Source organism: Rhopalosiphum maidis, chromosome 2, assembly GCF_003676215.2.
Source record: "Rhopalosiphum maidis isolate BTI-1 chromosome 2, ASM367621v3, whole genome shotgun sequence".
Taxonomy (NCBI): Eukaryota; Metazoa; Arthropoda; class Insecta; order Hemiptera; family Aphididae; genus Rhopalosiphum; species Rhopalosiphum maidis.
The window spans coordinates 66,360,024-66,504,202 of record NC_040878.1 but is presented as its reverse complement, the minus strand read 5'-3'; the positions used below and the strand labels follow the sequence as shown (position 1 = coordinate 66,504,202).

The following is a 144,179-nucleotide window of genomic DNA, read 5'->3' as shown; positions in this document are numbered from 1 at the left end:
CATTCAGTTTACTCTTATATTTTTAAGAACGAAAGTAAAATATAAATATATCAGATTCTCATATACAATAGATTAGTCATTCTTAAGGAAAAAAAATTGATCTAATACACACATACACTTATATATATATATCCACAAAAGGGTCCTATTGATTCAGAGATTAACATACAGGGGGAAGTACATTTTATAGTTGGCGTACAGTCTACAGCACATAGTATGCTCCCTACTTCCAAAACTAAATGACATTTCTTGGGGGGTGAGATCTCAATAGCTTCAAATAAAACATAATTTATGACTGCTGGGACAGTTACGCAAGTTTAGAAGGGCAAAAGTTTAATGGATAAAAATGTTTGGGGTGGTAGTCCCTATTTTCTTAACATTGTCAACTCAGGAGAAATACAGTTAGTTATAAAACTTAAAAACCTTCTATGTTACATGAATAAAATAAAAAGAAGTAATATATGTATTATATTCTATAATATTAAGAGCTGAAATAATCATAATTTAACCAGTAATATGTATGTATTAATATCTAATATCAACAAGTATTACTCCTATTAAACACTTATTTTATGATTATTTAAATATTAATCACAATAGTTACTACAAAATAAGATAAGACAAATCAATTATGATTTCTCATAACGCTTATGTATAAAATAAATAGTTATAAAAATTATAAAAGTAATTTAGGCAATTTAAATTTTCAGTTATTAAAGCCTACTTTACATAAATGCCTATTAGTATTGTATAAGGCACACTTCTAACGTTCATAATTTGCACCAAAATGATAAGGACATAATTTACTCTTAATGGAACTATGAATAAACAATGTAAATTGAAACACACACAGTCAATTATATTTTATATAGAACCTCGGATATTATAGGCTATTTTATTTAATTTACACGGTAATCATTTGATAGATTATAATATTATTATTGGTATTTGGAATTGAAAACATAATGCAATCTGGTGGCAGTCAATCAATTCAAATTTTAATTTACTTACAATTCTACTTATTAGACATATCATATAAAACCTTAATTATTTAGATACCTAATATTAAATAAAAAAAAATTGATATTTTTTTACAATAATAATTGACACATGATCAATATTTCTATTAAACATACATAGATAAGGGTTTATCAGTATCTACCTTAGATAGGATATTGCAGCGATCCCCAAACTGTGAGGCGTGTCTCCCAAGGGAGGCGCGAGCTTTTGGCAGGAGAGGCGTGAGCCGCGTGGTAAAATTTACTGTTAACTCATATTGTCATAAAAATAAAAATGTTTGTATATTTAAATACTACAAATTTGTAATTTAATTTTTTATGGGAGGCACAATTATTTTTTTTTAATTTTTAGGGTGACGTGAACTAAAAAAGTTTGGGAATCGCTGGCATATTATATAAAAGTATCTAAAATATTATTGTTAACAAACAATAATAAAATATAAATGAAGGTAATAAAAATATAATTATTTAAAAGTAGGTAAGTATTAACTATTTGTTTTTTCATAGATATTATTATTGAATAATAATGAATCAAAAAATTAAAAATTAAACTGTATTAAATGTACTCATATATTTGATTTTTTAAGGCTTATAATATTTTAGTGTACATAATTCAAAATAAAATAATATATTAATAACTCAAGTTATTTAAAAAAATATATAATGTTAGAAGTTTTAAGAATTTTTAACATATAGATTATATTAGAAGGTATCAGGCATATTATATTCGTTCAAAAAATGTTATTTATTTTAGTTAGGTAATTAACATTAATCCCTTCAGTTATTATGATTTTAAATTATTTTAAGAACTACATGATTTTAGACTTCATTTTTTCCTTATCATTTCATATTAAATGTTGTGATAGTTTAAATACTACACTGCCATAATATAATAAAAATTAAATCAATGTATCATTAAATAATTATGTAGATGCATATTTATTTGAAATAATATAAAAATAGCAAAATTATATAAGTACATATGTTACCTAACACAGGGTAGATACCTACCTAAGTATGCACTAAATACAAGCTAAATATATTTTTAATGTAGTAATATGATAATATTATGTTATTGTAAATGAATTTAATTGTTTTTAGTTAATTAAATTGTAGAACTAAAATAATGGTATATATAATATATAGACTATTTATGGTTATATTTTACTCAAGGAAAATCAAGAATAAATAACAAAACAATTTTGTATGCCTTTCTTAATATTAGGTAACTAAATTTGCTATATAATATGTGTATCTAATTGCAGTTGTGACATATGGTTATCTAAATCAATTTAAATGGATTAAAAATATCAGTGCACAAGCTGCACACCAATGATTCAAATATAATACATATTATTGTAAAAAATCATTTTAAAATCACTTGTGGTAGATATATTAGATGTCTACTGATAAGTGTATAAAGATTTTATAACTATTACTTATATGATGAGAACCAGAATGAGATTAAGTGTATATTAAAATTATTAGTATATGGCTGTAAAGTCTATTCTTATACAGATAACAACCACATAGCGAAATATTGATAAACCTGGGTAAATCGACACTTGAAACAGTAAAAATAATAATAATATAGAGAATTTTACCTGATTTAGCAGCAACTGTTGCTATTCCTAGTCCGATGGTTAACGCACTGCTCAAATTTCGTTTCAGCAACATGATCAGAGTAAATTACGACAGAAGGATTCCAGACGTTATCCGTGTTCTCGTTTCCTTGTTATCAAACGAATATTGTACTCGACGAACTCGGCAGCTGCATTTCGGTCTGCGGCGTTCGCACGTTCTCAAACGAATTAATAAATCGCAAATGTGTAATAAAAACGATATAAACCACAAATAACTGTTTGTTCACGGAAAGTACGATAAGCTTGAACGGAGTATACGATGGTAGTGAATTTAAAAAAATAAAATGACAAAAAAAAAAAATGATTAGTAACAAACAGCTACCAGCACCACGAGACGAATGACGGAGATAAACACAAGACGGACGCGAAAACCAGAATGTTGCTGGCAGTGGCCGGCGGGGGGCTTGGTAGCCTGTGCTCAGTGCTGCGGGTGTTGATCGCTGGAGAAAATAATAATAATATGGTATCGCTATGTATTTCAATTGTGGACGTCTGGTGGGCATGGGATGGAAAATTAAATTAATAAGAAAACAGCTGATGAAAAGTAGCATGGAAGAAAAACGTACAACTACGATATTGTCGTTCGTTTGACAACATACATACGGCACGGCTCAGGTGCTATCAGTTCAAATTTTTTGTTACTAACTCACAAACTAATAAAAACAGATGTCTAGATAGACGCTAATAAAGAACAAATCGATCTAAAATTATGCTTACAAATGACATAAACAAATCGTTTCAAAATATTATTATTAATTGTTATTATCTGTTATTTTAATGTTTTCTATGACGTAAGCCACGTAACTATTCATGTATATGGCACACACTACACACACAGTACGGTACGTTCAATACTCAAATGTGAGATAATACACAAATGACAAACCTTGAATAGTCTCGTACAGTCGTACACCATAAATAACAATATTTTGGCCTTTATAATATTTAAATATTTAAACAAAAATAATATGATACCAATATCATTAAATTGTATAACATAAAAAAAAATATTAATTATTAATAATTTTTGATATATTTTATAATTGTATTCTAAAGAAATCATTAATTAATAAAATATTAAATTAGTAAATAGATACTTAAGATCCTAAATAGAACGACCAATTTTAAGTATTTCCGATATTATCATTTATCATTATCTAAAAAAGGTAAAATATACAAAATATTTTAGGTTTTTTAAGTTAAATAGACATATTACTTATTGAATGAAAAACAAAGTCAAAAAGATCAATTTTGAGTTTCTCAAGTATGCAAATATTTGAAATAACATTATAATTCAATTTTATATGCAGGTTTATTAACAATAACATAAAAAGTAAGTACGATAGGCAAATTCTAATTCCACCAAAATGTTGAGCATATAAATATAAACATTTCAAAAAAAAAAATCTAAAAACTTAAATTTTTTGTATTTTAAATTCAAAAACACAATTTTTAAAAAATATTGAACATTTTGAAGTTTTTCAACCATAGCTTCCAAAATAAGTTCGACCGGCTTTTTTTTAAAGTGCCATCAAATTATGCATGCAAAACACACGTTTTGACCATGAACCTAGAGAATAGCAATATTGCAACACAAGCTATACAATTTACATTATACCATTAAATTAATAAATAATATATCAAAAATATGCAATGTTTTTGTCAACATTTCCACCTATAGGTACCATTGTATAAATCTTGTAAAGTACTTGAGTTAAAGTATTCAAAATTTCAAATACTTTTTAATTAGGTACTCAGGTTCGTGTTTTAAATACTTTTTCATTTTAGTATGTAAGTATATTTTGTATTTCCAATTTAATCACGTTAAAAAACAAATTTAAAAAATTGGGAATTGGATGTGTGATTTAAATCATAAAATATAATTTATATTCTATAATCCATTAAAAAATATAATATAATTCTAGAACTATTATTTTTATTTGTAATATGGTCTACAAGATATGAAAATGCAATAAAAAAAATTATTTTGTTAATTTGTAAGATACCAATCAATTTTATTTATATATTTTAAAAGTACGTATCTATAAGACTATAAATACTTTTTTGAAGTATCTATGTGTACATAATACGTTGTACTCAAATACTTATTTTTACCGACTATTCAAGTATTTCAAGTATCTACATATTTTAAAAAAAGTAACTGTAGTTCTTTTATAATTGATTACTTTTAAAAAGCATCTTTTATAAGACTGTATATTGCTAACAAAAAATCAACTACTAATATAGTATAATATAAATAGCTTCATTATAAGTTTAAATATATAAAATATTTAAAAAAAAAAAGCATAACACGGTTTTTTAATTAAAAATGGAGAAACATTTTTAAGAAGTATTTAATAGGCAATTTTTGAATTAGTGTAAGCTAATATTTTTGCTACTCACTTCTTTCGTTGAATAGTGAACTATTACAAATTTATTAAATTTTTTAGGTGAACCATTGGTAAGTGTGAGTGTCCAGTATCCATATGTCCACCGACCCACCGTCATAAACCGCATTGCCTAGCCTACGCCTTAGTCCTTATATTTCTGGTTTTGAAATTGTGGGATTGTGAATTTACAATAATTTGTCTATATGACTATAGGAATCACAATATTATGAAATCATATTCTTATTAAAAGCTAATACAGTAAGTTATTAGATTTAAATATTTAATCATATTTAGGATATAAAAAAATATCACGGAGACGGATCAATTTACGACATCTGTCCACACAAACGTCGTAAACACGCCTCTGTACGAGAATAATTGCTATAATTAACAGTGGTACATCAACATTTTCAAACAAGATACGACTGGTATGAGTGAATAAACTTCAAAACTAAGACACAAATGTTGTTATCTGTATAGTGTATCCTATTGACTATATTTTATTTTAACTATCTAAGCTATATAGTAGAGTTGTCTAATTTTTTGGGAAGACTAGGCCACACTAAGCGAATAGAAGTTTTTAAAGGCCGCAAATATTACAATAGTAAATAGATGATTTTTTATAATAATGGATTTTATTTTAAATTAATAATAATTAATTTTATTTATATAATTACAAGAAAATTAAATATATTTATCTAGAATTAAAAGAAGAAAAAAATTAATGTAACATTTTAAATTGCTTTTTTGTGAAAGTAATGAATCAATTAATAATAAAGTAATAATATCGATTGTGACAATCTTCTAACAATTTTCGATGTGCTTGACGCTTGTTCGAAATAGTGAACCGATTCTTACTTTTGCTGTTTTTCATTATTGCATTTTTCGCAAAAGTAAGTATAGCCGAAAAGCAAGGATATTAAGTATATGTTAACATGTATAGAATGTATAGTATAAATACTATATAAATCTAAATTATTAGTTTCTTTAAAAAAAAAAAAATAAATTGCTAAAAGAGATTATAAGTAGGCTCTTTTTAAGGGGCTTAATATAGGCAATAATACTAAAAGGTATATTTTTCTTGTCAATTTATTTATTTTTATCTATGTAAGTACAACAAATTAAGATATGCTTATTACTTACTAAAATAAATAAAAATAAATATTAAATACTATATCGATATTTATACAGGTTCTATATAGCCAAAACAATTTTTATAAATTTATATACCTATTAAATACAGTCAATTCAGAAATATTATTGTCAAGCTACACGAATACTTGGCCTTTGTATTAAATCATTGTTGTTATTATACGTAGAAATGTTTAGAAATTAAAATAATGGATCTATAAAACTATAGATGAGACAAAAATGATAAATAATATTAATAATATTATACTTTAGAAAAACATTTAATTATGCGTAATTTATTGCATTGTTAAACTTGAGGTACTTGACACTAAAAAAAAAAATAGTTGACAAAAATCAATAGATGAATATTATGTATACAATTAGTATTAAGAAAATAAGTAAGAATAATTACTCAAATGTTTAAAAATAGATCAAAATCAAAAATCCTCGGTATTTTTCAAAATAGTTGGAAGAAAAAAAATGTTTGCAGCTAGATACCTACCACCATTGATTGTATAGTATAATATAAAATATGTAATTTACTCTATCAGCAATGGTACCGATTCACTATACATTAGGTGTAGAGTGTCTGAGTGTGTTTCTATTGAGGGTGTATTAAATTTGAATTCAATTTTATAATATCATCATTATATTAAACAAATAACGATTTTGATCAGATACAGCCTGGTGGACTATATTACATAGTACCTACTTATATGTAACATGTACATTTATTTCATTAAATGTTTTTCAATATAGTTGTTAAAGTATTTAATAATTTATTTTATTAGTATTAATATAACCTAAGCTAGGTTGATTATAATTTTATCTAAAATTATTGTAGTTATAATATTTGTATTTAAATACTACAATAATATACAATATTTAACATTTGTACCATATTATATCAACTTACAAATCTCAAAATTCAATAAAATCTTCCTGTAAATATTGTACAACAATTAAAATAGATTCATAGCATAAATACATAATAGGTAAAATTAATCAATAATAAATTTAAATGTTTATAAAAAAATATTATGACTAAAGATTTCCCAAATTTTTGAACTAAGGAATTATCAACTTATGAAGAGCTTTAAATTAAATTTTAATAATTTCTATCGATGGATTATTTTAATAGAAATAATATTTGGCATTTATAATTTTTTTTTTAAATTTAAATTGTCTATAAATAACTTAAGTAAAAAATTTTGAAAATTATATTATAAAGATTTGGTGAAATTTTCAAGTTTTTATGGTTATTTGTTTTTAAATTACAACAAAATAATGATATAAATTTAGTCAAAATATGATTAAGCATAAAAATTACACTTTTCTTTTAATTTTTATTTGTTTTTCCGGATTATGAAAAAAAGTACTGTACGTTTTTAATTCAAACCTTTTCAAAGTAAAAACTAGATGTCTAGATAAATTTCTATTCTAAACCACTCTCAAAGTTGAAAATTAAAGCATTTTAGCAATAACTTATTTGTTATTGAGTATTTACACAGACAAACACACACAAAACACATCACTTTTAAAATCAATACAGAATGAAAATATCAGAATCTAAAAATGTTTTAAAACTAAAAAAATATTTTCAAAAATTAAGTTTTTGCAATAATTAATATTTTATATTAAACAGATTACTCAGTAAATCCACCAATTACTGGTGGACAATGGATACATGATTTGTGTGGTATTATAGTATTTTATACTATTCTATTACACAAGTATACAACTTACATACACAAGCCAATATTGTTTTTCTTGATAGGAAATAGACAATAATTGTAAAAAAAATACCTTTTTTTGAATTTTATTTTATAAGGTATTAGCACTATCATATTTGGTAGGGTTATTTGAATCACTTTGCATTTTGTGTAAGCTAGTTAAATAATTTTACAGATCATAATCTTAAAAAAATATTTAATTTTTGATTGTGTTTGTCTACATATTATTATATATTTATATGAAATGCTGTAAAGTGTAAGCGTTTGTTACATTATTTAATATTTTTTGACAAATAATACATCTTACTATCTTAATATTAATAACAACATTTGAATCACCTAACAATAAATATGTATTTCTTAAGTACTACATGCTTGGTTCTTTAGATATTAACAATTACATCATTTAATCAATGAATAAACTTAAAATAATTGTTTACATATTTTTTAAATTTGTATTTAAAATCTAATAAAATATTGTATGGCCAATTTTAAATCTATATATTAACAGATTACTTTGGTCAAAAACAAAATTAATAATAATAATTAAAAAGAATCCAATATTATAAATTATCATAAATCATAATATATTATAGAATTGATTGTTCGGTTGATCAATTATTTACAAAATTTTAAAATTCAGTATATTATACTAATATTATACAACATCATATACATTTTTATTTTTATTCAAGGAAGACTTTGATTTTTAATATTTTATATACTTGAATTTTATTCTTCTTAAATTTAAAAACAGTGCAATGTATAGCATTTTTTATATTATATTAATAATAAATCATATTAATTACACGATATTGTAATTTATATACATAAATAATAATTATACATATATTATATGGGATCAATAAATGTTAATACTAGACAAAACCAGCCGAATTTGCATAAGAATCTTAAGCAATAAGTACTTAATGACTGTATACAGTATAATAATAAATATAATTTTGTTTTATTACCAAATTACATCACACTGTTTAGTGTAAATGTATATTGTATATAAATATATATTAGTAAAAGGAGATAAAAATAATTTTGCTAAAATTAAATAAAAGATCACATACTATAATAATAAATCAATGATAAATTGATAACATTGAACTCTATATCTTGATTTATCACATTGATTATATAATATTTATTTGTTAAATAAAAAACAACAATTTGTGATACTTAAATTTCACATATTTATGGTATTGTAAAAAAAAAAAAAATATATATATAATAATAACCAGTATTCTAATGTTATAACTTAGGTGTGTTTGTACAATAAAGATTTCTATTAAGCAAAGTAACAAAAATTGTAATTAAAATAGAATATTCAGTACATTTCAGCCAAATGAGCTGGATATTTTAGTAAAAGTTTTTATCAACTACATAAAATGTATGTGTAGCTTTAACATTTCTTTAAACATTCATTTTTAATACATTAATTTATTACTTATAGATTAAAAAGTATAAAACTGTTACAATAAAAAAAAAAATTCAGAATAATGGTCTCGATGCATAATAAGTAATAACTATACACCCTAAGGAACGTTGTTAGGACCATCGCAACCTACTGTAAGAACATTCGATACTAATAGCCATAACTTTTAAATATTAGTATCTCAATTAATATTAAATGGCAAATTTGATTTATCAGCAGCCATTACTGCCAATATATATAAAATTCCAAAAATACAATTTAAATTAGCAGTTCGTTTAGGTACAGATTGAATATTTATACCATCTCTAAACTCTCTTTCTATTTTAAATGCATAGCTCATTGTAATTAATGGCAATAAAAACCATTTAGAACATCTCACTGATAGAACAACAAACATAATATACGGAGTAAATAGAAGAAATCCATAAAAAATTATTGAAGCTGTTCGGCCTATTAATATTGCTAATGTAACAATACCAGCTTTCCTGTCACTTTCTAAATCTCTTGTATTGTTACTATGTAATATAGCTTCAGTGTTTAATGCTAACGGTATAGCATAATATATAGGTTCCAAATTAAGTTGACCCGTATGTGATAAATAAGCAAATAAAACTGATGCAGGTCCAAACAGTATTAAGAATATTAAGTCTCCAAGAGCAATATATTTGAAACCAAATCCACCGGTATATAAAAATGAAATGCTCAAACCCCATAAATAGGCAGCAGCCAGATGACCCATTTTTGCTTGAGATATAATGGCAAGCCAAAAGAATGTAACAAAACTCAAAAAGTATAATATAGCACCTAATCTTTCAACTTCATTCTCAGACAAAATTCTATCTACCAGTGTTCGGTCATCGCTATTACGGCCATCAATACCACGGACATAATCATAGTAGGTATTCACCACATTTCCAGCTCCATGAACCAAAGCAACCGTTAGTAGAGTCAACAGCAGTGTCAGAAAACTAAATTCTATGTTGGAATTTAATTTCTGAGCTATAGTGCAGCCTAATAAAGTTGGTATTATTGATGCACTCAGTGACCAGGGCCGAATGGCTAGTACATGAGACGGAAGTTTAGTGCGCAGGGACATAAATATTGAGGGTAGATGAGCAGCCACATTAGGCAGTGAATCAGCGGATGCAGTGCCACTGTTGGGCATCGTCTCAACACCTAATCACCTGTACAACAAAAAAATAAAAATAAACAATAAAAGCATTCAATAATTATTAAAAACCATAACACTACACAAATCTTATACTCACGAAATTAGAATTTTTTAATGCCGAGTCAACAAGACCGGCGAGACTACTTCGTAAGTGAATAATGTAATTACAACTCTAGTACCATGATGAAACTAATTAACTGAATATGGATCGAATATTCTATTGAGTACTGAACTACTGACTAGTGTATAATGTATATCCATCGGTCATCATATCAATAATCATTATTATTCATTATCATTCAGCTCCGCTATCAACGATAGTAACGTCATGTGTTTGCTATGCGGTTACAACAATAAACGTGGTTATAGAAAACGAACGACGTCAAATGTGGAGATTTTTGAGAATGTATACGGACTTATTATTATTACGGTTATTTAGAGTTCATACGATCGTACCAAATACATAAATCAACTTTCAAAGTTCAAAGTTCTAACGTTACAAAATCATATTATTATTAAATATTATAAACTTCATAATGTGATATTGTGATATGGACATTATCAATTCGATTAAAACACTACGAATGATAAGGAACTGAATTGTGTAGGTACTAGGTACCTGTCCTTCTTTCTGGATCCTATAGTTTACTTACCTACTATTTACCTAGTTACCAAGTCACCGAGGCGGATTATTTCATTATTTGTTAGTTGTTGCCTATGTTGGCATCGTAGTCTTATTACATAGGTACCCAATTTATATCTTCATAAGTAGTTTCTAAGTACCTGTCTAATTAGGTTAACGTTAAGCACAGATTACATCATACTACAGTTGTAGATATGTATTGTAATATATTGGTTAGGTTGCTAAGCTACTGTTTGACAGACCTTATGTAACAACAACGACATTTGATCAATTTAGATAGGTATGCATTCTGTTAATTTTTTATAAGATTTGAGTTATTCACCAAATTTATTTACAATCGAATTTTTACTAATTATTCTTTTTTCTTTTTTAGGAATTAGTTAATAACCCTAAAATAGGTTTTAATTTAACCATTTAATACTAAGTATATCACTTCTAATTTTGGATAATTTTGTTTCAATTTTCGAAACTTAAGAAGGTAAAATATAGCAGATATCAAATTAATTTCTTGACTAATTTGAATCGGTCCGGTTGGGCAGTAGGGATGAATAATTTGTATTGTTAATTGTAGCAGAAAGCATTACTTCTAAATCTAAATTAATTATAAATTGTATATTTCGTTAACAACATTTAGCTTACCTATGTACTTCTTAAAATCTTAATCAATAATCAAGGTAACAGGTATTAATTGCGTATATTTATCATTCAAATTAGATTTTAAATTTGTGGTAGATTGCTTATTAAGTGTTAATATTTCATATTCATTACTTGGCATTCGCTTAATTATATTAAGATAACACTATTACTATATAACGGTAAGGCATTATGCACGAATGTCAAATGTTGTTCGATAAATTATTATTATTATTATTATTTTCGTCTAAATCCGAATTTGAATGATATTTCTTAGAATTACCGAGGTGATATTTGTAATGTTTATATGATGAAAAACAAAATATATACTGAGTCAGCATTTATTATCCGTTTAAACTTAACATATTTTTTATTAACGTATCATACCAACTCACTTAGTAGGTAACTTATATATACTGCTATTACATGAAATATGTTTTAAAATTAAATATAATTAAATATTATGTACATGCTACTACATTTTTAAATTTAATTAAAATGAATAAATATACTATTAAAAATTATTACTTTATTCAGAGTTTGAACTACATTTCTCTTAAAAAGTAACTATATCTATAATATTTTAGGATTTAAAAATTAAATATACCGTTTTTACTTATACCTTTTTATATCGTTTTATAATTTATAGTATTTTTAGTTTTCAAATGTATTTCATGTTAATTTATATTTTTTATCAATTTCGTATTATATCCATATATCCGAAATAATTTTTATCATAATATCATGCGTTATAAATAAAAGGTTATATAACACTGATACAGACAAATTTAGTTATATAGGTTAATTTAATATTTAAATTATAGGCAATTATTTTAACATTAACAGTTACTTAGGTACATTTTATCAGATAAACAAATCAGAATCATATAATTTGATATAATTTATTTTTAAATTATAGACTTCGAGACTCGTATCATTAGATAGTTATTTTTATTTGTTACTAAATATTGTAATTACTGATGTGTGGTTAAGAGGACAACACACATGCATATGTGTTATCTACGTCCTTACAAACGTACATCAAATTTTAAATTTTTTTATTTTTAAATTTATTATACAATTTAAAGACGAAATTACTAGCTAGACTCTAGATCTAGGTGCTAGAGCATCACGGAGGATTTTAATGATATTTTAATTCAAAGTTATAGACACTGAAAAACATTTTAAAATTAACGATTATTTAGGTATTGACGAATATTTATTTTATTTTGTATGATTGAATGTCACTTTGAAGTGCTAAAATATTTACTGCATTGGTAACATATCTGTGCAATATATCTTTAATGCACAATTTAAAATAATATAGTTTATAAGATAAAAATTAAAATAAGAGGATTTAATTAAATGATAAAATATTCATATTTTTTTAAATTAATCTTTCCAGCAGTTTTCTTTTACAAATAATTTGTATGTATTAAAAGAATATAAGTACTGAATTTTAGATTTTGTTTATGGTTAGTTCATAATTGTGTTATTGCAGTATTATATAAAAGTATTGGTTATAATTTTTGGTCTAATATTGTTTGTTTTAAATATTAAATTTTAAAAATATTAATAATTTATATTTTTTTCTCAACACTTATTTTTAAACAAAATAGGTAACTTTAATTTTGAGAAATAGTAACATGTATATACCTAATATATTAACATAAGTTTAATTCATATGTTATTGTCTTGTTGAACGGTTTTTTTTTATCTATTTACATCATAAATACGTTTGAAAATATTCATTTTTTCAAAACTAGTAAGAATTAATTTATTAATATGTTCATAAATTATTATATTTTTCAAAGCCTTAGAAAGTGTATAATAATTGTAGGTACCTAAATGTGTAATTTGTATCTCGAATTATAATTTAAAATGTTGTGAACTAAATATAACATTTTTAAAGAATTGAGATTTGAAGTAATTTTTCTGCTAACACATTTCCTTCACACTATTTTGTTAGAATGACTAGTGGGTCAACATTTTATTTTTACTTTTCTACCTAGTAACTTTTTATTTTACCTATATATACACAAGGGTGGATTTTGGATATTTTGATAGGGGTGGGGGGCACATATCAATTGTATAATTTGAATCATAATTAATCATACATACTCTTATTTTTAAACAAAATTGGTAATATTTTTAATATAATGTTGATTACATAATATAACACATCAAAATAATAATTTATACATTAATGTAATATACATGTACATTAATAAGAAAAAATATCCTTATTTACTGTATTTTTGATTTATATGATACTCGTAGTTACATAAAAAAATTAACAATGGAGCACGTACCCCTATGCACCTCCCCTGAATCTGTTATTATATATTATATATACATTGTATATTATACGTGTCTAATAATTATAAATTAAAGCATTATACTCAACTAAGTTGATTATTTTACTATTTTGAATATTTATTAATATAGGATTATCTTATCTTTACAATATTTATGAAGATAAAGTTAAAATGTATTTATATAGTTACACTGTATTTTGTGCAATAAATAATGGTTGACATATTTTTAAATTAATCCAAAAGATTTGTCCAGCTTCCGCGAAATTGAAATGCTAAAATTTTTATTTTTTACAGCTGTAGTATAATATAATATTATCATAATTCGCAGTTAACATGTAGATATTTTATTTTAATGGATTAAATTGCAAATACTAATGTATAAATAATGAAAAATTATTAATATTTTTATAAAGTGATGCACTTGCCTGACTCACGTATCCTTAAACTACCTATTATATTGATACTTGTGTAAGTAGTTATTGTTTTGTTAAGATATAAAGTGTGTTAGATAAGTTCAATATGCATTACTAATATTAAGTATTCTAGTATAAGAATTATTATAATGACAATGCTAAGCGTTGTCTATGCGGCTAGCCCTACGATATATTTTGAGCTTAGTCGTTGTGAATTTGTATTTTTGTTGACGTAATAATATTTTTAACAGGTACTCAGAAACCCTTTATTTCTAATATGTATTTTTACCTAACCACCTTATTGAATAATACAGAATAGGTAGTTTTTTTGAGAAAAATAATACTTTTTATTTTCTGTCAGAGATATTCAGGTATACTTGAAATTTGAAACTCCATTATAGTCTATAGCTTTATTTGTTAGGCTTGTAGATGTTATTTAAAGAAGTTCATAACATTTTTTCGAAGTATCCCACAGTACTTCTAATCTTTTGCATAAAATGTATTACATATACGGTATGTAACATGCATATTTTAATTATTTTGTCACAATTAATTTAATATGATATTGTATAATAATATTACTGACTTTTGATAGATAAACATACACTATTTATGAAGTTCTTGTAACGGTGAAAAATGATGCATTAATAATAAGTAATGGCATAAAAGTAAAGTAAAGTATTATATTATATTTGATTTTTTTTTTTTATCTAGTTATAAACTGTAAAAACCACATAAATAAGACATAACTATGATAAAAATATATGTATCATAGCCCATAGGTACAATATTTTAATAAATCGAAAGCTATTGATAACAATAAATTATAGATTATTATTATTATTTTATTATATAATAAAAATATAATATTACAATATATATATATTATAATATATAAGTTAAATAAAGTTAAATTCTAAATGATTCAATCAGTATCACTAATATTCACTACAATACCTAACATATTATATAGAAATATTATGTAATTTTTAGTATTCACCCTAGATAATAAATTATAATTTGTAGGTAATCTAGGTATAATAAAGTATTGCAATTTTCAAATAGATATATTGTTATTACCTAATAATGTTAATTAATTCAATTTAGACTGCAAATTAAAAAAGTATATAAAGGTAAACTAGCTATTCATATAACTAAGGCAAAAATTTTTAATATGTATGCTTATTGTATTTAAATATAGTCAGACGCATAGCCATTGGGAAGATGGGTGGTGTTACAGGTGTAGTAACACACCTATCAGCCGTGGTATACTCATAGATTTACATTTCTTTTTATAAATAATAATAATATTTAAATTTTTTCTCATAAACCATTATCTATTCACTTATAATGCGTTTGCACAATAAAGTATATGTAAAGTTATTAATTTATCTTTTGTCAATTAATTTTGAAAAACACCTTCCCCATTCTTTGAAATTCCTGGCTACGCGCCTGAAGATACAGGTATATAAAAATGTAATATTAAAGAATAAAAAGATTCTTAATCATACGTAGTATGTTATAGTCTATACCTTGCTTTAAGTTCATCTCTACCAATATCTTAAATTGCATGTTCTACTTAATTAATAGAAAACTTGCGACCTGCAGGACCTTGCGTCTGAATTAACAAAAAACCATAACATATCTAAAAATTCTTAAAAAATAAACATAAACACCTAAATGAAATAGCCTGGTTAATTCGAAATGTAAATCATTTTTAATTTTATAAACTTTACATAATATAATTCTGTTTGTATTTTGCGTACCTATAGTTATACTTATAGTTTAGTTTAGTTTAGTAGTTATATAGCTGTTTAATAACAATACTATTGATATTTCAACAGGAATTATTTTACGATCAATTATAGGTAAGTGCTATCAATATTTTTTGATAACTTTTTTAAACTTGAAAATAAAATCTAATTATTTATATGATTTGATTTTTAACCTATTAAACCTAATCGTCTAATTTTACATTATTTATTATTTTATTAGCCAGATTTTTTTTTTTTTTGACGAGGGGCACTAAATTTTTTATACCATCTAGTTACTTATTATTTACTTTTTTATGATTATAATTACTTATGTTATAAACAATGGTATCCATACATTTAACATAATAATGTATTAGTTATTTTAAAGTTTTCAATGTAAACCATAGATTGATGTATTAATTAATATAATATGTTGTAAACACAAAATTTCATATTTTGAATATTGTGAATATTACTATTCACTAACAAGAACACAAGATCATAACTTTTAACTTTTATCGAATATATATAATATACAATAATCCATAACTGACCTTACATAAATTGAATAATTCAAAATAAAGGAGATTATGACGAAGCAACTAAAAACTACATTTAAATAATAAACATATTAATCAAACCATAATCGTGTTCACAAAAAAAAATGGTATCCCTTTGTATTTCTTATCTAAAATCCTACATTATCTATGACTATTTGAAATTTATGAATTAAAGAATTACAAATAGTTTATTATATCATAGATTTACCTTAAATTATATAAATATATATACATTAATTTACATTAGTATAAAATAAATTGTACATGGTTTGGTATCATTAACTATAAAACGTATTGACAGTGACTATAAATACTAAAATTATCATATTTTATAGTAATTGCAATGACAATGCCCAAGCCCGGATAAAGGGGGGGGGCTATGGCCCGAGGCCTACAACTTATATCAAACAATAGTAAGCCCCTGGTGAACAGTACTTTTTTTTTTTATTAAATCAGAAATATTTGGATATAATAATAATAGTATATTTTGTATATCAAAATAAACATGTACAATTATTTATACAAATAACATTTTTATTTTTGTATTTAAAAAAGTAAGAAATACATTTATAAATTATAAACAGGTATAATTTTTTTTTGTGGATCATCAATATTTTGATTATGGTTATAGGCACCTAAAATTGTTTGGCCCCGGGCCCAAAATTATGTTAATCCGGGCTTAACAATGTCATATCATATGGGTAACTATTATTTAAAATATTGACAGATAGGTATATGAAAACTTATAAATTGTATGTTAAAGTATATATAGATTTACATATTAAGAGGACGTGACACCCACATTTGTTGGCTTCGTCGTACAAGTGTGTAACGTGTAACATAACAAATCTGCGCTCAGCAGTTTACGTTTAGCTTCGTTAGCTTTTATATTAGAGTAAATTGATTTACTATGAAACTTAATGGTAAGTACCTTATTTGTGTTTGTATGAAGGTTTTTTACGATAATTCAATTTTTTCTAAGTTTTGTATATATAAAATAATGCAATTTAAAAAAAATAATTTTAAATAAATAAATCAAAAATAATTCACGGAGCTTAGCTGCCCATACAAATTTATGTTTTTACTATATTACTGAACATCCATATTAACTAATTTTAATATGAATAATAAATTATCAACACCCAAAAGTTTGTTTACATTTTTTATTCCAGTATTTGAAATTTTTGAACACCCAAATATACCCAGGAACTAAAACTTGAATAAATTATTCAGGTATAAATTTCTGAAAAAAACTATATTTTTAAGGGCTTAAGTGAATTTTCGAAAGCTCAATAAGGCTCTTCATGTCACTCAAATGTAATTTTACTACCTTTCATAATTTACTACTCAATCATTGTTTACACCATTCTCATTTCCATATGAATGTGAACAGCTGACTAAAATTATTAATAATCACTAATTAATCCTGTAAAATCATGTACAGCTGTACCTATAATATACTAGAATAGGAATACAATTTCTAAAAGTAATATAATAAACATAAGTGCGGATAATACATATACTCGTCATTGGGAATACAAATAAATAAATTTGATTGTTTTTTATTTTGAATAAATATGCAATCAACATTTTTTTTTAGGTATTTTGGTATTTATTCTTTTTATTTCCTTACACAGTACCTACAATGTCCATATTTAATTTACCTACTTAACAAAAATTATTAAATAGCTTAATATTTATAATTATTAATAACATATAAATTGTTATTTAGACCATTATTAGGCATTTTATTAATAGCTATAAATTAAAAACTTAAATTTTGTGCCTAATAATTTCAAAAAAGAGTAAAACAGCTCTAATGTTATGCATAATATAATATAACATTATTTAATGAGAAGTATATAAAGATATTTTATGTAGGTAGTGAAATAATGTTTTCTTACCGAATAACATATAAAAATATAAAATCATTACATGGATGCATAATATATATCATATTATTATATTTTATACTATTTTAAATGATACCTAAAATATATATTATAATTATATTTTAAATAAAATTGTATTACAAATAAAGAATAGTTATTAAATAGGGAACATTTATTTTGTAATTTTAAATAAAAACATTATTAAATATTTTATAATAAAAAAAATAATACATTAAAATATTAAACTACTAGTATGTACACTTAAAAAGAAATTGTTTAAATTACAACCACCGACAATTATAATATTTTTATAATCAACCACATTCTTAAATAAATTCAATAAACTAACAAAGATTAATGGTTTGATTTCAAAGAATGTGATGCTTTGTTCATATGTATCTATTTTGTAAACACTGAAATTTATTGAGACTACAATAATAAATATAAATAAATTTCTATAATTCTATCAGTATAGATTAAGTATCTAAAACAAAAAAAGTATCATAACATTTATAACTAACAATATACTTTGAGTTTTTATCGTTATTAAATCTAAAACAATGTAATTAGAAAGTTTAGATTTTTAACAAATGGTAATTAACTAATAAATAATAATCAATACAATAAAAATGTAAAATAAAATATATAGTTATCATTAAATAAGATAATATTTTTTTGTGAAATAAGTCAATAATAAGTAATACGTAATTTTCCTGTTTTTGTTTAGTTTTAATTCCCAACAACAATACTACGCATAATTGAAACATATGCTTTAAACTTTTAATCACACACTTATTAGTATAAACATTACAATATAACCACTCTATTTTATAGATAATATTAAAAATATATAATAATATTATAATATAACCATTTTTGAAGTTCATTACTATTGTAAATAAAAAGATATTCACTGCCATGAAAATATTATTGCATCCACACGAAAACTATACAATGTTAACATCGTAAAGACTAATGGATATCTTAATCGAATTCTCCGTGTTTACAGTTATATAATTAATGTTTCCTGTGTAGTTTATGTAATAGGAATTATAATTTATTGATAATTAATATTAATCACATCCCAAGCATAAAATAATTGTTTTGTTATCAAATGGTTTATCAGAGTCAATTTTAACTTAGAAGTAGTTTTTGTGCAGTATAGATTTTATTTATACGGTTTTTATTATACTATTATATAAAAACATTAATTAGTATTATTCATAAACAGAACATCATTCATTGTATTTGTATAATTACTATTTAGAAGCCAATAGTAGATCTTTAAAAAAAATTGATAAAGAAATTTGTTTACTATTATAGTCTGCTAAATGTCTGGGCATTCGCTGTACAACTGTAAAAAATATGATAGACCTAATTACCTGGCATAATTGAAGGACTTTGATTTAACAGATTTTCATTTTTGAAAGGAATTTTGATTATTTTACAAGTTTTCTATGCAATTGAAGCGAATATTTAAAAAAAATTAATTTCATATAATTATCAATAAACGCAAAAATTGTATTTTTATGTTTTAATTGTATTATAACATAAAAATACATAATCAGTTTTTTTTAAATATTAAAAATAGCTTCGATTGGAACATAGAAAATTGTTAATGAACCAAAATTTGTTTTCAAAATTAAAATCCGTAACTTGAGTCCTATAGTTTTCTAAGTGATATTTTCATAATATCATCTATTAAATATATTGTTTTAGTTTTAGTAGCATGAAAATAGTGACCTTTGTCCTCCCTAAGTCCATAACATTTATATTCATTAACTTTGTCTGTAACAAATAATAGTAAACTATTAATTCATATTTTGGGCAATAACGTTTCCGGATTAAACTTAAACATTAATACTAATTTACATAATATTGTAATAATATTTTGTTTGTTAAAATAGTCAATTAATTAAATAAAAAGCGAATAAACTGTTAATTAATTTGCATATATATTTTTTTTAAATAAGGTAGATGGCAGTTCCTTTAATTTAATCAACGTGCAACAACGAATATCGTTATAATATCGCTGTACTAGTAAGTAGTAGTATCCTTTATAACGCCGTATATTGTTTTCAGTACAAAAATGTATATTAAATTGTATGTTAGAACGCCTTAAACTATAATTTTATTAGCCATTTATGTAGTAAAGCGAGTAAATTATTTTTAAAACTTAAAATTTTTGGAAATTAGGAACTAAAAAAAAGTGTTTTATAACAACTAACTTAAGTTGTTTGACCGATCTTGTCGAGTTCAAATCTTTTTTTAAGTATTTTTATCACTTTAATCATATCAGACTTTCTATTAGTTTTTAATAGTTGAGTTTAATGAATTAATTTGAAGAATAGTATCCTTTTTTATATTTTGTAAAATATTTTTTTATTTTTACACTTAATTTGGTAAAGGTTTTGTTACAATAAAATGTATTGAAATAATAAATATTTTATATTTCTATTCTCATAAATTAATAAATTATGCATTACATCGTAACGTGTCAACAAAGATCTATCTTGCGGATAATAAAAATAAACGTTTTACTAATAACTAATTAATGATATTTCTAGGCGAGGTATGCGTATTGAAAAATTTGCAATATTTCTGGATGAGGCAAAGATAAATTTGTATATTTATGTTTTTTACATTTGTCGGTTATAATTGTATGTAATAGTAGATAGTAGGCTTAAAATACTTCAAAAATGTTATTTTATTGGCCCTTTAAAGTTTGTCTAAATAAAGAATTGTAATTTTTTTTTGTAAGGCCCAAAAAAGAAATACTGTAAACGAATTCAACTATCATTTAACACCAACAATTTAATAGTTCGATGGTACAATATTCCATGTGTGTACATTAATTTATATTGCGTTTGTTAATAATTTTGAATTTATTGTTGAAGAGATAGTTTTGAAAACTAATGGATCGTTTAGCTTGAGTATTCATCCATAAGTCTAATCAAATGACCAGACCAAAGCGAGTGTATAATATAATAAGTTTACTATCATACACCGGGATTGGGCTTGGGTATACCGTTCGTGCGTGCATGGATATTTCTGCTTCGGTAAATTCACTATGTGCGTGCGTCGGTGCGTTTGAATGTATTATTATATTATTAGAAAATTATAAAATACGTTTTTATGTGTAGTTATCGAGTCTCGGGCAAGATGTCAAGAAGCTCAGAGAGTCCACGCCCTTTTTGGTGACGAAAATACACACAGCGTCTATAATTTAAATATCCGTTCTGCTCTGCTCATTATAATATTTAATTGTTTTGAGTGACTGTGCGTTTAATATATGCAACTAACTGCCAGCCGCTAGGGGGGAACGTGTACCTACCGGAAAACAAATTGCAGTGCTGACTGAAGGTGCATTTATAATAATAATAATTATTATTACAGCTATACCTTGATACTTTTCTCATTTACAGATACACATTTTCTTAGTATTTATTAGTTATAGGAAACGGATAGTTATAATTAATTATAAGTTTCTTGGTTTTTATAATGACATAATCAATTGTTGTTTCTCCTATATAATGTCAGATTTCGATAAGTTTCGACGATAAGAGTAAACAAGATGAATTCGTTTTGAAAATATCGCATTTTTCTATGGAAATTCGTAATAATTAATATTACACAGAATTATGTCAATAATATTTACCACAACACCATGCATAATTAATAGATTATAAAATATGATAATGAGTAGGTACGCCAATATGATGTGTGTTGTAGAAATATAATACTTACATTATTATTAATAATATTGTACTAATATGTAAGCAAGTTTTACAAATATTTTAGCTTATCATTAACTATTAAGTATTATTTTCAAAGACTAACATGTTTGAGGTCATTTATTTTTTAACGGTTTTTTATTTTCATTTATGACCTTGTTAAGCACGAGCATAATTATAGTGCAGTTTATTATTGATTTTCCTCAAAGAGAAAAATACAATATAATATAACCTCGTATATACTTTTAAGCATGTTAAAACTAAATTTCTTTATATAAATTTATAATATAAGAATGCAATTTAATCAATGAATACAATGAATTGTTTTTTGAATTATGGTATTTGTAATTGTTATAATAATTATTTAAATTTATCGGAAAATGATTATTATTTGATATGAAATAATTTAACAATAATTTAGGTTGTATCTTTGAAAGGTCTCTTTCCTTATTAGAAAATAAAACATTGTATGATAAGTATGATATATTATTAAATTTTCTTATTGTGCAATTTTTTTTATGTTTTTTAAGATGTACTGATTGTAAATAATATACTTTTAAATAATTTAAAAAAACTTAAATAATACGGAAAACCGAAGAATTATAATTTTATGTTTTAAAAATATTATTTAATTAGGCCAAAGTTGTCTCATAATCATCAACTGATTTTTATTTTATAATTATGCGACATAATATAATTATTTTATTTCCAATAAGATCTATGTTTATTGTTAACATAGCGTTAAAAATTGTAAAATACACTAATTCATGAACAATATTTTCTACTTTACTGGTAATCTTTACAATGTATACATTTATGCATTTTATAGGTAGTCAGTAAATTAATTGTCTTTTATTATTTCGGGTGTGAGAAATCATGTATTACGGTTTGAAACCAAAGGTGCTTACATTAAAAATAATAAATATGACGTTTAAAAACTAAAATATAATTAACATAATATTTTCATAATTTTGAAGAATTTGATATAAATTTGAACTTAAACGCTTAGAAAAAAAAATACTGTGAATAAGATTTTTTCGTTGTTTTATTTCTATAAGAAAAAGTTATGAGAAACCTTATATTCAATTATCAAGCATATTTATTCAAAAATCAATGTCATCAATTATAATCATACTTATATTAAAAATAAACTAAAAAAAAAAATTGAAAGTTTTAAATATTAATCAATATTACAAAATGGTACTAAATACTTGGAAATTATTAATTTATGTCTATTAAATGCAAATATTTATATTTTGGTAAAACAACAAAAATGATTTTATCAAAAACTGGTTTTGTTTTTATTTTTCCTAGTTCATTTAATTGGAAGATATTTTGTTAAAATATTGGTATAGTATAGTTGCATACAATCGTATAAAAAGGTATTAAATAGTTGTAAAAAAATATTTTGCAAAAATTGCTTTTTCTTTTTTTAGAGGCGAGCCGTGTGTAATGCAAATAACAGCGAAGCCACACTATTTTGCGAATTGTATTGAAAAATAAATTCGTGCTAATTCATACAAATTCAGTATTAAATATTTACAAACAAATAACATTTAAACAAATCTATGTACTGGGGAACGTAGCATGGAGTTGAGAAAATGTATGTTACTTTGGAAAAATTTGCAAACATGATTTTATGCAGTTGTTTGTTATACTAATTTCTATCTGTGATAATATAATATTATTATGCAACAATATTTGGGAGTAATCATCTAATAATTTCCAACTATTTATCATTGTATTTTATTTATTTGTATATTATTGTTGTGCTGCTGTTAAATTTGCGATGGTAACGTTATTTAACGTATTTGGATTTTTAGTCGTTTTATTGTTTAAATTATGTTTTTGATTAGTACCTAAGACGTACTTTTTTGTAACTCAATTACTCAAATTCTTTCTGCTCAGTTATTACTATGTTTTACTGCCTTCTGCTATTGTATAAATGCACGTTAGTAAATAAAATATTACCATGTAGAAATATTATGATATCATATGTCGATGTCCATCCATGGAAATATTTTATATGATACTTTTAAGCTCGGGGAAATCAATAACTCAAATTAAATATCAAAATAAAATGTATTTACCACTTTGTACATCAAACCGTCCAAAATATGCTCTTCCGGAGTCACACGCATCAATCGAATAAACAACAGTCGTTATAATATTCCTCCGTCTACGACAGACAATGAACATAAACTATATATTATTATGATATTATTTAAGAAGTCGCAGTTTGACATGAGCTGAGGTTTATTAAGGAGGTGCGTTGAAGATATTAATAATTAGGAGACAAGTATATATTCCCTTTATTAATTAACGTAGGTCTTACCTACTGTAATTTAATAATACCTCGTTTGATTAATATAATCGATCAATATTCAGTGTACATGCAACAGTACGATTTCTATTTGTGAACTAGGTAAGTACAATGTACATTTTTGAGTTTTTCATTTTAAATTTCTAGCACTTTTCATTTAAATTGATTATTTTAAATATATTTTTGGTTTGTGCATACTTAGAGAATACCTAACGGCTAACGTATTATATTGAAACGATGATGAATTATACGGCATTTTGTATTTGTGTATATAATAGTAGTTACTAATTATTAACATTTGCTTACATTTTTCTCAATGTTTAAGAAACATTTAATTCTTCATTGATAATAATAATTTAATAGTTCATAGATCATATAAATATTTTTCAATATTTTTTAATTTAATATATAATACTATTATAGTATCATTAGTTTCCAAAATATGCTTAAAAAAAATACTATTTTGTATTAAACTGATCAAAAAGAAGAGCTATAGCTAGGGATCCTGGATAAAAAGTGATATCAGTTGAAATATTATAAAGACAATCGAAATTATTTCTAGGTTAAGCGATGTTTTTCAAAAACGATAAATAGTCATAATTAAAGTATATCAAAGTATGTTTTAATTTATACTGCAAAATGCAAATATTCACAATTTAGTGCAGTGTGCTCTGTATTTAGGACATGACGTGCTGGTACACACGAACACCTAATACTAGTTTTTGGAAATCACATGTTTATGAGCGTGCTTTAGTTAATTAAACGTAAACGATAGCTGTATACATAGAATCACAGCTTATTACTTTTATAGTGACATTATATAATATATAAAACAAGAGCAAATATGAAAATTACAGTTGACTTTCGTTTTCCAGTGAAGCGACTTTGTCACGAAACAGTTTTTTCAAGTATAAAAACTGCGTCTAGTATAATTGGTCTAAGTCTCGTAATAATTCACTTTGCAGACGGAATATGGTTTGTATTATATTTTTTGGTTATTTTGTTAAAAAAAAATGATAGAATATTAGAATCGATACCAATCAATATAGCTACACGCATAGTTGTTAATGCACAGACTATCATAATATCAACAATTATAGTATATTAGTATCGATTTCTATTTTATTTTCATTCGTGTTAATTATTATTTGCTATCAATCTTATTTATATATGCATACAGGGTTTCCCTAAAAGAACGGATTTTTTTTTAATTAGCTAAAAAAAAACTTTATTTTTCAAACAAACATAAAAATAGGATATGTACAGGTACAGTTCAGTATAATATCCGGTTTACGTATGAGAAATTGTCTTCCCTTAGTTTGTTACCAGGCCGAGGTGCGGTCGAGAAAATTAACAATAACTACTCTCAGTTTTTTCTGGGTAGTTTCACGGAGACGTCTTAACCTTACCGAGGTTTTTGAGAACAACAGTTGAATTAGTTTTTTAAATTTTTTTATTAGTCGACGAGTCGATGACACGTTGGAAGCAGCGTCCCATTAAAGTAAGATATGAAGTCGTTGCATAGTCTCTCCATCACTTTTGTTAGATTGGTAAAATGTCTTGACAACCAACACGTGTGTTTCAATTGACATTCGGTCCATGGTGACACCTAAAAAAAAGACAAAAACTGATTACATAACAAAAAACCGAAATTATAGTAGATTAAAAAAAAGATGAGAACAATGTTTTAAACACAAAAACAAAAAAATGGCAACCGCTTTAAAAAAAAGCGTTCTTTTTGGGACATCTGTAATTCTGCATAAACTGGTGTCAGATACTAGTTTATTGCATGCGGCGTTTAGATTTTCTTGTGGTGAGATTTTTTAAAAGTATAATAATATGACAATATATAATATATTATTATTATTATTATCCTCGAGTAATATATTATATCATACTATCACTTATCGTATATCATTATTTGTATTAATGATTTACTATCATTGTTTTTCCATTTTATAGTCTTAAATACGTAATGGTTTAATATATGCGTCGTTTTTCAATTTTGTTGCTAACCATTTATAACACTGAATCATCTTGGCGATAAAATTTTTCTTAGTTTATATACAATATCCATCACCTTGATTTTATATTAAAATTGTGAAAAATTACTTATTTGACTTCTCTGTGTTATTCACATCAAAGCATCCATATCCTAATTTATTTTTTCCATTTTGTACGTTCTTAAATATATGATATTACATTTAGACATCTATAGAAAATACATTATATAGGTATACATTACATTGGTGTAATAATGGAACAGCTACGTATATAATCGACTAAGCAGAATAATGTGGGCGGATGATGTAATACCAAAGTCAAACCGAGATATGATTGGAAAACCAATGGTGGCGAAAAATATTTTCGTTTCGTACCTATATTGCAACGATATGAACATGATTTTCTCTTCAATCCTTCGATATAATTATATAAATTATTGAAAGTCATTATTAATAGGAATTGTAGTGTATTTATCATAGTTTTATTGTTATTAGTTAAAGAATATCATAAAACTGTAAAGTTTTATCAAAAGAAATCGCGACAATCGACCGAAAACCGAATATAATGGTATTATATTAAACCATCTACACTCTATACAGTCTATACTCGACACTGTCATAGACGTCAAACCAAAAAAGTTTACGGATCCAGAAATGCGTATGATGCCGTTTCACGTAGTCACAGATAAGCTGACGAGTGACGAGTGTAGATGCAAGAACTAACGATGATCTATGAATAACCTGGTGAAAATTGTGTAGCATCAATATAAAGACATGGACCTTTGTCTATAGAAATAGGATCACTCTGAGCTACTACGCCGTTACGTTACACGCAAACTGTAGGTTATAATTCTTTTTTTTTTTATTAACGTCAATTTCTAACTAACTTATAAAACGCCACGTATAACCATAGACATATTAATAAATATTATTTAATATTATTAAAATTAAAAATAATATTATTTAATATTATTATTAATATGTCTATGCGTATAATGCATATTTTTTACATTAATTGTATATTTTTTTAACTCTGAATGCTGAGTTGATTAAAAAAACAATTTATTATTCAAATAATATAGGTTTAGTGTACAAGTAACTAAGTACTTAGTCATACAGTATAATACTATTGCAATAAGACGTGTTATTAATATATAGATATTTGATCGTTATTGATTACTCTGACAAAATATAAAATTATTAGTTGGTAGAGACTATATATATTTTATGTGTTCACTGACCTCATGTCTGCATCAAATATTTATATGTACATACTTTATTTTGTTTTATTTAAGTATACTATACTTGCTGCGTTTTACCAAGCGAATTTTACCTTATATATATATGTACATTATCAACGTTTTCATCTTGAAAATGTCTAGCTTTTTTTAAACTATATTTAATATTCAGGTACAAATATAAAAGGTTGTAAGGTGGGGCTACATTTTTTTTCAGATAAAATACAATAAATATAATGTTTATACGTAATAAATTAGGAATGGATGAGATTATATCAAACATTTTGTTTATATTTTAAATGTATACATTTTTAGACGTTTCACATGCGAACTATTAATCATATAAAATTATAATCAGTAAGTATAATATATATAATGCATGACAGTATAACATTTCTAAATGGGATGGAGAGCTAAAGCTCTATATTTGTATAATATTATACAAATTTACTATCGTGTAATTTTTACATTATCCGGGTGAAAAAATATCACCAATATTCGTTAGCCAATTATTGCCTTGAATATAATTGTAGAATAATTAGGTAATGTTCGTATTGGCCAAGTATAACATAACATTTTGAAAAGCTTTCTTCTGAATGATTTCATAAAACTATAATATTTTTATTTAATTAATTAATATTTAATATATTATACTATAATCATAATAATTTATTTCACATTATAAAAACTTGGTGTGTTGTACAGATAAGACTGTATTATAAAAAAAAAAAACCAAGAACTTATTCAATTTGTAACAATTAACACTAATAATTTGTATTTATATTATTATAAATTATTTATTTTTATGTAGAATACTAGAATTATATTTTGGGCTACATCTTTTATACATTATTGGCTAATATACTTTTGTATTTATTTAACTTCCAAATTTGTCTAGTGTGAACACTGTGAACACCTTGATCATCTTCATCAGTTGTCAGATTGCAGATTTGCTATTTTCCTCAATACACCAATAACGCATTTAAGCAGTGATATAAATTGTATAATATTGTATTATACGAGCGTATTATACGTCATGTACAAAAAAATAAAATACGAAAGGTATAAACAAAAGAAAAATATCAATAAATTATAGGTTAATAATAAAAATAAAATATACCCAATTCATATCTAGAAATTATAAGATTCTAATAATATCTATGAAAGTTTTTTCTTTTTTGTTCAAAGTTTGTATTTATTAGAATTTAGAACTTTAATATTCAGGGTCTATACTTTTGCTAGTCGTATGAGCACTAGCCAGTAGCCACAGTTAACACTTACACAAGCACTAATTCAAATTATTGCAAATATTAAAACCTAATATATTATATAAAACTAAGTATATACAAATGTCCATATAATTACTATTATAATTTACTATGTTATCTTGCTGCCATTGAATAATTTAATAATCAGAATGCATTATTAATCATCATCATTCATCAATAAACTGAAATAGTATTGATCTATTTTATCTTACTACACTCGGATAGCTATATTTAATAATTATGTAAGCACCATAATAATTTTAAAAAATACTACACGTATAATACACGTAATATACAAATGAAAAATAAAATACGGTTTTTTTAGATCACTGCATTTAAGTATGCTATTATACTTTATAATTTAATATAATTAGGGACAATGAGTATTCATTATTATTTTATTTTTTTATACTTAGGAGTTATAAACTTAAATACAATACTACAAAATTAAAAAAATTATAATTTTAAAGTCTCTATCTTTTTTTTGGAATTTATCAAATATTATTATATTCACTTACCTTTCTTGATAATTCTTATTTAGATTACTCGTTACTTAAGCGAGGCATTTAAATAATTTATCAAGTATTAACCTTTATTATTTTTTATTAAGTCAGGTCCACAAATAATTATTCATTTTTTTTTTCATAATTAGCATACTTTTAAATTATTTGTATACTAAATACTACCTATATAGTAGAAAAAAATATTTTATATTAAAATTAGTCATTAGGTTTAAAGAAGGTATTTTACATACTTTTAAGTTTATAAATAAATGAAACAGATAAATATATAAGGATATACAATTCAGTACAGATTTATATACAAATATATAAATATAAGATATTTTGATTGAAATTGAAATATTTAGTTAAAAAATGACCCGATGTACATTGTTGATAATATTATTATTATAATGGATATAACTACATACAGAAGATAATTAACTCTTTAATAATTATATATACATATATTATTTATAGCGTATTTCTATAAATTAATTTATAATTATTAAAAATAACTTTCAACTTTTTTGTCTTTGAATAAAATGGCAATATTTATTTATTTGAGCTTATAATACGGACGTGAGCCCAATTTACATTTAATGTAGATATACCATTAAAATTAATATTATAATGAACTATAATGGAAGGCTCTGATGGATTCGCAGATGCAACTAGTTTTTTGAGCATTCTACATCAATATAATAAAATTTATAATTTATAACAAAAATAAACTTATATTTTTAACATATCTATCGCCTATAAATGTCATATTCATTTTGATATTTTAATTCACATCCGGTATCTGGTTATCACATATATTTTACACGTTAGCAGCATCTACAAAATACAATATAATTACCTTAATAAGTGTTACTAATAACTTTATAGGTTAGGTTAAGTTTATGTTTATTACTTAAACATTTAAGACTAACCAAACCGATTAACATAATACCATTGTGTAGAATGTTTAACTTTTTTTTTATTTGTCATGGTTACGTGACGTAACATAAACAAATGTACGTTAACTTTACTTAAATAAATTATAAATATGTTTTTTAAATATCACCAATATTAGGTAATATGTGTAGTGTTAGTGGTATTGATGTATTACCGTTCAAACATTTAATACGATTCAGAATAGCGATAGTGAATGCATATTACTGGATAATACGTCGATTTCATAATAAGTACTAATCATTGTTGACACTTATGACACTAGTTAACCTATTATCAAGTTGAGAAAAATTAATAAACCTATTTTTGCGTTTTACTATCAGTTATTAAATTATATAATAAAATAATATTATGTCAACTACGTAATAAATATTTAATTCTTGTTTATATTTAAAGTTTTCGAGTAGTAGGTATAACAGGGTTTAATTTTTTAACGTCATATTGTCTGACACCTTAGTACAATTTATTTAGATAAAACCTTATTTTTAATAATTACGATTATTTATGAATTCGTAATACTATATAATCTATTTTATGATAGCTAGTGGGGGCACATACGATAAAGGGGTCAATTCTCCGGGACTTTTTTTCACTATATAAAAACAACGCAACATGAAAATGCTTTATAAAACATAAAATATTTATAATACATTTTTTTTTGAATACGACTCTCTCCTCTCCCGACTCCCAATCTGCCTGACTCCCTGTCTATGTATACCGTTAACCAATGATGATAGCAAGTTAGTCTAATAGTTTTAATAAATTCAAACTTTTCTGAATGTTGTTCAAACTTTTATCAAAATCAAATAATATACAGTAATATAGTATGTACCTAGTACCTACTCATGCAAATCGTTTCCAGAATGTCTAAAACTTTAAGTACCTGTACTAGCCTGCACAGCAACATAGTAATAAACAATTATTTTTGTAAATTAAATTCATATTTTCCTGTATAAACTTTATGGACCAAGAAAAAGAAACCCATTCATTTGTTAAGCTTTTAAGCGATATGCGGTAAACACGTGTTTCCACGTTTAGTAGTGATTTTTTGTCGACTGTATTTGCGAACACAGGTAACATAAGTAACGATAAGCCCGTGCATTGTGTTCTCTTCCGATTTCATTTCAATTAAATAAACGGGCAGGTTCACCGGTTCATGAAAGGAGCTGGTTAATAACTTATCGTATTATATGATTTATACGACATTATATTATTATTATTACAATGCAAGAGACACAGATGCTACGCATTAATAAAAGTACATGATATTATTATTTTCTTTTGTGCTTAGTTATAAAGAATTTTAAAATATTGAAGAATATTTGATTTGTTTCATGCACAGTAAAGCCCGATACTCCAATTTACCTACGTATAAAGTAAAATAAATACTAGAATAATGTTCTTTTCTGACAAGGAACGGAGAATGGTTAAAAAAATTAATAAAAATATAGATTGAAAATAAGTAGTCAGAGGAAACGGAAAGTTTCATGTTAATCTGTACTTACCTATTTATCAATGTGTTACCCATATCATTGATTATAGTATACACTTATACACTGCTCTATATAACCAACGCCCTTACATAAATGTATAATATTTTGCTTTGCAGCCGGAGCGGGATATTTCAGTTTGCTATCGTATAAAATGCCGAGTTCAATGAACTGTCAACTGACTGCTGTTCGTGGCATTTACATGGGTCTTTTTTGTTAATTGTTCGGCGTGGAAAAAAGTATAGTACACTGCGGCGCGTTCTATTTTAAAATTGTATTAAAATTTAAACAAAAAAGATACCAGTTATTTTAGATTGGAGATTATCGATTTAAACGACACCGGCTTTCTGCATTTCGTTTTATGGATCTACCCGTTCAAACATAAATAATATAAAGTCGAGGACACGGACCTTGTGTACAAAGGATAGCGGGGAAAAAAAATATGAAATGACAGCAAACAATAACAGAGGGTACGTTTCGCTTGTGGATATAATATCGACGTTCGCACTTATAATATAATCGAACGGCCGCGTGACATGAAAAAGAATAGCGGAGCGCGTGCGCACGTGCAGACGTATGCGAATGTGACAAACAGACTTGACAGAGTTGTACGTAGGTGTATCTCAATGTGTACGCGCGGGGTCTTATTTAAATTTGATTTTTTTTCCTCGCCCGGTGCCCGCTATTTTTAGCACACGCGATTTGAAAGACATCGTCATACGTACAACTGTAAACAAAGTATGTACCTAAATAATATCCATTATATTGCATTTCTGCCGGTATAGCTGACCATTTTAACGATAAGCAATAATATTTCGCAGTACCAAATTATGCAGTATTCGCGTGATTCCGCGGTGTCTGTAATAATGTCGTTATGTAAATGTTTTCCGCCGACGCTGCGGAATTCGAAACGAACAGTACCAAACCATCACGGTAAGGCGATGACCGAGAAGGTTAATAATATGGACTCGTTTATATTATTAGACAGTTGTGATTTAAAAACGATAAAAAAAAAAAAGGGTCACGGAATGAGGATCGAGTGGCCCTCTCGCAACCCCCCCCCACTAAATGACGGACATACGAGGACTTTGGACTCGTGTGCATAATATGATATTGTAAAGGCGCGTACACCGGAGACAGCACAATGGTCAATAACCAACGATGTTATTATAATTATTGCGAAATTCCAATAACAGTGTAATATCATTATCACTACGACCACGGTTTCCGCCGGGAGGCGTTTATTGTTTGTTATTGTTTTCGTCCCGGCGGCGGCGGTCGCCGTCAGCTGTTCGCTCGTCCCGCGGACGGCAGCAGCTGCTCGGCGCGCGGCCGGATCGATGAGTCGGGGGTGGAGGGCACATAACGCGCGCGCGCGCACGCGCGTTCCGCCGCCGCCTCCGGCACAGAGGAATTGGGTCACTCCGCGGCCACCGTCGGCGCGCGCGTGAAAAACGGGACGCGCAGCTCGGGCCGCAGGTCGCTCGGCGGTAATAGCCGCGGTAGCACAGTTATTGACACGCTGCGTGTGGACCGTATTAATACATTGTTTATTTTACGTAGCACAATAATGATGGGCATATTGTAATGTTTAGGATTGTAATTCATAATAATACCATATCGATGCGTTTTTCGTATTGCCAAGTAATTGACAACATTACTTATCGACGTTTCGACGTATATTATTATTATTATACAACTGGTTTTTAGGTATACCGTACACAGCTATATTATTATAATATATAGGTATCCATAACCGGGTAATCGGACTTGAATCAGAACTGCGGTCCGACGGCTCAAATGCGGTGAACATTCGGTGCTGCGTTGTATCGTTTTGTGCCTCGTCCTCGTCGCATCCCACAGTCATCCCCCGTGGTTGTCGGAATACAATAAAGTAAACGCGCGTAGGACGAACACAATTATACATATTATATACTATCGGAAAGTGACACGACGATCAATACCATCACAGAGTTGAGAAATTAATAGAAAATACTACGTCATTAACACAGTACGGACAGTGTAGTGTGCACCCGTCGGCACGATAGCGTACATATAATAATATCTAATAATTATTATACACGTTAGAGTTATTGTACATTTATAAATCTATGGGATGCGTGTCGAGTTAGATTATGTTTAATTGAAAAGCAAAGGATTTCTAATACGGTGAGTTTTTCGAAACTAAATAATTTGTCGTTGTCCCTGCAATCCTTGTCGTCGACCCTATTTATAATAATTTATCGATCTAATTAAATAACTATACTGTTTAGTCTCATAGTTTTGTTACTGTTATATAATTTTTACCATTTCCCAAACCAACCCTCACGACTCCAGTCCTTAATGCCCCACTGACCCATTGATCTATCAGTATAATATACTATAGTATTATGACAAACAAAATTGATTTTGGTGCCGTTATATAAATGTGTTTATACTATTGTCTATTCTACCGATTGCGTATGATTGTAACAATATTTGAAAAATAAAATCGAAAATACATTACAATAGTAAGTATTATAATTATTGAAAAAGTGAATTTAGAGTGTGAAATGAGGTCTTTTCATTACCACACTAAACACCTATGAACATCATTGCTTTTTAATTAATTTTATTTTATTATATTACTATGACAACTGGAAAATTAGATTTAAAATAGGAACTGTACCCGTAACTCATAAAATACTAATTAGGTTCAAAGAACTATATGTAAAGTTATTGTGTAGGTTGTATGTTTTAATAAGATAATGACGTCTTTACCAATTAACTCTCAAGCGATTAACATGTTCAGTATAATTTTGGACAGGATTTTGTCCGCTTATCTACTAAATCTTATTCCCGATTTGAAACTGAATTTATTATATTATATAATGATATTATAAATTAAACACACAAGTCGAGCATTGCTGCTAATACAGTGTTGCAGACAGAAACTGCGCGCGGAGTTCCGTTGATATATTATGTTGAATAATTATTTTAATAAAATCAGCTTGTGAAAACGGATGCATTAAGCTATTTACTCAATAGTCGAAACAAAAAAAAAAAATGCACGGAGATGACACAATTTTCGAGGAACTCGCTCGGAAAATAATAAATTGTCACGCGTTAGCCGACTGTCATGCCAGTCATGGTTCGAGTACGATTAATTATATAATTTATTTACACACAGTAATAGCTATAGCCGAAGCCTATAGGTATAATAATATTATGATATGGTACCTACATGGTACATAATATATTATAGTAATCGAGTTAATACTCGATCGGTGGTTATGCGGTGTAAACACACATAAACATGATGTCTAAATAAAATAAATATTTATCTACGTGGCTGTGAAAAAGTTGTGGTGTTAATGATAGAGGGGTATAGATAGAAAATAGTTCTTAAAAAAAAAAATCATTGTATATAATATAAATTGAAAATCGTAGTATACCTATCTTCGGCGAGCACCGTCGTCAAAGTGTAACGAAAAATTAACATAATATATGTAAAGTTTAAATCGATAACGTTTCCGTGCTGAATGGTAGCGCATGCGAGTAAACACTGGTATTTTTTTTTCATGTACCGCGAAGGACATGCACTTATATAAAAAGGATTTGAAAAAATAATATAATAATCATTTCCTACCACATTCATGTCAAAAATCGCGCAAAATATTACCTACCCCGAGGGTTGATTAAAAGAAATGTGGATCAAGTACAAGAGCCAATTTGTAACCTTAGACTCTTGTATATTATACTCTATAAAGGTAACTACATCTAAATTTTAGCATACCCAACTACAAAAATTCCTCTTCTACCAACACTAAATTTAAACTAGAGATTTTTAAATGAGTATAATACATTACTAAATGATTTAAATGTATTAAAGGTAAGTAACTTAACCTAACACATACAACATACAACGAGATTGTAAATTTTGAAACTAAATGTTATTTTTTAGTTAAAAAATATAATAGAGTTTGACCATTTTGCTCGACAAAAATGTGTTATTGGAATTCAGCGATTAACATTTTATACGACACGATATCTGTCTTATTTTTCATGAAAAGTGGAGAGTGTACACTTTGAAACTAGACTCCTCATTTAATAATGCCAAATATTATACTCAATAAACGTTTCACACATTTTCGTTTATTTTAAAACGGTAATTTGGCCGAAACTATGATAATTATTTATGTTTTTCAATTACAGCTATAGTACTGCTTACACAATGATTGTGTTAACATACGTAGGTGATTAAATAATCATTATTGTCTTTTGGTCTATTATTGAATTTAATTTTTAATTGGGTTTAATTTTTAAACATCAATACGGTCGATTAAAAACATGGGAATATATATTTAGCATATTAATGAAAAAGAAAAAAATCAAAATATTTATAAGTAAACGATATTGTTTTAAATAATATGGAGTTCCCAGAGTATCGGATCGAAGTGCACACGCACTCATTGCATCAGTGTGAATCTGGGCCTGAACAATCGTCCTATACGTCGTCGGATTCGTGAAGTCGCGTACAGACCGTGCGTTTGATTATAGTAATATCGTATTATTATAAATATATTCGTGTTGCGTTTTTTGTTGTTATTAATTGCCCGAGGCGTCGATACACCGAGTGACGACGTCGGTCATGATAATAAAACGCCAGCGATTCATATTAATTTAGCTGTCGTCCGTTCGTGCGTGTAAGCGATTTAACGATTACGATTTAATTCCGTTCCGTGTATACATCATTTCCACCGCACTGCGACCGTCCGGCTCCAGCCGCATCTGCAGGTCCGGTCTCCATCATACTATACCGTATATGTCCCTATATTTTGCATTTCATTTGCATCACTAATAACAACAACAACAACAACAACAATAATAATAGTAACAATTAGTAAATACTAACATTATTATTTACTGCGTATTGTTGTTCTAAACATTTTTTTCGGTTTCATACGACCAAAACCGACTTCTTCTCCGGCCGGGTGCTCGTTCCACGCGAACAAAACGGCAAAGCTGTGTGAATTTCCACACGCGCGCACACACAAACACACACATGCATACATACGCACTCTGCCGCCGTCGTGTCGACACCGACGTAGCTGTAGCTGTAGCCGCCGCCGCCGCCGCCGCCGCCGCCGTTCATTCTCCGGTCGACCACTGTCGGTGCTTGTTTGTGTTGCCGTATAACAGTTGTACTTTAGCCAGCGGTTTCCGAAGATCGATTTTCATTTCATCAATTTTCGACGACGAATAATTATTGCCACTAAATCACAGTGAGTATATTTTGTGTACACACCGTAATTCTCGATATTATTATTGATATTATTTTATGTCTAATATAATGCGTGCGAATCGATCGTATATAGTATAGTAGACCGACTTGTTTACGGTATAAAGGTATACCCCCTAGTACGATAATGATTACGTTTCGGGTAGGTTTTTTAATAATGTTCTTTATAATTGGAGAATCGTATTGATCTATTATTTTTGTATTCGTATAACTTTTTACATTATCGAGAATCGCCAATTTTCGTTTGCCAGGACGTCGTTGAACATGATTTAGAATTTGGATTTCAGTATGATATACTGATTTAAATTATTTTTTAGTAGAATAATATTTGCCTAGTTGTGTTATGTAGTGTTGACGCTATACCATGCAGGTTTTGCGAAAATCTATAGTTTCCCGTAGAATTTTTTCCAGGTCACCGTTATCGGTTCAATGTCGAATCGGTCGTGTGTCGTATTAAACGACATGCGTTTTGGATTTCAAATCAATCCTAATGGCGCCATTTACATAATAACTTTACTACAAATTATGTTGATTTGACTAGTTTGTTCGTATTTTCTAATCAAGTATTGTATAATAGAATCGAGTGTCGATAATCTTTTAAAGTAAATACAAGTTTGAAGCAATTATTGATTGTAAGTAACCGGTTAGTTGTTTTATTAAGTATAATATAGAAAGGACTTATAATTTAGTTGCGAGCGAGTAGTGTTACTTTCAGTTTAAATATTTTAATCGATAATTATTATGCTATTAGATACTAAATTACAACTTATATACTAGAATGATATTACTTATAGTATAACTATTGATACTTTAGTGATACATTTATTTGTTTACAAATGATTATATGTATTTATATTCGACCGTTTAAGTTCTTTACTTTAATAACGATTTTATTGCAGTTCATAATAGTATAGGTATATATATATATATATTTCTCAATTATTTTAACTTCCTTATGATTTACAACCGCTATTTAACTGTGATTTTTTTTGTTTATCATCAATGTTATTTAATTTCACAAATTCTTAGAATTTATGGTCTACTAAACACAGAATTTCATTTTTAGTTTTTATTGATCCGTGTAGTAATATTTTCTGCTCAAAGAAAAACACGTCGAAGGAAAATAAACAATTTTATACTGTAAGATATCGTGGGGTAAATATGAATTTTAACGGATAAAGCTAGATAGATAGATAGCTAGTATAGATTCATTATAATATAAATAATATGATTAGTAACTATATTAATTCAAATTTACGTAACCTATAGACTAACACGTCTATTTAATCGTAGGCATTCAATTCTTTAATTATTGTCTATAATATATATTTTAAAATTGTTATTAATTTTCTTGAGTATTTACTACGAAGTGTTTCTAAAGCATCCAAATATTCATCCAGTATTTCATATTTTTAAAAAATAAAGAAAAATAATTTAAAATATGTTGATATTACTATTAATTTGTTGTATCCTTTACTCTCTGTTCGTTTTAACATTTCGTGTAACCTAACTATGTACGTATTTATGTATGTTGATTTATTATTATAAGATATTAGTTAACAACGCAAAATAATTTACTATTTATATTTGATATAGCATTGACTATGTTATTATTTCCATATACTACCAAATAGGCATTTTTTTTTGTTAATTAGCTATTACACAGTTTTATAACTGTATAGTGTACAAGTTAGCAGTTATATAAATAAACATAGAGAAAATACTAAATAAATATCTACTTACATAATGAGAAAAAAGATTGAAATAAATTGTATAATTTTCTATAAATACAACAATGTAAAAAAAAAAAAAATGAATATTCTAATATTTTATATACCTTTTAGCAGTAGAGTTTGATAATTAAATTTATGATTTTTTTTTTTTTGTTTAAATTCACTATTCCACAGTTTTTAACTTAAAAATGTGTTGACGAATATACAAAAAGAATTTCATCATATTAATGTTATAATGTATTGTATTGTAATCTATAAACGATGAGTATATATAACAAATCATATTATAAAAACGGTTGCAAAGCACAGACTTTTATGCATCTCAGTCCAGAGAAATATATGTATACAATACATAAAATAGAAATAACAAATATAATGTTACGATATTTTATTTTTGCTAGTTCATATCGCTTACAGGTTTGCTTTTTATGGCTCGTACAACGTGTGTCGCAAACATTGTCCTCGATATTTTTACTACTCGTCGATAAAACACACTGAATCTCATATCAGAAGTCACTGTTATTATATAATATACCTATAGGTAAGTACGTTTAATGTACATTGGGTCGCACAAAAGAAATTCTTATTTTACACGTTCAGGTGACCTCCACGGCAATTAGAGGTGTACAGCGTACTACATCAATATTATTTACGTTTAGTTATACAAATATATATATACGTATAATTATAGGTGCATTTTTTATATTGGATGTCTTGCATAACGCCCGTATAAGGTTATCTGAAAATAAAATGGTGTGAGTTTTTGGACATAAAAAAAAACCACGACGCGAGGGTGTCTCCTTATCACCTTGTTCCACATATTTTTTCGGGTAAAATAACGACGTTACACGACAGTAATCGGATAAGAAACTCAAAAAGACGTGCTGCGTGTTTTCACGATACCTATGACCCTATATTATAGCACACAGATGGATGGAAAATATATATTTTTTTAAAACAAACTGGTAACAAGTGTCGGGTAACGAGCGGTACTAATTGGTACAAAACGATATAGTATAACTATACATATATATATATATATATAATATTATCATTATACGTATACGTATTGTATAATATATAATACTATACACACACACACACGAATGCTAGACGAGTATTGTACGAACCGATGTTTCCTACTATACAATATGTATATATAAATATATATTATGCCGTGTGACTGCAATATAACGTTATATTATTATACTATATAGGCGTGTATAAAACACGCGGACGGTTACGGAAACGCGCGTTGAACTTTTGTCTTACACCGACGACACAAACAATTTGACACACGCGGTTCGAGTTTTCACGGTGCAATGCACCTATACTCTATAGAGTATATAGAATATATAGATGTATAATATATCAGTACATGACACGGAGGACTTGGGCCACACGTGTGTAGGTGTCATTGAAATGTTACTCGTTACTCCCGAAACGCATCATTCTCGTTCGGCGCGCGAACGCACACAACCGTCAACCCATACGTTTTGTACACACTCGTATATCACACATTAATGGTATAGCCTATGGGTAACATATATATTATTTACTGTTGTAATAATAATATAGTCGCGGCCCGCCTGCAGTATAACAATAAAAGTATGTATAAATATATTATATAAATATCGGTTGTAAACGTTACATAATATGCATAGTGACACACGCACGCACGCACGCCCGAATTTAGTAATCGTATTAATCGAGTGCGCACTACGACGTACCGTAATAATACTAGCTATGACATTAGCTTTTTACCCGATTGATTCGATACGGTTTTAAGCGGACGGTCACAACTGGACACTAAAATTTATAATAATAATAATAGAAAAAAAAAAAACAACTTTTTTAAATTGATGCAATTACGCAGTATTATACTTGATGGTGAGATGGATAACCGCGATATATATATATATATAATATGAATTTATAAACATACTTACTCAAAAACGCAGTACCGTGTTTGTCGGCACAACGCGTTTTTTCAGTGTAAATATCGCGTGTACTTAAAATGTTTTTAGCGGTATATATTGCAATCACTAAAACGAAATAATAACCATTCTCCGCCGGTATTTGCAGGCGTATAAATACTGAGTTTGATATTGTAAAATTCGTATCACACTTTATTTATTTATATACACCTTATTCAGGTGCATTTTTACGTTTCTCTGTACCCTTATTATATTTAAATAATATATCAGAGGTATCTTCTCACTCGTGAATGTAATAAATAATAATACGTTATTTTCATATATATATATATATATATTTCAATCATTCGGGTTGTTCAATTTTTGGTGATGCGTCGTGTCTTTGTGATAGAGAAATAAATGCATTTTGTTGTACATATGAAAATTATTCGTCGATCGGTCTTAATTATAATTGATTATATTATAATATTTGATGGCAATGATGGATCGTTGTAATTATAATGTACATAATATCCTTTTTACGCATTATACTTAACACTCCTATAGTAGAATTGCACCCACTAATTGTTATGGACGTCAAAATTGATTCAATTAAATTACACATTACAGTTAATGCAATATAATGGTATATTATATTATATAGGTACCTATAATTTAATTTAGGTATATTATTGTGCTTATATTATGCCGCTACAATTATTATTTTAAATACGCGTATAAACTAATTATTTCAAATATTGTGGCTGGTTTTTTTTTTATCATTTACCAATACTAAAAATAAATATACCAATAATACAATATAATTTATCTGGGAGTGTAGTATGGTTTTAAAAGCTTCAAGAAATCTTGTTAAAAGTGTATAACTAAACTACTTCACATCTATTATTCTGAGTTTGTCAATTGAATCACGCGCTTGAATTTTGACATTTCGACATTCATCAAAAGCGTCGTTTCAGTTGGAAACTTTCGTAAATGCTCCGTAGCACTAGTTTTCTCAAAGTAGTTGACTTAGCGACGAATCGAAGTGTCAAGATATATATAACATATATTTTAACTATTTCGAATACAGAACAAACACTATTATAGGTTTAATAATATTTGCGAGAGACGGCAGACGCGTAGTCTTTTTGGGCTTCGTCCAAAATACAATAGCCCCACGACAACCGCCATAGTAGGAGTTAAAAGAAAAAAGGTCGTCAACCCCACAAAAAAAAAATAACACATCTATATTAAATATTATTATATATTATGTACAGTTTCCATTGAAACAACGAAAGCAGTCCTTGTCTGGCAATAAGCCCGGATGCGCCGTAAATAATATAATAATAATAATCGTCCAGACACAATATTTAAAGCTGCAGCGTACATTGAGTGGTTTTTTGTTTGAAATTGTATAATAGATAAGATTTATAAGTAATAACTAATTAATAAACACACACACAAATATATATATATATATAATAGTGTATAATATATAGTTTGTCGATGGCCAAGCACTCGATAACGGTTTAATCGTTGTTCGTATATGTGTTTATACTACTCAAACTTTTAATGCAATGTGATATGTCGGTACATACTATATTGTATATAATATGTAAGCTTAAGACATTTGCATAAATAACATTTGATCGCGGGTAAAAACACTTATGGCCATTGTCGTTGGACTATTATTTATTTATTTCATAAGATAACTCGCAGATGTAGCTAATAATATGACGTTTTAATAACGTTTATAGGCATTTTTAATAATTTTAAAAACTAATGACACGTGTGGTAGGTATCGGTTATAGTACTGAAAAAACTACAATAACGATCATAGTATTCCACGAGCACTTTTGGTGTAAATATTAATGAATATTTTACGTCTTTTTTGATTGGATTTGTATTTAAGTGTTAGCATATTGATATTGTATAAGTAAATCTGTTTATAAAAATATAACATCCTTATTGTTTGTGATGAAATATCATACAAACACACGATTCACACTTGAAAAACAAGTGCCCCAGAGAGTTTCTATAAATTTTCTGATAGAAATAGATACAAAATGTTATGATCACAAACCCATAACTTTAAAATAATAGTATACGTTGTAATTATTCTTTACTTTGATGCACCAAAAATATACAGTATATCATATTATGTTTAATTTCATTTAATTATATAATAATAATAATACACTATCTCTGCTTGAGTATTATTTGCACATCGAACATAAGAATACAAAAAATACGCATGCATTAAAATTTTCTAAAATTTATTAATTTCAAATTAATAACCAAGAGTTTACTATGATTTTAAAATGAATTATACACATGAATCACTTTTCATAAATAATTTTCGGCATGCTAGTATATATATTATAAAATTTAAAATATATATGTTTATATTATAATTTATATATTATTATGTGAATTTACAAATCACTTTAACGAGCGTTTTATTTAAAAAGCGAACAATTATGGTACTGAAATAAAGAAATTCTCTTTAATAGTTATAATACTTTCTGTCAAGTATTGCTTTGTGATTTGATCTAATATTTAAAATGAAAGTTTTAAAAATTATATTCAGTTAGTTTAAAATTGATTAAGTAGATATACAATAATTTGTAAACGTTTTTTTATGTTTTATTTAAAATTTTAAGTGGGATTTTCTCATTATTATATTGTATCTTAGTAGTGTTTAACTTAATTAAATTAGTATAATCCAATTAATGTTTCCTGCATTTACAATTTAATGCACGTCAAAAAGCTTTTGTGGTTCACTTACTGACTTATACACTAAGTTGTAACGCACCAACATATTATTAGTTTGCAAATATTTGTACGACATTTTTACATCCATGGTGAGATTCCTTGAAGTATAAATCATAATTATTGTTTGAGTGTTGAATTGTACCTACCTACTCAGTAAACTTACTAGTGAAACACTTGATAAATAAAATATTTTATAATATCCTTATAATGAAGGCTAATTCGGAAATTAAACATATTGATACGAAAACGTAGTGTGTTTTTATAAAACGCATACATAATTTATTATACGTTTTTATTAATTTCCTTTCTTACCTAGTATGTTTGAAACATTATTGTTTTTCTAAGTGAATATGGATAGGCTAAAATTTAGTCAAAGTTGATTCTATAATAATTTTAGAACTTAATTAGTTACTTAAATGTTATGGTTTGTAATTTAATAAGTTACAATTCTTATTTCATGTAAGTAAATTGTACCTCTCTATAATAATTGAAACTATGAATTAAAAACTTAATAATGTGATTCCTATATTTTTTTCAACCGCACATAAACCTTTGACACGTGTTTATGTAATATAGTTGCCAAATATTATTATATATACTATGCGTTAAAAAAACGGGGGTCGTTGTACTCGGTATATTTTTATTCATAATTAATTTACTTGTTTACAGGATTTGTAAAATGCAATAACTTTTTCTTCTTTGAATGGGAAAGTTAAAAAAAAGTTATAAGCATAATCAAGTGATTGAATACTTGTTGGGTTTTCAGATATAACAAATATTCATAGAAATATTTACATTACATTTCTAACAATTTAAACATTTTTAATATTTGATACTTCAAAGCTTTGTATTTTCTTTTTTTTTTGAAAATAAATAATTTGTATAACTGTATCTACATTGGAGCACAATAAACGTATTTGTATTATTAAGATAAAAAATAAACTCATGAAATGAACATTTTTTAAATACGGCCTGGTGATCATTTTAAGTAGTTTTAACTATAAAATAATTAAATTTATTAAATTAAAAACATATAATATAATATTATATAATATTCTTTACTCTAAGTAATATTCATAGAGATAATTCTTTCTATCTCGCAGATATTAAGATTAGTAAATAACGTTATAAGTTTTTCGTATATTTAAATATTTTTCCGGTGATTAATTGCAATGGGGTATACATTCTGTTTTTTATAAAAAAAATATTATAAGACAAATTTGATGATTTCTCAAAAAGACACGTATTTGTAAATATTCAAAACAAGAAATAACATAATATCGATTTTTGTGTGATAATATTACCTATCGTGGACAACTATAATATAGCAGTGTCTATCCATCATCCTGTTTCTATTGTACGAATTCGTGTGCCTTATATATAAATATATAATATGCGTTTTAAACTATGAATCTTCGGAATGATCCATCAATGTCGACGGTTAGTGAGAGGCTGTGAAATGTGTACGAAATGGATAGGTAGATAGATTTATTAGACGTACAATTATTTAAAATTTGTTTTTTTTTCACACTGAATTTATAAGGTTATTAATATGTATGTAATAACAATTATATAAATATATACAATCTATAAAGGACAAAGGTCCACAATTAATTTTTATTATAATTTTTTTGTTCACTTATATTTGTTTTGTACCTAAATAACATTTATTTTTATCTTGGAGATTTATACTTTAAATGTCATTAATTTATTTTGAAAGTTTAATGAAAATGAATAACTTTCATTAATCATTGTTACTATAGTCTACTAGAATATATTAGTTTATTAATTTTTGCATGAGCATCATTATAATATAAAATGTCAACTATATTATGTGATCTTTATATCTGATACTGTATGATGAGTTTGCGCATAGACCAAAAATATTTTAATTTTAATATTACTTTTTAATATTTAAAGTGTAAAAACAAAATTTAACAATAAGTTATTTCAGACTTTCAGTTAAATCATAATATAATTTATTGTGATAATAGTTGCATATCGTATAATTTAAGTACAATTTGTGTCATTATATATACAATCCATCACTCTGAAAGTGTTCAGGGTGAATTCATCCAAAATAGCTCTTTGCTTTTTAGGAATGCATACTTTATTTTTTTTTTATCTATTTTTAAAAATAGCATTTTTAGTTTCAGCATTTCACGTTTGAGAAATGGGAATAAAGATACAACGTACGTCAATTGCAGTCGAATGCAGTTTTACGTCTAATTTATTGATGACGTATATGTGTATTTTTTAATTGAACACTATTATTGTCTGAATCTTAAAATTAATTAATTGTACGATATAATTTAATTTTGCGTACCTATATTGATTATATATTGTAGGCCATAGTGTTTTTTAAGAATATTTATTATACACTGCATGAAATATCAAGGCCTTACTCGTATTTTAGGTGTCAATAATCATTTATGTAGAAATATATTTACTAATTTATTTGTTATGAACTATATATTTTATAATTGGATAGTAAAACGTTAAATAGGAAACATTTTAAAATATTAAATTTGATTAATATTTTTTTTGTACTGTCATTATATTTTTACCATAATTTACATAACCACAGTCATTAAAAATAATATCCATTCATTAATTACAACATTATACAACAATTATAAAAGCTAATTTTATGATTTACTGTGCTCATTGATCATTGTTGACAAAAACGTAACTGTAAATATTATAAAGTATACCTATCTAATCGATCTTATAATTAATAAACACTTTATAATAATATATTTATTATAATTTACATAACTTAAAATATGAGAATATTATTAGTTATATCCCTTAAAACTTAAAAATGTATACTATTATCTATTTGTCATAGAAATATTGTAAATAATATTATAGTTATTAATTATCATTTATATTGTTAAATTTTTAACAGACTTTATTCTAAATAATTTTGAAATTAATTAGTTTAAACAGTATTAAACATCGGAACATAGTTATTATAAATGAAAAATTAACTACAGTTTTGAAATAAAAGAAAATCCATTACATAATCTATAACACATATATTATCATAGTTCAGCAGGTAATTTCAAGGCAACAAACAGTCGTGTGGAATTATTACTGACTATAGCCAAAGGCAAATGGCCATTTTCAGTAATTTAAATGTCGTTTTTGAAATGTACCTATTAGCATTAACTCATTAATATACTTATATTATATTGCACGAGATATTGATTATATTTATATTATGTGGTCTTAAACTAACACTTTGACGATATGTGGTTATGAATATGTAATTAATAATTATGTTGTACAAGAATTAATAGAGATTTAAATAATGTAAACAGGTTACTCAGATTAAGGTTGTTAAACATTATTATTTTCGTTTTATTCGAATGAAATATTTCATTATTATTAATATTTTTTTATACATTTTTCTGAGGTTTTCATATTATTATAGTGAATCTAAAAAATAAAATGATAGACAACTTAATGAAATCACATTTTATAATAATTTGGTTCAAAAATTGAATGGCACTATATAGGGGTTTATGTCTACTACTATAAAATTATTGGTGCACTTCTTTGTATACAATTATTTTGAATTTTTTTTAGCGTGAAAACATTATTTTGTTGATATTTCGAGATAACACATTTTTTAATATTAAGTATTAATTTTATAAAAAAAAAATACACATCATTTTCTTTTTAAGAATATTATATTATAATAATGTATATAATGTTAAAATGCATATTTACTCATCGTAAATATAGTTATTTAAAACTCTTTTTAAAATAAATAAAAATACCTTTGTGTAATGCTATTCATAACGGTAAAGCCCTCTATCCCAAGAGGATTGCTATACCGGTGGGATATTCATTTTTTAAATTATAAAATAAAATACATCGTAATATGAATAATGTATGATATACCAAAAAAAAAAAAAAAAAGCGTATTCTATGGGAAATTAATATATACGCCATCTATATTATAATAATTATTCGTCGATCGTTGATTAGTGTACCTGAGGTGCATATTTACATAATGTTCCTATTTTAATACTTTAACAATATAGGTACGATTCAAATGTGTTAGCAACATTTTCAGTCATTCGTTGTCTTCGGCCTTATTATAGACGCGTCGATTATTATTTATACATGTATATTTGATTAGTGTGAAATATTATTGATAATATGATACATCGTGAAATATATTCGCCACAAATGCCTCTATTGAAAACGATATCTTGTTTAAGCGTCAATTAATCAACGTTTTCATTATTATGATTGTTTTTTTATTTCTAGATCTCATCATGACATCACCCGCAGCATCGCCACAAAAGCCAGCCATTACCAACTCGACCGCGTCTCCAGTCCGTTTGCCGAGCGTACAGCCGACTCCAACGCACAACTCGCAGCCCACCGCCGCGCAGTCCGTCCAGGGTAAATGGCAGTGCGCTCTGAGGGACAACCCGGTGATCGCCAGCGGAACTATGGCTTGGACGCGAGTGTGGAGATTCTCCAAGCTTCTGCTGCAGACCGGGTGTTAGGAAAATGCAACGGCGGATTTTCACACTAATAAATTATTACTCTCTCTCTCTCTCTCTTTCACTCTCTATCTCTCTGTTTTTCAGTGTCGACAAGAAAAGACAACTTTTTTATTTTAGAATAAACAATAGTCGTATATATCATATATGTACGTATAAATTTCACTATAGTTCGGAGTAGTTACTATCGACGTGTATGTTTAATGATTCCAAACAATAACAACACGGCCGTAATGTAATATACGACTAATAAATATAAAAGACTACAATAATGACGTCTAATACATTTATATATGTATGGACTAGTGTGATGTACGTTAAGTAAGAGGTTAGTTGTAACATATTGATGTATGATCCACACCGAGGCGTATTGTAACGCGATCCCTGCCCGCATTGTCTTGTACCTATATTATATTATTTAGACTTAGTACAATAATGCCACAATATTATATAATTTGTTAACTACTCTTGAATTAATGATTTTTTTTTACTATAGTAAGCGTTATTATTATTTTTATTTTTTAGAATTTATTGATTATATTGACTACTGTAAAATCGCGTCAACCAAAGTTTTTAATTGTTAAATATTATAATTATATAATCGCATATCCGAAATTCGATGCATCGATTGTACATGTGTGACTGCAATGTAACGTTGTAAGATATGTGTATTTATATATATTTATATATATAGTATAAAAAATATCAAGAAACAATTATTCGACCATATTTTGCATTGTACAATGACGGATATGGTTAAAAACAGAAAATCCATTGATAAGCCGAGAAGAATCCTATTTTATCATTGAATATGCCATTTATGTTTCGAATAAAAGCTTACCACAGACATGTCTATTACGTGTGGAAAGCTAAAATATAATACGATCATAGGTACATTTAAGATAAATTACGTTTGTTAAAAATAAATTACATTATAATAAGACCAAGGTATATTTAATTGTGATTAATGAAATCGAAATGCACCTATATTCCTATTAATTTTCTATATTGATTTATTGAATAAACAACAGTATAACAAATTGGTCAAATGTTCTTGAAAATTCGCAAACCCTACGGAACGCGACATTGTAACGATCATAGACGAGTACATAAATAATGTTTAGAAATTCGGATATAATAAAAACGATATGACGTGAATTGTCACTAGTAAATATAACACTAATATTTGTGACATTTTTTTTTTCGTTCCTTTGCGAGGCTCTACAAAACTACGTAATTTTATTGGATAATAAAACAATAATAATAATTATAGGCAATATTGTAATGACAGGGACGTACCATACAACTGTACTGTGCAATTACTAATCATAGGTACCTATTATACTATAGATATAACATTGTGCAATTAGACTACTGTTTTAAGTTGTTGTGTGCTCTTAAAGTAGCAATAAAAATAAAATGCAACCGTTACCCGTAATTGTTAGTATACACGTTAACGATTTTACTTCTATTATGCCGGGTTGCGTTAATAATCATTAAACATTTCACGAATCAATACAGTGAGCTAAAGATCTCTTATGTACCTACACGATTGTTTCATTGAAATTTAGTAAATCAATTAAATGAATTACATTTTTCAGCAACCCGGATCTATTAGCATAGATAAGTGTTTTCTGTAATTTGAAAGTTTGTATTTGTTAGCTGTTTATCATATTATTATATTGTTCTCAATAATTTAAGTAACCGTAATTCGTTATTTGAATTTACTAAATTATATGAAATTTTACTCTATCATTTAAAATAAGCACGTTGTCTAACTTCGATACGTAGTAGGTACGTTGTGTATTGGTACCCAATTGTAAACCAATAATTTGATTTCGTTACTAAATTCCCGTCTGCTTTTTCGTTAGCATTATCATATTATTATTTATCACATTATGAATGAGTACAAACCAATTCTGTTCAGTACTATTGTCATTTTAAACGAGCAAATTATAATTATTACAAACTTAACAATAATACCGAAGACGCGTACCAATTATAAATTAATATATTTATTACCTATTTGCCTTGATTTACGATTGTTGAATTGTATATCTCATGATCAACTGAAAGGTATAAGTAATAATTATTGTTATACTTATAAATTATGATATTTGCTAATATTGGTAATGCATTTTTACGTTTCAATGTATACTAGTTTATGTGACGTTTTATATTTTTAAATTACATTTTGTAGTGTGTTTCTTAAACATTGTTTAACGTATGGATTGTTGTAAGTAAATTTTTACAATTTATTATTATTATAATTATAAAAATACATTAAAATCACAAATTGTTTTTTCTATGTTTGCATACCATTTGATTTACATAAAATAATTTAAACAGGTTTAAGCCTAATTGGTTTATTTTAATATCGTGTCTTTCGTATACAGTAAACTTGTAAAATAGTGTAATGTCGTGCGTAGATTTTCTAAAGTAGGTATATCTCGCAAGAATACTAAGGACGTTTTTGTAATTTACTTGTAAAACCTGTAAATTGAAATTTAGGATATACCGTGTAAATAATATTATCGTAACTGTTAAACATCCTATGTAATTCAAAATCAGAATTATATGGTTTGGGATATTTTGTAAATTAATGCGAGTATGCATTCCCTATTGTGGTTAATTTATCTCACTAATTAAATATATGTTTTTGTCTAAAATAAATAGGCTTTGAAATTACGATAAGTGTAATGAATACATTTTGTGGACATGTCTATTGTCATTTGTCAGCATCAGAAACGTATCGTATTGATGTAATACTTGTACAATAGAAGCTCTAACAATTACAAACTATATTGAAGTATACCCGAGGGCCGAGAATAATCTGTTCTATTGTAAAAGTTAGTTTAAGATTAAATCAGATTTTTTATAGTTAATTGTTTTGATAATATTTTTTGAATTAGACATATTGTAAGAAGTATTCTCGAGCCTGATTATTAATAATTCTAAGCTATTTTAATGTTCTATATAATAATATTTACCATTACCATCATGTTCAATAATTATTGTATATGTGTATATGTAATACAATTAATAATTGATACTATTAGTCGGTAGTTGACTTGTAAAAGTAAAAAAAGGTGGACAAGTGGGTATCGCTCTGCTGGCTGTATAGTAGTGATGGAGAGAGTAGGTCACTATAATGGATGTGTTAAATTTGAATGCAATGGCAGGTATTATTGTACATAAAAGAAAAGCGATTCTGAACGGAGTTGATTTGTCAGTATACTTATAGATATACTTTTGTATTGGGTTTTTTTAACCTTAGGTATAAATAACAAAAATTGTGATTAACAATTTTCGATTTATTTTTATATTACGATAAGTACAACTTATAATAAGCCTTGTATTAAATTTTAAAGATTTTTTGGAAAGCCAAATTTTTTTATCGAAAATTTTAATTGTCTACAAATTACTTAAAAAAAGTCAAAATATTTTGAAAATTTAATCATAAATATATAACGCTTATATAAACATCTGTTGAAAATTTCAAGTATTTACAAGGATTGGTTTTTGAGTTACAGCAAAATAAAAAAATTGATTTTGTCAAAAACTGGTTATGCGTAAAAATTCCAGTTTTTCCGTTATTTTTTAGGGTTTTTAAATTTTTTACTTTTGATCACCAAAAGTATCAACTAGATTCATTTTCCTTTTCAAAGAGGGGCTGAAGTCAAATATCAAAGCATTATTACTACTCATAAACGTGATGACAGACACAATAATATTGTGTACCATTATACGTGATCTACTTAAAAACAATATATATAATTATATATATCGGAGTTACACATTCCGTTTACCCAATTTGAGCACTGTTATTAAGTAATTTGAAATCTATATTTTGCTTATTTTACAAACGATAATAATATCCATAATATTATGTTAGTGTAAGTCATTAGATATATAATATACACAATATTATGTGAATATGGTATTGAGTATATTATTTAGAAAAAAAAAAAATGATAAAAAGATGAAAAAATTTACAAATTTAGCTTTATCAGAAATTCTAACTTTTACACATAAATTTAATCTCAATCATTTATACTTATACTTTTAGATTTTGAATGGAGTAATGAATGTATTGATTTTACAATGATATGTGTTTTTTTTTATTTTTGTATCTTTTGTAGTTGCATTATTTTTTACATGAGATTATTTATCATTGAATTTAAATGTATTACTTAACATATTCATTATAGTGATTTACTCAATAGGTACACTTGACAGTAAAGCGGTTACCTACTTCTCTAGCTTTATTTTTTAAATAAATGATTTTAAATTAACAGAAAGTAAATTAATCTCTATGGTATAATATTGGTAACTATGTATAAAATAAACAATTGTCTATTATTATTATTTATCTAAAGGTTCATATGAGATTAATCAGTCTTGACTTAATAGGCATTTTCAGAGAGATTTTTAGAGTGATATACCAATTATGCATTATTTAATCATTTCATTTTTATTTGGCGTTATTGTCATGTATGGGACATTCAAAAGGAAACATATTTGTAAAGTATCATATCGTATTTTACAGAATTACCTGAAAGCGATTATTTATTATGATAAAATATATAAGAACACGGAAGTACAAGTAGATTTAACGGCAGTGAAAGATACTGTATGTATTGATAATAAAACATTAAAAGAAGAATTTGAAAGAATGAAAGAAAATAATTTAGTATTGGAAAAAAGATTGACAGAATTATCGGGTAATAATTGTTGTGAATGATGGATAATATTAATTGTTATTATGCAAATATCTTATATGATTAATATTATATAGACATGGTCAGACACGGCGAAGAAAAACAGATATCGTCAATGTCGAGATGTCTACAAGTACCTTTTAAACAAAATTATTTAAATTATTTAATTGAATGTTTATTTTTAAATATACTTTTAAGGACCTATGTCCGTTAAACTGTAGTTTATAAGTAATAAAAATAAAAATATGATTTTACGAAATGGTGGTGGGACATATTATAAACAAAATAATAAATTATTTTTACTTCGATTTCAGTTGCGTCAATTTGAACAATCTGTGCAAACATTGCATGAAAAGATTGACAAATTGTATAAAGACCAGAGGACAGCAACAGAAACGATTGACGATAAATTAAGGAGACTCGTGAGCGAAATTGCATCGATAAAAAGTTATTACTATACGTCGAATACGATGTTTCATGACTTTGAAAAAAAATTGACTTCTATAAAAAGTAATTTACAGTTGTCAACCTACTATTATACATTATTTTTACTTTTAAAACACACATGTGCTATATACCACACGTTGTTCGTTTGCTTAGATGACACTGAAAATTCGATTCGGAAGTGTCGGTCACTGAAAGCCTGGAACGAAACCCTAGAAAGTAATACGTTTCTAATCAACGTCTTTATAGTATATTAATCAATATTATTTTTATTACACGCTTTTGTATGTTTTTGTACGTAGGAGATGTAATGAAGAATACTTTAAGCATCAGTGCATTGTCGTTGGAGTTGGCTAGTTGCCATGACTTTGGGTCAACTAGAATGCCCTCCCCCGATAACCACGGTTGCAGTCGACCAGATACATTCGGAGTTTCGGCGGTGAGCAATAATAAGTCTTTGGTGCCGAAACCACCGGATACGAATTTGGTACCAACGACACCATTTCCACCACCCCCACCACCGGCTCCTAAAGCGGCACCGCTGCTGCCGTCGACGGCACGGAATACGCCAAAACCTATGAACACAGTTACCGGTGAAAAAGTATATTATCGCATTCCGATCACGACGGACATTTTAAAATCCGTTGTGCTTAAACCACCCGGCGAGAGGAATCGCAAACACTGAATTTTTTCCTAAATAGTTTTAAGTTGCATTGCGCAAAAATGACGACGTTATAAAACGCGTCATATTGTTAGTTTATTGTTGAATGTTTATTTATGTTATTTATGTATAAAATAAAATTGTTAATACCATAAAAGCTTACCGATGTTCTACTCGATGTTTTTAAATTTAACGTAAAATACCGATTTTAGATGATTATACCTATCTAAAACACCAGAGATGCCAATCGAAAATATCGATTGTTTTTAACATCTCTCATTCTACGATATATGCAAAATGTTTCTTCATACGCGTGTTTGAATAATATCACTTCATCCAATAGGCGATCACTGTAGCAAACAACATTTTGTTCAGTTGTAGTCAATATATAGTAATTATGACTTTTTTTATAAACTATCTTTTAATTTACTATTTGATATTATTCATTAATCATTATAATTATGATTTTACGTCGGTTATTTTGGTTGTGATTATATTTTTTAGATTCTGAACGGAGTGATGAATGTATTAATTTTACAATGATGTGTGTTTTTTTGTGCCTGTCATCACGTCTTGGAGTAGCAATAGTACTTTGATTTTTGACTTAAGCCCCTTTTTGAAAAGGAAAATGAATCTAGTTGGTACTTTTGAGAATCGAAAGTAAAAAATTTAAAAACCCTAAAAAATAACGGAAAAACGGTAATTACTACACAAAACCAGTTTTTGACAAAATCGATTTTTTTATTCTACTGTAATTCAAAAACTAATCATTGTAAATACTCAAAATTTTTACCAGATATTTATATTAGCGTTATATATTTATGATTGAATTTTCAAAATATTGTAGACAATTGAAATTTCGATTTTTCTAAAATTTTTTTCTTAAAATACCGATAAAAAACTCTGGTTTCCAAAAAATCTTTAAAATTGAATACAAGGTTTATTATAGGTTGTGCTTATCGTAGTAAAAAAAAAAAATCAAAAATCGTTCACCATAAGTTTTGTTTATAAGCATTTAAAGTTCAAGTGTTTACAAAATATGTCAAAATCTTGAAAATTTACAATGAATTTTGAAGTTGAAAATTCGTAAAATTTTTGTAATTTATACCTAAGGTTAAAAAACTCAATACAAGATTATCCAAAAATTTTCCTTCAAGTAACTGTAAAAAAAATTCTAACGTCAATACAGAAAATTTTAATTGCATACAAAGTTTTTCGTAAACAATGATACTTGTCATTGCGTTCATATTTAACACATCCATTATAGTGACCTACTCTCCATCTCTATACAGCTATACAGCCAACAGAGTGATACCCCACTTCCCCACCCTTTTTTTACACAATATATTATATTTGTATGGTTATAATAATAGGTAAGTATATATAGATTGCGCTAATATAAAAACTACTAATTAGATTTCTGTGTGTTTTTCACTTTTAGGTGTTTACATAATCTATAAATGGGCAAATAGACTATATTTTATGACTGCCCAATCTATTGCAATCAGGAAAATGAGCAGTAAAATATTAATATATACTCGTGGCTCCATCTATTCAGTTTTTTTTTCGTAAGAATTAAAATTTTTTTTTTATAATACTCGTAATATCGTCACAATGTTAACAACCAATTTACCATGGGACATAGTCATGACTCATAGTAGTTTAGTTCATGACTGATGAACAATATTTTCTACCAACGAGTATTGAGTATTGTCGTATCACTCACACGAATGAATACGCGTTAGCATTTGAAACGTCTCACTCTTGTACGCTCCAAGTCAATGACCACATTTGAAATATAATTCAGCCAGAAGTGTCACTAATGACTAATGAGATACAATGGTATACGTTTATTATTTAATGTACGTTCCTTTAGGACTTATGATCATATGATATTTATACACCAGCCCTATAAAGTCAGGGACCTTATGACCATATGATACGTATATCCCGGTTCTGTAAGGATTTCTAAAGGTAAGGACGCCGAACAATTAACAACAGTATAACTTAAAATATAGCTGTCGGAAACACTTTTATTGTAAGACAAACAAACAAACAAACACACACACACTATATATATATATATATATATATATATATAAGTTGATATTCAAGCCACGATAATAGCACACACTTATTGATCGATTTCGCCGTCTTTGCTTTCTGCACGACAGCGACCGGTCTCCCTGTGTTTGCGTTATTGTGGTCTTGAATGGTATATATTATGTTGCCACTTCAGAAGATCTTACTACATCGGTTCGACCTACTTTAAAGTTTAATTGCTCACTAATTTAAAATATATTTCTATGTACATTTTATGAAATAATATTAATGGCCGTACGGCAGTGTGCCAGTGTTAAAGACAGTTATGCGCCCACGAATTTTCAACTGGAAGGGATGTTATCTTATAATAAGTAATCGTACAATTTAGCGAATTACGAGGGCAGAATTAAAGACGCGAGTAGCATTCCAGTGAACCAAAAGCCTTGCCGTCTCGTTATCTTAAACGCACTGTTTGAATAGTTCAAAACAATGAGATGCAAATATTGTACGTAGCCCGCAAATGCAAAAACACAGAAACGTGTTTAATAAAAACTACGAGTACAATATTGATTTCTCGTATACATCATAAAGACGTACCTTTTGAAGTATATTAATTTCTAAATTTAATTAAATTTGTGTTTAGTCCAAGTGCACCATGCTTGCGAATCAGCGTAACGGTCAACATTTGTAGATTCATTTTAAGATGATATTATCTACTTATACCGTGAACCTATTTACATTGTTTTACGGTAAGGTGGTATCGATTCAAAAGTTATTAACGATAATATAATGTGGTATTTAAATAGATTATCTTAACAATAAAATTTAATTAATTATTTTTATAAATGTAGTTTTCATCAAAATTTAAATCAACGTATGTACACCGTTATACTAATAGTAAAATCAAAATTGCTTTAATAGAAATATCGAAAAACATAATATCATGAATTACTTAGTATATTTAATGATACAAGATGTCAGGATCGTCTTGATCAAAACCGTTTTTCGTATACAATGATTTGGCATTGGATTCAAATCGTCCATTTACAGTTAAATACACCACCACATTTTAAACTGATGTAGATATGCATTTTAATTAAATACATTATTGTAGAACATCGCATTTGAATAGTTTTGTCTTATATATCTACCGGTTGATCCGTTGATCGAATAAACCAGTGTTTTATAAATTATAAATTTTTATTTTGTACATAACAACGTGAACTATATTGCACTTAATAAACATAATCTAACTTGATAAATATAACACAGTTAATGGATAAAAGTATATTATTTATATAATATGTACAATTATGTATACAAATATATATGTATAAATAAAAATCGGGTTTGAAGTCAACATTTGGCTCAACCATATACGTCGTCGCCGTCGTTTCGCAGTCTGTCAAGTCACCATAATAACAGTATGGGCTACTATAATATCTCATATCGAACTGAAGAAATCGCTTAATATAATATCAATTATATTTATTAATATTATTTTAATAATTAAATAAATACAATATTTTTTTGTAAAAGTTAAATCAAATTACCATAGTACTAAAAATAAAATAACTATTTTATTGCAATAAAAATTTATTATAAAATACTCATAGAAATATTCACTGATAGATGGTTATTGGTTAAATATCCACTTAGAATTGTTTTTCGTATACAATGATGTATCATTTGATTGAAGTTTAATTCATTCATTACAGTGATTCACTTGTCTTCGATATCTACTGTACGAAAGAGTGGTATCCACTTGCCACTTTTTTGTTACTATCACTTACATTACTCCATATTCTCAAAACAATCAGTTAACCGAAAAAAAAAATATAAAATAAATTATAATCTACTTAGAAAAGCCATCTGAACTGTATGTATGCACTTTTCAGATAAACATTATTATGTATTTCAATTTCAATTTAAATCAGTTAGGTTAGGAGATTTAATTAATTGATGTTGAAATGGTGTTTGTAGACTTCCACCCCGCCTTAATTATAATATTATTCTTAGTCATTTACAAATTTAAATGAGGTCCTTGTACGTCACTAATGTAATTTAAGTAAGATTATTTTGTAGAAAAACTGTATTTTTGATGTTAATTATTTCATGTTATTTTTGTAAAATATCATACTTTATCTTAAACGAAACTAAGTTAAATTTATTTATATTAACAGTGTGATTCAAATTTTGATTTCTTAATTTTTAATTAAGTATTCATTGTTTTAAAACTTAGTTGTATAGCTGAATAAATTATTTATGGAAATATTGTATTTTTTAGTCACAACATACTTCAGATTTTAGTCAGATGTTTTATTGAAAAAATCATATAAAATATATATATATATATATATATATTGTCTATTTACTTGGGTTTAGGTACATTAAAATATATTTTTGGATATTTTAATTTAATAATATTATTTTATTAATATTATATTATTTTTATAATATATTAAATACCGAATGATAGTAGATCATATAAATACGATTTATCTAGTAATAATTATGATGAATACATAACTACAAATCTGTGATTAAATTCAAAACCTAATTTAATTTTCAAACAGTGCTGATGAGTTTCTTTCCGTAAATATTATACTTACCGAAATTATACTAATTTTTTGTTGTCATGTTTAATATGCATGTTGTATACATTTTAGATAAAAATTCTTTCAAAAATACCATTTTATCAAAGTAATTTTGTATTATTAAGGCCAACAATGTTTTTAAGTAACGAGAAAATGATTAAAGGTATATAAACCAATTTTAAAATAAGGTTACCGTGATATATATATATATAAAAAAAAAACATGTATAATGTGCTTAGTATTTTATTTGTTTTTTTTTTTTCGTAAAGAGAACTTGATTCCTTCTGATTTTTAATGAATATAATAATAAAGTAAACACAGTGCTTTAAATTCTAAAAACAATATTTAATCGAGTAGTTTGGTTCTTAGTTGTATTTACTTTTTATCATACCATATGCCCTTTCAGCGATCATGATACAAGGGACATGACTGTAGGCACTAGTAATCAATGGCATAACAGATCGACCTACTACTCGCAAATTAGAAATACCAACCACGTTCAATTCACTGTCAACAACAGCATCTGTGTCAGTTTCAACTCCCATACGACACGATCCGGCAGTACTTGATGTTGTAGACATCATGTATTTTAGTAAGCACTCCCAGTGCTCATCGGTCTTTTTGCTATATTTTGCACATCCGTCAATATCAATATCTTCTAACCTCGCGTTTACTAACTTCATTCCATCAGATTTTTCAATTTTGGACAGTAATTTGATGGCTGCGAGGAAACTTTTTACATCATTTTTCTCCGTCAACATATTGCCAACAATAATCGGACTGTCCATTGGGTTCTTACTTCTTAAAAGAATTTTGCTGGTACTTTGTGCGTTTATCAGTGATATTGTGAAAATAGAAATAGCACGTTCGTAATTCAATTTAGCATACACCGATAACATGGTATCACTAAATCCAAATATCGCTTTTAATTGGCATAACTTAGAATAAGTGTTTTTGGGTATGTAATATTGATAAACTTCAACATCCGCAAACGAAGATCCAGATATTCCAGTATTTAAAAATCCTCCAAAACTCAAACCGTTAGGTCTACTTAAGAGTCCCGAATGTCTAGACAAGTATTTGAATGCAATTTCTTCTTCTGTTTGATTGCAAACAATTGATTTGTCGTAGGACATAACAAAACCAGTAAACACTGGAGTAATTAGGAAGTTCTGTCCTACTTTTAAGTCTTTGACTACTGGAACTTCCATTTCGGACAAATGCTTCTTAGGCCCAATACCTGAAGCCAACAATATCTGAGCAGAACCAACAGCTCCAGCACAAAGTAAGACTTCCATGTTAGATTTCAGTGTAAGAATTTGACCGTATTTCGTTTGTAGTTCAACTCCAGTTGCTTTCATTGTTGTTTTGTCTACTAAAACCTTTGTAACTCTAGTATATTTCATTACTTTCAAGTTTTCGCGGCCGAAAACTGGGCTTAAATATGCCTTAGCGGTGTTCATAGATCTACCATTCTTAATTATACCTTGCATTGAAACAAATCCAATTTCGATATCTTTTTGGTTAATATCACTTTGTTTTTTACACCCGATATGTTCAAAACCAGAACATATGACTTTTTCTAAAACACTTACTTCAGTTTTTCGGAATTTGCTCACAGGGATAAGTCCACATTTTCCATAAATAGTAGTGTTTGTATCGGTTTTTGTAATCGAACGGATTTTTTCAACCTTTTTAAAGTAGGTCTCCGTTGTATTGTACGACCAATTCTTCAAACCCTTTTTAACAAGTGAATTATAGAGTTGTTCACTTCCTCTAACATAAATTTGAGGACTTATAGTACTACTTCCTCCTAGACATTTTCCTTTGTGTAGTTTCATATTACCACCAATTCCAAATCCAGTTGTACTATCTGGTTGTATTTTGTATTGCCAGTCTGCATCACTATTTAATGACCTATCCCATAAATTAGGAATTTGAGTTACAGGGAAGGGGTCTCCACCTGCTTCAATTAATAATATTTTCCATTTGATATTTTCAGACAATTTGTTTGCAAGAACGCATCCCGCATTACCACCACCGACTATGATAAAATCGAATGATTCGTTGTTTATGACATAACGCGTGGAGTCTTGTGGATATATTAAATCTTCCATAAGTGTATAACGTTGGTAATCTAATTGGTTTAAGACTTCTCCTATTATACCAACTGCATTTAGACCTCTATCAAATCTGAACTTCTGATATGTATTCAAATATTCATACACCGATACTTCGTCGTCCGATGATTCTTGTTCCTCACTATCATCATCGATATCATCAAATTTAACATTTTTATCCTTAATAACCACTATTTTATTATTTTCATTATATTTATTATCAGATTTTTCATTTTTATAGTTAATAACCTTTATTTTATCATTTTCATTGTTGTTATCATTCTCTACGGTTTGTTTAACAATTGATTTTACCTTATTCTTTTCGTCACTATTTTCGTCTGAAGATTTTGATTCATCTGATTTATTAATACTGCGTCTATGAGCAGTGCTATATTGTTGAATTTGTCTTGATTTAGTTGTTTTACTTAAGTTATTAATTTTATTACCATTTGTATTCTTGTTTATTTGATTCTTATTATCTGATGAAAATGTATATTGTCCTGATGTTTTAACATTTGTGACGCCTACTTTTTGGTCATTTTCAATATTATCATTAATTTCATTATCTTCACGATCATATTCACCGGCTTCCACACCATTATTTGATGTTTTAAGTTGATTAATTTTACGTTTTATTGAATTAGTTTTTTTTGTTTGATACAATCTTCCCATAGTTTGTCGACCAGTGTCTTGTTGTTTATTATTACTTATATAACTGTTTGCTGATGTGTATCTATTATACTGTTGTGAATTTCCATTAATACTTTTTAAACCATCTGAACTTACGATATTCTGTGAATTACCGTTTAAATAATATCCATTTCCATTGTTTTGTACTTGAGACGTTTGGCTATTGATAGACCTACTAACACTTCTACCAGTACTATATTGTCCACCAGTACTATATTGTCCATCAGTTTGATAAGACGTATATGTTTGACTTCCACCAATTAGTGTGTTACTCAAGAGTCCTAATCGGATAGCTTCTTCTTCAGTTAATAAGCTAGTTGTTGTTGTTGTCATTGTGTTCGCCACGTATCCTGTTGGTATTGACAGAAATATATTTCCGTTGACACCCACGGTGTTTGTTCTCGTCGTAATTGTTGTACTACCAATTTGCTGGTTTTGCTGTAACGATTTTTGAAAGCCATTATTTGTAGATCTTGTCGTAGCAGACTTAATAATTTTGTTCGCGATTACAGGAATAATCTTTTTTCTTAAGATCTTTTTAGCCGTTTTTTTTATTGTTTTCTTAATTTTTTTTGAAAGAGCACGACTTTGTACGAAGGTTTGTAATTTCCGTGTTGATTGAGTATCTCTGTAATTTAAGTCCTCACAACTTTCATCGTCGTACTCACTGCTGTCTTCTTGAGAGTTTGTGCTTATTTTTTTAAGACCTTTTTCAAGGTCTTCAATTTTAACCTTTGAATTTAAAACATTGAACTTTGATGAAGCTCTAACAGTAGTTGAGGAAGAACTACTAGTTGAGCATGAGTTGACTGATACTTTTTTATACTTTGGTTTACTCCAATAACATGTTCCATTGCAAAGCCTAAAACAATAAATTTAATATTAAATATATTTATAATTTATTGTTAAAATAATTATTGTTTTTTATAAATAATTTCAATTAAGTATTTAGAGAATAATATGTAAAAAAACATAATTATGTTACATAATTTAATTTTTTAAATAATTTGTATATTTTAGATCAAATATCAATAACACTACATCATATGAAAATGTAAAATTAACTATGTTAGATATTAAACGAAAAGCTGTGTGTATTGGTTTTACCAAGATGACGTGTTTTTTTTGTTTGAAGTCGATTCTTGGAGCAGTAAAGAAGTTTCAATTTTCTACTTTAAAAACGGTTTCTGATAAAAATTAGTGATAGTTGATACTTTGGAAAGTTAAAATTACAAAAGTACTCGAATATTTACGAAATATAAACATTTGGCAAAATTAATATAATGTTCCTTTACTGTAAAAATAAATAGGAGATGAATAATCGTAGCTCCTTGAAATTTTAGTATTCCTATAAACATTTTTTAAACATGATTTAATTGTTAATTGTCGGCATATTTTTAATTTTTCTAAATTTTTTATGAAAATGTATAAAAAATATTAAAAAAATTAACAATCATTAAAATGTATTAAAAAATTGATATTTTGTTATTCACAGACAACAATTAAGCTATCTATGTTAAAATATCTAGGTAATAATTTCAGTTGTTATTAAAAGTATATTCTTATAAAACATTTTATCTTCACTGTACTTATGTGAAAATAGTTGCATACTGGTTGATTTAATTAAGTATAATAGTTATTCATTGTTTAAAGTAACATACATAATATGTAAAGAATTGCTGGTTTTTTTTTTTAATAAATTAAATTATCAATATTTTTGTTACATTTAGAATTTATTGTTTTTTAAATGTTTAATAAGTACATGAAAATTACAAATTATTTAGTATATTTTAATTATAGGGACACCTGACAAATGCAACCTCTGTCTTAAAATGATTTATTTTTTATTATAAAAATGTATATTAAACTTACATAACATATACATGGATGATTTAATACTGAAAATATTTAATAACATGTTATGTGTTTTTTACAATATTAATACCTTCATTATTTTTATGTGTGTTTCTTTGTTATTAATATAGTTTTAAAAATAAGAGCTACATTAGTAATCTATGTTTTTCTACTTGAGGGGGCAGATGCATTTATTATGTTATAGTATCTAAGCGTGTTGTATGTGTTTATAATGTATACAAATAATAACTACAGGAGATAGATCTATACAATTCTATTAAAATCCGTGCAGGAAATAGATAATAATTATCTAAAAATTATTTACAATTCTATTATTTTTTGAAATGAATGTTATTTTTCATACGATTTATTAATTTACTAAATAAATTATTAACTGATTTCAGAAATATATTTTTGTTTTGATTTAAGCATGAGAAAATAATTTTAATTGGAAATGGATTAGTTTTAAAAAGACTATTTATTTTTGTAGATTGAGTATTTTATTCACCGAAAATTAGGATAAGCTTGAGATATTATAAATATATTGCAATCATATTTTTAGTATATTTTATATTTCACTAGTTTTTTTAAATAAATATTTTAAAAAACATATGTATATATATTTTAATCATCCAGTGAAAATTATTTTAGTATTTTATAAATATAATTAACTTACTGAATAGCCAAGCCGATGATAATCAAAGAACGAAGCAAATGACCCATTGTCATTTTTGAGGATGACAATACTAATACTTAAAATCGAGGGTAATGCGGGTATTTATAGCACTTAACTGAATTAAATGTAATTATTTTAACAGTTGTCCATACGCACATTTTATGTAAATATGTCCATTTGGGTGTTGACAATAAAAATAAAAAAAAGATTAATGCACATCATTAAACGGACGAAAGTCGAAAGAATGATTAATGTGTTTTATCAGGTTTTTCTAAGTGTTACGTAGAAAAAACAGTTGTAGTGAAACAAATCCATTCCGAGTTGTATATCGATTGATTTGTGAAACGAATGAGTAAATAATGAACAGGATTTTCTACAAATACAAATGAAGTATTGAAGTGCCTAAATTAATTAAGTATCGAATTATTTAATTGTTTTGCACATCAACAATAAATAAAAAAAACAGTCTTACTGTTATATACGTATTTTAATGTATTCTTCTGGTGTGTGTATAACGTTTGAATAAACGTCGTTCTCCTGTCGTTTTTATATTAAAGTTAGTCGATAAAAATGCGTGAACGCTAAACATTCTTTAATGGAATTTATTCGATATCGTCCTATGCTCTTATTACTACGTATATAGGTATGTGTTTAGTGTTTACATATTATCACTTAATGAAAAGGGCCCTGTTTATTTTTCAGATAATATATTGTCATAAATAACAACATGTGAGTAATTTTTCCCACGACTAATGTTTGCATCGATGGAGAAAGAAATGCTATTCGTTAGTCTACAATGGTTAAGAATCGAATAAGTACCCATTATAAGACTAAATATATCCGAAGGAAATAAATTTTAGGTGAAAACATTTTATGACTGCGATCCCAACACTGATCTTTTCCTAAAATTCCTCGGTAACCTTCAACATAAACTCTTTTTGTAGTTTTGTTTTAACATACTATATCATGTATCTATATCTGATCAGTTAAATGGTTTTCAAAGTTAAGCGTGTTAGCTGATAATTTACATATATTTAAATTTATATTTTGTTACAAATAAATCCATATTATTATGCACATATTATATTGTCATATCACTAATATAATATGATCTGTGTACAAAGTTTATTAAGTTTTATTATATTATTTATATTCAACATACAAATTTTATTATACACATCTCATGCCAAACATTTTATCATGCACAAAATTATTATTGTTTTTCTTTTAACTGAAATTGCATACTATCTAGATTTTACTTTTATATCAATGCAATTTGTAGAGTAAACTTTGAGTATATATTTTAATATAATATTGAACATTGAATTACGTATAATTATTTTCCATGCTTTATATTTTATATTTAACTATAACTTGTTTTGCAAATTTGTTAATTATTATCTCGCTACTCAGTTTTGCTTAATAAAGTTGCTAAATTATTAATATTTTTATTAAATCATAAAACTATTTTTTATTTTTACAGTAATTTTATTAGCGCATAAAATAATAATGCTATACAATTTAGAACATAAATAGCGTATTTGAAGAAGTCACTCATTAGTACGTCAATTTAAAAAAAGTTATTTTTCAATTAAATGATTACCTTCGTCAAAGTTATTCATTAAAAATTAAGTGTCCATATTTTTGCAATAATTACTTTTAGAAGAAGATTAATAATATAACATAATCCATTATAAAATATAGATAATATTATATCCAACTAATACCGACTGTTTTTTGTGATTTTATTAATCTTATTATCATTAGTCAATATTATACTTATGTTTATTAGCATTGTTTAAATATTGATCTTTATAATAATTTGATTTGATGTATTACTACGATAATAAGGTTTTATGTTCAGTGCAAAGGTCATATTATAAAGTTTCAAATTTATGGATCCTATGAAAATATTTGCACTAATCTTATTAACTCCTGCAAGATTTTCACAATATACCCGTTGTGGTATATAAATAACAGAATACCCATTTCATGTTGTTATTTCATAGAGTGGAAATAATGAATTTTCGTGTAATTAATTACTATAGGTTTATTTTTACTTACAGATGGAATCAGTACGTACGAACGTTTCTGGAAAAGTTTTAAAAAAAAGTTCTAATGAAACACTGTAATACAAGAATTTCTGGTTTACTGTTAATGACTGATGACGGTCAATGTAATAATTTACGTTGACTCTATTGTATAATTATTGTTTAGATAAGCGTATACGTAAAGATAATTCTTTAACTTTAATTTTGCCGTCTATTGGTTAGTATACGTGATTGGACTTGCATTCTACGTGGATTAGTCAATATTATCAAGTACACGGCGTTGTGGATACGCAATTAAACGTACATAGCTGTTATGACATTCATTTTAAAAACCGGCGCAACGGGATTGATGTAACTCACGAACGCGATTTGGACATATATAGTAGCGAGAGAAAACCACTTTTGTTAATTTTAATATAATATTCTATACAATAACAGTCATATGTATATTATATATAAAATTTCTGAAATTATAAAAATAAAATTATACCTCCATAAATTAATTAATTAATTTATTAACACTTTGTATATTAATAATATTATAATATAAGTATATTAAGGTATATTTTATAAACATTTAGTATTATACCTGAACCGTGTTATGGTCAATTATCTTATAAAATTGCATTTAACATACTCCGGCCATCGAGTGAGCGCTTCTGGGCGGCGACCGGCCTCACGCATTCACATGCGATTACGTAGTAGAGTGGAAGATATTTGGGTACGAAACCGTGGAGCTCAATCATTTGGATACGCGAAGGAGTAGCGCTATCTTAGTGGCCGGAGTATAAGAAATCAGAGGATTGGCTATGTAGGTAGCTAATATATTTGCTAACTGACGTCTGGATCGTAGGTTGATATAATTAAAAGTCCCTATAGTTATTTCATAACTAGTTTACTGCTATCCTTAGGGCTTTGACTAGCGTTTGGTTTTTAACACAGTAAATAAAAACCGAATGCTCATGGAAATAACAAATTAATGTGTAACTAAAATATTATTAATAAAAATAGAATTTTTATTTGAAAGTTTTAATTCACAAGCAAACGTTGGAGTAGAGATGTCAAACATGACAATTGCCCTTATAAAACAATATAATGCCTTGCACAATCTACTTTTATATGATGATTTCTCTTCTCATTTAATTTAATTTATTGCTTAATAATAACAATAAAACATATCATCAATAGAGAGGTGTCAGTGGTATGGTAACACCTTGTAGAACATCATTTCCACAAATTCATTATTTTTTTTTCATATAAAAAAAAAAATTTATTAATTTTTTTGAACTATTTCTATAGTTGTTATAATATTATTTTCAAAGTAAAATAGGAAATTTATTTTTCCGTAATTAAGTACAACATCAATTTCTAGATTCATTCGATTACACTAATATGATTAAACACGTAAAAATAATTTTTTGTTATCAAAACTCTGCGCTCGTGATTATGTTTAAATAAATAATATGTTTGCTAAGTATTTATTTATTTATGACATCTAAATGCGTTAATACATTCAATAAGCACAGATTTAATGGATTTAAAATCGTTTGTTTACGATAAATCACGATCAATACAGTGTAAAACAAATATAATATATATATAATATTCAATGTCGAAATATAATAGTATAAAAATATAATGCCAATACTGTAGCTGTTACCAGAGGATACTTTTTGTGTAGTTAGGCTTATATTTTAATGGTTATTGTTTGTAAATTATAATATTTACTACATTAATTGATTGGCAATCAAGAAAATATGCTTACTTTTGTTTGCCCGCACTGTTTAAATCATTAAACGTTTGGTTATAAAATAATTAGTGTCTACTCTTGCATTAATTTCAAATAAAAAGTTTATTTAAAAGACAATTCAAAATTATTAATTATGCTTCGATAATAGTGAAATAAATTATATTATATAACATTATTATTTTTGAAATATTATTGTAATCATGGAAACCTCATAATATTAGTTATAACTTATAAGTTAGTCAAAAACAACTTGTGTGTATTATTTTTTATCTGAATCGTGCGTAATATAGTAACAAAGTTATGGACCACTTCTAAAAATTATTTGTTTTCACTATACCAATATTATGTTTGTATACATTATATTGTAGTTGGGTACTATCGACTCTACCTACATAAAATTAAATATAATTAACTACATTAATACACATTAGGAAGAAATCAGTTAGAAGGAAGTCGTGCTTGGATGTATTGACTCCATTTTACTAACACTTAACTTAACAATTTTTAAGTTCAGAAGAATCAACTCTATTTTGTTTTTTAATTTTAAAGCGAATTCGCTTGAGTTCAATTAAACTTAAAAGTAATAATTAATAATTAATATTATTTAATAACTGATAAAATTATATATGAAAAAAAAAGATTTGCCTATTTTTAAGGGTTAAGTCTATTTAACAAAAAACTAATGATGACTTGCTTTCGGTATCTCGGTATGCCAGTATGTGTTTAAACAAGTTTAAAAAGTATAGATTGAGATTTTCATTATTGTTTTATTTTTATTTGATATATCAGTACAATAATATTTTAATTTATAAACTGTTCGTGTGTATAATTTCATAATAATTTTGTATTATAAAAAATAAATTTTTAGAAACAATCTTTACAACTAACTATTAAGTCAATCTAGTTATGTAGTATTTTTCAGTCAATTGTCAACAATTTAAACGTTCAAAATGTATAGAATATAGTAAGCACAGAATTATAAAGCAATTTATTTGTAAAAAATTAATTTACTTATATTATGTATTTATGTTTGTAGGAACATTAAAATAATAACAAACGAATCTATGGAAAAAAATATTGACATGAATAATATTACAAAAATATCGAGTAGGTATGTAGAACATATGTAATGAAGCGTATACTCAGCCTAATTTTACGACACATATCATCAATTCAACTAGTAGTTAAAAAAATTGTGAGTGATTTTTATTTTTAAGCCTGTTTTTATGATTTATCGTTAAAAGAAAAAAAATTGTTGTGAAAGTAAAAAATGATTACTTATTATTTATTTAAATTATCACAATATTTAAAATCATCAAATAAAAAGTATATTATGTTTACTAGTATAAAATATTTACAATCAAATAAGTATTGTTTAAAGAGTTGAGTAGATGCTATTCTAAGATTTAAATAGATACTTTATATATATTTTATGTCTTAAAATAATCATAAGTAAATATTGAAGTGATTTAACAGTTACGTTTTTATTATTTATTTACTATTATTTATTAAGTATATTATACGATTTGAAATTTTAAGACATGCCTTTTTTTATATAATTGTTTAATAATCAAACCTTAAATTGTAATTGCTTAAGTAACATTTACATATTCATCTAAATATTATTAAAAAATAAATTATTTATTTATGTACTCTGTAATAACGGTCTAAACTCAAAAAGTATTGCAAATTTAACAATATACTTCAGTTTGTAGCTTAAAACAAGTTTGGATAGTTATATTGTTTGCAATGAAAAACATAATTTTTATTTATGGTTTTGTTTGTAAGTCAACAATATAGAGCTTTTCATAAGTTTGATATTCAATCAAAATAATTGATGTATTATACAATCATTGTTATAATAATTATATTTATTTATGTCTTAAAACGTAATAAACTTTAATTGATCATTATTTTATACTTTATAGAATGCATATCACAATTTGCTCATTATAATAACAATACAATTAAATTTTATTATCACCAAAAAAGAATATATGGCTAAGAGTTTGATGTTTGTCGGCAACTATTTTGTTAAAGGGACCGGGTTTTTCTTTAATTAAAATTGCAACCAAAATGTTCATAACATATATACAGACCTCGAGTAACCCTTAACTTGTGCCCCCGTCGGCATTTGCAAACAATAATTGAATGTTAAGTCCTCAAATACTGATTATCAGTTATCTCAATAAAATATTACGTAATTCATTTTTATTATACTATTATTAGATTTTATCTAACGGGTGTCGATTTGAGTTATACTTCTTAATAAATAATATATAATATGACACGTTTTGAAAATCCTTTACACTCCGTAAGGTCACCAGAATTAAAATCTGTATAGCAAAGTAAATCGGTATTCTCCTTAAAATAAATTTGATTTATTTATTATTTAGCTTACGCATACCTATATTTATAGTACAACCGAAATGATTATAAATGCACTAGTTTTTATCACGACTGTAATGGGAACGTATTTTATTTTACTGATTTAAAAAAAAAACTTGTGAGTTTCAAAATACATAACGATGCTCAAATAACAGTGGAATAATGATGGTTGCAATTTTTTTCTTTCATGTGATATTTGATCTTACATTTACGACACCTATTAATCATATCAAAATATCAAATAATACAATATTATTAAACTAATATAACAAAGACCAGATCACAGGTATTATTATCGAGAAAACTAATGTATAAAATATATTATTATAATAGGTTTACATGTACATACTTATTGATATAATGTGAATTAAGATGAAAAGGGTTTCTAAAATTGAAATAATAAATATTTCTATGGACCGTACAATATTATATGTATATATATACATGTAGTTTTGATTTAATATATTTTTTAAATAATTATAATACAATATGTTGTGTTAATGAATATTAATAATTGTAATACGAGTAATAAACCTTTCACTGAGGAATAAAATAATTGTGCATTAATTAAAAAAATAATATTTATTTTCAACTATTATTCAGTGAAAGTATAGGTAAAGTTACGCTTTTACTGTAGTTTTTATAATATATGCAAGTATATTTAAAAAAAAAATTGAATTTAATACAATCTTTTAATATTGAAATTTTAGAGTTAACAGACAATTCAAATTCTAAGTTTTGCTTAACATTACTTAAGTAGGTATATATATATAAATGTTTTTTCGAGATTTTTAGATTTTTATTTTTAATAATTTTACAGTATTTTAAACATAATAATATACGTATTAACATACTTATACTTTGTCGGTTTTAGAATACGCACTATCCTCGTTGTTTGGCAAACCATTATTCTCCTATACACGAATGGATTGATATAGCTGGAATGTTAGATGCGTGAATATTCCACCGACTCGGTATAGGGTTATAAAATAATACCACATTATTCTGCAGTATTCAGAAATTCAAAACAATTCCTGGCCACAGATAAACATTACAATAATTTACAAATTAAAAACTAATAACATTTTAGTGACGGTTAGTAATTGTTATAATAAATATTATTCACGGGCTGTGGTGTTGTAGCCGCGTTATATTGACGAGTAAGCTTATCACCATCAAGCATTTACTCAAATTCCGAATTTTGAAATGTTGTCATTTAGATACTAAAATACTATATTTTTGAATATTTTCATGTTTTGTATAGTATTTAACTAATGTATATTGTGGTGACTGCCGGTGTTTCTGCGTGTTGTGGCGATACAGACTTAAACTTTTTTTTTTAAAATGAATAATTCTATCGTTTTGGACTTTTTGTTTTGAAGCTTGCTCACGCGTGTGAAAAAAAATAAATACCAACTCCGTTCTCCCCCTCACCGGAAATCGTGACGGACTTCCGACTTCCGTTTACAGTCGGACCGCCGTCACCGAATCGGCCCGACTTTGGCTGCAGCGGCGGCGATCACCTGCAGCTCTCGTTTACCCGTACCGTCATGGCCTATACACACTGACTAGGATTAGCGAGCGGCCCAGAGGAGTATCTGCACTCTGCAGCTCACCGCTGCCGTCGTCGTTGCGACGGAATTATATATTATTTTATTATTATCATCATTATTACAGTTGACCGCCACCGGATGCTCGAGTCGCCTCCCCCGACCCCCAACCGTCATCTAGAAACACACACACACACACACACATTTACGCGCGCGCACACGCGTTTACACGCACACACACACAGACACAAACACACCTTCCACCGGCGGCGGCGCGCACCGAGAGAGACGATGCGCAGCGACGGCGGCGGCGATTGTTAGTGTTCGCGCGCCGTAGCGGGTTTTATTCGGTCCGCAACGTTTAGTAGCCGTAGTCACGTGCCCCGTGTGTACCGCTGCCGTCTGCAGTTTGACTCGACGACGCCGAACGATATTATTATTTTTCTACGGCACTTGCAAGAGAGGTGTCTCGCGACTCGACCGCGCAGATCTGTAACCGGCAAAACGGACTTTTGAAGTAATTGGAAAAAAAAAAATAAAAAATAATCAACCGTTACACTCTTCCCGGTCGTTTGTCGGTGGCGCGCGCGCGCGCGCTATAATCGCCCATCAGCCCGTCGACGACTTTCGAGCCGGATCTGCAGCTACCGCAAGTGTAATCTACACGTCCGTCGAACGGAAGCGACGACACCGCCAGTTATGGAGTCGCGTCTGCAGCGGTCGACGTCCCGGTGCGACCGCTATTACCGTTGTCGTCGCGCCGCCGTCGACGCTTTCCCGATGACGTCCACGCTCGTGGCCGTCTTCTTTTCTCTGGTCGTCTTGCAGATCGTATCCAACACGGGTAATTATTTCTACGATATTTATCAAAATGTGTATAAAACACTGTGCTATACCAACTAGTATCGGAAATGTACAAATTTATTTTTTTTGAATTTAATTTTTATACATTATGTTACGGATGATATAAAGTATAGGATATTTATTATAAAACGCTCGGGAAATGTAGAAATTAATACAGAGAACATGGGCAATGGGCATTATGTGCACTTTCCGACGTTCATACGGCAGTGTCATATCGTGTGAAATTCAGTAGGTACAACGGAGTTGTCGGTGATGCAATTGAGAGGAAGAGGTGCCCAAACCTCGAGGGTCGACATTTTAAGAACAACAAAGTTCAACGGTGCCGTTTATATTATATTTTTTTGCCGTTATATTGTTAGATAACCTTCATTTTTAAAAGTGAAATAGTAAATATAAATTAGATTAAAAAATAATTTTATACGTATTTATTTACCTACTATATTATTGTAATCGGTTTCTAAATCAATGTTTTTTTGCCATAAAAATAAGTGATAGGTAATTATTATTTTCGATTTATACTGGAAGTGAAAATGGCTAGTAGTATTTTATAGATAACTACCATGATAATATGCTACTGGGAGTCTCATAAAAAATAATATTATAACAAAATTGTCATGTATAATATAGGTTCACGTTACATAAAAATACATATTTTGTAACGTTAAAATTCATACTAAATTATATTAAATAGTAAAATGACAAATAAATGCAATTCATTTCATAAACATAAGATTTTTACACAACCAATCAAATATATTGTATAATATAATAAAATATTGATAATTAATATCAATTGCCGAGTATAATATAATTAGGTACTTCCTTAACTTAATCGGTTTAAACATTTTGTCAGACAAATCATATTTGTTGTCTTAATAAACGGTATATGGAATACTTTTGTAATTATTTGGCACAATTTCGTTAGTACTTCGAATTTATGTTTTGTAAAAAAAACATATGAATAGAGATAGTTTAAATATGTTCACCTAGTAAACTTGAATTTTCTGAAACGTCCTATTAAAATTAAAAATATAGAAACTGGGTCTTGAATAAAACTATAAGACACCTATAGGTAGTTGTATAAGAATTAATCAAATGCATAATATAATTTATAAAGGTAAACTACGTAAAAACGTGTTTTATATTTATAAATATCTTTAAGTTAGGGTTAGAATTCAAACTAACTCACTCCAATGCAAATATTATGCATCGAGAAAATGTAATTTTTTTACATCCCACGATGACATAGATAAGGTGCCGCGAAACTATTCTATTTTAAATGAATACTCTTGCAGTTGTTAATTACAATTAGTTATTTATACTGCAGTTTCCGGGCATTTTATAAAAAAAACATCAAGATTTTATACCTTGACTGTAACATTGTATACACAAAATCGGGCAATTGATAACGATTTGGAAAAATATAGCTCAGTTTGTGTATTTATTCGAATTAGATTGCGTAGAAAATATACTCGATCTCAGCTACAGCTAGTGACCGAGTAGAATTTTCCACCATGTGTCGTGCTTTTCCTACCCCCGGTAAAAGCTGTACTTAGTGGGGGTAGATGCAAGTCTAACACTTTTACTAACTAAATTAACAAAAAAAAAAAATTGATTGCACGCCGAAATCATAGTATAATTTTATTGTAATAAAATAGTGATCGCCTTATAGATAGTTTTGGAATAGTGACAAGCGTGGTTAATATGATAATATCCATACGGTGATTGATGATAATGCAGCTGAAAAAAACATGTATTTTTTTTATCCTAGGCAGGAGGCGGTACATATTTGAAACGAACTCATATTTGAATTCACGATTAATTTTACGTAGTTATTAAATCAAAATAATAAAAAACTAGTTTTACACCAACATCAATACTATAAAAAAAATTAGAGAAACATCATTATTTAGTATTAGTACCTAATACCTAGGCAGTGTTTATAAAATATAAGATATTGATAATTGATAATTGAAATATTTATCAATTATGATCGTATACATAGTTAGAATAACCACAAACTCCAATTATAATGTAGCATGATTAATCATGCAATAATACATACGAAAAAGTCCTTATTTTTTTCACATTTCATGGATGAGTTAATCATTAAATTATTTTAATTTAAAAAAAACAAAGAACGATCGATTCTTTTAAAGAATAGGTAAGTGGATATACTGTATACACTATAAGTATATGTTTCTATTTATAACTCTACATAGTATAGTTCTTAAAATGTATATACTTATGTTTATGTTTTATATTTAAATTAATAAAATTTCATCGTTTGTGTACTTTCAGTTATTAATTCAATTTTTATTTCTCAATTTGTTTAATCAGGGCTAAATTAAAGGATATAGAAGCTATAGAAGGGGGGCTAAGTGGGTTGAATACCACAGTTCCTATACATTAAAAAGACCCTTGGGATTTTATTTTATCAAGGCTATAACATTATTTAAATGTTCTATTTAGCAATTATCAACATACAACGTGTAAATATTTAACTATACTAGTTATATTAAAGTACGAAGCGCTTTCACTGATGCATTGCTTTCGCTAAATATGGTTTTAAACATTTAAAATCACAAAACATTTTAGTTTTTTAATTCTCAAGTTTATGTATTTATGATAGTAATTTACAATAAAAATATTAGTATTAATATTAATGTTTTAAAATTTTAAATGTACACACTATATTAATACGAGTAGTGATGATATTAGTATACCCTACATATAAAGATAAATTCAATTATAGCAATTTACAACTCCTACAGATATATTATATCGTTATCTACTGTTTGATTTATTAATCGTTTGATATTCGCCAATTATAATAAATTTAATATAACTTGAATACGGAGAGTAAATATTTATTTCACAGTTGTTGAACAGCGTTGTACATGAATATACGAAATAGATAAAATGAAACACACACAATTTAATTTTTGGCAAGATGCAAACTAAGTTGGTGGTTATATGCCAATGAAAACTATCTCGTGCAAATATAAGTTTTAAATTATTAAATACTTTTGTTTAAGATAACTTGAAAGAGTTTTTGCAAACGTTTTGTTTTGTAATGTTTGCATTTTTAAATTCTTTATTATATAGTGAAATATATAAAACGAATATTTTAAGAAAAAACTTAAGTATGTACCGATAAACCATAATTTATACCTTAATCATGGTTCATAAAATATATTAAAAAGTAAAGATGCTCCTATAAGCCCAATGCAATCTTATAATATGTTTCATGGTTAAAAATTGAACAATGTTCACAGTCTAATGTAGACAATTTAATAAACTTCTCAATAGATATTCTCCACCAAGATATATTTATATATATATACGTATAAGTGCATTAATCTCATGTTTATTTTTCCTGATAAAGGTAATATCAAAATAAGTGTTTTTGAGAAAATACTATTCTATTTGAAAAATAAACGCAAAAGAATTTAATATTAAAATTGCTTTTTAAGTTAATTACTTTCTTTAAAACAAGTTTTTTATAGTTCGTTATTTATTTATGTATTTAGTTAGTTTGTAATTGTTGAAACTAATGGTTTTATATCAAGTTAACAACAAAATTGAATGTACCCATATGGATTTATTTGAATTAAAAATAAATTATACACTTACAATAGTATAATACTCGTAAACATTCATTTAGATTTAATAATAGCGAAAATCATTACTAATATATACTTGGCTATTTATGCTTAAATATTTAATTGTACCTATTCTGTAATTGCTATTTAAAAAAAAAAACCGTTTTCTACATAAATTTAATCAAATACAAATAAAATATTATAAACTTCAACGTATTAATCATTTTATTATTATACCTAGGAATTTATCAAAAGATTTTAATTTTCAAACATTTTAACTTTTACTTAACTCAATACAATTTATTATAATGCTGTAACAATTGATTTACATTAATTTCAATATATCTGCTAAGTTATGAATTATTTTATAATGATAATTTCATTTTCATAATTTTCTTAATGTATTTTTAGTAAACACATACTACAATGTGTTAAAAACGAATTAAAACTTTCTTAATCTCTAAATATTGTCAAAACGAATCATTTCTTCGTAATTTATTGTTATAATATAGATTTAAAACTAAAAGTTATTTAACTTGCACAAAGTTTTTATGTTCTGCATATTAATTAACGTTGTAGTGTAGATTTATGTTCAAACTCGGTAATAAAAATTTATATCAACAAAATCATAAATTTATGATAAATGAGGTGATTGAAATTTTTTTGTTTAAACTACAACAATACATGAATATGTACTTATCCGCTTTACAACAGTATAACGTTTATTCGATGCATAAATATATATTCTATAAAAAGTTACACTATGCAATTTAATATTTTTATACATTGACCTGTATAAATAATAATTCTTCTGGAATACGAACTAGAAAAAGCTACATATAGTAATATCAATGATACCGTGTAACAAGACTATATGGAGAAAATTAAGTACATTTAAATTGTTTTTAATCGTTTTGATTACCCGAGGTCATTTAATTAAAAAGAAAAAATAATGATTTTTTTAAGAAGCATAAATAGACTTTTTTAAACTTATACTTTATAAATAAAAATGTAATTTAATCAACTAAGCTCTTGGTGACCCATAAGAAACGGTATTAAAAATTATAATGTTGTCGCGTTTATCAGTACCTATTTATTTTATTCAATCACTTTTACCATTCAGAATATTACTCAAATCTTGTGTTGTTCAATACATTTTAATATTTTATAATAGAATATACTCGTAATATAGGTATACAATAATGCAGTATACAAATGCATTCATTTGAAGTAGGCCACATATACACTAATAAATTGTCTTACGACCCCTGTCGATAACGGATTTTATTGATAATCCGGTTTTGATGATCCATTTAGTATTTTTTTTTGTCGTTATATTATATTATACAAGCCTACAAAATGCTATTAGCCTGGAATAAAATATCATCTTTATCTCGTTATTATTATTACTATATGACTGTGCATAAAGTCCCTAAATTTGCATAATGCTATGAGCCTATGACATAATTGAGTAGGTACTTATTGAATAGTTAGAAGGTATTATTTATAAAATAAATTAAAAGCATACTATATATTAATTGCAATTTTTAATTTTTGATACGTTTATGAACTTCATTGATTAGTCTAATGTTATAACTTAAGATGATTACTAAATGATTAATTAAAAACATATCATCATTGATTATAAATACTATTTATATTATAATTAAAAGTGATTTATTTTCGTGTGATTTACTTTCAAGTCACCGATAAAGGAATATTTGTAACTAAAATGTATTATTATGATGGTAAATTATTGATTGTTAAATAATTTTGTGAAAATAAGAAGTAGGTATAAAATTAATTTATTGTATTTTTTTATTTTTATTTTAAACTCCCAATGGTATGGGCTATTGTGTGAACGTAAAGTATTACAATTTTTTTAAAGGTATTTATATACAAATAATAAAATAATAAAAACAAGAAATTATTTTAAAATAAAATTGATTGTTGCAATTGGTCGCTGATTATAAACTGGACGTAAAGGATGTTTGTTATTATATACAAGATGTCAGTTGATTAGCATTGTTTACCCCTTTTTTATTCTTTAATATAGTTATAACTCAAAATCTGATTTTTGGAATTATTAAATTGTTGAGATTTTTCACTACTTAAGTAGTGTCCTGTAGTGTAATAATTTTTATTTTTTAAATGAGAATCTCCTTTTAATACGTAAATAATTTAGCGGATAATTATTTTGAAAATTTTGTCATATCAATATAAACATTTAAACGAGCAAATTTTAAGTTTTTTAATTTTATTTTTTAAGAATAATAGTTTCAATATAATGGGCTTGGACTGCTTAGAGCATAGGAGTGCGCAGACGTTGATGGCAAGTAGGTGCACAATTTGATAAAAAAATCTGTTGTAAATAATTATTGTATTTTTAAACTATATTTAGAAGCACATTTAGCCCACAGGAGATAAAGCTGCCCACCCCGCTTCTCCTGTGAGCACACCAATGGTTTGAAAGATATGAGGATTATGGGAATTTTAAAACTTCGGTAATTGATATTAATTTAACAATATTAAATGTATAATTTATAAAAATGGTCAAAGTATAATAAAATATAAATACTATATCCAATATTATGTCAAATTAATATTTTTTTAAAACAATTTTTAAAGACTATTATCCGTAGTAACTTTAGTGAAAAAGAAGAGTTCTTATTTGAAAATAAAAAGTTAATATCGTTACAGAAAATTTCTTAAGTAGGTAGTACCTACAAAAAATATCAAAGATTTAAAAATATAGTCTTTAAATGTATTTAAAGTATTAATAATTAGGATTTTAATAAATTTATTATTAAAAAAAGAAAACGAGGGTTCACTGAGCATGTTTAGCTAATTACTCACTATACTAACTAATTCTCCATAGAGTTGCCCGTGAAAAATTAAATCCCCTTGGAGAAATAATGTTTTGATTTCCAATTTATGCAAACTACACAGATTTTTAACACATTGATCTAGGTGGTTTCGAACAATTTCTAAAATATTAGTCTAAAATTATATTCAATCATTCTAACTATTTTATTTTACTATTTCCAATGGTAACTTTGGAGTTAGCATCTCTTTAAAATCAAAATTGCATATACTAATTTCTTAGTAAATGGCGGTACGTAGGTACCATGCAAAATTTAAGTCCCTAGCTATCATATCTTTGGCTGTACATTAATTATGAATCAGTCAGCCAGAACTCATTTTATATACACAAATTATACGAATATTGGATCCGAAATTTTGTATAGCTAGTACTAAAATGTGTACTTTTAGTATGTCTAAATAGATGTTATTTTTAGCGACGAAGAATGAAGATAAGGTAATTCACTAAACAAGGTCAAAATTAATATTCTAATTATAATTCATATTGCTCACTATCGTACAGAAAACATTTCATCTTAAAATTATTATTAAAATTTTAGAAAATCAAATCAACTACACATGTTTGTATCGAGTTATGAGAAATAATTGAATTAGATTGTAATTTTTTTTTTATATACCAAACTCATTACTCATCTGATGATGATAATAATAATAATATTATAATAACAATATTTTATGATTATATTTATTTTTGTAATAAATACATTTCTATGATTCCTATTTGAAAAATTCCGTGATGTTATGTATTAATAACGATTAATAATGATCTGGATGTTGGCTCACTAATGGCCATTTGAATAAGTTATGCGCGCGTCTTCGTTTTATTTTAATTTTCTCTCGTAAATATTTCATTCGCAATCGCAAACCTCAGACACAAAGACATTATTATTAATTTGTCCTCTCGTTCTATTCGATAAACATACCATATTAAATTATTTGCATCCCGTTTTTTCTACTTTTATTATTGTATACCGCGACCATTGTCCATTATCTTCAGATTATAATCGACACATCCTCTAGTTACAAGAGTCTAGTAGTCTAGTAGTACTGTCTTCGGTTGTATTGTCAATTAATTTCACACCGATCTCGTTAGTCGTTACTTTCATATTGACCGGGTTTAATTTTTGTTTCATAAACCATATCCATATTAGCATTCACGTGGCTTATGACTTGGTCTCTATAATGAACCGTAAAAGACAACAGAAATTATTTTCTCTGCAGATATCCAGTATGGTAAGGAACTAAGAACTAAAGAAATATATAATTCTTTCTATATAATGTATTGAAAGAAAGAAAACGTAGAATAATGCAAATTTCGGCCGAATGCTGATTATTTAAATTACATTTTTTTCGAGTATTTACATTTGGTCGATAAGTATAATATTTTCAACAACAATAATAATTATCGATTATCTTAAGTCCACGTAATTATTGTTATTTTTAAAAGTAAATGTGATTTAAACATTGTAGATGATCTTATAATTTTTTCTAAATATTGATAAATTAAAATTGAAAATAAATATAACTTAATTAAAATTTGTATTTTGATATACGTATATCTAATACATTGCATAGATAATTATGAATATTGATTCGAAATAATTAACACTTTAATGATTTTTATTAAATGTATCAATCATCGGCATAACCAGCGGTTCAGACCCCATTCCACCATAGTCTTCGTAAAATAAATTGTTAACCTATTTATTTAATCTTGAGTAGGTACATATTTTATATGATATCGATAAATTTTAAACTAATAACCATTCTGTAATAATTCACATTATGATAACAAAAATGATGATACGACTATACTATATGAAGACAATTTTACAACATTGGACATATCAAACAATGTATTTAGGTATTATGGAATGGGGGCGGAGACCGCATAATATAGTTTATTAAATTTAACTCGACATCAGTACAATTAAATACCATAAGATATAGAAAAAAAATGTCTTACAATAATTTAATAAAAACGGAACATGAAAGTAAAGTATATTTATAAATAAATTAACTTATAAAGTTTGTTATTTTCAGTTTAAAATGAGATTAAAAATAATATACAATATTATAATATATCTATTATAGTATTATATAGGTACACATGGATATCAATATTTTATTTATCAACACATAACAATCGTCAAGCCATAGTCTCCTTACGCTATAATTAGGTACCTGATTAAGAGAAATAATACAATTCAAAGCATAATGTATTATTATTATTCAACGCTTCAAGTAGAGACCTATACATAATATACTGTACTGTATTGTTATTGGTGAACCGTCCTGTATTAAATTTGTCATGCATCGTAGACTACACCAGGCAGCTGTGAGGTTATAATATATTATAACTATTTCCTTTTGTATAATAATAATAATAATAATATGTGCTCGTACTCGAGCTCTGTTGGCCCATCTATTTTTAGACAAACACTTCCACGGTCGATAGCGGACTATACTAACTGGCGTATGCTAAGAAATTGATATGAAATGTGGAAACGGTACATATCACCAACGGCACCAACCACATTAGTGAATCGTGTTAGACTGTTGGAGTGTTAGACCTGCCGACCCATGATAGGTGAATAAATTAACAATATGTTTTAATATTAAAATATGCTATCTTGTAAATGCTGGATCGGTAGCATATATTTTAAAAGACACTGTAACATATTATGGTGATTGTCAGTTTGGCTTTTGAATCGAATTTCTATAAAGTCGTATAAATTATATATAATTAAAATATTTGATATTTTTAAAAATATCAAATATATTATGTAACCGTGTAATATTATATTTAACTGTCGGTAGGTAATTCAAAAAATTTGTAATTTATAAACGTGGAACACCAGGAGCTGTATGCGAATTTGACGAAACAGTATTTCTATAAAACGTTGAAAATTTCAAACATTTCGTAAAAGTTTATAATGTCACATGAACGCTTTACTCCTATGTTACATTATTCTCATTAAATATTGTTCGCGTAACGAGTGAATATTATGCTATACATTATAATAATAAAATGTAATAAATAACTAATAAAATACGGAATATGAATCATAATGGCATATAATTTTTGTACGAAACTTCGGGATTTTAATTAATATTTCCTATACAAATAATATTATATACTAAAACAGGTCGTATTATTATTCGTTTCGGGTGTAAACTCAATAATAATAATATAATGATTACTACTATTATGTACACCGATGAGCTGAAACCAAACAAAGGGATAATTTATGTGAACGTTTATATACATGAAGGGAACATACGCATTACGCCTTCATTTCTCAGCTGGAAATAAAGTTTACTGATAGTATAATTATTGTTTGTGAATATAAATACAGGTGCATGTTTTTGAACGCGCCATGCCGCTATACGAGTGTAACAAACGTGACTAGAGGTGAATATGACGCGCGTCGACCTACCGTACACGTGTACATGCAACCGCGAATGTCGTGTGTATATAATATACAAATTTAACCCTACAACTTACTATGCGTACATCATGGTTCGGATTCAACAATATATTTCTATTTCCTAATGGTAACTTAAATGAATTATTCACAAACTGATGGGTATACCTACTCAAAGTTTTAGTAATTTTGTTCGAGATTAAATTGGTTCGTAACAAAATTCACTATGTATATTATAATGTGTTACCTGATGTATATGTATATATATACCCATATAAATAATATATGACCCACAGTCTCGTGTATTGTAACGTATATAAAACAACGTCCGGCGATACTTTAAAAGCTTTTTTGTTTGTTATCACTTATTAAAACATATTATTGCAATACAATATGTCTACAGTCGGCGAGTAGAATTATACCGATGCCTAGGTTTGAGTATTCGTTATGAAAACTTGAAGTATAATGTATATGACTGTCGGATATAATACGTGAGAATCGCAAAAATCTAATTTGCCTTCCATTTCGTCATTATCAAAGTGTAGGTCCTTTTTAACGCGGGAAACTACATAATATATATTATGAGCGCGCGGCGCTAGTATGTATACAAACTACATTATAACCAAATTACCTCGGCGACCGGCGTCATACTATACATACTATAATAGGTTTATGTGTATACGAAATCGGCCAGAGTGTCGGACCATTGGCCATTTTGATATCAGTATAATATTATAAATACATTATACTGAAATCATACGTTATCTAACTTTTACGAGTGTCCCACCGCGGTGTCAACGAAGAACCGGCCAAACTTTTGGGTTTACGCATATATAGTGATAAATGATAATAGTATTATTATGTTTAAAGTATTCACACTTACTATACTGTACTCTATATTATACCGTAGACCCTGATCACGGCGGTGTAACCTGCACGGGTACTGCCGTACCGAGGGTTTATAAGTTGCACGTAGTGTCAGTTGAGTTTTGCTTACGTCCGCAGTGACAATATAATATATCGTGTACAATATTATATGCATCAATAAGTCATATACCGGGCATGATAAATACATCAGAACATTATTTAATTTGAGTAGATTTATATGCTGAAATGCGCATATTTTGGAACAATCTCGTGAGCACACAAATTTCAAATCATACGTAATATTTTAGTCATAAAGTACACCTACTTTTGTCATCTTCTATAATTTCATACGTGTATCAGTGGGCGGAGACGCACGGGGATAAAGGACGTGCACCTCATTATAGTTAAAAGTGCATACTTTTTAGTTATTGTGGAAATAGCACAGATCGTAAATACTCTATTCCTTTCAAATGTGATGCTTATAATTTTTTAGTAACTATATAGCCTCCGCCGTGAACTACTCGTATTTTTCCAACTTTAACCACTGTCAGTCGGCGTGTGAGAGGGATCATTTTCGCGCGAGTAACCTGCACCTATCTAATAGTACCTCGTACACTAGTCGCACCCATCATAACATATAATGTTGTACTCTGTGCATTTGCACGGGACTCGTATTTTGCACATTCGAATGCAGATATATATATAGGTGCATGATATCATGACGCACGACTCGGGACCCGAGCAACGGTCTCCGAGTGCGATGTACGAGAAAGAGAAACGGTGATATGATATTTAATGGAATACAGAAGATAGGTACCTATATAGTATAATATATATATATATATATATATATATTACATGCGACCTGGACGGAAAACCGACCTGACGCGTTGGACCGAGACGATGCGGGCATACCATATATACTCTATATTATAACGATAATAATAACAATATCTGCGTACAAGAGCGTGTCGCGCGGAGCATACGGCGAACGGCGATCGTACAGAGATGTGCAGCAGCTATTCACACACACACGAGTACAATAATAACAACGAACCGACGACCCGGTAACCGGTATGCGTGACACACACGCACACGTGCTACGCAGACGGTTGTTCTTACATTAAACACGTATACATTATATATGGTTTCCTTTGTACGACGATGACGATATCGCGCGGAGCGGAGATGCGCACGCAACACGCAACATGTATACGCGAGACGTATAGTTATTATATTTTCGCGGTTACGTGACGACGGCAGTCGGCGGAACGCGACTCCAACAACCCGTAACGCGGACGGCGAGCGCGTGTGCCGGTCCCGAACGGGTCGTGAGGGGGCGTGCGCGAGAGAGACGTAGACGTAGTCGTTGGTTTCAGCCCCCTCGGAGTCGGTCGGCCGTCCGTAGCGTATAGTGATATCGTACAAGCGCGTGCGTGTGTGTCGCAATCAGTCGTCGTCGTGCTCTGTTGGCGTACGACGACACGATGACGTTTTTTCGAGGAGACCAGCGGAACGCGCGCATAAAAACCGTCTCTCGGCTTTTCCGGTACAAACCAGTAAAATGATAGTACGCGAGACGTACCCGCTCGGACCTGAGCAGGTGGTGTGTCGCTGGAGCTACACCTGACCGAGCCTTCGCGGGGTTACGACCGTCGTCGCGTATTCCGAAGTCGATAGTATAATATTGGCCGCCGACAGCAACCGTCAATAATACGCGTTATTATTACATAATATTATTATATTATCGCCGTCGTTGTTTGTTGTGATCATCGTGTCGTTGTCTTATGGCTAATGATGCCGCCGATCGCCTCCGGTCGATCGTGCACCGTAATCGATTTGTGCAGTTCCGACCTGAACGCCGTAACGGGTTTTCCACGTCGTGTTTACGCTCAGTAAAACGCCCCAGCTGAACACTGCACACGCGTTCCGATCGTAATTCGATACGCGTTATTCTTTCGCGCCAACGCCGTTTTACAACGACCACCGCGCCGTGTGCCACCAGCACGCGGCCTCGAATACGCACGATATTATTATTATTATTATTATTATTATTATTCATCGCTATAAAGCGTTCCGAACGCGGACAAAATACGATCGATCTAATCCCGCCGAGTCCGTCGTTTATAGTTTGCTATTACAGTATAATATTATGTATATCGTACTGTTTTAGTAACTAGCCTCGACGCGTCTATATACAGAGTATCCGTGCACGGGTATTATAAATATTGTACCCGTGTCCCAAACTTTTAATTGGCTATCTGGTTATATGCCGACAATAATCTGAATCGGATAGACGAAGCCGATCCTCCCGCCGTCGGTCGACACGGAAATGGCGTTAGAGTTTTCTTGACGTCGAAATAATAAAAGTTGAAACTGCAACAAGTCGATTTATAGATGTAGTGTGGTTTATCGTCCGTGGTCTGTCGACAACCCGTTTTATTTCAAATATTTTTTTCCTGATATTTTTATAAAAAATAATGGAAATTGTGATACTTTAAGCAGTAAACATTTGCCATTGAGAAAAGCGTTTACTGTTTTTCAAATTAAACATTGCGGATTTCTGACATTTTATGTTATCCTTAGTTTTTAAACTTTTATTTTTATCAGCAGTTTATATTTATATTTCACAATTTGAAGCGGAATACTGTTCTTAACATTTTTGTGAATATCGAACGAATAGTTTTTTCTTTTTTTTTTTATTTATGAGTGTTCAAAGAAAAAAATAAGACGAGTGAACTAACAAGGGATGTCCTGTGATATTTGTGGTTCACCGCGCTCATCTTGTTTTAATAAAAAACTATTCGTTTCATATTTTGTTTTTATATCCATAAACATTTCTTAAAAAATATTCCTTTTTAGATTATTAAATTAAAAATAAAATTTGCATTTGAAAAACAAAAGTATTATTGTACCAATAAAAAATACTTATATTATATTATATTTATACATAATATTAAATTGTATAGTCTCAAACGAGTCGTGACTAAAACTTTTGATTTTGATACGACCATTCATACGCTCTCATTGTTTTTGATTTTGTGACGACTGTCTTTCATTTTAACGAAAAGTGACAATTAATATTCTTCGTTTTAATTGTTTTCATTTGCCACTCTATACCAAATATTAGTATTATTTCTTCGTTTTATATTTTCTTTTACGTTTCAATGCCGCACGGGGAGTATTTAATATTCAACAGTATTATAATTTTAAAAAAAAAAGTTTTTTTTTTTTTATCAAAAACTCTTAATTGCGATTAATCCTGGCAAATAAGTCGGTTAGTTAACCGGAAATATAATGAACAAATTGTATGAAATAAAATTTATATCAAGTGCGAAGAAACTTTTCACTACTATTTATACCACCGGACTGTGACTAATATTGTATTTGCTGCAATTAAGAGAAATCGAATAAACGTACCTACACGTTAATTAGACGTGGCCATCCGGACATACATCAATATGTGATAATTGGATTTCAGCGTGCGCATTCACAGCGAGTGCATGTAAATAAATTATAAAACAACAAAGCGACATCGTAATTATATCACGCATTGTTACTGCTGTTCAGCAAAATAAACATTAAATAGTCACTACAGTAATATATAGATGAAACCGAGGTGTGGGTGGTTCAATAAAATATTGTAATAGGGTGTAGGTTGACGCTGTCGGACACATACAATAATTGTATTTATTATTTTATATATTGTATACTACATTGACAATAATATTATTACTGTCGATATATTATATTTTGTATTTAACCGACCGGGGTAGAAATAAATTATTTCACGGGTGTGGATATAAAGTAGAATACTTTTATGAAAACCTTGCCAAAATTAAAATTCAAAAAATATATTTTAAATTACATTTTTTTTATCTAACCTATATTAGTATATTTTATACATAATCGAATCTGAAAGTATATTGTTGATTTTATTTTATATCGACAAAATGTCATTACTTTTATCACTACAGATGTGAATGCGTTTTGTTATATTTTTAAATGTTTATTTATTTTTCTTATATTAATAATTTAAAAACAATATATATATATAATATGTATATTATATATTCAATTTAAACATTAACTGTTTTGAACGTTTGAATTTAATTAAAAATAATAATTTGAGTTTTTGTTGGTATTTTTTATTTCTTTGATAGGTATGTTTTAAATTTGTCATTTTTAAAATTTTAATTTTGGTCTAGTTTTTACGAATATATTTCACTGTGGGATTGGCACTTGTACAGAAAAACATTTTAATTATTCCGAATATGCAAGGTTATCGATGCCCTCCGCTGATTTTCTTATATACGTAATATATCACCATGCAATAATAAAACCGATATTAAGATAAGTAAAATGTCTGGTGTCTATTAAAATTGTTGACACACGATGTTAGGAGAAAATAAATTAGGTGCCATTATATATTATATTTAATATTGTCCTTCGAAGTGCACCCCTGCGAAAAGTGCGACGAACGCATACAAATGACACACGCCACTGATGCGCATCCTATCATAATAATTATATAACATTGTGTTCTGTTCTCGATATGTGGTTTAGGTACCACCATTAAACGTCACGATTGCACTTCGATTTGTACGGCATGCTGATGACTGACGTAATAATATTACATGAAGGTATATTTCTCTGCAGTTATATGCGAAACATAATTGATCATTATTTTTAATTTTTTTTTTTTTATAAAATATTATGGTGTATGCACACTAGGTGGTTTATATCTGAAAATAATAATGTGAAATTTTCTTTTTATTTCATTTACAGTTGTTAAAAATAAAACTTTTCCAAGAAAATTATTTTTTTTTTTTAATGTTTTATAACGTGAATAATTAATTAATTATTCCAAAACACAATGTTTTAACAGTATTTTAATTTATAAAAATCGAATTTTGGATGAATACCTATTTTGTGAGTTGTAAGTATTTAACGTTGTATGAACAGAATATAGAAATAACCCGGAAAATATTGCTAGACTTTAAATATTTATAAGTATAAGTATTTTGTTTTTATATATTGCAATATTTCAGTTAATATTCTGCGTCGGAGTTTAAAATTAAAAACATATGTAGTAATTCTAAACAGTAAAAAAAAATTAAAAATGATGAACATTAACACCAAAAAATTGTTTTCCAAAAATTATGTTTTTCACCAACTACAATAATACAAAAAAAAAATATATTTTCATAAACGTCTCAATAGTTAATGAAATAATAATCAATAAGTGCCTTACGTTAAATTGATCATTCCGTATACATATAACAGTTTGAAATTTTATATTTTGTATTGTGTTATGAAAATATTACATAAGTTACGAATAACTCTTATAATATTATGTCGAAAGCTGTGCAAGAAACTCAATAAATAAAAAACTGCACAACATCTAGGAACAGTATTATAATAATAATCGTGTCGTCATAAAACAACGATCCAGCAGCATAACATTATACATATTATGTTATAATGTGTGTACTGTGTAATCCACTGTTTTGCGATTAATAATTACTTTACACGGTGCTCGTCATTTTTCAAGGACGTACTCGAAGAAATGCAAATTTCCCTGTGTAATATGAATTTGTATTAATACACGTGTGTGCGCGTACCACTGTGCAATGTATATTATTTTTATTATATTTAACTCTAACAGCAATACAAAATCCAAAATATTAAAGAAATCGTAATTTTCTGAAAAAAAATATGTAAAATGATAACATAAAATATAACGCGAATTATTTTATTTATAAATAATAATTTTTTATACATCGTTGATACTCAATGATCAATTACCAATGTTTTTTAATCGGTAGGTACTAGCTTCTTAATGAATTACTTTAGTAAAGTATCATTTAACATTTTTATATAATGTGGTAAGTATTACTATTTTATTGACGAATAAATTAATAAATTTTTTGTTTTATTTACTTTTTTCTAAATATACTTCATATTAAATACATTTATTAATAAACCATGTATCTTAACATGTGTTAACAACCAATGAAACCAGAGTCAAAACATGTTATATTCAGTGCGAAACTATAAAATGTGCTTACCTATTTGTGTTTAAATTCATTTTTTTTTTTTGTACACTCTTTCGATTAGAATTGATCCAAAAGTATCATATATCATAATATCCTATCTAACGTTTTTAAATTGAGTATTTTCGGTACTTCAAAGTAGCTATTTTTTTTCTTGTTTGTCACTTTAAGCGCAAGGAAAAATAACCGAGTCGTCAAAAGAAAATACCGAAGAAATATTAAAAACTTTGTTTTTTAATATATTTTGAATATAATTACTTAAAGATTATAATGTGGTTTGGCACTTTTGAGTGATATTATACTGGACTTAATTCTTCGTACACTATTTTTTTTAATTGGTTTATGTTTATACTATACCTACATGCATTTATAACTTTATATATTATATGCTAGATCCATGATAAACCGGATATGATGGAGGGTAGGCATCAATGTGATTTGTGATAACTGATAATTGAAATAATATAAAAATATATAACAATATGATTGTATGAATCGGTTATGCTATTAGATAAAGTATTTGTAACGCATGAAATTGGTAGTATAGTATTCATATAGTAGGTATACATATTACATTAACACGTATAATACGAAAGTTGATAGTATTTTGAATTTTGAATAATAATAGTTTTTATTATGAAAGGTTTGGAATAATTTTTATAATGTTATACACAATATCAACGTTGGACGAATAATTTAACAAGTAAGGTTTGCAATCGATGTTGTACCAGATCGTTGTATAGGCGGGATCGATTTAATTCTCTGTGTGTCACTGTTTTTGAGACCACATTGGACATTGTGTTATTGATAGCGTAGCCTTGCTTACGAAATATCCAAATTAAACTGTTTTCTGTATAATATTCTATAAAATGGAGGCGGTGGGCCAAAGGATTTCGCGTGTGGTGTTTGCTAAATTTAACCGTTGCGCTGGGTCGCCAACTCGACGACGATGACGATGACGATGGTGCAGTTTAGATTATATATTTATGTTTTTATTTTTTTTTTGTTTTGGAAGTGCCCGTGTACGTTTTTGTGATTTCGTTGCTAATAATAATATTTAGCGATGAGGCTAAGTATATTATTTTAAACGCAGCGAACGCATTATATTTATGGTATACTCGTAGAAAGTATACGCTATGTATATTATTATATACATTACGACATCTTTCAATTTTCTTTAATCCACTGGTGCCATAAATTACATTTTATATTCGTTTCTCACTGTTTTTTAAGGTATATGACATGGATTTTTTTTTATTAATCGCGCTTACCGACGAAAAATAATTGGTTTTGAAAAATATGATTTAAAAGTCAACGCACCGGCTTTGTCCACGTTCCGTTCTATAGGTATCCCTGTATTCCTATTTCGATGGAGTACAATATATGTATTAAACGTTTATTTATAATTGTATTTCCTCTTAATATCGCCAAAGTCCGCAGAATTGACTCGGAAATAGAAAATAAAAACATTTTCACTAAGACAGGCTTTACAATATAATCGGTTATAAATTTCGACGAATTGACTGCGTTAAAAAAAAAAAAAAAACATCATTTCATGAATGAAAATGTACAACAATGTAATAATAAGTCACCAAAATATAATACTCGTATATATACGTCTATAATGCTATATGCTATTATAACCGTTAATATACAACGTGTGCATGTAATGAAACGTTGAAACGTCCATTAGTCTTAATAGGATTTCGAAAATAAAAGCTAGTTTCAAAATAAATTGTATTTTTCTCCGACAAGGCGTATATAATAACAAAGGTTCACAATATGCGTGGGGTTCGTTGTCGTAGAATAACTAAGATTTCGTCTCGGACGGGAAATATTATGTACAATACATCCGGTAAGACGTGTTCGGTTTCGATTTCTCCCCGAAGAAAACCCGCGCACGACCCCGACGGACGCCACCAACGCTTCATTATATTATTGCCTCTTTTTTCGCGTACGGCCACTATTAAAACGATATCGGATTACCTACGTGACGATAATAATAATATTATGTGTACGAAGTGAGCTCGTGTCCAGTCATCCGGTCGTTTAATATTGTCTCGGATCGTCTATTTTTATAACACACCCACCGTGATCCATCTACCTGGCACCCAGCACAGTACAATGCCGCCTTCGTGTTTTTATCGACGACCAGTCCCACACCGGAAGTCTACCACCACTGTTTACCGGAAGGAAAATCACCTCACGCATAGATTTTTAATTGCTCAAATAGTGGTACAATATAATATTACCTGTAGACATATATATAGATAAATATTACCGGGCATACAATATTCTTATATATATATTGGCTGGTTACTGTCGGTTACACAGCTCATTGCCCGATTTGGCGTTCGTAATTGAAATCAGTTGGCCGTTTAAAAATCATTTTTCCATAACGCCTACTCATTAAACTACGTGAATAACGTACAAAATTGTTTTTTATTTTCTTCATAAAATCATTCCCATGGCATTTCTTTAGATTCGTGTCGTTATTACTCGTCAAAAATAATAATATTAGGTAAGTAGTCTGATATTAGAATGTACACTGTGGTTACTGTTTACTAATTGTTTATAGTATTAATTTCAAATATTTTGCTCGCGTCCGAGAATGTGAATAGCCGATTAAACAACGACTTACACTAGTGCTGTGCGCATGCAGCCTGCACACAATAATGTCTATCACGTATTATATAATACGTAGTATTACCTACCTATAGGGTCTTCGCGCGACATTATTCGCATTTACGAAACTTACATTAATTCGCGCCTTTAATTCTCTCAGTTCAGTAACCGGCACGCTTATAATATATATCTGCTATAATTGTTTATTTGATACTTGTATATGAATACGACTTATATTATTATTCATAAGCCTAAATCCCTCGCCATAAAATTATAATATACCTACTTAATCTATCCCGCGTATAAACGCAGTAATCGGAAGTACCTACTCATTATAATATGCCTCATGTATGCAACATGAATATTTATTGTATATGTAGTCATTCGTCAATGTATAAAACATACGATTAGTGTTTGAATATTAATATATTTGCGAGTACCGATGCTACATTTTACTAGATCGTAGTTCACGTTTTGTTAGCGTATATTATATATGAACAATGATAATGTAATAATCTGATAACCACGTTAGGGAATTGAACATATTTTATAGCTTTTTTTTGGCATTGGTGCAAATTTTAATTTTTAATTCAAAAAGGTATAGGTCAGTTTTCTGTTTCAAGATTTTTTGACCGTTCTGATCTCAATATCATTTTTAAAATGTCAAGTTGTACAAGTTCTGCACTATGTTAATAATATGTAATGTATACAGCTCTGTTTCGTCTTCTTTTTATTTTTGAAATATTCTGAGTAGATTAGAAACAAACAACCATAAAATATAACGCATGGTCGGTGAGTCTAAGCATTTTTTTGTTTTAATGTTATTTTGACGTTCCGAACATCTGTCGTAACTGCCAAAATGATAGACACCATGTCGAATTAAGTGTGCTGCAGCTGAAGAGACCACGCGGTCAATATCGTTACGCCATCCGGTAATATTATGTGCAACATTTACAGTCTATACACCGTTATACCAGGTCGAATTGGTTATAATAATAATAATAATAATAATAATATGTGTATTTTTCGGCATCGGTGGTTACATGTAAACAAACACAGGTAGTCAACAATGTGGTCAGTATACATTGTCTACAGATATAAAAATTTTTCCCAATTTTGTATTATTATGTTATATTATACCTACATTTTTGCCTCCGAACGTCGGATAGTAAACTATATATAATAATAAACGAATATACATATATACAATATTATTTTTGTGCGAAGAGAGATAGATAGATAATATTACGTTATAAATTTCCCACGAGTATACGCGGAAAAAAAACAAATTATTTATATTATAAGTATATAATACATATATATATATATATATACATAATATACGAAAACAATATTATTATTATTTATAGTTTTGTTGGAAATATATTATTGTACAAACGCATAGATACCTTTCTCGTTTTGATTGATATACATCATCGTAGGCCGCTTATAGGTATATAATGGTTGGGTGAACCGAAGCCGAAACAGTAATTTTTTATTCACATATATTACATATTTGTATTTTTTTTTTCAAGAGTCCGATTGCATCACATCCATCGACCCCATATTTTAATATGTGATACTATCGAAATGCTGCAGCATAGTCTCATGGTGTATATATAAAAGGTCGGCCGATCTTGTATTTTTCTCACATAATAATAATATTATAATATAATAACGTATATCAAAAGTCCGTACACCTCTAACAGATCCAATATATTATAGTATGCCGGGATATTTTTCTTAGCTGCTACTGAAAATAATATTTTTTGTCGATAGTGAATTCGGTTAAAAAATCTTTAGAAAAGCCTGTGTGGCTGAGCACAGTCATAATTCAGTACACCTACACACTGTCTATATGCTGTCAACGAGCTATTATATAATATCGTAGATGACTGACTCTGGTGATGTGTTATATTTTTCGTTAGAGTTATACGTAGTTATTGCCGCGATGTTTTTTAATTTTCAGTGGGGGTCAAATGATTTTTTCATGGTGGGGGGGATGTGGCGTAAAAATAAAACAAAATTTAACACATTAACATTATAGTACAATATACATAAATTTAATTGTTATAAATATTAAAGAAAAAAAGTCATGGGGTGATCTACCCCATTATCTCCACCGTTTGACCGCCACTATATATATATATTGTATACATTGGCGTAACTAGGGGGGTGCTTGGGTTAATGTATATGCTTATAAACATGTCAGTATTAACTTTATTTTTGTGTACAATATAAAAAAACATAATTTTTCATAAATAAACAAATAATCATTCGAGTCTGTTGTAAACACCAATATAAACAATAAATAATAATCTAATTAATAAAAATTTGCAATAAAACATTTTTGGGAATCTAGCCCCCCCTAACTTAAAGGAATAGTTATACGCCTGTGATTGTATACAACGCATATGTCTTAGTATTGTTATCGTTTATTCGTAGAGTGAGAATACACCTCGTTAACGTGTATTCCATTATAATGTATGTAATATACTTTTTTCGATTTGTGTACTTGTATGCGAATTGATCATTCATCGTGATATAATCCGTGTTATATTAACCGAGGGAATTTCAAAATTATATATCGGTCCGGTTATTTATCGGCTAACGACGTAATAGGAAATAGACAAACTTTGCTGTTTACATGCCATATATTACACCGAAACAGGCACTATATATATTTATACAAAGTAATAATATAATGTGTAATTTATTGTCATAATCTTATGGTCGACCAAGCAGAAGACAAGACAATAAAGAATGTTATAATAGAAAAAAGAATATACGTACATCAATATATGTATCATATAACTATTTAATAATATATGTATAGTGTATACTTTTAACGGATATTTCCTGTGTAAAGAATACAATATCATAATAGTATATAGATAATAATTTGATTAACGTAATATAATTATATATTTTTAGTTAACTTTTTTGTGTTTTTTGATTTGTTTTTTTTTTTTTTAATTTTAAGCATGTTCTTAAGTTATCCCGTTAATTCTTTATAGGTCAGGTCAGAAAATTAAAACATTGAAATCCGTTGTCAAAAAAAAAAAAAAATATAAAAATAATAATGAAATACCTATAGTATAATAAATTAACGTGTTATACAAGCGTTAAGTTTTATACTTACACAAGTATTTTCAAACGCACAAAAAATACATTGGTCTAAAAATAAAAATTGTTTCATTGACGCGATTTGATAATTTTTTTTACCATTTATACTAGGATATAATTCAATAAGTATTCAGCCGACAGCAGAGGCGTAGCCAGAACTTTTTTTATAGGGGGGGGGGTCTAAATACTTTTAACTTGAGTTATTAAAAATCAAAAACAACAACAAAACAAAAATATTGAAAACATATTAACGTTGATTTGCCGTTAACGTATTTACTGTTTTAAATAATTACAATTCGTAAGACAATTTCCATATTAAAATTTAAATATTTCAAAAAAATACGGCAAGTGCTATAGACCCTCAGCCCCCCCCCCTGCCACCGTTTGCTATGCCGCTGGTCGAAAGCAAACTGTGAAGTCATATGTTTTTTTCACTGTACAAGAGACGAAACTGATGTCGTTGTCATTTCGTTTGTTCACAGACCAGGCGGCGTTGAAGATGAACGTTGTCCGAGTGGTCAGGGTGGACGTGCCACCGGTGGTGCGGTCGTACGACGCCAAACCCGACCCGGCGACGGGCGGCGCTCCTCCGCCACTGCTGTTGGGCTGCGTTTACGCGTTGGAGGGCGGCGAGAACGACGACGAGAACGGTGACGTGATAGCGGCCACGAGCCCGCCGCGGCCGGCCAACGGGACCGCAACCGCGGCCAACAGCGCCCGCGACCGGCGGTCGTCGTCACCGGCACCGGACCTGGCCATGGACGCGGCCATGGAGGATTTGCAGCGGCAACGCGGCTTGGTGGTCAAGTGGTACTTCCGGCGCAACCCCATACCGGCGGCGCCCAATGACGCGATGGCCATCATCAACGACAACGAACAGGTGTACCAGTGGATAGCCGGCGGCGGGCCCGAGGCGGGCGGCGGGCTCGGTCCGCTCAGCGGTCGCACGGTCGACGTCACCGCGGAGACGCCGCGCACCGACCGGTCGTTCCTGCACCGGGTCATCCTGGTCGAGCGGCCCACCGCCGAGCTCACCGGCGAGTACAGGTGTCAAGTGGAGGACTGGAACTCCGAGCGCCGATCCGCCTGGCACCCCATGGTCGTGTACAGTGAGTACCCGTAAATTGTATAGATCTTTGAGCATTGCCCACATTGCGGCGTGCGTATTATAATTACAGTATATGTTCTCGTGATAAATACTGTGAGATGTATGGAACTCGGAGTGTCGACAACCCATTTTTATTTGGCATGTGCCAATTTAAACTTTAGTGCTTGGCAGACGCATATTGTACAGGTACATTCAAAGTAACTTACTCGAGTCGATGTTTCACGATTACGCAATTATTCGCAGCATAAAGTATGAAATGACTGTTATTTTTTCAAGACAACAAATTGTTCACCATTAAATTACGGTTAAATTGTTATTACGCAATGCAATTTTCATTTTTTCTGTATAACATCAGTTTGACTAAATTATTTAATTATTCAGATATACAAAGATATACGACGATATAATAATAACATTTTTGTAGTAGTGATGTCAAAACAATATATTGAACTTTTTTTTTATTTAACTATTGTTTGTTTACTAAATATGCGTTAAATTAATTTTATTTTTAATAATTATAATTAACGTCATGAGCAAGGTTCGTCTGAATCGTAGTTAAAAGATAATACAAACGTTTTGGATTTTCTTTTTTATCTATTCCAATTAATATAACTTTTTAACGTTTTTTTTTCATTATGTTTGAACCTGTGGTCTCAAAACATTTTGAGCATTTTAATTGGACACGACGAGTTATGAATAATGAACAGTTATTATTGTAATAAAAATAAAAAAAAACCAAAATACTCGTATGCATGTACAAATAAAGGGACTTATTTATTTTTATTAAAATGGGTATGCAAAAAAAAAAACAAATATTTTTTGTTTATTAAATTCAGTACGAATTATTACAAAGCTCAAAGCTACGTTAAGTTACCAACAATAACGTTACCCACGTTACTAACCACCTCCTTATTTTGTTGATGTTTGGTAGTGGAAATATGTTGATTTACTTGACAGCTCTGACCTTACCTATTTTCAAAACATTTTGAATATAGAACATATTTCCATCACTTTGAAACATTTTTTTACGGAAATTGTTTTAAGAATTCGGCTATCTTATATTATTTGAATTTTAAACTTTATAAAAAAAAATTACACTTAATTCGATAAAAGAAGTCTTTGTCTTGGTGAAGACAAAAACAGCAATGCGTGATGGTGGTATATCTAAAAATAATTAAATTATACAAAATTTATAAATACATCGACAAATATTCGAAAATAATAAATCTTGTATATATGTTCTTATTTATCAAGTATGAAAAATAAATATTTTGATTTTTTACTAAAATTTGTATAATTAAATTAAGAAACCCATACAAGATATTGATATCCAAAAGTTAACCAGATACCGCACATATAACCTAACTGGGCAAACATATTTAATTATGTACAATACAATTAATAAATAAAATTATTTAAAGCTTAACTAATTATTGATAAATTATATTTTGACGCCGTATATTGCGAGCTTAAGTGCAACGAAAACACTGAATATTAGTGAAGTGACATACGTTTGGTATATATCAAAATAGCTTTTAGTAAGGCCTTTGGCGGTTGACAAATTGCCTGTACTGCTAAATAAATTATGCGATAACATAAGGTATTTTTCCGTATTAAAGTTATACTTATGATCTTACGAAAAAAAATGCGCATATTTGATATAAATTACGAACCAACTATAAAGCATAATACAAAAAGGGTAAAATACATTTTTCAAGAAGAGCGTTACGCAATTATTTGAGCAAACATTTTCTTGGATTTTCAAAACCTACTCATATTAGATAAAATAGTATGTACCTCCATAAATCCAATTAATTCTAATTTCTAAATAATATTCATATATGCTTATTAAAATGCATACTCCTAAAAGGAACTTGTGAAAATTAAAGATGAATTTGTATTTTAACGCACAGTTCAGCATGTAAATCCAGATAAAAACACGCTTCTGGTGTTGTCCATCCAGGGAGAGAAATCAAAACTTAAAACTAGTCTCTACTTAACTATAAAGTATAAATATAGTGCGCGCAGAGATTTTCTGTCAGAATTTCGTAGCACTGCACAACAGACGCGATGACGTAAGAATAAGAGAAAAAACGTGAAAATGGGTCTATTGAATTAGATAGCAGTGGAGATGGGCATGAAGAAAGCCATAACGACCATTATTTTTTATAAGTCTGTCTGTTGGAAAATAATCGTGGTTACCCGGTCGTCATAGGTTAAGACGTGTTTACTGTATACGGTATCATGATAAGTTGAATACATTAACTTTTATTTAACGTGTTACCATGGACATATTATTATAAAACAACTAAATGGTCCATTAAATTTTCATAGGAACGTTGAAGTCGTGCGTCCATAAACCAACAGAACAGTGTTTACAATAAATATCTCGATCAATTATACACCTATACATACAAATGTAAAACATATAATATGATACTATCAGTTGCGTATTTTGAGCTTAATTTTTTTTTTTAGAGGGGGGTGTCTTGATCCCCGGCAAACCTTTTCCCCTAACATCCAATACTTGATTATTTTCAACGCTATTGATTGATAACATGATCAATCTATGAAGCTTTTTTGAAGATATCAATACATATTCAATTTTCAAAGCATTTTTAAAATATTTCGTCAACATTATTTTGTGATATTTCAGTAATGAATATGACTAGAAAAAAAGAGTGGGGTTAACCCTCAGGACAATCCCCTCCGACCAAAATGCGTCACTGATGTATACTATTGTAAACATTGCTTGTTGGAATATGACTGTCGACTGCAATAATATCGAGCAGTCGGCTATCTAGTTGTTTTCCACTATGCTTATCCGTGTTACATGGCTACATATCGAATATATGGAACACGATACGATACGGCGTAGTGGAAACACTGCTCCACGTGAAACAATATTATGGTTACATTGAACGTGCTTATCGTAGCCAGACCGCACGAGTGTAAGACCTCACCAATGATAAAATATTTCATTGGCCATTTTCCGAACGCGTCGGTCCGTGAGTTTCATTGCGAACTTGTGTAAACCCGCTGCGGTTTTTTTGTAAACAAAGTCCACGGTAAACTTGGACGAAACGACCACCGAACGACTACCGTTCATATCATAGAGTATAGACGACGGGGAACCATTATATATATATATATATATATATATACATTTTCGGTTTATACACTTTATGGATGCAATAGTCGACATCGTCGTTTGTTTTTTGTCCGTGTCCGTTTATCCGAAAATAATTTTTAGTCGTAAATTCGTACTGTTGTTGTAAAAATTCGAAAAATCTGAATATATCTATAGTAAAACCATCATGCAATATTTTATTGATATTATCATCTGTTGTTGTGCATTATCGCCTCTTCGTTTGACTGTGTATAATTATATTATAATAATTCGTAGATCATTTACATATTATATTGTGTATAATAGACTTACAGAATTATTAATATTATATTATTTTGGTTGACAACGGTAACAATTGGGTACGCTGTGAATTAACGTAGTGGAAAACAAAATCCATGGGTACTATAAGTATAACATATCCAAAATTCTAAAAAAGGAAAATAACAAAAAAAAAACATTTAAATAGTGCGTATAATATATTATTTCAATCCATGGTAACGGAAATAAAGAAGTGCTCTTATTGGATGAATTACGTATCATCCGATGTATATATATATAATATTATATATGAAACAATTGTGTGCGGTAGCAATTTACGACGTGCGCACTCTGAGCTTGATTTATGTAATTTGAGTCAATGGGAAAAAAAAACAATTTAGGATTTTTCTTTTTTATAGGTATATGTTACGGATAATATTGGGTTTAGGATCATTTTGACATCACTGATATAGAATTAAGTACGCCAAACAGTCATCAGTATAACGTCTTAACAGTTGACACACAACTATTTGATTATTTATTTGTATATTATAGACATTATACACAATAGATAAAATAGAAGAGCATAATTTCAAATTATTAAAAAAAATATATTTTACACGCAATAATGCATTAAAATCTATGGGTCAAAACGATAAGGCAAAACGTATAATAGATGGAAACATGTTTTCTTAGTAATAATTTAAAATCAATAAGTACCCGATCGTGTATTTTACTTATAAGTAATATTTATACAACTTTGGATACCTGTAATTACATTCATTCTTGTTCTATTTTCAGTAATAATTGTAATCGATTCACGATGAATGCAATATTTAAGCACACCGTATGCGTCATGTATACATTCACGAGTATGAAAAATCACTTATTCATTATTATTATTATTATTTAATATATTCATGTGAATATAAACTCATCCATAGAAGCATAGATCTATGTTTGCATAGTACCAAATCAATTGTTTAGTCATTACTGCAGTTTTAATAAGATCGTAATTATCTATTACAATGAAGTAAATAACAGGATGTGCACTACTATATTTCAAAATATTATTGACAAACCATAATTTAACGAGACTTCATCTCTATATTGTAGTAAAAAATGATCAGCTTATCGTTGGCACATCCATTTACATAATGTTCTGTATTCTGTGTTAAACCCAATGACTGTACTCTGTCCGTATATATTATCATATTCCCATTACATTGTGATTGACACGGCAAGGGGGGTATTATCGATAAAAATATTGTTATTATTATAATTATTATATTTTATTTCTGTGTTCATGGTTAAACACAACCAATGAAAGAAAATAAGTCACATTTGTACAGATATGCATACATTACGGAAGAACCATGCCGTATGGTGTTGAAACGAAAGAGGTCGTGGGTGATTCGGAAACATTTACTGGTATAGTCAGTTTTTTTTTATCCCGTTTGACACATGTATTTATTTTTAAATTCGAATACTTTATTGGCGAACAATGTAAACACGCAAAGCGTATCGTTGATTTTCAATGGAGTTGCCGTTACTGTGGCATTGATATATCAAAAAAAATAATAAAATGAAAAGTAAAACAATAATAAAACGTGATGTGCACCTAAAGAGCATCGAATCGACAAGGGTTATTATAATAATAGTTGTTGTTGACCATGTAATATTAGGATGTGCTGTTCTTAAAAAAAAATAATGGTAATAAAAAACCAAAAACGGAATTTGATCTAAATGTTACGTTTATGCGTTCTATGAAACGAAATATAATATGTCCATTATTATTGTGCTGTAAAATAAATATGTTTCCATGCACATATCAAACTGTCTGAAATATTGTTGTATAAATCTAATAGGGTATATTTAATTCAACCGATTTAGGTTAGTTTTCTGTTTATATTTTACTTTTTCACTATAGAATATTGTACGAATCATTATCAGTGGTTTTTAGCCGTTCACTTTCGAGTATAATTTCCTGTTCCCTAATACACACATGTTGAGAGGGTCATATTCAGCGACCGGAAGCTCAAGCACTTCAAAACTATTAAAATATGCACACGTTCTGTTTAACGAGCAACCGTAACGATATATTGGTTTAAATTATAAACATAATTTATTATTTTCAAATATATGAAACAACTTTTAATGATATTATTTATTTATTCGAGCGAAAAAAAAATATACTTTTAATTACTACAATGAACAATAAAATGTTTTATTTTAATTTTATTTTTTGTTTAATTATGCCAACAGTGTGAGTGTTTTAATATTTTTATAATTCACTTTTATTTTTAAACGTTAACATAGTATTACATAATATTTAACAAAATTATCGTTGTGCAGTATGTTTTAATTAAAAATAATTAAAAATCTTGTTTGTAGTATACCTATTACCTAACCTATATAACACAACTATATAAACAGTACAAAAAATAGTTTATTGTAAAGTGTTTTTTTTTTTTTTTTAAATAATCGAGTTTATGTGGATTTTATTTTATGGTAAACGAATATATTAAACGGTTCGCATAACTATATAGGTGTGTTCTATAATATAATATGCATAATAAATAATAATGCTAGGTATTTTGTTTGCGGATTATCTTGCTGATATGCGAGAGACGTAAAAAAAAAAAAAATCTGAGCCATTAATAAATAGTAATAACACAATACCTATATATATTATAATTGTGGAGCATGCAAGCATTATTATTCATTATAATTTAATCCGTAATATTATGAACGTTTCGTGTTTATTTTTTGATAAGTATCTTAATAAAAAACTTAACAATCAACACCGAACGCAAATTATTATTATTGAAACGGCAGTAGTCTCGTTTGCGCGTTAAAAATATAATAACGACAGTAAGTAAATGTATGTATGTCCTGAATAATGAGAATGCGCGCTATAAAAAAAAATTAAAAAAACCTAATATTATTATCTATAATATCCTCGCGATGTCCACCGCGACGGACTACTTCTTAAGAATTCAGATGGCCTAAATTAAAAAAAAAAAACAAATAATAAATATGTAATAATACAATTCGCTGCGATTGAAAATCACGACCGCACGCGCTCGTATACGCGTAGGCAGGTATTGTAATTTTTATTAACACTAGGCCTATCTAGTCGATTTCTATATATATATATATTTCAGTTACTCTATATATCTGCGCGTGCTGCTACCGCTGCCGGTCGTCATCGTAAAAAACATGCATTTAATAAGTAGTATCGGTTCCTAAACAAAAATAATTATATTAAATAGCAGTTCACTTTTGAATTATCGAAAAGAAAGGCTTGTGTACACTAAGTGTTACATTTTTATAAAAAAGTAATTCAAATAATTTATCATTTTTGAATTGTTCGTGTATAAAGCCATTTCAAATTACCTTATATTTTTTGAAAAATGTTAAAAAATATATCAAACGGCTAATACGTATTCAAGTTAAAACGAGCAGAGTATAGTGATGACATAGTGCTGTAACAATATTCACAGACTTTCCTACATCTTCATTACTGAATTAATCATATTATATCGATTTAATTAACTCATTAATAATCTAGTGCTTTTCAATTACTTATCTATGTTTGTTCTTTGAAGTAAGTTATAATCATTTTAAAACGATATTTTGCTTCAAAAAATGTTATTAGAAATAATAATTGAAATTTGAAAAATTTTATTAAATCAAAAAAAAAAATCAAAGTAGTTTACTCTACAGTAATAGACTGAAAAAACGAGCGAGTGTCGTGTTTTTTTTTTAAACGTCCTAGTCACACACAATACCATCCGAATCATATTTTTAAAAACATGATCTCATCCAGCAACTATATACGAGCTCGTCGAGCTTGTCAATATTGCTGCGTTTGGCTTGTGTAATTACAGTTTGCCGCCCCTAGAAATAAACTGAAAATAAAATATAATAATACATCCGCATTATTATATTATTCGATAAAGCACGTCATTCAATAAAACCCTCGACTTAAAAAAATAATAATAGATGTACACACGTTATACTATAGCAATATATATATATATATAATATGTACAAGCCACAATGATGGCCGTATTATTATTGTTATTTATCGTTATTATTATTATTATTAAAACTTCATCGTCGTCTCTCCGTGTTTATTTTTTCGTGTCCCAGCGTGTGGGCCGCACACGCGTTTAAACACATCATTTATTGGACGATTATTATTATTTTCACGTATACGGGGACATTATATTTATATTATATATTATACATGTATATATGAAATAATGTTGTTTGCCGTGAGCATGCAATTGTTGTAGGAGGAAAAACTGGGGGGGGGGAGAATTGTCGCCGGCGCCGGACAATATATAATAGTACTCGCGGTCAAGAAAATAAAAGAAAAAAAATTCGAAAATAATTATCACACTTTCGTCACGTTTTATTCGATCTGAATATTTGACATATTTTTTAATGATTGCGAACGACACACACATCAAAGTACGTCAGTACATACCTACACATACACAAAGTAACCTAATTACTGCAATAGTGCATATGCACGTACCTATATTATTAATACCACAAATAAATCATTTGAAAAAAACATTCGGTTTTTTTTTTTTCTTAGTAATCCACCACGATGCACTACTTACATAATTACCTACAACGCGACACTATACGGTATCAAAAATATTTGAAATGAAATACTGATTCGTTATTTTTTTTCGTCTAGAAAAAAGTATTAGGCATGAAATAATGTAATTATTGGGCATAGATTTAAATTATTGTTTGAAATGGACGAAATAAATTAAATCAACCATACGAGTTCGTCAAATCGAGAATTTCATATTTCAAAAAGTACGCAATATTTATAGCCTCCAAACATTTATAATTTTGTATTACAGTTTCTGGATAGTATATGTTTAAACTTCAATTCTGAGTTGAATGAGTATATACTATTGGATTTTACAATGACACGCCATTTTTTTCGCTTGACACTTTTTGGGGTAGTAAAAATTCATAAAAAGTTTCACTTGGCGCATAAATACATTAAAACCTGAACACAGATTTTACTCGAGAAGTAACATTTTTAGAATTTTCCAGTTAAATAAAAAAATCACGAAAAAAATAATTTAATAATCTTATTTGAACAACTACTAGTTTTTAACTGGACCATTTTTAGGTATCCGAATTTTTTCTACTCGGATTTTGTTTATAAATGCGACTATATTTCTTTGGTGTGCCAACAAATTAGATAGTTATAAAAAACTAAAGAGACTATACTGTCCATGTGGTGTTTAAAACTGAAACTAAATTATAAAATGGTTTTGTTTATAAATAATATACTCGAAAGATTGATAGATGTGTGATATTTCATGATATACGTATATATATATTATATAACGTGTGTCCACAGCAGGGGGTTAACTGAAAAGCTTTTAAGGGGCCTAACATTTGGCTTAAAATTAGTTTAAAAGATTAATGTCTAATAATAGTTTTTATACTGCAGTCGTGAATTCTGTCAATTTTACTATTTTACATCGTTTAGATACATACCATTACACTAAAACTATATATGTACTTACAATACTATCTGATATATCGAGTGTTACATGTATTATCATATTATTTGTTACAATTAAATTATAACACGATTTTAGAATTTGTACGATAGTAACAATGGTCATTGTAAATTAAATAATAAACGTAAAAAGGAAAAGTGCAAAAACAATTTAAGTGAACGCTATACACTTTCATCAATTGTTTCTATTGGATGAATGCATTTGATTAGATGCATCAAATAATACAATCACGATTTACAATATCAAATTTTTAGTTTTTGATTGATTTTACTTGGTTGTGTCAATTTTCAATGAATTTTTATTTATAATATACTTTTTTAAACACAAAACAGCACTATAAAACAATACAATGTATATTTGTTATTAAACACGATTTCATTACTTTCAAGTTTCTATATTTTCAACTCAAAATTAATAATTTTGTAAATTATTATAAAAGATAAAGTATAATTTCAATTTTAAATAACTTCACAGCATGAAAATAGTGCTTATAATTTCCATAGATTATGTTTGTATACGATATATTCAGATACGTGGTTTTATAATGTTATAATAAGTCGTGATAAGAAGAAAAGGTAAAATGTTATGAGTTATGACATTCTGCTCGCGTAAAAGTTTTAATAATGTTTACTCGTTCATCTCATTTGGTGAAAAAATCAAAACTCAGAATAAACTTCAATTGAATATTGTTATAAAAGATTAATTGGATTTTTTAAAATAACCACCCAATATAAAGTTTAAGCGAAGTTTGTAGAAGACAGGTTAATTAAATACGCCACACGACGTGAACGGAAAGCATATATATAAACGATAAATTAAACTGCTTGCAATATCCTCAATATATATATAGATAAATAACCATATACGCATACGGTTTATGCGGTAATACAATTTTTAAACAACAAGTAGGTACCACAGATTTTACAGTGTTCACGAATGATGTATATAACTATGTATATAAAATACAGTATACTGTATAAAATACATACACCCATAGTCGCACGTATATATTTTTGCATAAGTAGACACACGCAAGCTTATCGGAAGTCACGTGTCGAGTTCCCGTGTTGAAATTTGTTCGCTGTAAAGCAAATTTTCGAAATCTCCTTTTATTTTTGTCCTACAAAAATCGTTGAAATACGCGTTTTTGTCAAAGTTTTCGCGCACACGTACCAAAAACCTGCGATATAACGTAATGTACAATTTACAATAAAAGTATGTACTGCAGTTTCTCTTTGTGCCAAGACGTAGTAGGCATACAACAATAACAGTAATAATATAATAATAATAATAATATAATATAGAAACCGCGAACGAAGCCGTGGAGACGACGCGCGACGTGCGGACTCAATGCGTCGTCGCGCCGTATTGATCTCTATCAATTATTGTTCCCGTGGTCGGCACGCATATAAATAAAATGGCTTAGATTATAATATTATATTATTTAGGACGCGCAGACGTGTACACAAAGCGTAGAATATATACGACGCGTAACGACGGCACAAAGGTTTAAGATATTTTATAAACGAATCGACGGAAGACGGCGACGACGACGACGAGGATAAGTAGGAACATATTGTTATATTTTGCAATTTACGCTTATTATGTGCGCGTATAAGATATATCTCATAAAAAACGATAAGCGCGTGTATTCATGTATATTAAATGTTTATGCCTGACGATTTGTGTATAGGCTAGGCAGTAGCGGTCCAGCGCAGCTGCCGCGTCGCGTGAATTTTTCCTTATCCGGCGGCGCGTAATAATTGTGCGCGACGAAGATGTCATCTCCGCGCGCAGAGGCATACCGAATACTGAAAATCGATCGGTCGTATCGCTGGTTGATTTATACTTATATATATATATATACGGAGTGATTCAACAAGCATGCTCACCTGTTTTTTTCTTCAATAATCCTGTTGTTAAAAATCTGATTGTTGGAAATTTAAAATATATTTACTATACAACCATATTTTAAAATTCTTATACTACTTAAGGAGTTTTACCGATAACTATCCCTTTTATTTTTTCTACCGTAAATATATTACTGAGTAGATGTGTTTCTGAAAATGTTAACGCATTAAACTCAAAATTTGGGACGAGTAGTAATTGAGTTATTTAACTTTATGAATTAAGAATAATGGATTTGGAAGATATGGAGGTTATGATTATTTGAAAATTTTAGTTCTATTAAAATCCATCATTTTTTGTAATTTATAAAAAAAAAAAAAGTCCCAAGTATAATAATTATTTTATCCAATATTATATCCATATTTTATTTATCTAAAGAACGTTATCCTTAATATTAACATTTTAATGTCTGAGAAACTACTCGTTCGGATTTTGAAGTCGGTACACCAAAATATTTATAAAAATAATAATTATCCATCAAATAATTTATGGTATACAAAGGGTGATTTTCATTTGAAAATTAAAAGTTTCTACCAATACAAAATACTCTCTAAATAGTAAAAAAAAAAATCACAAGAATTTGAAAATATAGTCTTTAATTATATTTAAAAAATATTTCAATAATAAGAATTTGAATAAATTAATTAATGGAGGAAAAATTGTAGGTGATCATGTCCATATCCGGTGAATTACTCTATATATTAGTTATTTTTCATTCGATCAAATTGTACGTATTTATTGACTACTTCGTATAATGAATACCAACTAATGAAGCATTATATCAATAATAAACGATAATACTATTATAATATTATATAGACTGCAGCTGGAAAAATGATACCAATGGAAAACAAAAAAATACACGCCTCAATATTTTATAACGCGTTGCCCGATTGTAATCGAACAGTTCTTATTCCGACGATGAATATTATAAAACGACGTGTTTTTTGGTTTTAGTTAATTCGCGTGTGGTACTAAAATAATTATAATTTAGAGGAAATAACTAAGTTTTCACGTGGCCTTGAGAAATTGGACCCACCTCCACAATGTGCGTTATTGTATTATGCATAATATATTTATTATTTATTTAGATATTTGTATGAATGATTAAATAGAAACGCAGAAGTTAAATACGCGTATGCAATGTTTCTCTCATCTTTCGCTTCTTATAGATTATTTTAAATTTTTACTTAATACTTTATCCATCAACCACTGAAACATCGTTTTTAATACGAACGGAATTTTGAGTAATACGTATAAGAACGTTTATTAATATATAAACTTGCATATTATATTAGTTTCGCAATAGATGCTGATGTATTTTTAATTTTTATTTCCGAGTGCTAATTACATTTCGTGAAAAATAATGTTCGCTTTCGCCCCGATATATTAAATATATTTAACTTCTGGTCTCATAATTTCAAATTATTTTGATGATAACTATAAATTGACCAAAATTCATTAAAGTTTGTAAACAAAACTCGATTTTAATATTATAATGTGTAACCATAGTTCTTACCTAAAATAATTCATAAACATAATAAAATCGAAATTTAGAAAAAAGAAAAATGCAATTTAAGAATTTTCTAAATGCTTATTGAATAGGAAAATCGAAATAAACCACAAACTGGAATCGTTTTTAGAACGCAACTGTTGGTAATTTATAGATAGTTTACAGTATTACTGCAGCTTGTAGCTCAACTATAGTGATTGGCCTACAAAACAAAGGATGTTATAGTTTCATTTATTTTTCATCCGGTTATTCGTCAGTAGACGTGAATTCGTTCTTTGATATTTCATATAATTTTTCGATCAACTAGTTAATCAACCATAATTTAGGTTCTAAACGAGCGATGTATGTGTTGGTTTTACAATGATGTTATGTGTTTTCTATGTAATTTTTTGGAACATGCAGTTAAAATATATTTATTCCCAAGGTCGTAGAATATTGAATTTAATTAGTACTTAAGATGGGATATCATGTATATAATATATATATTATAAACATAAAAATCAGTTTTCTACAAAATATATTTTGTTTATTTTTTATTGTAATAAAAAATGAATAAATACAAATACTTGACATTTTCATCAAATGTTCGGTACTTGAATTGGAGGGGGATCTTTAAAAAATATGTATATACATTTAAATGTACCCCTTCTGTTATATCCTAATCAATAAAAACATTTTAATCTTAAAGTATTTTTTTTTTATCTAAGAATTTTTGCATCTCTGTTATATTTTGTTTCGATAATCCATGCATTGTAAATATTTGTTTAGATATTATTACATTTTTAAAGTGATGACTCTTTTTGAATAATTTATAGACATTTTTAATTTTAAATATATATATATATATATATATATATACATATTTTTTATGTCTGTGTTTTGTGTTTTTGTATGCAATAATTTATAATTGAATTTGTCAAGTTCAACTCGACTAATTATAGTGATCTACATAATCTATCTATCACATATTATATGAAGAATTAAAATTGAAAATTGAAATCTACTGTATAGCAAAGTGATTTCCTTAGTTTTGTTTTTAAATTTATAGCATTCTACAATGAATTCACTACGCTAACAAAATTAATTGAGTTTTGTGTAGATATTAACATTTAAATGTTGAACTTATAATATTATACATAAATCAACAGTCATATAAAGATATATTAATTAATTGTGTAGCATTACGTATATGATTTAAAAATCGTAAATACTGATTCATCTGGTTCACTTTACATTTTCTAAGTAGGTACCTAAACACTAAACACAGTATACACCATTCACACATTTGCATTTTTAGATGATTGTGAAGGGACTTATAGCTTTATATAGCTTTACAACCATCTAACATTCAGAGATCTACAATATATTATTATAATTTATAACCGGTATAGCGTATTACACTAGTTAAGTTTATTTAGTTACGTTTTTGAGATGAAATAGCATCGCAGTAGCGGCTGTAACGCATCGGAAAACGTTTCGCAGAAAATGTCTGGTGTTGTCGTGTGCATCATAATATAACCTCTGGGGGTCCTGTATATACAGTCCATACACAAACACACATACACACATGCATACACATTTATATTATATTTGCTATACATGTATATTTCGCTTCCTCGGTTTCCGTGCAGATCTCAACTCATATAACTTCTAATCTACCGTTACTTAATAAATTCTATTACATATACCATTAAGTGTACCTAGTGTAAATACATAAATATATATCGGTATATATATACGCATTATACAGCGTGGATCAGTCTAGAAAGTTTGGAAACTCGAGATTATTCGTACACGTCGGTCGTTGTCGCGCACGGTATCTATACGTAATAATACATCGAAATTAATTAATTAATTTAATTAACCATTTGTTGTATGTAAATATTTATATATATTTACATAAAACTACAACAATCATATGTACCTACAACTACTGCTAAGTACTATTGCGAGTTGACTTTAAATGGAAAATTTAGCGTCTCCAAAGTTTCTAGAATCGCAGTTGTTATTGCTTGTTACAGCTTACTATAAAGTTACATAAATCACATAATATTATACACCGTAGTCGATTCAGATCGTTCGATTTGTTTAATCTCCGCTGGTCATTTGATGTGTTTTATTTTTTCATTTTTTTTTTTTTTTTTGTTTTGCTGTTTCTAAACTACGTTTTTCTTTTTTACGCGCTCCGTTCACAATAATACCGTAAGAAATATATTGTTTTCACAGCCCATCCCTACCGGTTACGGTGCGTAGCAGAAACTCTCCTTTTTTCTTTCGATGCAATATACAATATGCTAAAAAACAACGTATCTCCGTGTTTATATAAAACGACAGCTAGTAGTTAGCAACAGTGTCTATATCTACCTATATGCCACTATGCTGCTATAAATATGTAATTGGTTTAAGTATGCAAATAGTGCAGGTATAGATGTAACCGTAAGTCCGTAACGTATATACTTTTAAGATAGAGCGAATAAAAATATAATTTTTGTATTCGTGTAATATTTTTCGAAAATGCCAAACCTATACAATCCATTATGGCTATAAACACCGTCAAATAAAAACGAATAAACTAAGTAAACATATTTTAATTTAGATGCCTCGTATTCAAGTACATGTTTATATATATTTTGGAAAATGTATTTATAGAGAATTGTCGTTTCTTTTGCATAGTACAGACAGTGTAAACATTTTGAACGTATAGAATCTAAGAGCAAAATTCTGTATGTACAAAATATAACACAACATTTATTAGACTGTAAAAACACGGAGATTGTATACAAACTATATACATATCTGTACATACAATATACTTACTACTTTATGCATATATATTTATATATTTATGTATACTTACATATTGTATGCATATTTCGTATACATCAACACTATAATATATGTATAATTTACATACCTGTGCATGGATTTATACTTTACACATATGAAGAATTTTTTTTTTAATATACGGATCATTACGTAAAATAAATATTAAAAACACGAAACAATATTCGATGAACAAGCCGTGCGTGCATGGTGTAGCACGAATGAGAGCTATAGGATATATTATTATATGTCGTATTGCGTTTTAAAACATTGTCGTCATTCGAAAATACAATATTATAATCATACATTTACATTTCACGGAAATGTCTGAAATATACATATCCATACCATTTATATTATATAGGTACATTTCCTACCTACGTTCGGATTTGGAAACTTTATATTTTACCACGGGGCTTATGCCATGAGAGAGAATTTTTTATACACAATATTATATAAATAACACTTTTTACGTCAAATATAAACTGGGTAATCCACCAAACACGCTCAATCCTGCATTTTATGCTTTAACTATACCTACATTTATTCATTTATGATTTTTTTAAATTCTTATAGCATACTTTACTTTACTAAGGATAATACTTCATAATGAAAAATTTAGACAAAGATTTGTTGGTAGGGGTGGGTTGATAATATATCTACATAATACAAGTACTATAAAACATTAAGATCGGTTTAAATATTATGTTACGACCAGTCCTGTATTTAGGGGGGCACGGGTAGGAACATGCCCGGAGGTGGCAAAATATTTTAGAGAAATTAATTTTAAAAATGTAATAAAAAAAAAATAATAATAATAATAATAATAATAATCCCATTTTAATGAATTATTGGAAAAAATTACATTAAAAAAAAGAAACTTGTATGTTTTATTATGTTATAATTTGTCAATTAAAAGAATATTTAAATTTTTTTAACTATTAAACGATTTAAATGTATTAATTGATCAGTTAGATTTTAATATTAAAAAATCCTGATCATTGATAAAATAATCACTGTAATATTAAACTAATATTGCTAGTTGGAGGAGGTGGGGCATAAATTATATGTCCAGGGGCGGAAAATTTTTGAGTACGGCGGTTAGTGGTTACGGCAAAATAAGTATAGAAAATAACGTTATTCGCCGTCAATATTTCAAATCAGTTGTAACACGATGAAGGAATTTTTTTAAATATAAAAAAATGTTTCGTTATCATATTATATTATACTATTATTTGTTTTTACAAGAATAACTTCTGTGACATTTAATACTACACGACTTATTAATCCCATGACTACAGTGACAAAGTTTATTATTGCAATCATCATTTATTGTCTTGCAATGACTCATGTGCTGGTACTCATAGTGAAATCCGATAAATTAGAATTCAATCTTTGTTTTGCGTATATCGTATAAGCCTGAATCCGAAGACTTGTTCATTCACAGACAAACAGAACAATCATAATTCATAAACAAGCCGACTTGCCGTATCCAATTACTAGGCTTGTTATCATTATCAAAATTATCGTGAAAAATATTATTTTATTGATAATTTCCAGAAAACTAGAAGATATTGTTTTTTTTTTCAGAATCTAACTTAATATTTCCTAAAAATTAAATGTACGATAAAAAAACCTCAGAATTTTAAAATACGAGTTGGGCCTGTGATTTTATTTTTTTTACATTATTATTGTTTTTTTATAGCACCGGAACGAATTTTTAAAATATCCGTCGACGATAACGACGACGACGACGAGGATGATATCGCGGAGGGTAGTGGTGGCGATGTGAATTTCACAACATTGGCGCCGCCGACGAGTAGTAGCACCGCACCAACTAATCCGAAAAAGTGGCCAACCGAAATCAACATCACGTGTTACGCCGCCGGCATGCATCCCGAGCCGTCCATGAGCATTTGGGTGAACGGAGTGTACGTATTATATATTATATTTACTATGATATACTATTATTTTTCCTTTTATATTTCTAAGTACTTTTCTAAGTGGCTTTGGTTTCCGTAGTTTTCGACTTTTTATGTTTTTTAATAAAGGAGTTACCTACCGAGTCGTACTTCCTACTTCCACCCAAATACTGCCATAATTACTCTTCATGCCTTTTTGCTCTCCGCGTGTCTTTTCACTGTGTTTATAATAAAATAAAACTACGTGCGCCCGTCGGCGACGCAGTTGACAAACACCCAAAATAATTTAATTCCGTATACCCACACGTAAAAGCACTGCACCATTATGTTTGAGGTCATAGATTTCTTTGGCTTTAAACGGTTTCATTTTTCCGAAAAACAGATCGATTGAGAATGTATAGTACTTATGCCATATATATATAATGTAAATTTTAATTTATTTAACTCCGTCGTCGTCATCATGCGATCAACAACCGCACGTTAGTTCTGCATTTTATATATCTCTGGGTCTTAGTGAAATCGTAAATTGTGCAGGTATTTATCTAATTGTCATAATATGCATATGATGCCTATATACGCTTATGTTGTATAGGTATTATTTTAATGTGCAGATTGGACACACTTACTGCGTTTACAGTAGAATCATCTGAAAAAAAAAAAAACACCGTTTAAATATATTCTACAATTCAGCAGGTTTTTTTTTAGTTTTTCAACAACAGTGACGTTCATAAGTAAAATTTTATACATGCAATAGTCACCCCGCCATAATAGGTAGAAAATCGGAAAAACCGAATAGTTTTGATGTACCGTAAAAAGTTATTTAAAAAAAAAAAATGCCCATCAATATAGAAAGCTGTTAGCTAACGCGAAGAAAAACACATTCGAAATATACCGCATGCTTTTTTCGTGATATACGCACAAAATATCGTACATCAGTGTTCAGATAAAATTAAATTTCGTCGTATTATCCCTCGTATTACAAATAGTAAATAGGTATATGTCATAATATTATCATCACTTTGATATCTCATAGGTAAATATTTTATTTACCTCCTAAACATAATTAATATATTTTCGATTCAAATTTAATATATTTCAACATGTGTGCCAAAATAATTGGTTAATCAACAATAGCACTGCAAATAACAGCGAACGTTATGGATAATCTAATCCAATACCAGCTATCTCTAACGTATAGGAAATAACGTTATTAACTGTTTGACGTTATGCGAAACAATATTTTGTACGTGCAATATTCATTCCGGTGGATATAATTTAGTGCATACACACTTCAAACGTAGATAAAACCATATTCGTGTGCGTGTGTGTGGTCCTGTAGATTCGTTAGTCATTGTTGTCGTTTTACCCGGATTATTATCTTTGGCGGCAACAAAATAAACATGGTGGTATATTGCACACACTGCGCCCACACAAAAGCCGTATTCAATTACGAAATACCAATTACGTGGGTTAAACTACTTTGTAATTATGAGGGTAGTGTTTTGAACGAAAAATACACGTGTCCACGTGATCGCAAACACGCTTAAAATTAATGTCAATTTTTTTTTTTTTCTATCGATACGTTAGGTTAGATTAATCGTAATCCATCAGTTGCGTGTAATGGAAACATCTTGCGACTCGAAATCATACACCAAGCGGTATCAAGTATATCAAAATGTTGTTATAAAAAACGTGTACACATTACTCCGCGTGAAAGTCGATCTTGTCACGCTGCACAATACGCGCAGATTGTGGTTTGTCTGACGTGACAGTAATACACTGTAATATACCTAACCGCGGTAATGATTTAAAAGGTTGAATGAACATATTATTATTATAATGTATAAAAATTATGTCCACGTCACTTATGAGTGTCAGATATAATCGCGAATTGTTTATTATGTCTCTGTACAGTTTATAATAATGTATGGATTGTAAAGTTTGATCGTAAACTCGTTGGAAAAGGACAGAGCGAACAACTATCACTTATGTTTTCAACCATAATATTATAATATACCGTGTTGCGTTCTCCTACGACGATTTCTTTGAATCTCACAGCATAATATTTGTATCGCGTTCCTCAGTTGTCGACAAGGTTTTCTGTTCTCCAAATCATGTTACAGTTTTAAGTGGCATTTAGACATTTAGACACCGCGACGTGCGGTCGCACCCAACACGATATTATGTTATATTTATATCGTAAAAAGCCAATAATATTCGCTCGCCAAGAGTTGTAATCGCTATTTATATTATGATAATCTTATAACGTGCCGTCGATTTCTGTCCTGGCAGGTCGCTGGATTCCGTCACGTCGGTGGTCACGGAAGACGACGGGGACGACGACGAGACCAACGACGGCGTCGCCTCGCAGACGAGCAACGCGACGATGACGCCGTCGACTACGACGACGACGACGACGACCACGACCACGGCCAAGCCAAAGTCGGTGTACAGGAATAACCGGTACAGGGGCAGGGCAGACGGGGAGTACAAAAAGTACGCGGTGCGCGCCACCAGCGTGGTGTCGCTCAAGGACGCCGAGGAGTACCGGAACGGCAAGCCGAATCAGCACCACCGCCGGCGAAACACCGTGGACGTGGAGTGCCGGTTGCGCGTGCCCGGCGACGGTGCCGGCGACGGCCACTGGAAAGCCGACCGGCCGGCCGACCGCTACTACGCCGTCCGCAAATCGGTGACCTACAAGTACCGCAACGACCTTCCGCCGCCCGGTGACGCGTTCGCCGCCGTGTCTTCCGCGTCGTCGGTGGCCGAAGAGGGCGACGATGACGCCGACAACTACGGCGGCGGTGTCGACCGCGGCGCGGGCGGCGCCTCGAACGCCCAAGACGCCGGCGAAGACGCAGGATCTGCAGGCACCAGACCCACCGCCGCCGCGTGCTTCTCCATCGTTGTGGCCGCTGCCGCCGCAGTCGCCGCCGCCCGACGTTGAGAGACACGTGCGAAGTTTTCGCCCACTCGTCAGCCGCCGCCTCCGCCACCCCCCCGCCTCTGCCTCCATCGCCCGTCCCCTCTCCCCATCCACCCGCCATCGTGTGCACTATATGGTGTATTAGTGAAAGTATATATATATATATATATACGCATATATTATGATATTATTTATGACGAACGACACGATGACATTGCAATAATGTTATGAGTCGCGTGTTTTTGCGGAGCTAACGAGAGCAAAACGGTTTGCCGACCGTTTTTACTGATACGACGTAATAATGTTGTCGTGCGTTTTGTTTCAGAGACAATCCAAAAAGAGATATTGTTATGACGTGTATTAACAGAGGTGTCAGAAACGCTGTAAACCGTTCAAAAATACGGTCGGTGACGGGAGCAAATAACGTTTTAGTAAAAAGTTTAGCGACATAAAATCATCGCCAAAACTATTATTTTTTTTTTGCATTTTGCAACCCGTTTGCTCTCAGTACCTCCGCGAAAATGCGATTATTATACGACGTAGTGATGCGCACAGTGTTTTACATTTTTGTTTACTCGACACCGATTAACCGCCTAATCCCACCCCCCCTAAACATTTTGAACCGATGACACGATTAATGTCAAGTTCTGTTTAACCGTATTTTTACTTGACCTATCAAAATATATTATCGCCATATCGTTAACTGTTAAAACATAATAATATCTACGACTTGTGTTGTCCTCCTGACCTGGGACGCTCGAAATTGTTTTTTGCGATTGCGTGAGTGCTTCAGATCACATCCATTCCGACTGTGAGTATAATAGAGATCCTTTGCCAAGGATTCCTCTGCGGTCCGGTTAGTCGTTTCGTGTTTGAGAGCAGAGAGTGTGCCCGGGAAAACTGCCCCCCTTTCTACAGCTTCGCTGATACTTTTGTCATGTTCTGTATTGTGCCTCCTTTTCCCTCCTACTATGACTCCTATAATGATCGATCGTCTACATAAACGTAATTATAAATTACAACAACATCAAATCGTTGATTTTAGATAGTTCCATAGAAATATTGTATTCATTTCGCTTTTTTCGCGTCTGCTTTAAAAAATCTAACGGTTAATCAAACCGATTATTGTGTGGAAAAAAATCGAAAAAAATTTCTCTTTAACTAAAATTTTATTTTAATCTTTTAAATAACACGAATACATTATATAATAATATAGTATGGTGGATAACATATAGACGGTAATTTTAAAATGAGCTAAAACTAAAGACATTTAAAAAAAGATTTGTATGAAAAACCGCGATATTGTAATTTTGTGTTATTTAATATCAAAACCCGCTGTATAATGGGTTCAGGCACAGCTTTGGCGGATGACATCCAAAACGATTTTTATTAACTACAAAAATATTACCTCGTTGAAGGAATTTTAAATATATTATTTGAAAAAAAAAAACGATCACACACAATCTAAAAGCTTATTTAAAATAAAAACGTGTCTTATTGAAATATTGGGAAACGCAACTATACAGTTAAAAACGAGTAAATCGAATTCCGCCGTGTAGATGGTTTTGATGTGATTTTGTTTCGATACTTTTTAAAAGCAATTTATTTACAAGTAGTCCCAATGTCAGGATCAATTTAACCATAGTTACAATACTTGTTTAGAAAACCTGATTTAATTGCACTTGTTGTAGGTTGAGACTTGTAAAATAGAATCGCAGTTCATCGGAAACACGGGTTTACATGCACGTAGGGCATTCATCTTTCTAATGAGACACTGAGACCTCATCAAAATCAATCTGATTGTCCGATGAAAAAATACAATAAAAACGAAAACGATCGTCGAAAATCGCCTATTGACAAGTACATGTTTAGTTAAATCGTCGAGATATTTAACGTTTCACGTTTCCGTTTTTGTCTAAATTAGTTTTTTCATTTCACTTTCTGTATCCAATATATTTAAAAAATGTAATAATATTTTTTACACGTAATTTATACCATGAAATTAAAACCACCGAATTCATACATAATATTAAAATTGTATTGGGGTAAATCATTTGGCAGTCGGCAAATATCTATTTCAAAGTAAACTTTTTTGATGATGTTCTTTAATTCTCGAAAAACGTACAAATTACTCATATTTCTATATTTTTACTGTTGATTGGAAACTATAGACACTTTGCATCTGCACCATTTGACTTAAAAGCGTTTATTCGACACGTTTATTCACAGATAATTTATTTGTATTTGTGGTTTTTTAACAAAATTCTAAACGCACAGCAAACCGATTTACTGACGTCCGTGCGCTTAATTTTATTGCCGCCACAGTTTGCATAATGTTATCATAAATTTATAATCGTTTAAGTTATAATACAACTATTGTACGTGTGTGTACAAAATATCGAGACACGATCAAAACTGTCAACTGCAGATGTAGTTGTAAAATGGTTATGGCATTTGTATTCCCCTCCACAGGGAGAATTCAAATAGTTTTTGTATCATAAATATAAAATTTTGTATATTTAATATAATATAACTTTGTCTTGTTTGCACATACGCCATTCTTAAAGGGCGTACCCAAATACACTATATTTCACTAACCGGATGTTCTTACATTGTGTTTAAATGAATAGTGATACACATTATTTTTTTTATTAAATCGCGTTTTACGGGTATGATAAAAAATTGTAGTCACCACAGTTTTAGTTAAACCAAATATACCATAAACCATATTATTATCTACCCATACACAGTCTGTACCAATATATAATAAAAAAACTCTTATTATTAATTTGTGTGAGTACCTCCTATGAAATTCTGCAGATGTATTAATGTCTTACGGTTGTTTATGTCTTTTTTCCCCACAACTTTATGTTATTGTAATTATTTTTATTATTATTATTATTATTTATTGTAAATATGTAATTTTTAACACTACCATCACTATTATACACGTTTCTAGTCTAAAATAATGTAGCGAAAAATAAAAATAAATGTTTAAAAATAGTTTAGTTGACATTAAGCCTTAAGTTCATGTTGTGTTAATATTAAAATAATATTACTATTACTACTGCTATAATATTATATTACTGTACGCAGTGTTTGTTTGTTGAATTAAATTGATTATTGATTTTTGATTTATCTAGATCATTGGCTTAAAAACCAACGAGATATTATACATGTCTATGATTAATTTGTTTATTGTTATTACTTACTTATTACGTACATCCTATAAAATATTTATTATACTAATACCTATGTTACACGCATTTCTAATTATATAGAAACTACTAGGCTAGACACACCAAAGAATAAATATACATTTTTATTGTACTGTACAATGTTGTACCGCGCTCTATTGTAGAATATTATTTATGTATACTAGTATAATATAATATCTGGCATAAAAGCTTATTATATAATACAAACCGATTTCGTTGTATAAACATACCTAATTTAGGTTAGTAGCATTAAGTTTCAAAGTACCTATATTATTATACATTTATAAATACATTATACACTTAAATAATATAGTTTTACTAGTGACGCGAAAACACAATAATATAGTTTTATCTAAGTAATATATACATATTATATTATTCTACTACTTTATTATTATAATAACATTATTATTCTCGATATTTAAAGATGTGTGTTTTATAAATTAATGAGATTAAAAGAAAAAAAAACATAACATAAATTATTATCTTCTTCTGTAAAACAATAATAATATTACTGTTATTGTTTGGAATGTTTGGATCTAGTAATTATATTATAAACGTGTTAATCATTTTACTTGCATAATATAAAAGTTGCGATTAAAATATTTGTTTAACTTTTGTTTTTATTATTTAAACGACTTGGTATTTATAACGAGTACCGCATAATGCAGTGTTATTTTTTATACAAAATTTGAAAACAATTTACTAACTTTATGTATAGACATAGTTAATACAATTGTATGTTTACCACTTGAAGTGTTTATTCGACGATGTTCAAAGTGAACATAATCAACATTATGACTTCCTTGTGATTGACTTTTTAGTTTCTTCAACCGTTGTCGTTTATTATTATATTTATCTAACTTAAAAAACGTATTTAAGGGTTTTAATAGCTATAAGAAGTTTATAATAATATCTCTAATTTCAACCAATAATTAAGTTGCTTAACTGTAATATAGTTTCTTTACAATTTTAAATTAACTAAATTTGATTGGCCGAGCTAAAATGTTCATATTTCATGTCGTGGACAAAAGTTTTTCATTTAATGATTATGTAATATACTATATAATATTATGTAGTATATTAGCCTAGCATATTTAGTATGTTAGCATATAATACATTTTAAATAAATAAAGTACCTACACCTGTCCTACTTATCCTTTGACATTTTTAGATCTTATATTATTATGTTTTTTTTTCAATCAGTGTATGGTCATCAATATAAAATATAAATACGTACATAATATAATTTTAACCACAATGATTGTTATTGTACAGACTATAGATAAATAGTTTTTCATCCGTTCAATCAATTACGATTTTGTTAATTCCTACTTAATATTGTAAATTGCATGATTAACTAACTAGGTATGTCAGCAACTTTACCGATTCTAGTATTAATACGCGCAGCCAGTTTATTCCAATAGAATGTGACTCAGCCGCCAAGGATTTTATGTTTGGCGTGATTGTGGGAGGGTGGAATATACTGAATACTGATAACAAATCCTTGGCGGATGATGTAGAACGATGCGTATCATTTGAATATTTGATTGCTGACATACCTGTTAGTTAATCGTGGTAAATTGTATTTTAATATTTATTTTCAAAAAATGTTTCCATAATAACTTTTATTATTCATTTATCGTATTTTTTAGCTTAGTATCTTCAACAACGGATTTTATTATTTATTTAACTCTTTTTGACAACCCTAAATCAGCAATTTTTTGAAATTATTTTCATTTATTAAAGTTTGTTAAAAGTAACCAAACAATATTGTACAATATATTACGTTGCTTAAAAAATGTTATTGTTATTATATAACAATTTAATATTTATGGACCGAAGTCATAAATATTTTTTTTAAAGATTTTGTTTATTTATATGAGTTAACAATCGTTAAATTCATATTCTAAAAGAAGTGAACATTCTATGTTCGGTTTTATAAAAAGCATTGGCAAATAAAATTACTTGAAAAATGTGAGAAACATTATTGTTATAGATATTCAATTTTTATGAAAATAAATTGAAAATCGCTTATAAATGTGTATCTTACGGGTTATGGTAAATTTTATGTATTATATTTTGTTCACGAAATTCACAATTATTTTCTATTTTATATCAGATACATATATAGAAAAACTGTCTACAACATGAACCTATAGTAATAATATGGTGTTTTGTGTATATTATATATTATAGATATGTGTGTATCTGCAGGCCGTACAATATTACAATGACATACAATATAGGTACTCGGGTGATATATATATATATATCTGCAAAAATACATTCGTACAATAAACGTGTTCACTGCAGCCGTAAAATAAAATAATATATTGGTCTGACATATTTTTTCTTAAGAACTTTAATACAACACAATATGTGTAGGTTTGAGAAGTACATAACCACCGCTGCTAAATTCTTATATATAAGCCGTAAACAATAATATTGTAGTATTGCGTCGCGGTATCAACTATGTGTAATATAGATCATCGCAAGTGTACTGCATAGTGCATACCTAAATACCTAATATTATATATAGTAGTAAGTATGAAATTACAAACGGAAGTAAATTATGACTTTTATTAAAAATAAATATTTCTTTATGTAAACAATGAACGTATATATCGTGTATGGCTATACATGATGCGTGCACATTTGCCATCTACAACGAATGTGGCATTACTATATATATTATACTTTTTATTTTGAATTTGTACGAAACATGACTTTTGCGGACATGTAAATTCAGCCACAGCATCATTCTAACTTTTGAAATATCTATTTATATGCAAAATATATTTTTCCGTAAACTGTCTGGTATATATATATATAGTTTTTACACTTATTGAATTGCTTACATGCGCGCACGTAATTTGCATAAAATTGTGTACCTTAGTTATTTACGATATTAATTTATTCATCGTTATTTTATAGGTTTTATTTTATTTTTTTTTTAATACGTTGCTCGTTTTATTTTCCAAGCACATACACACAGCTAATACCAAATTTGTTCCGTGATGAGTTCAAATCGAATTATTCAAATCTGCTATAAAACTGCAGAGGATTACATAATCAATATTAATGATGTCACTGTTTCATTGTCGGGAGTTGAATGCTCCAGAAATGTTTGGTTAACAAAAATGAGGATTTTGCTGAATAATGAATTAATAGTCATTTGTTTCGTTCTATTCTTTTATCGACAAGAATACAAATACCAATGCTGAGTAATGCCGGTAATCTCACATAGCTATAAGTCGTAAACACTATATGTCTTTATCTTAATTTATAGATGTGAAAAGATTTCTTTTAAAACGGAAAATTAAATGATACAACTATAATACGTTATTATAATTTATAAACTTTCAAAACAATTAACGGTCATTAATCTATTTATCTATAAAGTACAACACATAACATACACACGTTTGCTGTATTATATTATGTATTAAAGGTTAATTGAAGAGAACTAACAGTATATCTTTATAAATGTTGTTATTAATTAAAATGGTAAAATAATTGTATGAATTATATTATATCGCTATAGTTTATACTATAATGATCTTGGCGACTGATAATTGCATGCATACAGCTATAATTTAATTACGTGATGGCTATACTAATACACAGTTTTTTTTAAAGCCTTAATAAAGGATCAATTTAAATACTTAAATTAATAATGCGTTACTACTATTTACTAATAGCGATAGTAAAAAAAAAAACATATCAAAGTATAATAAACTATTTTAAGTACTAAAACGTCCAACTTTAAACTTCTTAATAGTATATTATTAAGTAAATCTATATACATTATTAATAAATTAAATTATATACAATTTACGTTTTGCTTATTTATTTATATATATATTTTAAATGTATAATAAATCATTGGTTTAGAAAATATGTATTTAGGCGAAATGCATTAGTTAAATAATTGAATGTAATTAATGGATTAGTTTTCTGGTTTAGCATTTAAAAATTAAAAAAAAACTATATATATATATATACATACAGAGCGTGTAGCAGATAAAACTGACTTTTGGAATCACTTTTGTTTTAATTAATATTTTCAATTTTTTTTCATTATTATTATTATTAAGAGACCCTAGCGCACACGGGTAATTTAATTTTTTTTATGTATTTTTTTAGTACTAAAAATAAAAAAATAAAATTTGGTTTAAATTTTTTTGGATAAATTTAAAATAGCCAATTTGTGAATCGGATTGTAAGAACAATTTTGATGGTAAAAAGATTTATCTAAGTCAAATAGTTTATTTTATCGAATTTTTTGAATCAAATATCAATATTTGTTGATTAAATTAATTTAGAACGTAATACATTTTTAAAAAATATGATTTTTGAGAATTTGCTGACATGAGTATATATTTTTTAAATTATCTACTCATCATATTATAATATAAACAATTTCTGTCAAACGTTTAAGTAGCACCATTTTTTTTTTTTTTTTTATCAAGTCTATCTGTTACACTGTATATATTATATACTACAAAATATGTAAATTGTAATTGATAAAATAATTACTACTATACTGTAATTATACTATAGATCCAGACAATTATAGATAAGTTAAGCTAAGTTAGAGGTTAAGTTTGAACTGTGTTCAACCACGATTTCTTCATAAATATTTTCAGATGATTCCATTAGTTAATACAACAGTGTTCTAAGAAAGTTACATTTCTTATAATATAAAAGAAAAGAAATTATGGACAATCAATAATTAATTCTAATAATATATTATTAAACAGTGGCACCAAATTGAATTTGGAGAGGGGGCAAACATTTTTCTTGTTACCCACCACCTTTTGCACTACAAATAACTACATAGGTAATTTATCAAGACAAATAATGGTACGCTGCATATGTTATTTGTAGGCCAGTTGTTTATCCCTATTTCTTACGGTTTGGTAAATATAATTGTACGTTTATTAGTTATAACTCAGTTTTTTTTTAATACAAACGGACCCACCAAATAAAAAGGCGGTCGTCTCTCTTGGATTACATGTTCGGTACACGTACGCAGATTAGTTCTTACACCGTGAAAAAAAAAATACGTATGTAAGTTAAATGTTCATGCACGTCGGAAGACAGGTACGCACGTAAAAAAAAAAAAAATTACTATTTATTTTATATTTTATATAATGTAATATATAACATTATAAGTTATAGAACCGATGATACTGTCTTAAAAAAAAAAAAATAAATAAAATATCATAATACATTTTATTTTAACATATCTGAACGTAATATTTCAGTAGTACTGATGGAAATCTTACAATATATTCCAATATGCATTATGAGTTGCATGATACGACACGACGTACTCGCAAATTGCGTTGTGCGTGTGTGCAGCCTGTGCCCCTAAGAAATGTCCGACCGAGCCACACACATGACTGTACAGGATACATTGATGTACCCACATGGTCCATACGCCTCCCGCCGTTTATGTTTATTCCGCGCAAAACATATTATGACGATACGACGGGCCAAACGTCGTGGAACGTTCGTGGTGGCTGTGCGCGCTAGCCAACCTCGCGATGTACTTCGGCAATGCGCGTACGCTGGACAGATCTGTAACCGCCTGAAGAGAAACCAAACATAATAATATTATATACCATCGCGGTGGCCGTCGCTATCGCGGCGTCACGGACCCGTAGCGCCCTGTCCGGCGGCTGTCGGCATGCGCGCGAGCCACAACACCGACCCGACAGCGGTGACTGCGGCGACGAAGACGGTACGGCGTGAGTTGATCGGAATAAATAGCGGCGGTCGTGATTGAGTTACGAGAACTCGACAACTAATCGTTGCGTAACGATGCGACCGACTGCTTGATGAACACGCGAAACGTCATAGATAACGCGGTACAGTCGTAGCGAGACTGTGCCGCTATTTGCGTACGACAAATGGGGTAGAAAAGTTGGCGGCCGGCGATGGAACAGCCGGGCAAATACAATAAGACATTGAAACGTACTAAAGCGCTTGACGTCGAGTAAGTTGCCGCGAAGTGGTGGCACACTCGGACAGACGCACGTCATAGTAACGCGCTGGTGTACGGCGTTCACGCGATCGGCGACGCGTAAAAATAATACGTAGACCGATAAGGCAGCGGCCGGCTAAAATCGCGAACGGTATTTTTGCGACCGAACAAAAATGTAATGTCGGTGTCGGGGACGTCTCAACGAGATGTTGTAAAAACAAACAAATATCACGTCAAACGGGATAAAGAGAACACACGACAAATGGTCGTCACGTGTGTTTGACAATGCGGTGACGACGTATAGTTTCGCAACGGCACTGAACGAGATGCACATATATATATTATTATATATATATCACGACTGTGGCCGTGATGACCATACGTATATATATATGATATCGAAATATTGTGGACAGACCACTGACATCGGATTGCCGACTAAACGGGCACAATAATTTGCGTGCACAGCGAACGGAATTATAAACAAACATAACGATCAGGCACTTGTCTCACCGACCAGTAATTCGATTGCGATTGACGCTGATCACCGGAACACTGATTTGTGAAAAATATCCGCTACGGTGGAAACGTATCGATATAATCGAAATATAATAATATGGTACTGCGAATCATCAGGACTGCGTTGTTAATCAGGCTTTTAAGTTAAGTACCAGCAAGTCACAGAGTCAATGGTTGGCCGAATGACGTGCGTATAGTTGACTTCTACTGACATGAGTAGTATAATGATATTACAGAATATAGACGTGTGTCACGGTCAACTTATTCGACAGACTTGAACTACAGGAATACGGCGTCAAATATGATATTTCATGAACCCGAAGTTGATAGTTCTAAAACATACGCCAATTCAGTTTTTTTGGTGAAAAACGTCAAAAAACACGCAGGGGCCGTGGACGGCCGTAGTATAAAAAAAAAATGTCGATAATTTCGGGATTTTTTGCGCGCCAACCGTTCCCGCGACCCGTCTGACGATGCTTGTAGAGTTTCAGAGTCGAAAAATAATTCCTTGGCGGCGAATACTTGCATACGAGTTTTTTTCAAAAAAGTGGTTTTTACCGTACTTAGGTGGTTTAAATTTGGATTTTCCGGATTTTTTTGATATAGACGGCAGCTCCGACGGTCCCTCGAACCGGCTACCACGTTTTTAGAGTCATCGGGTGCACGCTTCCGTCTCAAAAACACGTGAATTTAGTTTTTTTGGTGAAAAACGTCAAAAAACACGCAGGGGCCGTGGGCGGCCGTAGTATAAAAAAAAAATGTCGATAATTTCGGGATTTTTTGCGCGCAAACCGTTCCCGCGACCCGTCTGACGATGCTTGTAGAGTTTCAGAGTCGAAAAATAATTCCTTGGCGGCGAAAACCTGCATACGAGTTTTTTTCAAAAAAGTGGTTTTTACCGTACTTAGGTGGTTTAAATTTGGATTTTCCGGATTTTTTTGATATAGACGGCAGCTCCGACGGTCCCTCGAACCGGCTACCTTGTTTTTAGGGTCATCGGGTGCACGCTTCCGTCTCAAAAACACGTGAATTTAGGTTTTTTGGTGAAAAACGTCAAAAAACACGCAGGGGCCGTGGGCGGCCGAAGTATAAAAAAAAAATGTCGATAATTTCGGGATTTTTTGCGCGCAAACCGTTCCCGCGACCCGTCTGACGATGCTTGTAGAGTTTCAGAGTCGAAAAATAATTCCTTGGCGGCGAAAACCTGCATACGAGTTTTTTTCAAAAAAGTGGTTTTTACCGTACTTAGGTGGTTTAAATTTGGATTTTCCGGATTTTTTTGATATAGACGGCAGCTCCGACGGTCCCTCGAACCGGCTACCCTTGTTTTTAGGGTCATCGGGTGCACGCTTCCGTCTCAAAAACACGTGAATTTAGGTTTTTTGGTGAAAAACGTCAAAAAACACGCAGGGGCCGTGGGCGGCCGTAGTATAAAAAAAAAATGTCGATAATTTCGGGATTTTTTGCGCGCAAACCGTTCCCGCGACCCGTCTGACGATGCTTGTAGAGTTTCAGAGTCGAAAAATAATTCCTTGGCGGCGAAAACTTGCATACGAGTTTTTTTCAAAAAAGTGGTTTTTACCGTACTTAGGTGGTTTAAATTTGGATTTTCCGGATTTTTTTGATATAGACGGCAGCTCCGACGGTCCCTCGAACCGGCTACCATGTTTTTAGAGTCATCGGGTGCACGCTTCCGTCTCAAAAACACGTGAATTTAGTTTTTTTGGTGAAAAACTTCAAAAAACACGCAGGGGCCGTGGGCGGCCGTAGTATAAAAAAAAAATGTCGATAATTTCGGGATTTTTTGCGCGCAAACCGTTCCCGCGACCCGTCTGACGATGCTTGTAGAGTTTCAGAGTCGAAAAATAATTCCTTGGCGGCGAAAACTTGCATACGAGTTTTTTTCAAAAAAGTGGTTTTTACCGTACTTAGGTGGTTTAAATTTGGATTTTCCGGATTTTTTTGATATAGACGGCAGCTCCGACGGTCCCTCGAACCGGCTACCACGTTTTTAGAGTCATCGGGTGCACGCTTCCGTCTCAAAAACACGTGAATTTAGTTTTTTTGGTGAAAAACGTCAAAAAACACGCAGGGGCCGTGGGCGGCCGTAGTATAAAAAAAAAATGTCGATAATTTCGGGATTTTTTGCGCGCAAACCGTTCCCGCGACCCGTCTGACGATGCTTGTAGAGTTTCAGAGTCGAAAAATAATTCCTTGGCGGCGAAAACTTGCATACGAGTTTTTTTCAAAAAAGTGGTTTTTACCGTACTTAGGTGGTTTAAATTTGGATTTTCCGGATTTTTTTGATATAGACGGCAGCTCCGACGGTCCCTCGAACCGGCTACCACGTTTTTAGAGTCATCGGGTGCACGCTTCCGTCTCAAAAACACGTGAATTTAGTTTTTTTGGTGAAAAACGTCAAAAAACACGCAGGGGCCGTGGGCGGCCGTAGTATAAAAAAAAAATGTCGATAATTTCGGGATTTTTTGCGCGCAAACCGTTCCCGCGACCCGTCTGACGATGCTTGTAGAGTTTCAGAGTCGAAAAATAATTCCTTGGCGGCGAAAACTTGCATACGAGTTTTTTTCAAAAAAGTGGTTTTTACCGTACTTAGGTGGTTTAAATTTGGATTTTCCGGATTTTTTTGATATAGACGGCAGCTCCGACGGTCCCTCGAACCGGCTACCACGTTTTTAGAGTCATCGGGTGCACGCTTCCGTCTCAAAAACACGTGAATTTAGTTTTTTTGGTGAAAAACGTCAAAAAACACGCAGGGGCCGTGGGCGGCCGTAGTATAAAAAAAAAATGTCGATAATTTCGGGATTTTTTGCGCGCAAACCGTTCCCGCGACCCGTCTGACGATGCTTGTAGAGTTTCAGAGTCGAAAAATAATTCCTTGGCGGCGAAAACTTGCATACGAGTTTTTTTCAAAAAAGTGGTTTTTACCGTACTTAGGTGGTTTAAATTTGGATTTTCCGGATTTTTTTGATATAGACGGCAGCTCCGACGGTCCCTCGAACCGGCTACCACGTTTTTAGAGTCATCGGGTGCACGCTTCCGTCTCAAAAACACGTGAATTTAGTTTTTTTGGTGAAAAACGTCAAAAAACACGCAGGGGCCGTGGGCGGCCGTAGTATAAAAAAAAAATGTCGATAATTTCGGGATTTTTTGCGCGCCAACCGTTCCCGCGACCCGTCTGACGATGCTTGTAGAGTTTCAGAGTCGAAAAATAATTCCTTGGCGGCGAAAACTTGCATACGAGTTTTTTTCAAAAAAGTGGTTTTTACCGTACTTAGGTGGTTTAAATTTGGATTTTCCGGATTTTTTTGATATAGACGGCAGCTCCGACGGTCCCTCGAACCGGCTACCACGTTTTTAGAGTCATCGGGTGCACGCTTCCGTCTCAAAAACACGTGAATTTAGTTTTTTTGGTGAAAAACGTCAAAAAACACGCAGGGGCCGTGGGCGGCCGTAGTATAAAAAAAAAATGTCGATAATTTCGGGATTTTTTGCGCGCAAACCGTTCCCGCGACCCGTCTGACGATGCTTGTAGAGTTTCAGAGTCGAAAAATAATTCCTTGGCGGCGAAAACTTGCATACGAGTTTTTTTCAAAAAAGTGGTTTTTACCGTACTTAGGTGGTTTAAATTTGGATTTTCCGGATTTTTTTGATATAGACGGCAGCTCCGACGGTCCCTCGAACCGGCTACCACGTTTTTAGAGTCATCGGGTGCACGCTTCCGTCTCAAAAACACGTGAATTTAGTTTTTTTGGTGAAAAACGTCAAAAAACACGCAGGGGCCGTGGGCGGCCGTAGTATAAAAAAAAAATGTCGATAATTTCGGGATTTTTTGCGCGCAAACCGTTCCCGCGACCCGTCTGACGATGCTTGTAGAGTTTCAGAGTCGAAAAATAATTCCTTGGCGGCGAAAACTTGCATACGAGTTTTTTTCAAAAAAGTGGTTTTTACCGTACTTAGGTGGTTTAAATTTGGATTTTCCGGATTTTTTTGATATAGACGGCAGCTCCGACGGTCCCTCGAACCGGCTACCACGTTTTTAGAGTCATCGGGTGCACGCTTCCGTCTCAAAAACACGTGAATTTAGTTTTTTTGGTGAAAAACGTCAAAAAACACGCAGGGGCCGTGGGCGGCCGTAGTATAAAAAAAAAATGTCGATAATTTCGGGATTTTTTGCGCGCAAACCGTTCCCGCGACCCGTCTGACGATGCTTGTAGAGTTTCAGAGTCGAAAAATAATTCCTTGGCGGCGAAAACTTGCATACGAGTTTTTTTCAAAAAAGTGGTTTTTACCGTACTTAGGTGGTTTAAATTTGGATTTTCCGGATTTTTTTGATATAGACGGCAGCTCCGACGGTCCCTCGAACCGGCTACCACGTTTTTAGAGTCATCGGGTGCACGCTTCCGTCTCAAAAACACGTGAATTTAGTTTTTTTGGTGAAAAACGTCAAAAAACACGCAGGGGCCGTGGGCGGCCGTAGTATAAAAAAAAAATGTCGATAATTTCGGGATTTTTTGCGCGCAAACCGTTCCCGCGACCCGTCTGACGATGCTTGTAGAGTTTCAGAGTCGAAAAATAATTCCTTGGCGGCGAAAACTTGCATACGAGTTTTTTTCAAAAAAGTGGTTTTTACCGTACTTAGGTGGTTTAAATTTGGATTTTCCGGATTTTTTTGATATAGACGGCAGCTCCGACGGTCCCTCGAACCGGCTACCACGTTTTTAGAGTCATCGGGTGCACGCTTCCGTCTCAAAAACACGTGAATTTAGTTTTTTTGGTGAAAAACGTCAAAAAACACGCAGGGGCCGTGGGCGGCCGTAGTATAAAAAAAAAATGTCGATAATTTCGGGATTTTTTGCGCGCAAACCGTTCCCGCGACCCGTCTGACGATGCTTGTAGAGTTTCAGAGTCGAAAAATAATTCCTTGGCGGCGAAAACTTGCATACGAGTTTTTTTCAAAAAAGTGGTTTTTACCGTACTTAGGTGGTTTAAATTTGGATTTTCCGGATTTTTTTGATATAGACGGCAGCTCCGACGGTCCCTCGAACCGGCTACCACGTTTTTAGAGTCATCGGGTGCACGCTTCCGTCTCAAAACACGTGAATTTAGTTTTTTTGGTGAAAAACGTCAAAAAACACGCAGGGGCCGTGGGCGGCCGTAGTATAAAAAAAAAATGTCGATAATTTCGGGATTTTTTGCGCGCAAACCGTTCCCGCGACCCGTCTGACGATGCTTGTAGAGTTTCAGAGTCGAAAAATAATTCCTTGGCGGCGAAAACTTGCATACGAGTTTTTTTCAAAAAAGTGGTTTTTACCGTACTTAGGTGGTTTAAATTTGGATTTTCCGGATTTTTTTGATATAGACGGCAGCTCCGACGGTCCCTCGAACCGGCTACCACGTTTTTAGAGTCATCGGGTGCACGCTTCCGTCTCAAAAACACGTGAATTTAGTTTTTTTGGTGAAAAACGTCAAAAAACACGCAGGGGCCGTGGGCGGCCGTAGTATAAAAAAAAAATGTCGATAATTTCGGGATTTTTTGCGCGCAAACCGTTCCCGCGACCCGTCTGACGATGCTTGTAGAGTTTCAGAGTCGAAAAATAATTCCTTGGCGGCGAAAACTTGCATACGAGTTTTTTTCAAAAAAGTGGTTTTTACCGTACTTAGGTGGTTTAAATTTGGATTTTCCGGATTTTTTTGATATAGACGGCAGCTCCGACGGTCCCTCGAACCGGCTACCACGTTTTTAGAGTCATCGGGTGCACGCTTCCGTCTCAAAAACACGTGAATTTAGTTTTTTTGGTGAAAAACGTCAAAAAACACGCAGGGGCCGTGGGCGGCCGTAGTATAAAAAAAAAATGTCGATAATTTCGGGATTTTTTGCGCGCAAACCGTTCCCGCGACCCGTCTGACGATGCTTGTAGAGTTTCAGAGTCGAAAAATAATTCCTTGGCGGCGAAAACTTGCATACGAGTTTTTTTCAAAAAAGTGGTTTTTACCGTACTTAGGTGGTTTAAATTTGGATTTTCCGGATTTTTTTGATATAGACGGCAGCTCCGACGGTCCCTCGAACCGGCTACCACGTTTTTAGAGTCATCGGGTGCACGCTTCCGTCTCAAAACACGTGAATTTAGTTTTTTTGGTGAAAAACGTCAAAAAACACGCAGGGGCCGTGGGCGGCCGTAGTATAAAAAAAAAATGTCGATAATTTCGGGATTTTTTGCGCGCAAACCGTTCCCGCGACCCGTCTGACGATGCTTGTAGAGTTTCAGAGTCGAAAAATAATTCCTTGGCGGCGAAAACTTGCATACGAGTTTTTTTCAAAAAAGTGGTTTTTACCGTACTTAGGTGGTTTAAATTTGGATTTTCCGGATTTTTTTGATATAGACGGCAGCTCCGACGGTCCCTCGAACCGGCTACCACGTTTTTAGAGTCATCGGGTGCACGCTTCCGTCTCAAAAACACGTGAATTTAGTTTTTTTGGTGAAAAACGTCAAAAAACACGCAGGGGCCGTGGGCGGCCGTAGTATAAAAAAAAAATGTCGATAATTTCGGGATTTTTTGCGCGCAAACCGTTCCCGCGACCCGTCTGACGATGCTTGTAGAGTTTCAGAGTCGAAAAATAATTCCTTGGCGGCGAAAACTTGCATACGAGTTTTTTTCAAAAAAGTGGTTTTTACCGTACTTAGGTGGTTTAAATTTGGATTTTCCGGATTTTTTTGATATAGACGGCAGCTCCGACGGTCCCTCGAACCGGCTACCACGTTTTTAGAGTCATCGGGTGCACGCTTCCGTCTCAAAACATCGTGAATTTAGTTTTTTTGGTGAAAAACGTCAAAAAACACGCAGGGGCCGTGGGCGGCCGTAGTATAAAAAAAAATGTCGATAATTTCGGGATTTTTTGCGCGCAAACCGTTCCCGCGACCCGTCTGACGATGCTTGTAGAGTTTCAGAGTCGAAAAATAATTCCTTGGCGGCGAAAACTTGCATACGAGTTTTTTTCAAAAAAGTGGTTTTTACCGTACTTAGGTGGTTTAAATTTGGATTTTCCGGATTTTTTTGATATAGACGGCAGCTCCGACGGTCCCTCGAACCGGCTACCACGTTTTTAGAGTCATCGGGTGCACGCTTCCGTCTCAAAAACACGTGAATTTAGTTTTTTTGGTGAAAAACGTCAAAAAACACGCAGGGGCCGTGGGCGGCCGTAGTATAAAAAAAAAATGTCGATAATTTCGGGATTTTTTGCGCGCAAACCGTTCCCGCGACCCGTCTGACGATGCTTGTAGAGTTTCAGAGTCGAAAAATAATTCCTTGGCGGCGAAAACTTGCATACGAGTTTTTTTCAAAAAAGTGGTTTTTACCGTACTTAGGTGGTTTAAATTTGGATTTTCCGGATTTTTTTGATATAGACGGCAGCTCCGACGGTCCCTCGAACCGGCTACCACGTTTTTAGAGTCATCGGGTGCACGCTTCCGTCTCAAATATCTTGAATTTAGTTTTTTTGGTGAAAAACGTCAAAAAACACGCAGGGGCCGTGGGCGGCCGTAGTATAAAAAAAAAATGTCGATAATTTCGGGATTTTTTGCGCGCAAACCGTTCCCGCGACCCGTCTGACGATGCTTGTAGAGTTTCAGAGTCGAAAAATAATTCCTTGGCGGCGAAAACTTGCATACGAGTTTTTTTCAAAAAAGTGGTTTTTACCGTACTTAGGTGGTTTAAATTTGGATTTTCCGGATTTTTTTGATATAGACGGCAGCTCCGACGGTCCCTCGAACCGGCTACCACGTTTTTAGAGTCATCGGGTGCACGCTTCCGTCTCAAAAACACGTGAATTTAGTTTTTTTGGTGAAAAACGTCAAAAAACACGCAGGGGCCGTGGGCGGCCGTAGTATAAAAAAAAAATGTCGATAATTTCGGGATTTTTTGCGCGCAAACCGTTCCCGCGACCCGTCTGACGATGCTTGTAGAGTTTCAGAGTCGAAAAATAATTCCTTGGCGGCGAAAACTTGCATACGAGTTTTTTTCAAAAAAGTGGTTTTTACCGTACTTAGGTGGTTTAAATTTGGATTTTCCGGATTTTTTTGATATAGACGGCAGCTCCGACGGTCCCTCGAACCGGCTACCACGTTTTTAGAGTCATCGGGTGCACGCTTCCGTCTCAAAACACGTGAATTTAGTTTTTTTGGTGAAAAACGTCAAAAAACACGCAGGGGCCGTGGGCGGCCGTAGTATAAAAAAAAAATGTCGATAATTTCGGGATTTTTTGCGCGCAAACCGTTCCCGCGACCCGTCTGACGATGCTTGTAGAGTTTCAGAGTCGAAAAATAATTCCTTGGCGGCGAAAACTTGCATACGAGTTTTTTTCAAAAAAGTGGTTTTTACCGTACTTAGGTGGTTTAAATTTGGATTTTCCGGATTTTTTTGATATAGACGGCAGCTCCGACGGTCCCTCGAACCGGCTACCACGTTTTTAGAGTCATCGGGTGCACGCTTCCGTCTCAAAAACACGTGAATTTAGTTTTTTTGGTGAAAAACGTCAAAAAACACGCAGGGGCCGTGGGCGGCCGTAGTATAAAAAAAAAATGTCGATAATTTCGGGATTTTTTGCGCGCAAACCGTTCCCGCGACCCGTCTGACGATGCTTGTAGAGTTTCAGAGTCGAAAAATAATTCCTTGGCGGCGAAAACTTGCATACGAGTTTTTTTCAAAAAAGTGGTTTTTACCGTACTTAGGTGGTTTAAATTTGGATTTTCCGGATTTTTTTGATATAGACGGCAGCTCCGACGGTCCCTCGAACCGGCTACCACGTTTTTAGAGTCATCGGGTGCACGCTTCCGTCTCAAAATATCTTGAATTTAGTTTTTTTGGTGAAAAACGTCAAAAAACACGCAGGGGCCGTGGGCGGCCGTAGTATAAAAAAAAAATGTCGATAATTTCGGGATTTTTTGCGCGCAAACCGTTCCCGCGACCCGTCTGACGATGCTTGTAGAGTTTCAGAGTCGAAAAATAATTCCTTGGCGGCGAAAACTTGCATACGAGTTTTTTTCAAAAAAGTGGTTTTTACCGTACTTAGGTGGTTTAAATTTGGATTTTCCGGATTTTTTTGATATAGACGGCAGCTCCGACGGTCCCTCGAACCGGCTACCACGTTTTTAGAGTCATCGGGTGCACGCTTCCGTCTCAAAAACACGTGAATTTAGTTTTTTTGGTGAAAAACGTCAAAAAACACGCAGGGGCCGTGGGCGGCCGTAGTATAAAAAAAAAATGTCGATAATTTCGGGATTTTTTGCGCGCAAACCGTTCCCGCGACCCGTCTGACGATGCTTGTAGAGTTTCAGAGTCGAAAAATAATTCCTTGGCGGCGAAAACTTGCATACGAGTTTTTTTCAAAAAAGTGGTTTTTACCGTACTTAGGTGGTTTAAATTTGGATTTTCCGGATTTTTTTGATATAGACGGCAGCTCCGACGGTCCCTCGAACCGGCTACCACGTTTTTAGAGTCATCGGGTGCACGCTTCCGTCTCAAAAACACGTGAATTTAGTTTTTTTGGTGAAAAACGTCAAAAAACACGCAGGGGCCGTGGGCGGCCGTAGTATAAAAAAAAAATGTCGATAATTTCGGGATTTTTTGCGCGCAAACCGTTCCCGCGACCCGTCTGACGATGCTTGTAGAGTTTCAGAGTCGAAAAATAATTCCTTGGCGGCGAAAACTTGCATACGAGTTTTTTTCAAAAAAGTGGTTTTTACCGTACTTAGGTGGTTTAAATTTGGATTTTCCGGATTTTTTTGATATAGACGGCAGCTCCGACGGTCCCTCGAACCGGCTACCACGTTTTTAGAGTCATCGGGTGCACGCTTCCGTCTCAAAAACACGTGAATTTAGTTTTTTTGGTGAAAAACGTCAAAAAACACGCAGGGGCCGTGGGCGGCCGTAGTATAAAAAAAAAATGTCGATAATTTCGGGATTTTTTGCGCGCAAACCGTTCCCGCGACCCGTCTGACGATGCTTGTAGAGTTTCAGAGTCGAAAAATAATTCCTTGGCGGCGAAAACTTGCATACGAGTTTTTTTCAAAAAAGTGGTTTTTACCGTACTTAGGTGGTTTAAATTTGGATTTTCCGGATTTTTTTGATATAGACGGCAGCTCCGACGGTCCCTCGAACCGGCTACCACGTTTTTAGAGTCATCGGGTGCACGCTTCCGTCTCAAATATCTTGAATTTAGTTTTTTTGGTGAAAAACGTCAAAAAACACGCAGGGGCCGTGGGCGGCCGTAGTATAAAAAAAAAATGTCGATAATTTCGGGATTTTTTGCGCGCAAACCGTTCCCGCGACCCGTCTGACGATGCTTGTAGAGTTTCAGAGTCGAAAAATAATTCCTTGGCGGCGAAAACTTGCATACGAGTTTTTTTCAAAAAAGTGGTTTTTACCGTACTTAGGTGGTTTAAATTTGGATTTTCCGGATTTTTTTGATATAGACGGCAGCTCCGACGGTCCCTCGAACCGGCTACCACGTTTTTAGAGTCATCGGGTGCACGCTTCCGTCTCAAAAACACGTGAATTTAGTTTTTTTGGTGAAAAACGTCAAAAAACACGCAGGGGCCGTGGGCGGCCGTAGTATAAAAAAAAAATGTCGATAATTTCGGGATTTTTTGCGCGCAAACCGTTCCCGCGACCCGTCTGACGATGCTTGTAGAGTTTCAGAGTCGAAAAATAATTCCTTGGCGGCGAAAACTTGCATACGAGTTTTTTTCAAAAAAGTGGTTTTTACCGTACTTAGGTGGTTTAAATTTGGATTTTCCGGATTTTTTTGATATAGACGGCAGCTCCGACGGTCCCTCGAACCGGCTACCACGTTTTTAGAGTCATCGGGTGCACGCTTCCGTCTCAAAAACACGTGAATTTAGTTTTTTTGGTGAAAAACGTCAAAAAACACGCAGGGGCCGTGGGCGGCCGTAGTATAAAAAAAAAATGTCGATAATTTCGGGATTTTTTGCGCGCAAACCGTTCCCGCGACCCGTCTGACGATGCTTGTAGAGTTTCAGAGTCGAAAAATAATTCCTTGGCGGCGAAAACTTGCATACGAGTTTTTTTCAAAAAAGTGGTTTTTACCGTACTTAGGTGGTTTAAATTTGGATTTTCCGGATTTTTTTGATATAGACGGCAGCTCCGACGGTCCCTCGAACCGGCTACCACGTTTTTAGAGTCATCGGGTGCACGCTTCCGTCTCAAAAACACGTGAATTTAGTTTTTTTGGTGAAAAACGTCAAAAAACACGCAGGGGCCGTGGGCGGCCGTAGTATAAAAAAAAAATGTCGATAATTTCGGGATTTTTTGCGCGCAAACCGTTCCCGCGACCCGTCTGACGATGCTTGTAGAGTTTCAGAGTCGAAAAATAATTCCTTGGCGGCGAAAACTTGCATACGAGTTTTTTTCAAAAAAGTGGTTTTTACCGTACTTAGGTGGTTTAAATTTGGATTTTCCGGATTTTTTTGATATAGACGGCAGCTCCGACGGTCCCTCGAACCGGCTACCACGTTTTTAGAGTCATCGGGTGCACGCTTCCGTCTCAAAAATCGTGAATTTAGTTTTTTTGGTGAAAAACGTCAAAAAACACGCAGGGGCCGTGGGCGGCCGTAGTATAAAAAAAAATGTCGATAATTTCGGGATTTTTTGCGCGCAAACCGTTCCCGCGACCCGTCTGACGATGCTTGTAGAGTTTCAGAGTCGAAAAATAATTCCTTGGCGGCGAAAACTTGCATACGAGTTTTTTTCAAAAAAGTGGTTTTTACCGTACTTAGGTGGTTTAAATTTGGATTTTCCGGATTTTTTTGATATAGACGGCAGCTCCGACGGTCCCTCGAACCGGCTACCACGTTTTTAGAGTCATCGGGTGCACGCTTCCGTCTCAAAAACACGTGAATTTAGTTTTTTTGGTGAAAAACGTCAAAAAACACGCAGGGGCCGTGGGCGGCCGTAGTATAAAAAAAAAATGTCGATAATTTCGGGATTTTTTGCGCGCAAACCGTTCCCGCGACCCGTCTGACGATGCTTGTAGAGTTTCAGAGTCGAAAAATAATTCCTTGGCGGCGAAAACTTGCATACGAGTTTTTTTCAAAAAAGTGGTTTTTACCGTACTTAGGTGGTTTAAATTTGGATTTTCCGGATTTTTTTGATATAGACGGCAGCTCCGACGGTCCCTCGAACCGGCTACCACGTTTTTAGAGTCATCGGGTGCACGCTTCCGTCTCAAAAACACGTGAATTTAGTTTTTTTGGTGAAAAACGTCAAAAAACACGCAGGGGCCGTGGGCGGCCGTAGTATAAAAAAAAAATGTCGATAATTTCGGGATTTTTTGCGCGCAAACCGTTCCCGCGACCCGTCTGACGATGCTTGTAGAGTTTCAGAGTCGAAAAATAATTCCTTGGCGGCGAAAACTTGCATACGAGTTTTTTTCAAAAAAGTGGTTTTTACCGTACTTAGGTGGTTTAAATTTGGATTTTCCGGATTTTTTTGATATAGACGGCAGCTCCGACGGTCCCTCGAACCGGCTACCACGTTTTTAGAGTCATCGGGTGCACGCTTCCGTCTCAAAAACACGTGAATTTAGTTTTTTTGGTGAAAAACGTCAAAAAACACGCAGGGGCCGTGGGCGGCCGTAGTATAAAAAAAAAATGTCGATAATTTCGGGATTTTTTGCGCGCAAACCGTTCCCGCGACCCGTCTGACGATGCTTGTAGAGTTTCAGAGTCGAAAAATAATTCCTTGGCGGCGAAAACTTGCATACGAGTTTTTTTCAAAAAAGTGGTTTTTACCGTACTTAGGTGGTTTAAATTTGGATTTTCCGGATTTTTTTGATATAGACGGCAGCTCCGACGGTCCCTCGAACCGGCTACCACGTTTTTAGAGTCATCGGGTGCACGCTTCCGTCTCAAAAACACGTGAATTTAGTTTTTTTGGTGAAAAACGTCAAAAAACACGCAGGGGCCGTGGGCGGCCGTAGTATAAAAAAAAAATGTCGATAATTTCGGGATTTTTTGCGCGCAAACCGTTCCCGCGACCCGTCTGACGATGCTTGTAGAGTTTCAGAGTCGAAAAATAATTCCTTGGCGGCGAAAACTTGCATACGAGTTTTTTTCAAAAAAGTGGTTTTTACCGTACTTAGGTGGTTTAAATTTGGATTTTCCGGATTTTTTTGATATAGACGGCAGCTCCGACGGTCCCTCGAACCGGCTACCACGTTTTTAGAGTCATCGGGTGCACGCTTCCGTCTCAAATATCTTGAATTTAGTTTTTTTGGTGAAAAACGTCAAAAAACACGCAGGGGCCGTGGGCGGCCGTAGTATAAAAAAAAAATGTCGATAATTTCGGGATTTTTTGCGCGCAAACCGTTCCCGCGACCCGTCTGACGATGCTTGTAGAGTTTCAGAGTCGAAAAATAATTCCTTGGCGGCGAAAACTTGCATACGAGTTTTTTTCAAAAAAGTGGTTTTTACCGTACTTAGGTGGTTTAAATTTGGATTTTCCGGATTTTTTTGATATAGACGGCAGCTCCGACGGTCCCTCGAACCGGCTACCACGTTTTTAGAGTCATCGGGTGCACGCTTCCGTCTCAAAAACACGTGAATTTAGTTTTTTTGGTGAAAAACGTCAAAAAACACGCAGGGGCCGTGGGCGGCCGTAGTATAAAAAAAAATGTCGATAATTTCGGGATTTTTTGCGCGCAAACCGTTCCCGCGACCCGTCTGACGATGCTTGTAGAGTTTCAGAGTCGAAAAATAATTCCTTGGCGGCGAAAACTTGCATACGAGTTTTTTTCAAAAAAGTGGTTTTTACCGTACTTAGGTGGTTTAAATTTGGATTTTCCGGATTTTTTTGATATAGACGGCAGCTCCGACGGTCCCTCGAACCGGCTACCACGTTTTTAGAGTCATCGGGTGCACGCTTCCGTCTCAAAAACACGTGAATTTAGTTTTTTTGGTGAAAAACGTCAAAAAACACGCAGGGGCCGTGGGCGGCCGTAGTATAAAAAAAAAATGTCGATAATTTCGGGATTTTTTGCGCGCAAACCGTTCCCGCGACCCGTCTGACGATGCTTGTAGAGTTTCAGAGTCGAAAAATAATTCCTTGGCGGCGAAAACTTGCATACGAGTTTTTTTCAAAAAAGTGGTTTTTACCGTACTTAGGTGGTTTAAATTTGGATTTTCCGGATTTTTTTGATATAGACGGCAGCTCCGACGGTCCCTCGAACCGGCTACCACGTTTTTAGAGTCATCGGGTGCACGCTTCCGTCTCAAAAACACGTGAATTTAGTTTTTTTGGTGAAAAACGTCAAAAAACACGCAGGGGCCGTGGGCGGCCGTAGTATAAAAAAAAAATGTCGATAATTTCGGGATTTTTTGCGCGCAAACCGTTCCCGCGACCCGTCTGACGATGCTTGTAGAGTTTCAGAGTCGAAAAATAATTCCTTGGCGGCGAAAACTTGCATACGAGTTTTTTTCAAAAAAGTGGTTTTTACCGTACTTAGGTGGTTTAAATTTGGATTTTCCGGATTTTTTTGATATAGACGGCAGCTCCGACGGTCCCTCGAACCGGCTACCACGTTTTTAGAGTCATCGGGTGCACGCTTCCGTCTCAAAAACACGTGAATTTAGTTTTTTTGGTGAAAAACGTCAAAAAACACGCAGGGGCCGTGGGCGGCCGTAGTATAAAAAAAAAATGTCGATAATTTCGGGATTTTTTGCGCGCAAACCGTTCCCGCGACCCGTCTGACGATGCTTGTAGAGTTTCAGAGTCGAAAAATAATTCCTTGGCGGCGAAAACTTGCATACGAGTTTTTTTCAAAAAAGTGGTTTTTACCGTACTTAGGTGGTTTAAATTTGGATTTTCCGGATTTTTTTGATATAGACGGCAGCTCCGACGGTCCCTCGAACCGGCTACCACGTTTTTAGAGTCATCGGGTGCACGCTTCCGTCTCAAATATCTTGAATTTAGTTTTTTTGGTGAAAAACGTCAAAAAACACGCAGGGGCCGTGGGCGGCCGTAGTATAAAAAAAAAATGTCGATAATTTCGGGATTTTTTGCGCGCAAACCGTTCCCGCGACCCGTCTGACGATGCTTGTAGAGTTTCAGAGTCGAAAAATAATTCCTTGGCGGCGAAAACTTGCATACGAGTTTTTTTCAAAAAAGTGGTTTTTACCGTACTTAGGTGGTTTAAATTTGGATTTTCCGGATTTTTTTGATATAGACGGCAGCTCCGACGGTCCCTCGAACCGGCTACCACGTTTTTAGAGTCATCGGGTGCACGCTTCCGTCTCAAAAACACGTGAATTTAGTTTTTTTGGTGAAAAACGTCAAAAAACACGCAGGGGCCGTGGGCGGCCGTAGTATAAAAAAAAAATGTCGATAATTTCGGGATTTTTTGCGCGCAAACCGTTCCCGCGACCCGTCTGACGATGCTTGTAGAGTTTCAGAGTCGAAAAATAATTCCTTGGCGGCGAAAACTTGCATACGAGTTTTTTTCAAAAAAGTGGTTTTTACCGTACTTAGGTGGTTTAAATTTGGATTTTCCGGATTTTTTTGATATAGACGGCAGCTCCGACGGTCCCTCGAACCGGCTACCACGTTTTTAGAGTCATCGGGTGCACGCTTCCGTCTCAAATATCTTGAATTTAGTTTTTTTGGTGAAAAACGTCAAAAAACACGCAGGGGCCGTGGGCGGCCGTAGTATAAAAAAAAAATGTCGATAATTTCGGGATTTTTTGCGCGCAAACCGTTCCCGCGACCCGTCTGACGATGCTTGTAGAGTTTCAGAGTCGAAAAATAATTCCTTGGCGGCGAAAACTTGCATACGAGTTTTTTTCAAAAAAGTGGTTTTTACCGTACTTAGGTGGTTTAAATTTGGATTTTCCGGATTTTTTTGATATAGACGGCAGCTCCGACGGTCCCTCGAACCGGCTACCACGTTTTTAGAGTCATCGGGTGCACGCTTCCGTCTCAAAAACACGTGAATTTAGTTTTTTTGGTGAAAAACGTCAAAAAACACGCAGGGGCCGTGGGCGGCCGTAGTATAAAAAAAAATGTCGATAATTTCGAGATTTTTTGCGCGCAAACCGTTCCCGCGACCCGTCTGACGATGCTTGTAGAGTTTCAGAGTCGAAAAATAATTCCTTGGCGGCGAAAACTTGCATACGAGTTTTTTTCAAAAAAGTGGTTTTTACCGTACTTAGGTGGTTTAAATTTGGATTTTCCGGATTTTTTTGATATAGACGGCAGCTCCGACGGTCCCTCGAACCGGCTACCACGTTTTTAGAGTCATCGGGTGCACGCTTCCGTCTCAAAAACACGTGAATTTAGTTTTTTTGGTGAAAAACGTCAAAAAACACGCAGGGGCCGTGGGCGGCCGTAGTATAAAAAAAAAATGTCGATAATTTCGGGATTTTTTGCGCGCAAACCGTTCCCGCGACCCGTCTGACGATGCTTGTAGAGTTTCAGAGTCGAAAAATAATTCCTTGGCGGCGAAAACTTGCATACGAGTTTTTTTCAAAAAAGTGGTTTTTACCGTACTTAGGTGGTTTAAATTTGGATTTTCCGGATTTTTTTGATATAGACGGCAGCTCCGACGGTCCCTCGAACCGGCTACCACGTTTTTAGAGTCTTCGGGTGCACGCTTCCGTCTCAAATATCTTGAATTTAGTTTTTTTGGTGAAAAACGTCAAAAAACACGCAGGGGCCGTGGGCGGCCGTAGTATAAAAAAAAAATGTCGATAATTTCGGGATTTTTTGCGCGCAAACCGTTCCCGCGACCCGTCTGACGATGCTTGTAGAGTTTCAGAGTCGAAAAATAATTCCTTGGCGGCGAAAACTTGCATACGAGTTTTTTTCAAAAAAGTGGTTTTTACCGTACTTAGGTGGTTTAAATTTGGATTTTCCGGATTTTTTTGATATAGACGGCAGCTCCGACGGTCCCTCGAACCGGCTACCACGTTTTTAGAGTCATCGGGTGCACGCTTCCGTCTCAAAAACACGTGAATTTAGTTTTTTTGGTGAAAAACGTCAAAAAACACGCAGGGGCCGTGGGCGGCCGTAGTATAAAAAAAAAATGTCGATAATTTCGGGATTTTTTGCGCGCAAACCGTTCCCGCGACCCGTCTGACGATGCTTGTAGAGTTTCAGAGTCGAAAAATAATTCCTTGGCGGCGAAAACTTGCATACGAGTTTTTTTCAAAAAAGTGGTTTTTACCGTACTTAGGTGGTTTAAATTTGGATTTTCCGGATTTTTTTGATATAGACGGCAGCTCCGACGGTCCCTCGAACCGGCTACCACGTTTTTAGAGTCATCGGGTGCACGCTTCCGTCTCAAAAACACGTGAATTTAGTTTTTTTGGTGAAAAACGTCAAAAAACACGCAGGGGCCGTGGGCGGCCGTAGTATAAAAAAAAAATGTCGATAATTTCGGGATTTTTTGCGCGCAAACCGTTCCCGCGACCCGTCTGACGATGCTTGTAGAGTTTCAGAGTCGAAAAATAATTCCTTGGCGGCGAAAACTTGCATACGAGTTTTTTTCAAAAAAGTGGTTTTTACCGTACTTAGGTGGTTTAAATTTGGATTTTCCGGATTTTTTTGATATAGACGGCAGCTCCGACGGTCCCTCGAACCGGCTACCACGTTTTTAGAGTCATCGGGTGCACGCTTCCGTCTCAAAAACACGTGAATTTAGTTTTTTTGGTGAAAAACGTCAAAAAACACGCAGGGGCCGTGGGCGGCCGTAGTATAAAAAAAAATGTCGAT

At 30.3% G+C, this 144,179-nt stretch overlaps 5 protein-coding genes and 1 long non-coding RNA gene across 7 annotated transcripts in view; 3 read left to right on the top strand and 3 right to left on the bottom strand.

The window, feature by feature from the left end:
- Nucleotides 1–3,073, bottom strand: part of LOC113553055 (bone morphogenetic protein receptor type-1B-like) — a 17,464-nt gene extending 14,391 nt beyond the window's left edge. The window contains exon 1 of the mRNA XM_026956180.2: nt 2,624–3,073. Within this exon, the coding sequence (XP_026811981.1) occupies nt 2,624–2,696 (73 nt within the window). The 5' untranslated portion in view covers nt 2,697–3,073. The remainder of the gene's footprint in view (nt 1–2,623) is intronic.
- A 5,892-nt stretch (nt 3,074–8,965) lies between these two features.
- LOC113553124 (ubiA prenyltransferase domain-containing protein 1 homolog) lies at nt 8,966–10,813 on the bottom strand. Its single transcript, XM_026956289.1, has 2 exons — nt 10,629–10,813; nt 8,966–10,544 (listed from the first exon to the last, which is right to left on the bottom strand). The coding sequence occupies exon 2, from the start codon at nt 10,523–10,525 to the stop codon at nt 9,542–9,544; it is 984 nt and encodes a 327-aa protein (XP_026812090.1). The 5' UTR covers nt 10,526–10,544; nt 10,629–10,813; the 3' UTR covers nt 8,966–9,541.
- A 26,551-nt stretch (nt 10,814–37,364) lies between these two features.
- On the top strand, nt 37,365–50,781 carry LOC113554576. The gene is made up of 2 exons (XR_003405282.1): nt 37,365–37,521; nt 48,247–50,781. It is a non-coding gene; the product is annotated as an uncharacterized LOC113554576 (long non-coding RNA).
- A 2,529-nt stretch (nt 50,782–53,310) lies between these two features.
- LOC113554571 (arp2/3 complex-activating protein rickA-like) lies at nt 53,311–54,375 on the top strand. 2 transcript variants are annotated; one of them, XM_026958470.1, is made up of 4 exons: nt 53,311–53,342; nt 53,524–53,719; nt 53,810–53,872; nt 53,956–54,375. In XM_026958470.1, exons 1-4 carry the CDS (start codon nt 53,325–53,327, stop codon nt 54,336–54,338), a joined length of 660 nt encoding a protein of 219 aa, XP_026814271.1. In that variant the 5' UTR covers nt 53,311–53,324; the 3' UTR covers nt 54,339–54,375. The 2 variants fall into 2 exon arrangements, with proteins under 2 accessions (XP_026814271.1, XP_026814270.1); XM_026958469.1 differs by lacking the exon at nt 53,311–53,342 and having other exon boundaries at nt 53,346–53,719.
- A 4,806-nt stretch (nt 54,376–59,181) lies between these two features.
- LOC113553136 lies at nt 59,182–64,382 on the bottom strand. Its single transcript, XM_026956308.1, has 2 exons — nt 64,295–64,382; nt 59,182–62,626 (listed from the first exon to the last, which is right to left on the bottom strand). The coding sequence occupies exons 1-2, from the start codon at nt 64,345–64,347 to the stop codon at nt 59,320–59,322; spliced, it is 3,360 nt and encodes a 1,119-aa protein (XP_026812109.1). The 5' UTR covers nt 64,348–64,382; the 3' UTR covers nt 59,182–59,319.
- Nucleotides 64,383–72,380: 7,998 nt separating this feature from the next.
- LOC113553179 lies at nt 72,381–120,214 on the top strand. Its single transcript, XM_026956363.1, has 4 exons — nt 72,381–72,877; nt 95,970–96,596; nt 113,500–113,725; nt 116,009–120,214. The coding sequence occupies exons 1-4, from the start codon at nt 72,733–72,735 to the stop codon at nt 116,664–116,666; spliced, it is 1,656 nt and encodes a 551-aa protein (XP_026812164.1). The 5' UTR covers nt 72,381–72,732; the 3' UTR covers nt 116,667–120,214.
- Nucleotides 120,215–144,179: the final 23,965 nt, after the last annotated feature.

Excerpts from the sequence above, each read along its gene's own strand:
- LOC113554571 (XM_026958469.1), top strand. The coding sequence starts at position 53,455 with ATGATTTTACGAAATGGTGGTGGGACATATTATAAACAAAATAATAAA. Across the intron at positions 53,720-53,809 it reads AAAATTGACTTCTATAAAAA|ATGACACTGAAAATTCGATT; the intron begins GTAATTTACAGT and ends TCGTTTGCTTAG. Across the intron at positions 53,873-53,955 it reads CTGGAACGAAACCCTAGAAA|GAGATGTAATGAAGAATACT; the intron begins GTAATACGTTTC and ends TTTTGTACGTAG.
- LOC113553136 (XM_026956308.1), bottom strand. The coding sequence starts at position 64,347 with ATGACAATGGGTCATTTGCTTCGTTCTTTGATTATCATCGGCTTGGCT. Across the intron at positions 62,627-64,294 it reads ATCATCGGCTTGGCTATTCA|GCTTTGCAATGGAACATGTT; the intron begins GTAAGTTAATTA and ends TTATTGTTTTAG.
- LOC113553124 (XM_026956289.1), bottom strand. The coding sequence starts at position 10,525 with ATGCCCAACAGTGGCACTGCATCCGCTGATTCACTGCCTAATGTGGCT.
- LOC113553179 (XM_026956363.1), top strand. The coding sequence starts at position 72,733 with ATGGAGTCGCGTCTGCAGCGGTCGACGTCCCGGTGCGACCGCTATTAC. Across the intron at positions 72,878-95,969 it reads GCAGATCGTATCCAACACGG|ACCAGGCGGCGTTGAAGATG; the intron begins GTAATTATTTCT and ends GTTTGTTCACAG. Across the intron at positions 96,597-113,499 it reads GCACCCCATGGTCGTGTACA|CACCGGAACGAATTTTTAAA; the intron begins GTGAGTACCCGT and ends GTTTTTTTATAG.